We start from the raw sequence: 144,179 nt of genomic DNA on the forward strand, positions 1-144,179 counted from the left end.
CTTCCATTGCTCCGGAGTTCAATCTTTTTGGTCCCTAGCAAATTGAAACCTTTTTTGCCAGTTAGTCTCACTGATTAGTGGGTTTTTTTAAGGCTACACAGCTGTTTAGTCCCGATCACGCGAGTTCCCTTCGCATTGTACTTGTGGTAATGCTCTTACTGTCACTATTAAACATAGCGCTGAGTTCTACTTATGTTTTCCTTTGATTTGATTTCACCCCCCCTTTAAGTGATTGCTGATCACAATCATTCAATCATTTTCCCGATGGGTCCCCACTTTCCTTCAAGTTTTTAATGTGTTGGACAGTTCTGAACCCAATTTTAGTCGCATGCTTGATGCATGCCAGTAATTTGACCCTTCTCAAACAGACTGACATCATTTCATGACCACAGGATAGGCTCGTGCCTATTTACTTACAGGTGTTAATACAGGAGGTGACTTTTTTTGGCCACGCATTTTATGTTCAATAAGATATTTTCCTTTTGTATAAAGAAAAAAACGTTTTATTTGATATTTCACGTCTTCTACAATATGAATAACTGAGCATACATACACAGCAATGTCAATGCTAAAACAATATATTGTGCAGCCCTAATTCAGACATTAAGCCACATACACAGTATTTGTAGATGCCTGCATAAAACATCTTTGCATCTTTGTATGGCACAAGTCTTGTTAGGCAGTTGTTTTTTAGATATGTCAACATTTTGTGATCTTTTTTGTGAATCTTTTTTCACACAGACTTAAGAAGGCTTTTTCTTAGTTACTGTTACTGTTTTGAAGATTAGATTTTTACATGACAGCATCATTATGTGATTATCCTTAATTAAATGCTTAAACACAGTAAAACAAAAAGCATAAGTGACACAGCAACTGCTGTTTGCTAAAGGTTCTAATCATTCTTTTAAAAACATAGTGTGAGTGTTTGATCTTACTGGTACTATGCAAAAATTAAGTATCATTAAGCAAGACCACATACAGCTTTTCAGTGTTTGCCTAGACTCATGCTAGACCTTGATTCCACTATGAAAATATCTTATATACAGCAAATCATCCCTTATTTGCTATTAATCCAATGTTTCAAAAAAACAATGTAACGCTTACAAAATTTTGATCATTCTAACAAGTAAAACTAACTAGTTCTAACTAAAAAGATTTTGGGTTTTTAATGAGTTCATCAGGATTCATACTGGATCTTAAAATGTCTAGCTCTAAATAATATGATTTTAACTAGTTCTATGTAACAGGTCTCTAATTCTTACAAGCAGCTAACTGTTAATAATTAGTGACTAGCTCTAACTTAATTCTAAGAAATTTAGCACTAGCAGATTTAGCACTAGCAGTACTTGTTCTACCTATTACTATTCTTCCTATTATTAGTTCTAACTAGTGTAATTCTAGTTACAAGTTTAACTAGTTTTCTCTATCAATATTTAACTTACAATAATCAAGATTTGTACTAGCTATACCTAATCAATTTAACTAGTTTTAACTAGTTCTAACTATTAAGATAAATACCAGCACCAACTAACAAGTTTCTAACTAGTTAAAACAAGCCTCTAACATGCGGATTTCATAATGTTTCTAACTAGCTTTAACTATTAACACACTAAAACCAGTTTTAACTAAGGTATTTCCAATCTTAAGACAATTCATGACTACAAACTATCTAACTGTGATTTTCTTTTTCTATCTGCCAATATTCAATCTAGCTCAGATTCTAATAAAAATTGACAAGCAAATTGGAAATCTTCTGAATGTTTCTGACAAGCAAATCTTGTGAGCTCCAACTGATTATTGTTAGTGAGATTCTAAGCATCCAGGCCAGGTCGTGTATAGTCCAGATTAGTTCATCACTGACATAGTGGACATTGAGTCCACTTTAAAACATTTCAATTGGTTCAGAGCATGGATTCATGTCTGAAACTGCAGAGTAACACACAGCTTTAGCATTTGTGCCAACCGTGACTTAAAAACTAGGGGAGTATTAAAATGGAGGTCAGGGTTTTCTCTTCTGTACTTAAATATAATATTCCACTAGTTGTCGTGTACCATAGTTATTTAATGTGTTAAATTATGTAATTGTGTTTTTGCTCTTTTTATTCCTAAATGGAACGTTCACTATTTTATTTTAGGATGATCTGTGGCCTTATTTTCAGTGTAAGACTTTTTAGTCATCATAAAAACTGCTTTTCATGTTCATGTTTATTCTGTGATTATAGATCGAGAACATGTGCTCAGTTTCTACTGGTTGCCACAAACACAGCTGGGTATGATTGACATCATAAGACAGAGATAATGATGCCGGTGCTGCAAAGCCTTGGCTACAAACTGGTAGATTTGTTTGATAGTGGATATTATACAGTATATCATATTTATAGCAAGAAAAGATGCCATAAAAAGGCATGAATGTGAAGATGCTGATATTGAAGTGGTGTATGAAGTGTGAAGATGATCAGCGTGTTTGGATTTTGCAGATGTACAAACGCCTGAGCTTTTCATAAGAGATAATGTGAGTCAAATGCTTTCTGTGAAGTGTCTCTTTATGTACCGCTAATGCGGTGATTGTTCCGTTACTCAAAAGTTCTCTTCTGTCTGTAGTTTATTTTTGATGAAAGTGTTTAATTATTCAGAGCAGATCCACAAAATAAAACTATCTATTATAATACTCTGATATATGTACATCATTGTGGTGTGTATTTTTTTGTTTTGTTTTTTTATGGCCCAGGTTTAAGAATACTCCGTAGGAAAGCAGAAGAACACTAAGAAAGGCTGGTGGGGTTAATCCTGAGCAGAAGATCTGCAGATCTAGTCAGGAATGTTCTTTGGAGCTTTTGGAGCTTGTCTCGTTTCGGATCAACTGAACCAAGACCTGGTTTGTTTAAAAGGTTCAGACCGTTTACAGCAATCAGGGGCGTAGCAGCAAATTCTGGGCCTTGTACACTCTCGATGTCAATGAACCCCTATCCATGCCAGTACACAAGGAACGTGAGGAAAAATACGAAAAAAGGATTATTTATTTAAAATATACAAGCATAAATAAATAAAGGTTTAAGAAACCAGTCACAACTTCTTTTTTCATATTGAAACAGTATTTTTCTGTTCATTTCTACTGTACCTTCTCATAACAAAACCCAGTTGTCTCCTGTTTAAGAGTAAATCATTTAGAATTCATCAATCAAGAACCAAACTTATGTTTGGTGTGTGTGTGTGTATGTGGTTTCGTCACGTCTGACGTCAGCCTTTACGGGCGAGAGCACGCTGGCGTCCCTCTGTTTGACTGCCGCTTCTCCCCGCGTCTCTTGTCTTTGCCTGTTTTTTTTTTTTTTTTTTTTTTTTTCCCCCCTCTCTCTTCACCCTGAACTTTATTTATTTAAGGTGGACTGATTAATTTAAATGAGAGGCCAAATTCAGGCTCACACACAGGGAGACTGCAGGAGGGAGCAAAGTTTCTCAGATACGGGTTTTTCTGGAACATATAAACGCTGCTATCATACTAAAATGACTGAATAACTAATGACTTGCTGAAAAAGCCGATCTGCTGCAATGTAAGGTATGTACACCTGGACAGCAACAACATCCGGTGAAGCGCTGCGCAGCACTGTGGGATTTGTAGTTCATACGTATGTTGTGTGACTACAGCACCTAAGCCTCGACATTTTTTAAGGAAAATATTCAACTATTTCACTATGCGAACTCATAGACCGCGTTTTTTCTATTCTGTAACACATGCTTATAGCGTTATTGACTTTACTTAAAGTCTACAACATTTATTTTGTTTATAAGGTGGATTATTATGAAAACTTATTACGAGTGCCGCTATAAAATCCGCGATAATTTAATAATATCTGTGTTATTAATCCAGGTCTTTTGCAGTAATAATAACGCAGAGGGTAATTTTCTAACGCATTTAAACATGAGAAGTTCAGCACCGTTTAAAACAATTGATTTACTCCTGCACATTATTTAATTATAACAATAGTAGCAGTAGTAATAATAATAATAACAATAAAAATAATAAATTGTTGTTATTATTATTGTTGTTGTTGTTGTTATTATTATTATTAATATTGTTGTTATTATTATTATTATTATTATTATTATTATTATACTTGTAATGCAAGTAAAATTCTGCGTAATTTAATGGTTTTTGCCTTCAGGGTTCACCACAATATATAATTGCACTATAATTAAGATAATGTAGTAATAACAATGTTATAAATATTAATCTTTTACAGTCAGACACGTTTAAAAATGAGAAAGTCAGCACCGTTTAAAAAAAATATTTTATTCTAGTAAATAGGTTTTAATTATTTAATTATTATTAAAAATAATAATAATAATAATAATAATACTAATAATAGTAATAATAACAATAGTTTTCCACACTGATATTATTATTATTATTATTATTATTATTATTATTATTATTATTATTATAAAAGTTAATTTAATGTTCTTTGCCACCAGGGTTCACCACAACATATAATTGCGCTATAATAGAGAAAACTGTATTAATAACTGTGCTATAAATATAAATATTTTACAGTCTATATTATTTACAGGCATTTAAAAATAAATATATAATATACGCGTTTCTATGGCTACAGAAGTGACGCGGCGCGCGGCAGCGTTCAGCGCGAAGATTGGACGGTTGTTTTGTTTACGGAGTTCCTGAACTCAAGACGAGCAGCAACAGCAGCTTTTCCGGAGGAGATCCAGCGATTTTTCAAGAGCAAACCCTTTTATTATTTCATATTTACTGTTTTATTAATTGTATTGTGATTTACTTATTATATTATTGTTAAATTGTCTGTATTGTCTGTTATTAATCTTATATATTTTGTTTTTCAGGTGTCGGAGGCCGGTGAGTGTATACTGACACCCCGCGGTCCGACATGGAGTTCTGGCGAAGCGAAGAGCATTGCCTAGAGGTTAGTAAATAATTATCTAATTAGAAAGTGATGCGTAGTTAGCCTAACCTAGTTAGCATAACATTAGCATTTTATTTAATAACTGTATCAGTCTGGAAAGGGTTCCTTGCTTGGGTGCTATAAAGGGTGATATATGTGCTCACAAATATCATCAAATAAGCTCTAAAATGTTCTCTGAGCTGCTCACAATATCAGCATTTTTATGTCCTATTTTTCAAAATGATTGTAAAGCATATTGCATGTATTTCTATTGCAGGGGGCTTCTGGTGGTTCAGGAGACCACTTCATTCTGCTGCCTTTTTGTGTAAGTCTCTTTCAAACTTATTTTTAATCTGCCTGTTTAGTTTATACTGCAGTGGATATAATCCTCAATTGTGTTTTTATCCCCATGTTTCTGAAGGGCACTGAGGAGCTGAGGGCTGCCTGTCTGCAGTGGCAGGGTGAGGGTCCAGACCCCTGGACGGAGCTCAGGAGGGTCCAGCATGAGTTCCTCGAGGGGAAGCTGAGGGCCCTCATTCAGAAGGTCAGTAAAGCACAAAGAACAATTAATTAAGATGCAGATAAACATCACAGTCACGTTTTACACACTGTACATGCTTGTATATGTCAACATATGTTGATTATTGTTTTTAAAAATGGTTGGAATTTATTTTTATTGTAGGTGGAGTCTCACTGCGCACGCGACTCTACCACTCTCCTGCCTTTTTGCGTGAGTCTCCACCAAACTGTTATTGTTGATTTGTCTAAAAATGCAGCGTGTTTAGTTTATATTGCAGTGTATATAATCCTGAGTTGTATTCAGGAGGAGCCAGACCCCTGGACGGAGCTCAGGAGGGTCCAGCATGAGTTCCTCGAGGGGAAGCTGAGGGCCCTTATTCAGAAGGTCAGTAAAGCACAATGAACAATTAATTAAGATGCAGAAAAACATCACAGTCACGTTTTACACACTGTAAATGCTTGCATATATCAACATATGTTGAGTATTGTTTTTAAAAATGGTTGGAATTTATTTTTATTGTAGGTGGAGTCTCACTGCGCACGCGACCCCCCCACTTTCCTGCCTGTTTGCGTGAGTCTCTAGCAAACTGTTATTGTTGATTTGTCTAAAAATGCAGGGTGTTTAGTTTATATTGCAGTGTATATAATCCTGAGTTGTATTCAGGAGGAGCCAGACCCCTGGACGGAGCTCAGGAGGGTTCAGCTCGAGTTCCTCAAAGGGAAGCTGAAGGCCCTTATTGAGAAGGTGAGAAAAGCACAATGAACAATTAATTAAGATGCAGAGAAGCATCACAGTCATACAGCTGCTTTCAAAACCAAATACCACCTTAAATCTGTTGAATATCCGTTAATATGTGTCTTTAAAACCTTCATCTTCCCCTCTATAGCAGCTTTCCTGTCCCAGGCGGCGTGTTGGGAGTGTTCTGGTGCCGGTTATGGAGGCAGCCTCCGCTCACAGGCTGGACTCTACGGAGCCTGATATCCCAGGTCCAGTTGCACAGGTAAGAATTTGCAGTTAATCCTACATAACCTTTGCCTCTCTACTATCTGTAAATGATTAAAGATCTACAATTCATTATGAAACCTGTTATAAGAAGCTGTAAGAAAGGTGTGTGAAATGTTTTTGTCATTGACAGTGCGAAGAAGCTCCAGCTCCAGACCTCACCACCACCTCTCATCCGGAGCCATCCAGCCAGGGAGACACTGCACTGTCACCCACCACTAATACACAGTGCAGATCCCTGAAACGCCCTGTCACCAACTTTCGGACCTCCTTTGTGTGTCGTTTCAGGTCTCCTCGCCGAGTCCTGGTGCAGGTAGAAGAGGCAGATCCCTCTCACCGGCTGGACCTTCAGGACACAAAGCCTGAACTGGAGCCAGTGCCAGCTGCACAGGTAAGAGTTTGGACTAAATCCTGCTGTCAGCTATGGAAGATTCCCTGTATATCACATTTACTGTATCTCATTTAATAATAATTATGTTAATTCATGGTATAATTTAGTCCAAAACACTTTAGACATAATTCCTGCTGTCACAGCAATATTGATAAGCATTTTACAATATATTACGTATAAAATTATATAAATAATTGACAAGCATTCTGCAGTGAAATTATTATTAAATTCTCTACAACAGTAAAGGTGTACAACAGTTCCCCTTCATTTCTGTGTCTCTGTCTCTTGCAGGACAAGGACGACCTGGAGAACGACGTGGAGGTCCTGGAGTTGGAGCATCACAGGCCAGGAGAGACAGCTCCAAACAGAAAGGTTAGATTTCAGTGTTAATTAAAGCAAAAGTATCAGCATAGAATCATAAAAATCTGCTGTTTTGTTGTGCTGTATTGTTTGTGCATGTATATGCAGTGTCTGTGTCAATGTTTTTTACACCATGTCTTACTTAATTCTTTGTTCTTTTATTTCTTTCCATGCAGAGAGGATGGCTACAGCACCTGCTCAGCTGCTTCAGGTGGAAAGCAAGAAAGAGCTGAAAAGGTGGTCTGTAGCGGATCTGTAGAGCCGTACATACATACACAAACACATACATTAATACATACATACACACACGTACATTTTGGTAATTTTGGTAAATGGGCTGAGGCACACAGTAGGATGTTAGCAGTAATCTATCTATTGTGGGTAATATTCTGTGATCTCCTATGTCGTGAGCTTGGAGGGGGGTGAGTCTGGGATGCCAGAATTCACTGCTGAGTCTTCCTGAGGTGTTCAGTGTAACGCTTATGAAGGGAGGTCCTCAGCGGATGACCCCTGTGAAGAGCTTGCGGCGTAGTGAAGGATCAGTGTATCAGTGGGAGAAGGGAAGGGTGGGTGTTTCATGTTTGGGATAAATGTTGCTGATTGGATGGTAAATGGCCACAGCAGCGTAGTTGTTAGCTGTAGGAGTTTATGGTTCTCGTGTAGTTTAATGTAAATGAGTGGGAGAGTAGAGTATAGGAGAAGGGAATGGGTGTAGCTCTAGATTTAACCACAGTTGCGTTACTTACATAGATATAGAGATAGACGAATAGGATACACATAGAAATACACACACAGTAATACACTCACATACACACACACACATACATACACAAACACACGTACACATAATTTCAAACACATAAACACAACTGTTTTTGTCTTTATGTGCCTAGTTGTATGTATGTAAATATGTGTGTTTTTGTTTCTGTGTCTATGTATGTATGTATGTTTATGTGTGTTTGAGTATGTATGCATGTATGTAAGCATGTGGGTATGTTTGTGTATGTTTTTAAGTGTTTGAAATTGTGTGTATGTATGTGTATATATGTCTGCATGTATGTGCATTTGTTTGTATGTGTAAGTTTATGTAAGTATGTGTGTTTGTATGTGTATGCATGTGTATTTATGTCTGCATGTGTTTGTGTAAGTTTTTGTATCTATATGTTTATTTGCATGTGTATGAATGTGTCCGTATGAATGTGTGTGTGTGTATGAATGTGTCTGTATGAATGTGTGTGTTTCTATGAGTGTGTGTGTGTGTGTGTGTGTGTGTGTGTGTATGTGTGTGTGAATGAGTATGTATGTGTGTGTGTGTGTGAACGGGTATGTATGTGTGTGTGTGTGAATGAGTATGTATGTGTGTGTGTGTGTGTGAACGGGTATGTATGTGTGTGTGTGTGAATGGGTATGTATGTATGTGTGTGTGTGTGTGTGTGTGTGTGTGTGTGAGTGTGTTTGTGTATGAATGGGTGTGAATGTGTGTTCTCCATGGATCGCCACCTTGCCGTTGGTGGAGAATCTTGTGTGTTCCAATGAACCTGAGAGCGATGCCGTCTGGAACTTAGGTTCCTGGAAGGGTCACCCATGGCGGTACGGTCGAGGGGGAGGTTCCAGACTAAGTGCGATCCGAAAAAGATCTCTTATGTGCATGTGTGTACGTATGTATGTGTGTTTGCATACGTATGTGCGTGTGTATGTGTGCATGTGTTTTTGTATGTATATGCATTTATGTCTGTTTCTGTGTATATGTATGTGCAAAAATGTGTTTGGTATGTATGTGTGTATATGCATGTGTGTTTGTGTGCGTATATATTTCTGTATGTGTGTTTTTGTGTATGTGCATGTAAGTATGTGTGTTTGTGTGCGTATGCATATGTATACATGTCTGCATGTGTTTTTGTGATGTATGACTGTGTTTCTGTAAGTATGTTAATGTTTTTGTATCTGTATGTGTATTTGCATGTGTCTGTATGTATAAATGTGTGTGTTTGTGTGAATGTGTGTTCTCCATGGATCGCCACCTTGCCGTTGGTGGAGAATCTTGTGTGTTCCAATGAACCTGAGAGCGATGCCGTCTGGAACTTAGGTTCCTGGTAGGGTCACCCATGGGGGTACGGTCAAGGGGGAGGTTCCAGACTAAGTGCGATCTGAAGAAGACCTCTTATGTGTGTGTGTGTGTGTGTGTGTGTGTGTTCTCCATGGATCGCCACCTTTCCATTAGTGGAGAACCTTGTGTGTTCCAATGGACCTGAACAGAATAAAAACATTTTGGGCACCCTAAAAAGTTTCATGATTTTTCTTTATAAATCATTGTTGGTTCAGATCTGCAATTTCAGTTAAATATATCATACAGAAGATGAACATAGTGATATTTGAGAAGTAAAATGAAGTTTATAGGATTTATAGAAAGTGTGCAGTAACTCTTTAAATAAAATTTAAATTAAACTAATTAAAAAGATTTGGGCACGGTTGATTGTTGGTCCAAACCAGTGATTTATAAAGGACTGTTGTAAATGTTTCAAAGAATCCAATTTGCCCGATTACCAATCAGGATGCTGCTGCTGATCAGGATCATGATGGAGATGAACATGATGAGGATACTATCTCTGGGTCAACTACAAATTCAGTGTTATTTGTATTGAAATAGCTAATGCATTTATGTGCTACTGAATACACAGAACATACATTTCTTCCAACCCGCACCCACCACATGCAGCCGTGGTAGGGTGACCTCTGAGGTAAATCAGCATTCCATAATCAGTTATAATTTATGGGTGATTCTTAGATTATGTGCACCTTTGGCCTTGTAAAGTTGAGTGAAAAAAACATTATACAAATTCAACTCACACAGCTTCATATGTTTAAATAACCATTGTAGTATTGAGATCCATTAGATTTCAAAGTAATTTACAAGACTAATTGTTATTTTTTACATTTTATCTGACTCGGAATAAACAAATGTCCTTTCCACCACATTTCATTTAACACACATAAATAAACAGTGCAATAATTTAAACATCCTAGAATTTTCTAGAACCATTAGCTTAACTATTTTTACCAGTTACTACTATTTACAACAATAATTAATTTCTGAATGACCTAAATTAACTGTCCTAAGGATCAAATGCGGAACTGTACATTTTTCACAGTGTGAAATGCAGTATTACTTTGGGTAGGTCCTTGTAAATAATAAATAATTTGTTTTGTTACATAAAGTAATGCAAGTCATCAGTAAATGTAAATATGATTTTAATATGACTTATTTTTGGAAATTTTGTGAAAAATATGTGGAAATATATGGAAATGACAAGCTGCGATGGAAATGACAAGGTGTTGTGGAAATGACAATGACTAAACACATAGAAAAAACGTAGATATATTTATTAGAAAAAAAATAAATTATTCAACTTCATTTGCAACACCATGTGAAAACCAACCACACCTGTTCACTTTAGTGTTGCAATAAGCCAACATCTAAATTCTGGCTTTTTGGCAAAATCTTCAATCTCTCACAAATGTGGTAAATAACCCAAAAACTGGGGGATTGGCAAGAATACTTCAAATAAATGATTAATTCTTTTTGAGAGTCAATAGAAGCTCTCTTCAATGAACACTAAACTTGCGTGCACCATATAATAAGAACTGTATTTGAGATTTAATACTGACGAAGTCAATTAACTATTAACATTTATTCTTGCAATGCAAAAAAAATCTTATTTCTAGTTATGAACTATTTTGTATCTGTGTGTGTGTGTGTGTGTGTGTGTGTTTGCCATCTTAAAAACAGAGAAAATTAAATTATTAAAGTACATTGTAAATGTATAAAGTATATATAGAATATAGTAAAAGTATAGGGCCTATTAAATGAATTTATTTACTTAAAACAATCTATATCGCTCATATCTGGTGGTGGAAATGACTGAGGTGGAAACAACATTTCTACCTTTTTTTTAATAAAAATTGGATAATGGCTTCACTGATTAGCTTTGAATTGATAATTAGCATTTCATGCATGCAAAATAATGCTTTTTATGTTAAATGTGTGATATTTTTTAAAACAACGATGGAACTACAGCATGTTTGGAAATGACGTACAATAAATATATTTGCTGATCAAGCCATATTTATCTTGTTTTTCCTTCAACAGTTGTGAGTGGAATATGAATTGGCTTCCATGTCCAACATGTGCTCTAATGTCACTTAACATTTCCATTGAAACAACCTAAATAATCTTTCACCAGAACTTTTTTAAAGAAAAAGTAGGCATTGTGGTGGAAATGACGCCAATGCTGTGAGACAGGTATATTTTATATAAAAAATAATATTGACAGTGCACTCAAATCAAATATTTTATGTATTTTATTTATTTCAGTATTCCTTACTACAGCTGCATCAACAATTCTCATATAAAATATATTTTTAACTTTTTTTTTTTCATTGTGGAAGTTTGAAACTGTGGGGGTGAATGAAAAGTATTTAAAAAATCATATTTAAAAGGTGGTGATTTTTTTATAAGAGTTTTCTATCACCATTTTCCTACAGAAAGAGGTATTTGTCCAAAATTGCAATTATTTTTAAAAATATGACCCGGGACTCTAAAAGTGCACAAATTCTAAGAATCACCCTTATGTGTTCGTATGTTCATGAATACATCTCTCACCAATGAATAATGAAAATCTCTTTTGAAAGGTTGGAACAGACACTGTACGAGCATTGTACAAAAGAACATTGGAGCTGGATATACAGTACAAGCTCCTATAGAAAAAAGGATAAAGCCAAAAATATAACAACTGGAGTATGAAAAAATGCTATAGTCAGACTTATATTAAATGTTAATTTAATGTACATATGCAATAATATTACTGTCTTAAAGTAGCTCTCCTCTTTTGCCGAAACACCCCTGAAAGATATATATTTTTTAATAAAACACAATTAGTGATATGAGTGTTTAATTTGTCTCTTAGAATGTGCATGTTCAATGAGTACTTTAGGATACAGTAGACAGATATTGAATATTCTCCAAAAATATACTCTTAAGGTAACAAACACTGAAAAAGAAAATTAGTGGGGGAGGACATTCAGTGACTATAACAAAATGATTGGAAGGATGAGGTGAGATGCAGAAAACTAGTCATTTACCTACGGTCTTGGCTAATTGTAATTCGCCTCGTCTCTGCATACTGTATTCTTGCCTAACTGCAGTTATGCAGTTGATGCATGTTCTGCATCACCTACAGTGTGCAGATAGGTGGCTGTTCCAAAAAAAATTATATATATATACATCAGATATATTTATATATCAGTCTAAAAGAACAGAAGATGACAGCTGAGTACTCAGCTAACTAGCTGGTATAATCCTACTGTAGTGGGAATGAACACGATTACAGCATCATAACTACTGTCAAACAAGACGAACAAGTGCGTTAAAAAGTGGGATGTTAGCAGAGGAAAGCTGCTGATTGATGAACATTAAGTTAGCCTACTTAATAAGCCAATTAAACCATTTATATAATTTATTATGTTTTTTTCTTCTTGTCAGTCTCTTGAGTTTTTTGGAGTGTGTTTCCCTTACAAAAGCTACTCTTACCTTTATTAGTATTTCATGTGTTATGATAAACATACTCGCAGGAAAATACAGTATAATCCTGAAACTAAAACGGTTTTGTTCAGTATAATTGCGGTTAGATTATTAAAACAGTTTAGTATGAGTCTCATCCGTTCCGTCGCGTTGTGTAGCGGCAGCGCTTCTCATTGATCGGAAAACAATTCTTTCCACCAATGGGAAGCGCTGCTCGTGTTGCTACGATAGCTGACCAGAGTTAAGAGGTTTAGGCGAGACATTTCTTCCCCTGGTTAAAGGATTCTCTGCTGATAAAGCTTCATACAGAACCTTTAAAGAGTGTTTCAGTGTAAACCATTCAGAGGTAGAGTCAGTGTGCAGGTAAATAAATAAAAATAATTAAACGTAAAATAAATACTTAATGTATCCCTGATAAGTAGTCACGTGTTTGATTTTCTATATAGCTTTTGGAATTTATGTACTTTATGCACGTGTTTAGACACGGCGCGCGCTTTTACGCACTGAATGCACTTTTACATTCAGTGATGTCCTTTCCTCTCTTTGTGTTGTAACGTGTTGATACACACACTGAAACATGTTTCCCCAGAAACATGCAGCACTGCTAATGTGGTGAAAAAGCCAAAAGTAGATACCCAAATCTTACTTGGATATTCAAAAAAAGACAATTGGACCTGCCCAAAGGGACACCTGGAGATACCCAAAGGGACATTTGGAGATGCCCAAAGGGACACTTGGAGATACCCAAAAGAACACTTGGAGATGCCCAAAAGGACATTTGTAGATACCCAAAAGAACACTTGGAGATGCCCAAAGGGACATTTGGAGATGTCCAAAGGGACACTTGGAGATGCCCAAAGGGACATTTGGAGATGCCTAAAGAGACACTTGGAGATGCCCAAAGGCACACTTGGAGATGCCCATAGGGACACTTGGAGATGCCCAAAAAGACACTTGGAGATGCCCAAAGGGACACTTGGAGATTCCCAAAGGGACACTTGGAGATGCCCAAAAGGACATTTGTAGATACCCAAAAGAACACTTGGAGATGCCCAATGGGACATTTGGAGATGTCCAAAGGGACACTTGGAGATGCCCATAGGGACACTTGGAGATGCCCAAAAAGACACTTGGAGATGCCCAAAGGGACACTTGGAGATGCCCAATGGGACATTTGGAGATGCCTAAAGAGACACTTGGAGATGCCCAAAGGGACACTTGGAGATGCCCATAGGGACACTTGGAGATGCCCAAAAAGACACTTGGAGATGCCCAAAGGGACACTTGGAGATGCCCAAATGGACATTTGGAGATGCAAAAGAAACATTTGGAGATGCCCAAAGAGACATTTGGAGATGCCCAAAGATACATTTGGAGATGCCCAAAGGGACACTTGGAGATACCCAAAAGAACACTTGGAGATGCCCAAAAGGACATTTGTAGATACCCAAATGAACACTTGGAGATGCCCAAAGGGACGTTTGGAGATGTCCAAAGGGACATTTGTAGATGCCCAAAGGAACACTTGGAGATACCCAAAAAGACACTTGGAGATGACCAAAGGGACACTTGGAGATGCCCAAAGAGACACTTGGAGATGCCTTAATGACACTTGAAGATGCCCAAAGGGACACTTGGAGATGCCCAAAGGGACATTTGGAGATGCCCAAAGGGACACTTGGAGATGCCCAAAGGGACATTTGGAGATGCCTAAAGGGACACCTGGAGATGCCCAAAGGGACACTTGGAGATGCCCAAAGGGACATTTGGAGATACCCAAAAGAGCACTTGCAGATGACCAAAAGGACATTTGGAGATACCCAAAAGAACACTTGGAGATGCCCAAAGGGACATTTGGAGATGCCCAAAGGGACATTTGGAGATACCCAAAGGGACATTTGGAAAATGCCCAAAGGGACATTTGGAGATACCCAAAGGGACATTTGGAGATACCCAAAGGGACATTTGGAGATGCCCAAACGGACATTTGGAGATGCCCAAAGGGAGACTTTGAGATACCCAAAGGGACCCTTGGAGAAGCTAAAACGGACAATTGGAGATACCCAAAGGGACAATTGGAGATGCAGTGATATGAACTCCTTAAACCATTCCACACGTTTTCACGCTACACCCATAAAACACATGTATTTTATGTACTTTATGCACGTGTTTAGACACGGCGCGCGCTTTTACGCACTGAATGCACTTTTACATTCAGTGATGTCCTTTCCTCTCTTTGTGTTGTAACGTGTTGATACACACACTGAAACATGTTTCCCCAGAAACATGCAGCACTGCTAATGTGGTGAAAAAGCCAAAAGTAGATACCCAAATCTTACTTGGATATTCAAAAAAAGACAATTGGACCTGCCCAAAGGGACACCTGGAGATACCCAAAGGGACATTTGGAGATGCCCAAAGGGACACTTGGAGATACCCAAAAGAACACTTGGAGATGCCCAAAAGGACATTTGTAGATACCCAAAAGAACACTTGGAGATGCCCAAAGGGACATTTGGAGATGTCCAAAGGGACACTTGGAGATGCCCAAAGGGACATTTGGAGATGCCTAAAGAGACACTTGGAGATGCCCAAAGGCACACTTGGAGATGCCCATAGGGACACTTGGAGATGCCCAAAAAGACACTTGGAGATGCCCAAAGGGACACTTGGAGATTCCCAAAGGGACACTTGGAGATGCCCAAAAGGACATTTGTAGATACCCAAAAGAACACTTGGAGATGCCCAATGGGACATTTGGAGATGTCCAAAGGGACACTTGGAGATGCCCAAAAAGACACTTGGAGATGCCCAAAGGGACACTTGGAGATGCCCAATGGGACATTTGGAGATGCCTAAAGAGACACTTGGAGATGCCCAAAGGGACACTTGGAGATGCCCATAGGGACACTTGGAGATGCCCAAAAAGACACTTGGAGATGCCCAAAGGGACACTTGGAGATGCCCAAATGGACATTTGGAGATGCAAAAGAAACATTTGGAGATGCCCAAAGAGACATTTGGAGATGCCCAAAGATACATTTGGAGATGCCCAAAGGGACACTTGGAGATACCCAAAAGAACACTTGGAGATGCCCAAAAGGACATTTGTAGATACCCAAATGAACACTTGGAGATGCCCAAAGGGACGTTTGGAGATGTCCAAAGGGACATTTGTAGATGCCCAAAGGAACACTTGGAGATACCCAAAAAGACACTTGGAGATGACCAAAGGGACACTTGGAGATGCCCAAAGAGACACTTGGAGATGCCTTAATGACACTTGAAGATGCCCAAAGGGACACTTGGAGATGCCCAAAGGGACATTTGGAGATGCCCAAAGGGACACTTGGAGATGCCCAAAGGGACATTTGGAGATGCCTAAAGGGACACCTGGAGATGCCCAAAGGGACACTTGGAGATGCCCAAAGGGACATTTGGAGATACCCAAAAGAGCACTTGCAGATGACCAAAAGGACATTTGGAGATACCCAAAAGAACACTTGGAGATGCCCAAAGGGACATTTGGAGATGCCCAAAGGGACATTTGGAGATACCCAAAGGGACATTTGGAAAATGCCCAAAGGGACATTTGGAGATACCCAAAGGGACATTTGGAGATACCCAAAGGGACATTTGGAGATGCCCAAACGGACATTTGGAGATGCCCAAAGGGAGACTTTGAGATACCCAAAGGGACCCTTGGAGAAGCTAAAACGGACAATTGGAGATACCCAAAGGGACAATTGGAGATGCAGTGATATGAACTCCTTAAACCATTCCACACGTTTTCACGCTACACCCATAAAACACATGTATTTTATTGAGATTTTCTGTAATAAACCATCACAACAAAAAGAAAAGGATACATGTTTTTCATTAAAAATAACGGGTAAGTGTGGAGTTCATTTAAATTCAGGCCACTACTCTGATACCGCTAAATAAATGCTTGCAAATGGGCTCTATACAAATTCACGGCACAGTTTCTAGAATATAATTTCTAAAAATATTTGTTTAAATATGTATAATATTTTTTTACTTCACAATTACTTGCTACTTTTTGTTGATCTATTTACACAAAATCCCAATAAAATGCATACACGTGTAAATACAATACAAGTTTGTGGAAAAAGGAAATTAGAGCAAATCAGTGGACAAAATGAATAATTCTCAAAAATATTATAATATTTTATGCATGTGATGGAATTCACTGATTAAAAGATAATTTATGAGTTTTACATCCTCATTTAGGGCCCTGGTTTTCTCATGGAGGTAGATCATATTTTAAGCATGGTATGAGTTTTGTAAATTTTGAAAAACAAAAAAAGTTAAATGCTTAACAAGTAGTTTGCATTTTCAAATGACAAATGACAAAATAATCAAAATCACTGTATCACTGTTCAAAAGATTTGAATCTTTTGAACAGTGATACACTTATTTTGATTATTTTGTCATTTGTCATTTGAAAATACAGTATAATCCTGAAACTAAAACAGTCATGCGCTGTGTTTTGTTCAGTATTATTGCGGTTAGATTATTAAAACAGGGCGTTTTATTCAACATTATTGCGGTTAGATTATTAAAACAGGGCGTTTTATTCAGTATTATTGCGGTTAGATGATTAAAACAGGGCGTTTTATTTAGTATTATTGCGGTTAGGTTGTCTCAGTCGGCAGCGGCAGTGCTTCTCATTGCTCGGTAAATAATTAACTAGAGTGAAGAAATTTGGGCCATACGTTCTTTAAGCTGGTTAGAAGATTCTCTGCTGATAAAGCTTCATACAGAACGAATTGCGCTTTTACGCACGAATTACGTTTTTACACACGGAATGCGCTTTTACGCACGAATTGCGTTTTTACGCACGGAATGCGCTTTTACACGCGGTGCCCGTTTTTATGCACTGAATCCACTTTAATGCATGGCGCTCACTAAAATTCCTGCAGTGAAATTGCAGAGTTAATCAATAGGACAGTGTAAATCATATATGTCCATATTAATCTCCTGACTGGTGTAACTGGATAGAAACAGGCACGTGCAGGTAAGAGAGATAAATATATAGTAGCACATTACAATATTTGGAAGATAAAGAGCCAAAACTAATATTAAATAGGAAAGAATCTACCCTTCCATCCCCTCCTGTTTATAAATTCAAATGAGTTTTGAATACTAATTTAACACTTTTTCAAAAGATGTTTGAATCAGTTTTCAAAAATATCCGAAGCTTCTTAGATCAAAGTAAAAAAGATCAAGCACAAAATTAATTATTCTTTTATGCAAGGGTTGAAAACATGATATGTCCTCTGGAAATAAAAAAAAAGTGAAACATGTTAAAAATTGATCTAAATGCTTAACAAGTGACTGTTTTAAGGCGATCTGAAACTTTGGAATGAGATCTGCCTCAGCCTTTTAGTTCTCGTGTAGAGGCAGCCCTTCTCGTTGGCCGGGAAACAATTATTTTTACCAATCGGAAGTGCTTCTCGTGTTGCTATAGCAGACCGGAGTAAAGACGTTTTGCCAAAACATTCATCACCTGGTTAAAAGATTCTCTGCTGATAAATACAGAACCTTTAAACAGTTACACAGATTCTGTGTAAAACAATCAGATCACTGTACAGGTAAACATAAATATTGTATATGACTTTTGGAAATTAAAAAAAAAAAACAATATAATCCTGAAACTAAAACAGTTAAGGGCTGCGTTTTATTCAGCATCATTGTGGTTAGATTATTAAAACAGGGCGTTTTGTATGTAGTCTGTTCTGTTCTTGTGGAGCGGCAGCGCTTCTCATTGGTCGGTAAAAAATATTTTCACTAATGGTAGGCGCTGCTCGTTTTGTTACGATAGCTGACTGAAGTGAGGAAGTTTGGGCGAGACATTTCTTCACTTGGTTAGAGGATTCCCTGCTGATAAAGATTTATACAGAACCTTTAATCAGTGATCGTGTGTAAACCAGTCAGAGTGCAGTAAAGTCAGTGTACAGGTAAATACATAAATGTAATACATATAAATGTAATAGAAATATTTAATGAATCCCTGAGAAGTAGTCAGGAGTAGTGGGATTTAGTCCTGCGCGTTTTTATGCACGGAATGCCAGATTACGCACGGAATGCTCTTTTACGCACTGCGCGCGTTTTTATGCATTGAATGCCCTTTACGCACTGCGCGCGTTTTTATGCATTGAATGCCCTTTAGGCACGGCGCGCGTTTTTACGCACGGATTGCGCTTTTACGCACGCGCACGTTTTTACGCACGGATTGCGCTTTTACGCACGGATTGCATTTTTATGCACAGAATGTGCTTTTATGCTAGGTGCTAACTATAATAGTCGCATTAAAATGGCAGAGTGAATTAATAGAACACTGTAAGGCATATATGTCCACTATTAATCTCCTGAGTGGTGTGACTGGATAGAAACAGGCACAGGCAGGTTAGAGAGATAAACACAGAGTAGCAATTTACAACAATATTTGGAAGATAAATGAGCCAAACCTAATATTAAATAGAAAGAAAAAATCTATCCTCCCAAACCCTCCTGTTTATAGAGGTACATCACTTATATCGGGTATATCGTAAATTAGATTAAGTACAAAATGAATAACTCTTAAAAATACTTTTATACAGTTGCATTTTTTTATGCACGGAATGAGCTTTTACACACGGATTGCGCTTTTACGCACGCCCAAAGGGACATTTAGAAACTCCCAAAGGGACACTTAGAGATAACCAAGAAGATGAAGAGGACAAAAGGGACACTTGGAGTTGCTGAACAAGACATTTGGAGATACCCAAAGGGGCACATGGAGGTACCCCAAAAGATAATTGGAGATACCAAAAAAGACACTTGGAGATACCCAAAGGGACATTTGGAGATACCAAAAAAAGACACTAAGAGATGCCAAAAAGGACATTTAGATATACCCAAAGGGACACTTGGAGTTGCCCAAAGGGACACTTGAAGATGCCCAAAGGGACATTTGGAGATGCCCAAAGGTACACCTGGAGATGCCAAAAGGGACATTTGGAGATGCCCAAAGGTACACTTGGAGATGCCAAAAGGGACATTTGGAGATGCCCAAAGGCACACTTGGAGATACCCAAAAAGACAATTTGAAGATGCCAAAAAAGACACTTGGAGATATCCAAAGGGACACTTGGAGATGCCTAAAAGGACACTTGAAGATGCCCAAAGGGACACTTGAAGATGCCCAATGGGACACTTGGAGATGCCCAAAGGGACACTTAGAGATACCCCAAGGAACACCTAAAGATGTTAAAATGACATTTGGAGATGCCCAAAAGGGATACTTAGAGATGCCCAAAGGGACACTTGGAGATAACCAAAAAGACAATTGGAGATACAGAGGGGACACTTGGAGATGCTCAAAATAACATTTGGAGATACCCAAGTGAATACTTGGAGATGCCTAATAAGACACTACCTAATTCTCTAGACATACATCTATTTGAGACAAAGTTTTTGTTTATTTTTTCCTGTTGGACGTGTTTGGCCTGCAGCTTCTGTCCTGTGTTAAATGTCCAGACTGCGTCACTGGACTCTCTGCTCGAGTATCTGTGGAGCAGATATGGATCTGAAGGCTGAGGAGTGATGGGATTGTGTGGGTTTGTGTTGGAGGAGAACGCTCTGTTCACTGATTGTGTTGATGTTGGCTGCAGGTTTGGACTGCAGAGAGACAGACGCCTGTCCTCCCAGTGGTAGCAGATGGGGTGATGTCAGAGTGTGTAAGAGCACCAGAATATGCTCAAACACAGTGGATCATATTTACAGAGCCATATCCATCTTCTGGATGTGTGTGTGTGTTTTGGGTGGAGAACAGTGTTAATCCCCATCCTGGGACTTCCTCACAGATTATCAAATTAGACTAATTGACGTAGAGTTGGGCTGGTTTACAGAGTATGATAGAATGATGTCATCTTTGTGTGAGTATGTGTGTGTGTGTGTGTGTGTGTGTGTGTGTGTGTGCAGTCTGCAGCTGGACTCTGCATCTGCAGTAAGCCTCCACAGATATCATTGTAATATAGATCTACTCCAGTGTGGGGTAATGACATTAAAATTGTTAATACTGTATATTGGGATTTATTAATTGCTGTGGTTACACTTTATGTCCAAAAAGTCAAATTAATTATTGTCTAGTCTTCGTAGTGTAGTATTGCCTATAGAATAAGATTTTCTACGGCAGATAAACATAAAACTATTTACCCTATGCCTAATTCCAGGTGTGTCTAGAGTAATACAGAACCCCTCAGCCTTGAGGCCACTGTGGAGCAGTGGAAGAGTGTTCTTTGGTATGGTGGTGCTCCATGCAATACGTCTTGGATGAGTTGGGGATTGTACAAATGTACAAAAAATTTTGCTTGAATAGGCCTCCAGTTCATCACACACACTTACCCAATACTTGAGCAGGTGGTGAAGTTTGACTATCTGCAATAAATCAGGTGTGCTAGAAAGGAGGAAAAACAAAAATGAGAGAGTGTGGTCTTTAGGACTAGAATTGAGAACAATATTCAGTGTGGCCACAAGAGGGAGCTGTTACCTTCCATTATTATTATTATTATTATTATTATTATTATTATTATTATTATTATTAGTAGTAGTAGTAGTAGTAGTAGTAGTAGTAGTAGTAGTAGTAGTAGTAGTCGTATTACGCAGGCTGTGTATTCACTTAAATCTTGGAATCCAATGTAAATAATCAATAAATACATATTTTAATTACTCTCTTTTTTGGCACGACAATACTTACAACAATAATGAATAACTAAATATAACAGCCTTTACAATTCTGGCTAATTTATTCATACTTGTATCTATGCACACAAATACTTTGCTGAAAAAAAAGAAAAAAAAAGCTAAGTATTACTGACAATAGTACGGAGTGAGATATGGAGATGCAGTGCGCAGTTGGTATATAATAATATTTTGTTGGATGTTAAAACTAGTTTAAACCTCTCTCTGTTAAATGTAATGTGTATAAGATGATGAATACTTTATAAATAGCAGCTCTTTGAGAGTTTCTGTTAGTGTGTTTTTGTGGGTTTTTTTTTGTCAGAGTCAGGTTTACTAAAGAGTTGTGCTACCCATCGATATGTGCTTCATAACACCAGTGCGCATGCGCCGAACCACATTTTTTTCCCATTCCACATTTTTAATTCTGTTATGCTTGGGTGCATTAAACAATCGGAGCCCTCTGTATGAATATTGCAAATGTGTAAATCACCGTTAATAATAATAAAAGTAAAATAATAAAACAATGAAAAATACAAAAAAGGGCATATTCCCTTAACTGTACTTTTATATTGATTGAAGCTTTTCAAATATCCTACTAAGACTTCTGCCACATGGGAGTTTCGAATATGGTGCTTTTTCTGGTCATTTTATTCTTAAATATATACAGTAGGGCAGGACGTTTTGTCGAGGTGTTCTGTCGAGTTATGCTACCCATCGATACGTGCTTCCTAAAGACACTGCTCATGCGCTGACCTACACGTTTTGATAATTTATTGTGTTTTGTGTTTTTTTTAGCTCAACTCATCAGTACACCGGTTTATAACTCTGTGCGGGGGGGGGCGGAGCGATGTTACCACGGGGACCAAACAAGGCCAGTGCGCATGCGTTGAGCCGCAGACGAGTGCCGACTGCTGTATTGGTTATGAGTTCAGAGGAGAAGCAAAACCACACGACTAGAGCTAAACACGACTACTGACTGCAACAGGAGCTACCGCCGCAGGAGTTCAGAACAGCGCTGAAGAGTTTATGCGACGATATGGAGAATATATATGTTTATTTATTTATATATAGATAATATATTGGACATTGCAGGCTGTTATGCGTAACTTGAAACTTTAACTAACTAGCTTTGTGTGTAAAGTACACTGTGGACAGAGTGGGTGGCAGTAGTTTAACCACACACTTTCTGGGCTCTAATTTTATTTTTACTCCTAGTTGTGAAGAAAAGACTGTTTAATGATTCAGGTTTAGCCCCTCATTTATTTTGGAGGATTTTAAGATTTATTTTTTAATTCTAATCTGTTGTGGACTACTTTCCTGTTGATCATACTTCTAATTTTGGAGAAGAATTGATGGTTTAAACACAGACAATTCAGGTTAAAGTCTTTGGAGCTGATTATTTCTCTACACTATTTATTTGGAAGTGTAGTGTCACTGCTCTTCTTCAAGGGAGGTTTTGGACTCTTTTGCCCGCCCTAGTTTATGATACTTGACAACAAGGTGGCACAAAAAGAAGTAGACAGGCAGAATTTTTGAGTGTTTGGAGCTGATATTTTAACTAAAGTTAGTTTTAAGCTGCATATAGGCTGATCTTTAGTTCATAATGATGCCAGTTAGGTGGTTTTCCTAGCAAAGCTGAAGCTCAGTGATGATGAGCACAACAACATGCTGTTTGGGTGAAAGGCAGCCCAGGCACATCCAGAGGGGAACAGGCCAAACTTCAACATCTTGACTTCAACTTGGAATTAATTTGATCATTTATCACTCATGGAGTCGATTGGAAAGTTCGAGTTTAACAGGAAAGACCTGATAGGACATGGTGCCTTCGCAGTGGTGTTCAGAGGAAGACACAAACAGGTACTGAAGGCTTCAGATAAACTTTTTACTTGTTTATCTTTCTTCTGGACAACCATGTTATCTTGTTATGCCTAAACACAAAGGTTTAGATGGCCTAAGGAGTTTGTCAAGCTAATTCTGTTCACTATCCAACAGAAACATGACCTGGAAGTTGCTGTGAAGTGCATAAATAAGAAGAATTTGGCCAAGTCACAGTCACTCCTGGGAAAAGAGATCAAAATACTAAAGGTAGGCATGTAGATCTGTGAGGATATCCCAGTAGATAGCTATCGTAAGTGTTTAGTAAAATGCATCTAATATCATTGTTTTCTTTATGCTAGGAGCTGAAACATGAGAACATTGTGGGTTTACTGGACTTTCAGGTATGTCAGCTCCAAACCGTGAAGCTCAGCTGTACAGTTTAACTAAACATAACCAATGCTTTTTTTGTGTTTAGTGACTGAGAAGATGAAAAAACTAAATATTTCAGTGTATAAGCTGGGTATAGCTTAGTATAGCTAAGATTCTGCTTATGAAATGCTGTTCTGTGCTGAACCTCTGCTGAACTCGCATGGCCCATTGTTGATGTTTGGCTCAAATCGACTTCTCTGATTGGTCCAAGCTAAGCTCCTCCTGGTGACACAGGTGACCCGCTTCTGGAAGTAAGTTCAGCAGGACTTTGAAGACATAGAGACAGATAGAGGCTGTTGGGCAGGGCTCATAAGTCAAGGTTTGCTGTTTGTTGCATCAGAAATGAGTCAAGAGTCTTGATGCTGGACCAAGACCTTAGGGCAGATCTTGCTGTTGGTTTCACTCACAGGTTGTGAGCCGACACCTTTGGAAACACTGAGTTTCATTGTAAGACAGCTTAGCTTGGCATATGGGTAACATCTGACACCTGTGCCCTATTTGTGATTCATTTCCCCCCTGGGCGGCAAACCGCTCTCTGCTGACCGACTCTATCATTTGCATACAGGTCTTTGATGTTAACTAAGCCGGTGTGAATGGGGAACAGGAGGGATAGGCAGGCAGTTAATTTCAGGACAGATGGCAGACACTGATACGTTTCAGGTGGGGTGTCAAGTGCACTGTTTTTAACCCAGCAGAGTCTAGAACTATATTTGACCTTTGCTATAGGTGATATTTATGTTACATATATATTCTTGTATAGGTACAGTACTTCCTGATGACCTGATCAATTATATAGTTACATGATATGGCGTATACTGTGTAATAATAATAATATATAGTTTCATTATTGTCAGTGCAATGTAAGCACGTGCAGTACTTTTAATAGGTTTAATAGGTAGGGCAAATGAAATGTGTCATGAGTATTATGTCCCATGATTTTTGCCATGTCCCATTGAAGCAAAAATAATGCTGCAATGATCTGTGAAATATGTGTGGCACCCCCACATGATGTCTGATTGTACAAAAATCAAGCCAGAAGCCACCAATCATTAACACCCACTGCGCTGTCCACTGTGAGTTTTAATGCCTTCTATGATGTCTTGGTAGTACACGCAGTTTTTTTTAACAGTGGTTAAATAAATGTTAAATGCCCTTGTATATAGTTTAGTTTCAGCAGGAAAGCTTACTTTTATTGCATATAAAGTCATCTTGGTTTTTGTTGTCTCCAGCACTAACTGTCAAGGGTTAATAGTGTTCACCTGTGTGTCTGGTTTCTGTCTGTTATCTGCAGACAGAAGACGGGGACTTGATTTGCTTTGAAAGTGTGTTTTGTGTCAGAGCCAAATTACATAACAAAGGGACAACTGGTTAAACCACCAATGCCCTCATTCATTGTCCATATCAGAAACTTGCACATATCATTAGTGTCAGACAGGCCCGTTGCTATTTTCCCCTCCTCCTGGAAAAAAGCTTTGACCTTCCCTGAAGTTCCTGTACATAATAAGAGCTGTTTTATTCTGCATTTCTACCAGCTGGAACATGCTCTCACAAATCCACCTCCATCATGCAGCCGCTTCCAGTGGCACACAAACAAGACAGGTAGTTATTACTGTATTGGCAGTGTGAGGCTAAACCAGAGGGAGTAAATTAACTCCCTCAGCAGACAGGCGCCAAGCTGGACCTGCCTAACCGCAGTGTTTTATACACCAGGTGGCTGATGGTGGCTGACCTGGCACACAAAGTACAATGGCTTAAATAAACCAAGCTTGGCCTCAGTCAGCAGAAACTCAACCCTGACACCATCCACGGGAACCAAATGTTTCAGCCTCTCCTGGAGACCTGATTTGAGTCATGTTTGAAACAGCTGTTTTAATGAAACCCCTTTTCCTTTCTGGATACATTTAAAGGCCTATATGTGCGTGCAGGTTAATGACTTAATTTGTTATGGCAGATGTTCTTTGTGAGGCCTGGGAGTGTAGACATAGGAGATATGTTTGCTGTGGGTTTTCCACACCAAGAGTCAATACAGAGTCTCAGTATTAAGTTTGGTGCTGTTTCCAGACTATGATAACTTATAAAACAAATATGCAAAATATGTAGATTTCCCATGGTTTCTATTAGAACTAATTTAGCTTAAGCTAACTGTTAGAGCTATCTCAAACCCAATCCTTGCTGTAGATGTCACAACAACCACAGATTGTCTGTTTTGCCAGATATAACTTATATTCAGCTTCAGAGTTCATTGTTAGCTTTATGGCAGCTAGACATGAGGTAGTTCTAACAGTTGGCTCTAGCTATGATTAAGCCTTAGTTAGCTCTGACTCAGCTGTAGTCTTACCTATTCCCAGCTAGAGAAACTGTAAGAACTACTTCTCTCGCTAGAGTTAACATTTAGCGCTAACTCAGGCTGAAAGAAACACTATGGAAAATTGGCATTTCTCATTTCCTAGAGTTGGAAAGTGTAATTTGCTCAGTGAGCCACTGTTACACTGTGGTCCATGCTTTTCCTGACAAGCTTTAGTAGAAAATGACACAAGCATATGGACTAAGATGGTATCCACATCATTACACAGCTCACACAAACATTGTTCATCCATTTTTGCAAAGCTACATAAAGCTGTTAGCAGTGTGCCAAGTCTGGAGTAGCCACAAACTGCTTGAAGTTGCTTTAATTTTAGTTTGGGCTGACTGTTTGTACTACCTTAGATCTATGTAATGTGTGTGCAGCTACTTTAGAAAAAAACAGAAACAAGAGAAGTGAGAAATGTGGACCTTGCCTAATGGGTGGAGACATTCCTAAATAGTTAAAAATGATCTTAAACCATGATGTTTTTGGAATCTGGGTCCTGGTTTTTATAAAAAAATATTTCACATTTTCAAAATTTTCAGTAGCAACATTCTTCAAAAATAACTCCATATATCCAGCCAATGTTTTGACTGGTCGTGTTGTTAAATCTAACAACCTCTCCACCCATGTGGGAGTGTGTTGTCTACAGTCAGCTGGGCAGTTTGGCGTCTCCTGTTCCTGCCATTTCAGTGGAAACCAGCCTGGCCTTGCTGGCCTCTGTCCAGCCCTGCTAAGCCCTGGCCTTTGTGATTCCTGTTGCGTAATAACTGGATCAGACTGCGTCACTGAATTCATGGACTAAAAAATAAACCGGGCATTTGGGCAGTCGTTGAGTTTGGCATAGTGAAGACCCCCATTAGACCATGAGTTGATTCAATTTGTCTAATTTTTTATGTTGATTTTATTTTCTCATTACTGTTTTTGTAAACATGCATAATACTCAAATGTGACTGAGGGAACTATGTACACATATTTGATATATACAAAACCACGTTTTTTTGGCCTTTTAAATCTGGTAATAGCCCACAAATATAGTTTTGCCCAAAGAAATGAACACATTTTAAATTAGTCACCTTTATTTTGGTGCATTGTTGAACCACTAATCAGTTTTAAACTGCATGTTAAGCTGTTGAAGGTGAAGGTGAGCTCTTTGACTTGCACATGTACAGTGTAAAAGCTCAACTATTCAGAACAAGATCAGGTGTTACAGTCAGTGTGGGTTCTTTGTTTTCATAGTCAGCATTGAAGGGCTTGTCTGCTGACTCAGTGGCCAGGGCTAAAGCTCATGCTCTAATTACTAGGGGTTCCAAGTATTGTGCTGTAAATTCTACATGTGAAGAATAAGGATGTGAATTGTTTTTTGTGAACATCATGTGCTGACACTGTACTTTTCCATTTGTGGGTACAGGCTGGATGTAGTAATCTCTCTCTGTCTGTGCTTTTGTAAACAGGAAATTTCCGGATGTGTCTACCTCGTCATGGAAGTAAGTGTTACTTGTTGAAGATGCAAATAGTGATTCTAAAAGATTATCTCTTTCACATTTCTTTATAGCGGGTCTGAAATACTGCTCAATTCACATCTATCCATGAATATACTGAGCACTGATGCATCTGAAACCTGCCGTCTCTTATTATCACGCCTGTGAAATGTTCCTGCTGTCTCAATGTCACATTTGTTGTTTTTCCTTTTACAGTACTGCAATGGTGGAGATCTAGCAGAGTACCTGCACTGTAAGTCAACCAGCTACTCTTCAGTATAGTGACTACAGGACCTTGGGCTACTTCTTTGCATGAGTAAACTGATGTTCCAACTAGGCATTATTCACGAGACGTATATATGCGAAGACTGTGGGGAAAATAAGTGACTAAGGGTCAGACATTACAACAATAAGGAATTTAAAACAGTCGTATGTTGTATGCTGCTTAAGATTAAGACATTACAACAATAATGAATTTAAAACAATCATATGTTGTGTGCTGCTTAAGATTGAGCAGGGTGATTTATATCTTTTAAAAGCCTTACTTTATAAAAGCGATAAAAATAAGTTTCCATAAATTTAAGCATTCAAGGACAAGTACACAAGTACTTCAGCAGTAAAGCAGCAGAGTTTTAAAAGTATAATTAACTAAAATGTCTTGTTTAGTGTGACTCATGTAAAACATGTAATTCTTTCTAAATCATATTCTACATAATACATAACAAAATTGATTCATTGAATCATTTTTAATGCTATGTACACACAGTTTTGAAAGGTTGTTTAACAATTACAAGTGTTTTCATTATACTTAAAGACCTGTTTATTCAGGCAAATATTCTTTTATACATACATACTTATTATAGTTCTATGTAGAACTATTGCCTTTACTAAATAGAACATTAATGAACCATCCCTTGTATGTGAATATTTTAATTAAATGGCATGTTTCCAAATTTCATAATTAATAGACTAAAAGAAATGCACCAGGTTGGTTCCAGCCTGTTTCCTCCAGGTTTTTGGAATACAACATTTTTACCTTGACTTTTATTCAAAGCAGGATATTTAATTTTTTTGCTTCTCCTGTAAAATGGCCTTTTTACAGTTTTTGTGTGACAGAATTGATGTATACAGTTCTGAGCCAAAACAACAGAAAACCATCCCACTCTCCACTTACAAACCTCGTTATGTGTTTACTAGAAAGTGTCAGAGTTCTAATGCCGTTCAAACCAATGGCACTCATATAGTATCTGGATTAGTAAAAGGGACGAAAAGTTATTACCAGTAATGAACCTGTAGATTCATATAGCCTGACTCTTAAAAGAACTGTGACCTAAATGCATTGTTTACATGAGTGAAGGCCAAAGTCTTAGACCTCTCTTCTATGCAAACAGAACCTGTTTGAACTCATTGTGAACTTTCCCTGTATGAGTGCACCTAACAGCCCCCCCCCCTCTCTTTCTCCACTCTTTCCTCAGAAAACAAACCCAGGCCCTTTCTAAATAGCCCCCACTCTTGAATACCTTTCCAAAAATAGATATTAATAGAAAATGGGCTCAACTAAACCTACATGCTTACACACTGCAACAAAAAGAAACACATGTCCACACCGCCTCTCTCAGACTTTCAAAAGCTCAGTGTTTCAGAGGCAGATTATATTTACTGTATTTCCATTGCCTGATTTATTTTAGGCCCCTGTCTCCCTCCCTCAAGCCTTTAATAGAGTCTTCCAGAAAACTGTTTTGCCCCTGCTGCTTTATCCCCCTCAAGCCCCCCCTCTTGCTTTATGGGATGGGGTGGTTCTGCGGTAACCGGGTGAAACACACCCTGACCTCATCCACCTGTCAATCTTTCCTTTCCTGTGGTGGAAAAAACCCAGGACTAAAAATAAATCTTCTCACACTTCTGGGTCTGGAGGGGTGGATTTTAGGGAGGGAAAGAGACTGCTTAGGTTAAGAATGGAGGATAATATTGGCCTTTTCACACAACCTCTAAACTGTAAACATTAGGTTTATAATGTATAATATATTGTAATAATATATAATTTATTTATTTATATAATAAAAAAATGAAAACCATTTAAATTCCACACTGTTAAAAAATAAAAAAAATAAAAATGTTTAAATAACTGTAAACAGGACATATATTTTTGTAAAAAGATCTTTTAAAATGTTTTTTTTTTAAATGCTTTGTACTTCATCCTCTCAGTTTGATTAACAATTCATATTAAGCTGATCCTCAAAAACATTAGAAAATAAGCTGAAGCTGAAATTTTTTAACGTGTGGCTCCTCCCTAAATTAGCTCACTGAATATAAATATCTCTTTAATTGTTTTAATATAGGAGCCTTCTGTGCATATTTACAGGCCCACCATTGTTTTCTGCACAAACAATAGATTTGCACCACTTTGCATTTTGTGTTTGTTTTATCCGTCTAGCTAAAGGATCTCTGAGTGAGGACACTATCCGGAGCTTCTTACAGCAGATAGCAGCAGCTATGAGTGTGCTGAGGTGTAAAGGTATAATCCACAGGGACCTGAAGCCGCAGAACATCCTCCTGACCTACAGCTCAGGACGCAGGGCCAACCCCAACAGCATTTGTGTTAAACTGGGTGAGAGCTTCTTCCCATTTCATAATAAACTTTCTTTTTTTTCAAATCTGAAAAAACTGCTGACAGTTTTAACTCACTTTCTCAGGATAATTCTAAATGGTAGCAGTCTTAAAACATACATGTAAGCCATTAAATTATAGGTTAAAACAGGTTAGGAGAATCACTTGGATTATCTAGTTCCAATGGCAGTTCTTGAAGTTTTTGAAGAATGTCTAGACAACTGGGTCAGAACATCTTTAAAACATCATGCAGGTCTCTTGGGATGTTTAATGTATACAGTGCTTCAGGAATGACCAACCAGTAAACCATCAACAAGGTTCTTGGCCTCCGAGGTGCACTAATGGCCATTTAGTCCACACCTCAAAACTTACAGAACTTAAAGGATCTGCTGCACCAAGCATCTTGGTGCCAGATACCACAGAACACCATCATATATCTTGTAAAGTCCATGCCTCTGTGAGTCAAAGTTGAATGGTGGCTAAAGGTGACAGGTGGTTTTGATATTATGGCTGATTTTGACCCTTTGAACTCACCAAACTCTACTGCAGGCTGAAGCCCAGCTGCTCACAGAATGTGAGGATGTGGCTCCTGCTGTTTAATCACAGCTTTAAAGCAACATTTTCTACACTTTCTAATTAATAAAAGCAGCAGCAAAGGGGAGCTCAAGTTTTCCTTAAGATCCTCCAATGTAACAATAATCCATGAGCTCTGTGAGTGAGACTGTATGAGAGACTACAATGTTATTGCCTCCTGTAGTTGACATGTGGAAATAATTAATCATTCAAGTCAAATAAGAAAGATGAGAAAATACCTGGAATTCCTTTTGTTGCATTTCATTTTTTTAATGCTCAAATTACTGAACGTTCAGCGTTCGTGGTTTAATAGTATAACCAGTAAAAAGGACTAACAACATAAAGGTGACCAAACCAGAATTTGGTGAAGGAGAATCATTAACCATAAACTGAATCATAATCAGAATATCAAAAAATCTTGCAAGCCAGGCAAACAAATTCAAACGGGACAAAACCAAAACAAGAAAAACAACAAACCAGAGAGATACAGACAGGAAGAATGCTCTGTGTGCAACAGATGTTGGCAATACTTCGCAAAGTACAAGGGCATATATCCAGGTATAAAAACACAGAGCTAGGTTGCAGACAAGTGTAGAAAATCAGGACTCAGTTGATGACAAATGTGAAACTGTGCCGAATTGATGGTAGATTACACGTGACACATTACGTCTAACAACACTGTAGGTGCTTGTTTTTGTGTTTTTTAATGTTTTGTGATCTTTGCGTTTGTTTTTTTCCATATATCAGTGAGACTACTGTAAATATTATGTTGAGACTGTTATAGAAGACAATGTTTGCTCAACACACGTCCAAGTCCTTCAGTGTTGAACTCATTGTTCCAGCATTCATTTGTGTCCTGCTGGAGTTGTATAAACACTGTCACTGCTGAATCAACTGTGGAGAGTGCAGTGTGTGTTCTGTGCCTGCCACTCAGCTCTGTTTGTTCATGATGGACAAGAACAAGACTTCTGGGCAACTCACAGCCGTTCAGGGCTCTTATACTGTCTGACTCACTGTGTCAATACAGGTTGCCTGTATTCCTGAATTAACCGGAAATTAGATGTTTATGCCAGTCTGCTGACCTGTGTACACACCTACCATATAGGCCTGTCATGATACCTCCATTTGATTTGTTGTGACATTCAGATTTTTGCAGGTTTAATACCATATTATTCCACTGATATAAGGAGAGAAAAATAGCACAACATTTAACTTATACTATTTTAAAGAGCAGACATAGGGCATGTTTAAATATTAAATATGTATAAAACGCTAATAAAATAAGAACACAGATTTTGAACAAAGTTAGCATACACACTCATTCATGTTTATGGACTCTTGGTGTTGTTGCAGCAAATAAAAAACAAATGTATTTGAGTCTAGAAGAGTTTTAATGACCTTATTTACATTATGCTTCAATTTTAAAATGGGTTTTATGTGTCTTTTTTTGAACATCTGTTTAGTTTTTTTGAAGATTTAGTTCAAATAAATTCAGTTCAATCCTGTTTTATTAAACTAATCACATTCAATGGAGTATTTCTACATTTAGTTACTAGAAATTAACTAGAAAGTAAATTATTAAGTGGAGGAATCAATAATTAGAATTCTTCTTTTTAATATTATTTTTGCTGCGAGGGCACAGGAGAGAAGGACTTTACACACACTGCAATAAGCAAAAATAATTAGAACTGATAATTAGATTAATACACAAAATAATAATAAAAGATCTCTCTTCTTTTGTTTCTCTCTACCTCTCTCCCTGTCTCATTGCCTCTGTCCAGCTGATTTTGGCTTTGCCAGGTACCTGCAGGGCAACACTATGGCTGCCACACTCTGTGGCTCCCCCATGTACATGGTGAGTCACCCTATTGTGTGTTTCAGGGTTGCTGTTTCTAAATCATATCTATGATTCTGCTTTTTAGTTTAAGCACAATATTAATGCAGTGTTTTTGACTGTAAATAATCTTTTGATTGATTTGCATTATATCTTAGTGAGCAATTAATATTAACAGTTGTGCTTGTTTATGGCAGGCTCCTGAAGTGATCATGTCACAGAATTATGATGCCAAAGCTGACTTGTGGAGCGTGGGCACCATCATTTTCCAGTGTCTCACTGGAAAAGCCCCATTTCAGGTAACACACAGCTGTATTGCTGATGCTTCTGTATACACATGTACACAAGATACTAATTTACTTGGAAAGCAGCAAATTAAACAGACTAAAGTTAGTAGCAGAGGAATAAATTGCTATGTTGTGTCACAATAGTGTGCTTTGTAATACTATATCAGTATTAAAAACATGGTATTGATTTTTTATTAATTGTTTTTTTCATAAAGAGATTCAAAGTGCACACTATTTCATTAGATTGCAGTATTGTAATCTGCCTTCATTTATTAGATTATTTTACTCCAGTGTTCATCATCTAGTTCTTGTCAATACATAACAGTACATAATGTTGTGAAATGTTAATTACAATAAATATTATGTATAAGTACTTTATATAAAATACTGCACTTTGGCCAATGCCAGTAATCCAGCCTTATAAGGTTCGTAAGTGAGGTTGTTCTAAAGTTTCAAAGACTCAAAGACATCAAAAGAGTTACATCCCTCAAGATTATTCTTGACAGGTTTTGTGGTTTTAGGTCAGGACTAATCTTTGCCCTGCTACACTGGAACAATCTGATTCCAAAACATAATGCTGTTACATAAGAGTGCAGTGGAAACTTTCCCACGAATGAAGGGCAAAAAAGGGTCTGTGGTCCGTGATCAAGGGTCAGTCTGGAACATTTCTATTGCGAAATCACAGCAGCAGGTCTGGCACATGGAGTTATTTACACAGGAGTGTGAAATGTGATTGTGACACTATTTCATAATCATCGGATAAACAAATCACATGTCCTAAGAACCAAACCGGTGCATATATTCCAATAACTCTCCTGTTTCAGATGGACAGCTGCCCCCATAGGGTGCCCGTGATCTGGAATAGAACCCTTTTTTATTTACACTATAAGCTTCCAGGAGGTGTGAACATTTCCACTTAACACTTAATGCAACAGTTTGGATCATATTGAACCATTTTATTAAATCAATATCATGCCATGGTTCAACTTTTAAGTTTTTGTCTTTGAGTGTTCTACTTAACTTAAACTTGTTTTTAGCCATATACAGACAGTACTGTGCATGTGTTTAAGAATCTTAATCATATTATTTAAAATTGCTCTCAGCAATAAAAGAGTTTATACGGTAAACACTCTAGATGACATTAGAACACATGCAGTTAAACAAAGACAGTAAAAGCTAACAAGAATTTCTCAATTAGAAGGAAGTGCGGATGTGTTCAATTCTATTACCAACTCTTACCAGATTTACCATCATTAAGTACTGATTTACCAAACCAGGTGTTGGATAATAGCTATTAATAATACTGGACTCCCATGTGGTATTTGAAAATGTTTTAATAAACACAGTTATATAAAACCTTTACTTGTTTTATGAATGTTACACTATGTGGACAAAAGTATTGGAACACCTGCTTACTTATTGTTTTTCCAATATCAAGAGCATCAAAAGAATTTATCCTGCTTTTATTGGAGTAACTGTCTGTGCTGTCCATGGAAGGCTTTCAACTAGATTGTGGAACATTGCTCTGAGGATATGATTGGATTTAATGATCAGAGCTGCTCTTGAAGCTGTTTATTGTCCTAATGCTGTTTATAGTGGGGCAGCACAGTGGATTAGTGGTTATTTGAAATTGTTCTCAGCAGAGAGTTTGTGCTGTAAAAACTCCAGATCACATTAGCACGTTCACCTCCAGGCGCTGGGGTCCTGGGTTCAAGTCCCTATCTGGGTGGAGTTTCCATGTTCTCCCTGTATCTGCATGGGTTTCCTCCAGGGACTCCAGAAAATTGGATGACTTAAAAATTGTGAAGGTATACCCAGATATGGATTGGCACACTGTGCTTGGAAAACTCCTTAGTGTCTGATGCAGTCCTTCAGGTGGACGACTGCCGCCTCTCACCGGTGTGTGTTGAGTGTGTGTAGTAAATAAGAGCTACTGCATCTTCAAAAAACGACACACAAAAATAAAGGTGCTTTAAATTAATTGGTTATCAAGTTTATTTACCTTTAACAATTTAAAAAAATCTTTTAAAGCCCCGTTTGTTTGTATGATAATATATGATATGAAATATGCTAATAATAATAATAACAATAATAATAATAATAATACTTATTATTATTATTATTGTTATTATTATTATTATTATTATTAATAACAAATAATCATTGTTATTTTTATATAAAATTAATTATTATTATTATTATTATTATTATTATTATTATTATTATTATAAGAAAACTAAAAATGTCTTAAAAACTATCATGGCCATATTTGCTGAAAGTTGATATGTGAATGGCATATGGATATGTCATTCATTAAAAGGTCTACTAAGTCACGAGGTGAAGGACAGAGAGCTAACCTCAGAGCTATTTGAACTGACTTGGATGTTCCCTATGATTGAATGAAGAGTGACGCCAAGAGTTTAATGAAGCCTGCTCCTCATACCAAGAATGAGGTTCTTCACGGGTTCTTCTGAAACCTGCACTCATACTGCGTTTAAACAATCCGTGCCTGAGCATGCTTACGCCCTACTCACTGCTTAGTGGGCTTTCCAGTGTTGTGCCGAATTTAACATGCCCCCCTATGAAAAGCGCCCTCTCTTGGGAGCGCGTCTGCTTGATAATACGCATTAACATAGCGAACTCTCCAGAAGGGGGGTGCTTTTCCTTGGGGCAGTGCTGAATTTGGCATAACACCACCAACGTCGAAGTACTGACAGTGTACCATGCCTGGGCACGTTTCAGAGCGATCACGCTAGTCAATTGAGCCGTGCTTTGGGAGGTAACTGTGCCCGGGCATGGCACAGATTAACTAGTGTGAGTACACCCTTATAAGAAGGCGAGGGGCCCCCAAATGTTTGTCAAGTAGTGTTTTTTACTAGGAAAGCTGCATGCTAATTTCATTCCTGTTTCACTGCAGGGGGCTGAAGGGCTTCAACCAAAGTATACTTACATAGCTTTCCAGATGGTGTGGATGCTGAAGCCAGTTAAAGACTGCATCTATATGTTCTGACAACATTAGTTACATTCCGCAGGTCAGGTTCAGCTTGGCTGGTCTGAGAAAACTATGCTTGCCAACACTTTTCCCTGGCCACTGACCTTGGGTCAGCCAACCAAACTCCCATAGCCCGAAGGTTAACCTGTCAGATATAAATAGCCACAGCTCTCTGTTTCAATGGGTTCATGTTTGTAGTCGTGTTACAAATTTCACGGTGGCAGTGTTCTCCCGTGAAGCGACAAGTCTTTTTTAGATTTATGATGTTGACTTGTGGCACACGTTAGTGGCGAGATAAACAGGTCAGTGAGTTTGTGTAAGATAGTAATTGCTCCTCACCCTCATGCTATCGTATATCTTTCTCGCCCCTTCTTTCTCTAGGCCAGTAGCCCACAGGAGTTGCGACAATTCTATGAAAGAAACCGGAACCTCAGTCCCAAGTAAGTGGTTTCTTAAGGGTTCTGTGAAGCCATAAATACTAAATACTAAGATAAACAAGGTACATATGATCTGTTAGTTTTTTGGGGGGGGTTGTTTGTTTTCTGTTTTTTGCAAGGGCACAAAAATATGATCATGCGTTCATATTGCCACATCTTTAGCAGTAAATGTTCTCAAGGGGGTGCTATAGGAAACATCATTGTTTTACAGAGAGACAGCACAACTGATATTTTTATGTCTTTGGAGATTTGATCTTTATTTTTATAGATGATAGTATAAGTAGAGGTATTATAACTAAACACCAAAAAAACAACTGCCAACTTGATCAGGTCAGGTCATCCTAGCAAGTTTAGTCCAAGAGCAGACCACAAGATGGGTAAAGAAAGTCTCCAACAATCCTAAAATGTAGATACAGGACCTATAGGAACCTTTTGTCGCAGTTAATGTCAAGCTAAATGAATCTACCATTAGAAATAGACCAACTACACTGCCTGGCCAACAAAAGTCTCCACCTGGATTTAACTAAGCAAATGATCTGGTGTTGCTGCAGTTGGTCAAGTTTAGGTTCAGCAACAGTATGTGCTGAAAGACTACCTAAATATACTGAATATAGACCAGGTTATTCCATCAATGGATTTTTTCTTCCCTGATGGCATGGGCATATTCCAAATATGGGCATATTCCAAATATAAAAATCTTGTGAAAGAGTGGTTCAGGGATCATGAGTCATGGATTGGCCACCACAGAATCCAGACGGTAATCCCATTGAGAATCTTTAGGATGTGCTGGAGTTGGGAAGGCTTTGTGCAGTGGTCAGACTCTATCATCACCAATGCAAGATCTTGGTGAAAAATATATGCAACACTGGATTAAAATTGTGTCATTGCAGAAACTCATCACAACAATGCCTCAGTAATTGCAAGACACAATTAAAGCTAAAGGTGGTCCAACGAAATATTAGAGTTTGTGACTTTTTTTATGCTGACTTTTTTTCTCCCTTGCTATCAAAAAAAAAAAACATCAGGGCAAGACCTATACTGTAAAAGTACCTCTTAAGGTGCTTTAAGAAACCTCCAGGAAACTTTTTTTAAAGGTTCCTCAAAGCACTGTTCATGGTTCCACAGTTTAAAATTGAATAACTACAAATAGTTGCTCATGTAACTCACCTTTAACAGTGTACAGTAAACAAAGACCAGAAATTCTGGAACAGTGTGCTTGACAGTGGAATCTTGCCAGATTATTTATAATCAGTTACTTTGGCATTTTATTTGCCAGACTGAGGAGTGAATGGTATATTTTGCAACTGTACTTGCATACTAAATAAACCACAAAAATGTTGATGGACTGGTCAGAAGGTTCCTAAGCTTGCTTTTTGTCTACATTGCTAAGCCTCTAAATGTCTCTATTTCTCTGTCTGCGAAACAGCATTTGAAGATTTCTGGGTTTTCTGCCCAAATAAACATGGTTGATCTTTGATCACTCTATCAAACAAATAATACTTCTGTGTTGATCAGCTGGCAGCTCAGCACACATTTAGAACATTCTCTTCAGACTTAACTTGACCCTTCCTCCATTTAACCACTTTCTCCATTACCTACTGAGTGAAGTTGGTCATGTTTTATTTATATTGATGTGTTAGCTGTTGATCTATTAATAACGATTACAAGCTCATCAGACCATCTTATAGTGGCTATCCACTTTCAAACTGTTCATTAGCTTAAACAGCATGTCTCCATGTTTTCTGCTGTTGCTACAATTACATTTATTTGAATTATGATTGCCTATTTACTCTAATCTGACTATTTTTTCAGTAACATGAACACAAATATCAGTTCAGTATACTTGTGTATTCTTAGGCAGAGGAACTCATATGCAACTAGAGCATTCTGAGAGCCTCAAAAAGCTATTTAGATCTTGTGGGGACTTACTTAAAAAAAGATCAACCCAAATTAAATGTCTTCTGTTTTTAAACATTATATCAGTTTGTATATCAACCCACATTCAGAATGGTGTTCATGCAGTTGTTTATGCAGCATTTTCGGACTAAATCTCATATTGCTTAAAACTGCTTTTCCCAGCATCCCACGTGAAACCTCCAGTCACCTCCGTCACCTGCTGCTGAGCCTGCTGCAGAGGAACCACAGAGACCGGATGGACTTTGGTCAGTGCATGCTCACGTTTACACAGTTAGAACGGATGATCTCCAGTCAAAGCAGTAAACATAAATATGACCTCATGGAGTTAAATAGCAGTTTTGTTTGTTCTTTTACAGATGAGTTTTTTCACCACCCGTTCCTGGAAGCCAGTTCATCTATGCGAAAATGTAAGCTTTGCTACTGTGATATTACCTTAAATACAGCCCTGCGCTGCTGTCGATTGTTGAAAGGCTTTACATCAAAAGCCTCTGAAATTTGTATTAAAACATGCAGGACTCTTTGTATGAACATGAAGTTGTTTAAATATGAAGAGTGTTGGTGAAAATATACTGAAAGAATTATCAGATAGCTGTTTGTATATAGCAAAGTCAAACATAATATAATATAAATATGCAAAAGAATGTTAACATAAAAGCACAATTAATAAGAAGGAGGGAATCTCATATACAGTCAGCAGAAAGTTCTCATGCTTACTGGTTCTGCAGCAACGAGACCACTAGAACAATAACTAACTGTGGCTTCTATCAGCCTGCTAGGCTTTGGTAGATGAAGAATGGAGATAAGCCCTGGACATGGAGCTAGGGGTTCATTGAGCTTGTTCTGAACTTAAAGACCTCACATGGCTGACCCGAATGGCATAGAAAAGATTATAGATTATATTAATAATAATATTATACACAGAATTACTGGTTATATTACCACAGTGGCTGCTCCAGACTGCCATCTTCTTTGGAGATTATAGAAGTAAATAACTTAGTTGTTAGTAGGTGTCTACAAACTTTTGGGCATATGGTGTGTACAATAATCAATTTTCAGTTAACTGCATTTCTGTATGTATTTTCCAGCCAAAACAGCATGCTCTTCTCCTAACCAATTTTTAATTGCCAATAAATTTAGTTATTTTACTTTCTTGCTCTCGTTCTTTCCTCCCTAGCCTCTCCAGTGCCCATGCCTTCCTACCCCAGCTCAGGATCTGGAAGCTCTAGCAGTGGCTCTTCAACCTCCCACCTCACTCCCACACAGGTGACACTCCTACAAAAAAATAACATTTAATTTTAATTAATCATTTTAATTAAGATTTCTTGATATACATTATTATATATTTTTGTTTTTCATTTTTCTTTTGTAACTCCTGCATTAACAGTCGGATGCTGAAACCCAAAGACCACGCCCACCTCCAAAAAGTACACCTCCTTCTGCTTCTCAGCTGAGAGACTCGGTCTTCTCAGAGACAGAGGATTATGTTATGGTGCCTGCACAGTTCACCAGTAAGCAAAAACACAGATATATCTTCATTTTAATAAGATCACAGTATACTAAAATTTCTTCCCATATATTTTTGAATAACTTATCTGTAGTAACTGTAAGACAACTGTTATTGTTCTGTGTAGGTGAGACAGCAGATCAAGGAGGACAAGCCAATCAGGAGAGTGAGATGCAGAGTGGGTGAGTGAAGAGTTATTCATAACTATTAGTACTATTAGAATACAGTATAATATGAACTATTCTGCTTTCTTTGTGAGTCAGCATTGCCGTGTATTTTAATTGTTAAGTAATTTGTATGCATGAACAGTGTATCAGATGTGTGAATGTGTGTCTATTTCCTTAACAGTGGGTGTCTGTTACTGTGTGGTGTTGCATTGTCCTTGTTTCTCTGTCTCACTGACCTCTTTACCTCTTTAACTTTGTTTTTATGAGCCTCAGGGTGTGTGTGTGCATGTGTATGCAGTCAACTTGACCCTCACCCATGTCCGTATTAACTGCTTTGCTGGCCTGACCTTCTCCAAGTGTTGAAGAACATTTGGTAGTGGGCTTGTTCTCTTTTGTGTTGTTGTTTTCTGTAGGTGTTTCTTAACACCTTGTGTGATTTTCTTTCTCAGGTGTTCTTTGCTGAGTCCCGCTGCCTGTGCGGGAAGGACACCTCCTGCCTCACTTTCACTCCGCATGTCCCCAAGCCCTGCCAGGTAAGTGTTTGTCTGTGTGACTTGACTTTTTTAAAAGAACAGAAAAATGTTTTATATGCAAAGCTTTAAACTTTGGTGCTCTGTGACAATAACACTGTGTGGAGTAGTTGCAAACTCTTTCTTCTTCTTTTTTTTAAACACTATTTATTTTTTCTTACAGATGTTAGATTACACTTAAAAAAGCACCTTTATATATAGACACATATATACAATGTATGGCTATACATATAGATTGATTTTATTTATTTATTTATTTTTTATATATATATATATATATATATATATATATATATATATATATATATATATATATATATATATATATATATATACCGGTGTATATATATATATATATATATATATATACACGTTATATATAACATTATATAGGATATTATCACATATAGACACATATAAATATAACTATATTATTGCATATATTCTTTACATAGATGGGACATTTACATCTTGATACTTGTATTTATAGTACTGTGAGACTATAATAGAGTCTGCTATATTATTCCATACAGATTTTTATGCAGATATGTTGCATATGTTACATTCAAATATTAAAATAAGAGACCTTATATCTGGGTATTTGCATAGTGGTTAAGAGATGTATTATTACATATTTAAGTAATATAAATATATAATTGTATTATTAAATATAATTTATTTATCATGTCCTTACAAGCTATGAAAACAAGTGTGTATCTGTATGCATGCATGTGTTCTAAGGGACACCTGCTGGGGATTGTGTGTCAGAGAAAGTGAATAGGTTCATGGTGCACTTAGAAACAAATGGTTTTTATGAGTGTCTGATACTGCTGGTGTCAATCATTATCCACACACCACTGAACACAGCAGCTTACAAAACATTCTCACTCCCTTCCTCTCTCCCCTCTACTTTCTTTCTAGGCCTGGTGAGTGCTGTGGTAGTACCTACAGCCAGTCGGTGCCTGTTCCAGTGCCTACTCAGATCCATAACTACCAAAGAATGGAGCAAAATCTGCAAGGGGCTTCCAGGTGGGCTTACTGTTATAATTCATAGCTGTGGTCCAAATTTTTGGTATGCCAGAAATCAGAGATATCCATCCAATTAGTATGATATACACTGCTTTACACAAATACACATGTAAACACACTGTTTCTTGTCTCAAACCATGATGAGATGTTAAAATATCCCTCTTTTAGGACCACAGTGCCCACACATCTCTACTGTACAGGAGGTGTCCCTGGATGTGGTCGGATAAGTGGCTCTCCTGAGGCAGGATTTGTTTTGACTCCTCGCAGGCTGTCCACAGGGGGGTCCAGACCATACCAGCCCTCTCCACAAGGTACAGACCAGACTTGATATTGACAAACTATAAGTATAATTCTAAGGCCTGTAGTATCTTTAGTAATACAAACACACATAGGTTTCACATATGCGCACACACTATTTGCTTGTATGGTTTAAAAAGTCAGAAAAAAATATACAGATAAAGTGTGATTAACTTGATGTTTGTGATATTGTTGATCTTGTCAGTGGGCACTATACCTGAGATGCCTGACCAGCCAGAGCCGCAGTGTAGCAGGACAGGGCAGCAAGGTGAGTGAGGCTGAATGATTACCCTTGTGAAAAAGAAGTATACCTAAGAGCATTAAAAGTATGTTCAAATTAGGTAAAGAATACTGAAAGTGCAAATACTGCTTAAAGTGCACTTTAGTTGGGTCATTAAGGTGTACACAACATGTGCATCAATATGCAAAATAGTACATTTACAATGTACTTCAAGTGTATTAAAAATACTGTTTAATACAAACATATGCATAAATCTAGTTAAGTTTGTAGAAGATATACAAAAAAGCACTCAAAAGCATAACCTAATGCTTTTATGTTGTATTTAAATATATCTAAATCACAATTTAGTATGTATTGAAATACGTATTATTTTTTAGTTGAATAAAAGTTTGTACTTTTCCATGTTAAGTACACTTACAAAATATATATATACTTAAATGCTTGTTTCTTTTACAAGGGTAGACAGGACACTACTTAATCAACAGTAACTGCAGATTTTGTTTGTAGTTATTAATCTTCAGATGCTTATTAACATTGATTCAGATGTAATATTCTGTTACTTAGATTAGGATTAAACTGTAAGGATTAAATTGTTGAGGAAGGAGAAGGAGCTGTTTACTTACTCATCTCACATTTTATTTTCTGCTGGTCCAGGGGATGGAGCTTGTAAGCTTCTGGTTCCAAACCTTCTCCACTATCCTTTAGAACGTGGAGATGAAGATGAAGGCTTATTATTCACAATACAATTTTATGTTAGTGTTTACATTGGAATTCCACGCATAACATCTGTATGTATGTCTTTTTTGTAGCCAATATATTAAATTACTCTCTCTCTCTTTCTCTCTCTCTCTTTCAGACATGTTCTCCGACCAACAGGGTCCTGTCTCTCCACTCTTCTCTGACCTTGGTGCCATGGAAAACCTGACCTCTAGATATACAACCTACCATCCAGACACCATAGTACACAGAGTAAGTTCCAAATCTTACAGTACTGTACTACCCATAAAACACAGTACAACAATAAAAATACTAATTTGTGAAAGATGTATATAATGAATGCTTAGTACATACATTAATAAGGACTTCAGATACTATAAAAAATCCTATTATACTTCATGCCTGAAAACAATGAGCAGAGATTATGCATTCTTTAAAAGCTTCTGCACTGAGGGTACTGTTGTAAATCATTTATAAAGGCTTTAAACACTGCTTTAGCAGAAATGCCAGGAATTTAGTTGACTTTTGTGAATTACACAATGATTACACTGTGTGTTTCCTGTGTTTTAGTGGGAGCTGGGCAGACGGGCTAGTTGTCCTCAGACTCATGAGCTGGAGCCAGCACTGTCCCGTACCCGGACAATGCCAGACCTTCAGGATGGCTGTGTACCTCCCAGCAATCTCATGGAGAGAAGAGGTTCGGTAAAAAGGTATAATTCCTGCTCAGCAGCATAGCCTGGGCTATTGCTGTAGATATTGTTATTCAGTAACATATTTACTGTGTTCTCAATAATAATTTTGGGAAGTTTTGGGACTTATGGTTAATATCAGCCTGGAGTTTAAACCTTATCTCTACTTTTAAACGTACTGATAAAGTCTTTGTGTTTGTTTGTTTGTCTGTCAGGTCTCTGAGTACAGGCCGCTTGTCAGACATGCTGCTGAAAGCTGTGTTTGGAGCTCAGCTGGACAAAGAGAGCTGTGAAGGCCTGAATGCAGAGAGGCCCATGGACATTGCAGGTGCTCAGAATAACCCTAACGCCTACTGTATTTACACTATAAGCTTTAGCATAACATGTATATGCACACACACTCATGAACCAGAATACAAACATTTTGTTTTTCTCTATGCTCTTTTTTGCTTCTTTAGTGCCCCCTGGTGGTGTGGGGTATGCAGAGAAAGGTTCAGGAAGCCCTGCTCCAGTTCTCTTCACTTTAGGCTCTCCTCCTCATGGAAACACTCCTCCTCTGAACACCAAACACAGACGCTACTCAGGTGAGAGCATTACAGACCAGTGTTTTCAGGGACTATCCTTTTATTTATTTATTTTATTTTTTTACATGACTGCATGCATTACACATATATGTCCTATGTTAACTTTCTGTAAATCTCTGCTTGTTTAAGTGGGCTCCTCCAGTCCTGTTAGTCCTGGCTGGACCTGCGGCCACTTTTACAAAGCCTACAACTCGCCAGACACCCAGCGAAATACTTATACTGACCCTATAGCATCTAATCTACCTGGAGGCGTGGCCTTTGTGCCCCCTGAACTTCCAGAAGAGACACTAATGGAGGTAAGTCACAGGGATTTGAGCTCTGAAAAGGCTGTGTAACCCATGTAACCCAGACAATCTGACCTAATCACTCTCCCTGCCCTGTCCCACCACAGCAGGGACACACAGACATGCTGGCCCACCTGCGCTTTACTCTGGCCTTCGTCCACTGCGTGATAGAAGTGGCTGCAGCAAAGGACAGTGGGACCGAGCGGAGTGAGGCTCCAGATACTAGCTTCCTGGAACAGAGTCTGGTGGCTGACCAGATAAGCCAGCTGAGCCGGGAGTGGAGGTGAGATCAACGAATTTACAGTGTATAGGAGAGATTGGGTTCCAGATTGTCGGTCTGCATAGATTTTAAAGTAGTAAAAGGACTAATTCTTGAATATATCATATATATCATTTATATATGTCTGTTGCTATATACTGTTAGGGCATAGGCTCATCCACACCCCGCAACACAAGAAACAACAGGAAAGTTTAAATAAAGAAAGAAAGAAAACATGCCTACACAAAAAGAGAGAGAGAGACACACACAGAACCCTACCTTATAAGCTATACCATCGAAACAGGTGCACTCAATGGTCTAATCAGAGGGCTCAGAGGGTTGTTATAATTTCGAGCAAAAGACATTTTAACATAATTTGTACATTTTCTTATTTTTAGCAACAGATTTCTTATGCTTGTAACCCTCAATTAAACACCAGGGGTACCGCAGCAACCATTTGCTGACACCATAGTAGTCACCTGGGATACCATAACAGCTCACTAGTAACTACTGTAGCATCCATCTAGCAAGCACCTGCGAAACTATAGCAAAATAACCATAAAAGCCACCTAACAAGCACTTACTTAGGGAATCATAGAAACTACCTGGTATACAGTAGCAACTGCATACCTGTCACCTAGTATCAGCATAGCAACCATCTGTGATACCGTAACAGTCATCTAGAATCTACTAACAGATAAATCTTTATTTTGTGTTTGTGTTTAGTTCTGCAGAGCAGCTGGTCTTGTATATGAAGTGCGCTGAGCTGTTGTCCACTGCCTTACATAGAGCGATGGAGGCGATAAAGCAGGAAAAGCTCTACCCTTCAGCATCCGTTAAACAGGGTAAGACCACCAACTGTTTAACTGCTGTGTTGCAATTTCTACAACTACAAATCATATGCTGATGATGATGCTTCCTCTAGTGACCCATTTAACCGGCTAATGGTCTAATGTAGAGTGTTCAGCGTTTGATAAGACATTAACTTGTTCGCAAGCACTGATTATGATACTGATTTCATTAATGCTGTTTAATGCATGATGATGTTGCTCTAGCTGTTTTAAGGTTATTTTTTATTTTTAATTCTTTCTGTATGTGTGTGTTTCTGTGTTTCTGTAGTGGTACGTAAGCTGAACGAGATGTACAAAGAGTGTGTGTCGCTGTGCCGCTCCCTCACTGCGAGGCTCCAGCTGTTTTTCAGCACCAAGCAGAAACTGATGGACCGATTCAATAACATCACTGCCGAGAAAATCATCTACTCACACACTGTCCAAATGGTACACAGACACACACGTGTTTACACCCACATATATCTTGTTTTACTGAGTAAACAAACATTTACTGTCTACATAAGGAACTGTTTCTTTCTAATTTACATCTACCTAAAGCTTCTGCATATATCAGTGTATGTATTTCTAGTGTCCCCTAAACCTCACTGAACTCCTTTACAGGTTCAGGCTGCTGCCTTGGATGAAATGTTTCACCATGGCGAGGCCTCAGCCCAACGCTATCAGAAAGCTCTGCTGCTGATGGAGGGCCTCTCTCTGATCATTACAGAGAGATCAGACCTCAACAACATTAATAAATGTGAGTTCAAAAGTCATTGATATTAATTAGCATTAATTTAGCATTTCTTATTATTGCCGCTGGCCTTGAAGATATAAAGTCAGACAGAAGCTAACCTGTTACTGCACAGTTTGTGTTGGTCGTGCTCTAATCCTTTATTAGTGGCTGGATATTTTTAGTCAGCAGGCTATTCTCAGGTGTTAAAAAACCTTCAGCAACACAAACCACGGCTGCATCAGTGTCGATGCAGTGCTTCAGAAGAACCCACCACCTGAATAATACCTGCTTTGTGGTGGTTCTGTGCATTCATGACTATTGAAAATCCAAGTGAAAGAACAGTAACAAAAATAACAACAGTATTTATGGACAGTTTTAAATAAAATGCAATAGAATTATACAAAATAACAAAAACATTAATTAAAGTGTGTGTTTGTTTCTATAGGCAAGCAGTGTATCGAGCGCCGTCTCTTCTCCCTTCAGCCTGGACTGTGTCCAGCCTGATCACCACAAGACTTCATTCTCTTCTTCATATAGCCCTTATCTCCCATTTCAGAAGACTTTTTCAGCACAAATTGAAGAAAAGGATGAAGCACCAGCATTTAATGCAATTGCTGGCTGGATGATTTACTCACGTGTTAAATGGACCTCATGCTTAAGCCAAATACAGCCAAGTGTGACTTCAGCAACAAGTCATCACAGATGGAGAGAACTGTGTGGAAAACTGATTTAAGGATTAATAGTGATTTAAAACATTTGTGTGTAAACCTAGTATTCTCTGAGATGTTTGGTGCTGCCCAAGGAGTTCAGTCTGCCTTGTTTGTTTGTTTGTCTTCTGAGAAATACTTGGACATGAAAGCTTCTGCCTTACCTGTTAATATAGAGCCTCAGTAATATTTGGACTTGGAGAAACCTTAAACACATGGAGTCGAACTGAAAAGATGCACTATTGGAATAACTCTGAGAAGCTCTAAATGTTTGTTCTAAAGATTCTCATCTCATCTACTGAAGAACAATTACAGTCTTTTTCAGCATGATGTAGAAGGACTCCCATTTATCTTTAAAATTATTAATTTGCATGATACGTGTTGGGGGGTGTGGCAACATACAGTATTGTGCAAAGGTTTTAGGCACCTTAGAAAATCTGAATCTGAAAAGCAATAAGCGTTGTTTGCTCAAACACTAATATTATGTAAGAAATGTAAATAATATTAATACAAAAAGTAGTGCTTCTACATCACTGTGTTCATTAAAACATCTCCAAAGCTCTCCTTAATGAAAATCTAGTATTATTTATAGGAATCGTCATATCAGCAGCTGGCTTGATAAATCAGTGCTTAATAACGTTAAACCATTGTGGTGAGTATGAGATGATGGAATTGAACACATCCACTGTGGTGCTGAATAGGGGTTTCCAGGGGAAATCTGGAAAAAAGCCTTGTTCTCCAAACCAGCACATAAAATTAGTTTTTGTATATATAAACTGTATTTATGTTTACCTGCATCTGTTCTAGTGTGATGTGGAGTTTCTACAACAAATCCATTATTGCTGAGAGAAATGCTTTTAAATACTGTGATTAGGTGTCTGAAACCTCTGCGCAGTACTGCATGAGGACTCACAGGGAATGTACTGCTTTTTTATCTGCTGTTTTGATTAAGTGGTGTTGTGAAAGGTTAGACGGGTCACGTTGTGTCAGTGTTACACAGAACAAGTTGTAGCCTACACTTCTTTTCACTACTAGACCAAGCAAATGCACATTTTCACAGACCCACTGTTTTAAATATTTGAATAGTCTGTTAACTACCATGTAAGAAATGGAAACAATACTTGATGCTTATTGTTGGATATTTGAGTACTTTGAAAATGAATCTACTGTACCTTTATTATGTATATTTATAATGAAGCACTTTATAACGGACTATGCTTGCTGAACACTTAGACGTCTATTGTATGCATCATCTTTTTATGCCGGTTGTTTGTCTGCTATTTTGCTGCTTTTGTTTGACTCAGTGTTCAGCTTTGTCAGAAATCAAGTCTACGTGTTTGTAATTCTTTGATTTACTTTTGTTTACGTATGTGTTAGGAGTGGCCTTATGTATGCACAAAAAAATGCACACTAAACTTTCTAAACTAATGGAGAGTTTTTAAAAAAATACTTTTTTATATGGGGTGTTACTGTGTGTTGTTGATTGTGTTATTATTCTTTTTTTGTCAATCACAAAAACCCTAAAAACTCGATAATAAGCTTTTTAAATGTGTGTGTGTGCCTGTGTGTTCCTGTGTATACACAAAATAAATAAAGTTTGGTCTCATTTGTACCTAGCCTTTCAGTGTGATTTTATTGTACTGTGTTTTGATAAGGTGTGTATATAAATGATTATTTGTTAAGCTAAATCTATGCTTTTAAAACATTTGTACTGGATATTTGTCACTTAACATAGTTATATGTTTAATATAGTGGGTATTTATTTATTATATGTCCTGCTATACATATAAAAATGAATGAAAAGGGAAAAAGTAAAAGACTTAAAAAGTACATAATTCATAACTGAAAATAGTATGAAAAGAAAAATACTTTCATTATTTAATAGATTTTTATAAATCTGGCCTTTTAGTGTAATCGTATTACACCTTATTTTATAATACAGCTCTGGAAAAAATAAGAGACCACTTTAAAATGACCCAACTGAAAACCTTTGGAATATAATCAAGAGGAAAATGGATAATCACAAGCCATCAAACCAAACTGAACTGCTTGTTTTTTTTTACTAGGAGTGGCATAAAATTATCCAAAAGCAGTGTGAAAGACTGGTGGAGGAGAACTTGCTAAAATGAATAAAAACTGTGATTAAAATCCAGGGTTATTCCACCAAATATTAATTTCTAAATTCTTAAAACTTTATAAATATGAACTTGTTTTCTTTGCATTGTTTGAGGTCTGAAAGCTCTGCATTTTTTTTCAGCCATTTCTCATTTTCAGCAAATAAATGCTCTAAATGACAATACTTTTATTTGGAATTTAGGAGAGAATTCTGTAGTTCATAGAATAAAACAACAATGTTAATTTTACTCAAACGTACCTATAAAAAACAAAATCAGAGAAACTGATAAAGAAACTGAAGTGGTCTCTTATTTATATGTTCAATTGCGTTGTTTTTTATTTTATTGCTTATTTTAAATCAACACTTTATTAATTATTCATTTTATTGCACACTTCGGGCAGCTTTAAAATGAAGACTTAAATGTACACTACATCCAGAACCATTTTTTATGTACAGGTTGTAACATTTATCTACTATTTAAATGTTATTTTACTACTCCTAATTTTATTGTACTGTGTATTATTGTAACGTTGGATAATTATTAAACGCATTGTATGTGTTTATTTATTATTTAATTATTTATTTTGCATTATTATTGACACATTCTAAAACTTGCTTGGTACAACTATTCAAAATGAAGACCTACAATGTGCTTCAAAACACCTTTAAAAGACTGAACGGAAAAAATGTATTTATTGTAAAGGAGTTATTTAAAAAATGTTAAAGACTTTTGTTTGTGTTGTATTTTGTATCTTCAGGTACAGCTCGAGTATTACTGTAGCTGATTGGTTAACGTCATCAAATCCAGCTAAATTGATTGGTTGGTGATCATGTCAGTAAAACAAAAATCCCCGCCTCCACTGACTGAGTTCATCCGGTTAGCAGGAGAAGAATGAGCAAAAAAAACAGTTAGCATTAGGCTAACGCTGCAATTCTCTCAGAGAGAATAATAGAATTACGCGGCGTTTTTAACGATAATAGCGGGTAGTTTTAATATTTTTTGGTGTTTATAAGTTAAAAGGACCGTTTCAGTAGATGTTACACGCCGCAGGTTTGTGTTAAATGTAAGTATTTGTGTAATAACGGGGGTTCTCTGGGGCTGTTTTTACGCAGCGAGCGTGAGGTGAGCGCGCTGTGCGCTGCTCTGAAATACGGTGAATTACTGCAGAGCTTTAAGGTTTAAAAACGTAAAGTCGGGGTTTTATTTATTTTATTGGTAGAGAAACTCTGGTGAAAAACAGCAGGAAGGCGTTGTATTTTGTTGCTAAGTAGCAGACTGTACCCGAACAGGCCTCTTGTTAGCTTGCTGGCTAATGCTACACTCCGGGCCCTGAAGGCGGAGCGGCTGCGCTGCGAGCCGGAGGAGAGGGGCCGAGTTCAGGCACGGTGTGGCAGTCTGACAGCGCCAGCGCAAACAGCCCAAACCCAGCAAACCTGGAGACCGGCTGGGGTAGTTAGGTTAGGTTAGCTGAGGGATAGACTAAAGGATAACTGGGGATAATGCTGTCTTTATTGTACAGGTTCTAAAATATAAATGTAGCTAGAGAAATAATGTGATATTGAGAAACGTAAACCGGTCCCTCAAATCAAAAAGAGGGCATGAATTTTTAAATTAAGTGAAATTATTCATAAATTTAGATAGTGATTTCTTAACTGGAAGGAAGAGATTTATTACATTGGTTTTAATGCATTAATTCAGAACTATTTATTTATTAAATTTAGTTCATTACATTTACTTTATTACATTAAGGGAATGAATTATTTTTTTTAAATTGAGGAAATGGATTCGTAATGGATTAAGAGAACTATTAATTAAGGAAATTAAAGAATCAGACTTATTAAATTAAGGGAGCAAATATTAAATCAAGAGATTAATTTAATACATTGAAGGGGCGTTTTATGTCATTTCTACCATAACATGGTAGGTACCTGTAATAATCTAAAATAACCTCTCTTAATTTATTTTATCTTTTTAAGGTTGCATGTTAATGCCATGTGTAAATCAGAATAGTGGGCTATAATATTGTTTGCAGATATAGAGTTTAAAGAATCTAAATCTGGTGTTCAGGTGGGATAGTAAATAAAAAGAATATTTTTAAAAATATATATATTTTCTCACTTCCTTTTTTTCATTTAAAGTGTGCTGTTGTATTCACAGTAACAGTGCCACGCAATGCACCATGGAGGAGGCCCACCAAATGTGCAGCGAAATATTCAGAGATCCAAATCTGTCGCTTGCTCTGAGGCTGAGGACCGACAACAACAGCAGCCTATTGCAGTTACCCAGCAACAGACAGCACCTGCCAATCATCCTCAGTCACCGGTGACCACCTTCGCCCCAGCAGCTAGTCCTTCAGCCCCACAGTCGCCAAACTACCAGATCATCATGAGCCGAAGTCCCGTCACTGGACAGAACATGAACATCACGTTGCAGAATGTAGGGTCTATGGTTCCTGGAAATCAGCAGATCACACTGACCCCATTGCCGCTTCAGAGTCCTGCATCCCCTAGCTTCCAGCACCAAGCTCCCCAGTGGAGGTTTGAACACGGATCCTCTTCATACATCCAAGTGACGTCGCCTCTGCCACAGCCAATACAGCCGCAGAGTCCGACCCAGCACAGCCCGGTTCCTCTACAGGCCGTCTCCAGGCCTGGTGCTCCAGGCTCTGCTCTCGGGGTGTGTGGACAAAGCCCTACACGCTTTGTTGAGGCTGGTATCATGGTTCGACAGATCAACCTAGCGAGCCCTCCTGGAACTGGGCATTTTGTGTACCAAGAAAACACTGGCTTGGCTCAGCTGACTCCCACCACAGCTGGAGCAGTGCAGCTAGCCTCTCCTGGGACACCAGCAGCTGTCAGAGAAAGGCGTCTCTCTCAGCCGCATTCTCAAACTGGGGGCACCATCCACCACCATGGCCCACAAAGCCCAGTGGCAACTGGAACTTCTCTGCCAACTCTGGCCAGCCCTGGTCACATCACCACATCCAACCTGCCTCCGCAAATCAGCAGCATCATCCAGGGTCATATACGGCCCATGATTTTTGAGAAGACCACCCAAGGCGTTGTAGCAGGTGTCGCCACGTCTGCTACTGCCACTTTTGGTGTTCCTTCGGCTGTCCCTCCATCTAGTCCATCTCGGAGCAGTTCTTCTCAGGGGCTCTCGAACCCTCCCATCACACCTACAGGGGTCTGCTTGGTCAAGAAACTTCAGCCAAAGAAGCTGGAAGAGATAGCACCCGCCAATGCTGAAGTGGCTCGCCTGAGGAAGCAGTGCTTGGAGCACCATGAAAAGAAGATGGAGGGCTTAAAGGATATCTTTAAGGAATATCTGATTGAGCTTTTCTTCTTGCAACATCTGCAAGGCAACATGATGGACTACATTGCCTTTAAGAAGAAACCATGTGTACCCCTGTTTACCTACCTCAGGCAAAATGATCTGGACTTGGATGATGATGAGGAAGAAGAGGAACAGTCGGAGGTGATCAATGATGAGGTAGAGTCTTTTGATCAGAATGTTTTGCATGAGTTAATGGATATTGGATCTGTTGACTATTTTAACTGTCAGCCAATTTACTAAGGGGGAATCTTTAGGACAGATGGAGATTGGATATGGACATAAGTAACTCAGAAAAATGGAAATGCCTAAATGGTTCTTTTTTTTGTGTTGGAGAACCTGTTGTTTTATAATTCAAATATTTTGTTCAGTTTGTTCGGTTTGAACAATAATGATACTGCTGTGTTTTACGTTAGACTGTTGTAAATTCTGTTTTATTTATTTTTAACCGTTTTCAAACTACTTATAAGCGGTAGTGATTTTTTTAAAGAAAACTGTACAGTAGAAATGGACTACTTTGAACTAAGCCTGAACGATAAATCGTTTTAGTAATTATGTAAATTCTACAAGAATTTGTCATTCAGTATTCGGTATCTTCGGTTCACTCGGCACAGTACAACCCTAGTCTTGTGTTATCAGCAGATTAAGTTATAACAAGATTTTTTTTTTCTTCCTTTCTTCTCTTTAAAGCATAGTTTCATACAGTTGTACCATTAGGGAAGTTTCTTGTTACATGGGGGAATTACATTACCATTACGTCTGTTTCTATGACAATCAGGTGAAGGTAGTAACTGGAAAGGATGGCCAGACAGTGACGCCTGTTGCCATAGCCACCCAACTCCCACCCAACGTGTCGGCAGCATTCTCTGCTCAACAGCAGTTCCAGGTGGGCCACCAGAGAGATGAATCTCTGAAAACATCAGTCTGGTGGCTCTTTCAAAAGCTTCTTCTTTATGTGTACCCTGTCTGTAAATGTGTTGTGGTGGTGCTCTGTCAGTTGTGCAGATAAACAATGTGTCTAAAGTGGTTTAAATAGCGGAATTAGATTTGTTGGTGTGTGCCTTTTGAGCTGTATTTTCATACTACATAGGTTGCAAACACTTGTATTAATTCTGTATTATTTCACAGGTTCATCCAGGAGCAGGTGGCAACATCTCCAATCCAGTGGACATGGAGGCCTTTAAAAGGCAGCAGGCCTTGGCGCAAGCAGGTAGAACAGTGCAGAGACAGGGCAACTTTTATTTATTTATTTTTCCTTTGTTTCCTGTTTCCTTTTCTTTTGTTTCCTTCATTTCCTTTTCCTCCTTAAATTTGCTTCTGCTTAATCAGTATTCCAGCATCTTTTCCCAGCTCTGTGTGTTTGAAGCCTGAATTCCACAAAACAGGGAGCAATGGCTTCCTAATGTCTGAGTGCTGGTCTGCAGTCGTCATTGCTTTGTGCCAAGTGTTAAATATTTTTGTTTTTTTTTTTTTTTTTTTTTTTCTTTTTCTTTGGTTTTCTCGTCGTACTTTTTCCGTGTTGAGGGAATTGTGTGTTTTGCATCCCAGATCAGGCTAAGAGATCCCGGATCGAAGTGGGTCGCCATGGAATGATATTCCAGCATCCTGTTGTAGCTCCTTTAGGATCTCCTGGTGTTCCCCTCCAGCAGCTTATGCCGACAGCGCAAGGTAGGAGCGCCGCTGCGTCTCAGGCCAGTTCCACTCTTGTGTCCGATGTATAGATGCTGCTGGAGGTCATATTTCACCCCCAGAGTGCCAAGAGATGACCCAAATTTATTCAAAACTGCGATCCATTCACTGATCAACAAATTTCAAGTTCTGACTTTAGAACTCTCAAGATCTTCCTTGAACCCAAATGGGGCAGCTGGGTAGAAGATACAGCAGAAGATGGAGGAGACCTAGTCTCTGAAAGGGAAGAAACCACTTCACATCTTTTGTTTGTATTTGTCCTTTATGATTTGTTCATTAGTTTTATGGAGCACTTCCTTCATCCGTTTCTATTCTTCTTTGCCATAGTGGAATTTTACAGTTCCATCAACGACTCATTGGGTGATGAGTCTCGGCAAGGTCTCTCCATAAGACTGTTCAACATCACCTAGTTGTTGTTTTCCTTATTTTTTGGTTCTTTAATTTTGAATTTTATAGTTCACATTCCTTTCCCTGCCCCATCGGGTTTCACCCCTCGTCCCAGTCTCATTGCGTTGTCAACTGGGATTCTCAATGCACTTTCAGTCTTGGTTCCCATTACCTAGAAAGTCCTTTTTGTTTCTCTTCTTCCATCCTCGTCGTCATCATCTTTTCTGTTCCTGAAGTCATTCCTGGTTTCTACAGCATTTCGTCACGTCCTGGCCTTTCTTCCTCAGTTCAGATAGAGCAGGCTCACAGTGGCTTGCTAACAAAAATCTTAAAGGGGACTATTAAAGGTGAATATTCACTGTAGAGGCAGATCTAATTAGACTGTCAGTAGAGTAAAGTGATTATCTCTATTCAGTGTTAAGTTCAGGTAGTAGAGATTGAGATGCGCCTTTAAGTGTGCACTGTAAGCGTGGCACCGTCCTGCTTTTTGCCTAACCTGCTTCTTGTCTTTCTTCTGCTATTATCCTCTGCTTTGCTCTGTGGTGTTTTCTAGTATAAGTTGTCTGAATGCAAATGTAATAGGCATAACACCTGCTTTGTGCATGCTCATCATCTTTATATATTTTGTTTGTGTGCTATTAGTATTTCCCCTCTCCTTGCTGTTTTTTTTCCTCATTATTTTTGTTTATTAATTAAATTCTTTTTTTTTTTTTAATGGACATTGAATTGATAATGCATGACTTAGTTTGTTGTACATTATAAATTATAAGAGTTATCTTTCTTTTCTCCACATTTAACAGTTATGATTTTCGTTCATTAGATTGTTGTAGATCTTATGTGATTTCTTATATAGTCATTGTGACAGTATTTTCTTGCCACACATTTTCAACAGTGTCTCTCGCTGTTGGTAGTTCATGACATCATGTTCATATAAAGTTAATTTAAAGAATCTAGGCTGTTTAGTATATGATAAGATATTTAAATAGATTTTCTGAATCTGAAAGAAATGTAGGTAATCTGTTTGTGACATACAGCCATTTGAAATGATCACAACCCATAAAAGCCTTACATTTTTATCATATTTAGACCCATGGTCATTGAAATATCATTTAAACAATATTGAGAGATGGAGGTAATGAGGAAATGAAACTGAAGAAATGGCTTTAATGCAATTAATAGAAATCAGGTGTCTTTTGTTAAATGTTATTTAAAAAAAAATAGGGAAAAAGTAGGAAAGTATTTGCTACATGCATTCCTTGTGAAAATCAAACAGGTTTGTGTGTTGATGTAGTTGCTATATTTTGACACATGGTGGCAAGAGTTGCCTGTACATCCCATGATGATATTTTAGGGTTGTTGGTGACTCTTTACCTGGCAGACCTGGTCGTGTTGGCAGTTCTTTTACTGATTAGAAATTTGTTTAAATCCATTAAAAACTCCTGCATCTAAATTTCTTTCCAGGTGCCTCAGAGAGCTCTCTGGATATTGAAACAGCTTGATCAGAAACCCACCAAACTAATGTTTGAGGTTTAAATAAGACAAGCTTCTCCAAATAAATGCATTTGATATTGTCTCACAAAGTTAGGAAAGGGAAAAGGTGCACTTTCCTACCAAATTCCCCTCTAACAACGTTCTAATCATCAGCAGGGGATATGGTGCACCTGACTTCACTTGACCTGGCTTTATAAGGATTAAATTGTCCATTTATCTGTCAGTAATGTGTAAATAAATATCAAATGACCATTTGTCCAAATATGTTACATATTTTTATATTAACCTTTTTTCACCTGTAAAAAATAGTCTGTATATACTATATATTATTTTAAGTAAACAAATTAAATATTTTCTGTGCTTCATAATCTTTTTTTTTTTTTTTTTTGGCAACTCTCCATTTTCTCATCTGTCCATTCCGTTTCAACTTTTCTCTTCTCTCCCACTGCTGCATCTCACCATCTTTTCTTCATTAATTTCATTTTCACTTCCTCAATCTTTTTCTACTGTCATTTCCTTCCATTCTCTCTACCTTTTCTTTTTTCCCCTTTTCTCTACATTTCTCTCTCTCAGGTGGTATGCCACCCACTCCTCAAACAGTCCAGATTGGCGGGCAGAAACAGAACCAGCAGCAGTATGACCCGTCCAAAGGTCCTCCAGTCCAAAACGCAGCCAGCCTCCACACTCCTCCACCCCAGCTGCCTGGCAGGTTGCCTCAAGCCAGTCTGCCGATGGCCGGTTTGCCCCTCGCCCTGTCCCAGGCTCAGCCCATGGTGCTGGAGCCACAGGCCCAGGCCGCTGGTGGGCAACTCCAGGCTCAGGTGAAGCTTCAGGCTGTTCAGGGAGCAGGGGCAGTGCTTGCTGCAGTCAGTTCTCACACACAACTGCAGGCACAACTCCAGCAGCAAATGCAGCTTCAGTTGCAGCAACAGCAACAACAGCAGGCGGTCATGCAGCAGGGACAGGCAGTGAGTTATTTGTCTGACATTTAGTACCATGTTTTATAGATGTATTTTAAGGTATAATAGTGTGAGATTCTCTTTATAACATATATTTAGATAAATAAATGTATGTGATTTTTTTTTTCTTTTCGTATTACTAATGGGACAATTTTAAGTTCGTAGGGTTTAGTTACTATACATTATAACATTAGATTTTTTTTTTATTACACGAATCAGCTATCTAAACTAAAGGTCTGACATTTGGAAAAAAATGTTAACTCAATATGTGCTCACTACTGACTGACTTTTTTTTTTGTGTTTTCCCATAGACTGTCACACTTGTCCGTCCTGGAGCAGAGACATCCCAGCCTGCTCAGCGCTTGTTGTCTAATTCTCTGTCCACCACAGTAATGTCCCCCAGTCCTCTCACCTCTCCCTCATCACTCCCCTCCCCACACACTTCTGTTCCTGTCCGGACCCCCAGCACAGGGCCCAGCCTCTCTCCAGCTGCGCAGTCCAAGCTGGCAGCCCCCAGCAGCTCCACAGGGCTGAAATTGTCTGGGCTGAGTCAGGGCTCAGCCAACCAGAATGCACAGGAGAGTTCCCAGGACAAGCAGGCTGAGCAGGCTAAACTGGTGAGGAGTGCAAATCCTTCTGTTCAAAGCCCCAATACATGTTGCCATTTGGTTTTAACTGGGGGATTCTAGACTTAAATGAAATTTGCATATGTTTGAGTAAGTTTTAAGCTCACCCATCTTAACATAGGTGGCTTGCGTTACTCATACATGATAACAAAACAATGCGTTTCTTAAAATTTGTATTTCTCTTCTCTTTCTGTACAACATAGCTCCACAGTCTCTCTCTCAGATTTTCTTTGAGTCTTTATTTGCATCTGAAATTACCCATAGGTTTTCAATTTTCATAATTCGGAAAATTCAAGCGGTATCATGACATTAATTCCCTTATATACTTTAATTCAGAAACTGGTCTGCTGTTTCCTTTTATTTATAGAAATGCAAGAAATCGTTTGAGATCTTAATAAGAGAGTCTTAATAAAACTGGTTATTGTTCTGTAAATAAGCTGTGAAGGAATCTTTTGAAAGCCATACATTTGTAATTTGATGGATGAGCATAAAACCCTTTTTAAAAATAAAATATAAAAAGATGTTGGCAAGATGATATATTTGAGATTAAACAAGATTATTTTTCTGTAATGATTATTCTGTAATTATTTTTTTAGGAGAGCCAAGTGCATCAGCGTATTGCAGAATTGAGGAAGGAGGGTCAGTGGTCAGCAAGTCGATTGCCCAAACTCCAAGAAGCGAGCAGGCCCAAGTCGCATTGGGACTACCTTCTGGAGGAAATGCAGTGGATGGCTGCTGATTTTGCCCAAGAGAGGCGGTGGAAAATGGCTGCAGCTAAGAAGGTATTATTTTAGACTGTGAGTGGGGAATTGAGGGCAGTTGGAGCTGGAGTACATCAGCATTTTGTCTTAGCAATTATCAGGTGAAATGGGTGTGCTTGAGCAGTAGATATCAGAAAAGTGATCTTCAAGAACGTCTGTTATCTGTTTTATGGACATTGTCATTGGTAGTCTGTGACTGCTGACTGACACACCAGTGGAGACTTATAGTGTAAAATGTGTGTAATCAATATTGAAATTGACATGAATGCTGAGTTGTAAATTCATTTTGCATAATCAAAAAAAAAAAAAGTTTTGTTTACAGCGTAAACACTAGTGAAGATATACACACAATTTTAATCCCTAATTATAGAATTAGATAGACTGCATAGCTAAAAGTAGTGGCAATAAACAGACAGAACTTTTATCTTATAGGACCAATGGTTGTTCTCCATTGATGTGACTTGTTTGGTGTTTTGCAGCTGGTGCGTACTTGTGCCCGCTACCACGACGAGGTAAGGAAGACTGCTGAAAGGGAGAAGAACGAGGAGGAGCTGAGGTTGAGAAGCATTGCCAGCGCTATTGCCAGAGAGGTGGATTATTTCTGGTCCAATATCCAGCAGGTACAGCTCAGAAACTGGGCATCTTATAGATCGTCATGTTGTGTTGTGTGTTTTTTTTAAATAATTGAAATAATTGAAATAGTCCAAAATGACTAGGGATGAAATTTGCTTTATTTGTGTGTTTGATGAAAACAATATTTATAGTTAGAAAATATTTAGTTTGAGATGTGAGCTATTTAAATCCCCAAAAAGATGTAGAGACACTTTGTGGGGTATTCATGTTAGCTGTTGCTTCTGCTCACCAGGTTGTGGAAATTAAACTCCGGTTTGAGATCTCTGACAAAAGACAAAAAACTCTCAGCCTCCGAAAATTAGGAAATAAAGGTAACATTTTGATCTTAGCCTACATTTTGAATATGTACACCTGAAATATAAACTTCAGATGCTGAATGTTTTTAAATATTTTGTTATAGGACAGAACAGTAAAGCTGTAAAACAGTCTTCAGGAGACCATCCAGAGACAGAAAGTAAAGCGGTGAGAGACTCTCATGTAAAACTATTTTGCACTGTCTTTCTTTGTTCTTTTAACAAAGTTTTAAAAAAGTTATTCAAACATTTAGAATATTCTGTGTTCTTAACTTCTGTTTCTGTTTCAGCAGGAGTCTGGAAACAGCAACCGAAAGAGGAAAACCAGCGTGTCTCTTTCTGATGACGAAGGTATGTAATGTGGTGTTATTGATCAGTGTTATTGATTTGTGCTTGTGTGGATTGAGTAGATTAAGTGGATTCTCATGTACATGCTGTATTTTGAAGCTGAAGATGAGAGTACCATAGAGGAGCAGGAAGCTATGGAAGTGGCTGCTGACCAAAAAGCAGAGCTTGCAGATCTTGCCAAGGAAGGTGTGTGTTTTTATTTTTTCTCTTTTCTCGTCAAAGCATTATTTTAATTTAACATACTTTAAAATATTAAATTATTTAATAAATTGATTAATGTTACATTACTGTTTCACATTAAATTTTTTAGTAATGCTTTTAACTGGAAGTGACTGTAAAATGTCCTTTGGTGGCATATAGTTTCTTCTATTAATTGATGTTCTCTTACTCTTAGCTGAGGTGCCATTAGAAGCCCTAGTGAAGAAGTATGCTGGTGCCTACGCTGAAGGCTTTGAGTGGCCCCAGCCTGCATGTCAGAGTGAGGATGAGGAGAAAAATGAAGTAGAAGGTACTATTTGTTTCTGATGTGACAACACAAAGACATGTATTTGGTATCTTAAGTCTTTGCCAGAAAGGAGAGTACTGGTGAAAATATATATATTTTTTTTGCAGTGTATTAAAATACTTTGATTCATCAAAAGATTCAAGATTCACCTGCATTCTTTTCAACAAAAGTGATCTTAATTCCTCTTGACATCCACTTTAACTCATCCAGATCTCTGGAATAGTGCTGGGTGGTGTCATCTTTCTGAAATTGATTTTCAGTTTTGAAAAGTTAGCGTTTGAAAAAAAAATAATTGCACAAGGGTTCTTGTGCAACTTTGATATTGACAAATTAGATATTCCAAGTTAATATCTCAAATTTAATTACCTGAGTCTTCTTTGTCTTGTTAGAGATGGATAGTTCTCCCCTCCATAGTCCCCATGAGGCAGTTCTGATCGATTCGCTCTTGAGTGATGAGCAGTATCGTGGAAGTGAAAGGACTAGCAGCTCTTCTGGATCTGATGGCAAACCCTTGAAGGATATAGCGGAAGTCTCCAGGGCAACAGACCTCATCCTGCCTAAAGGCAGTGCAAGGGCCACTCCAAATGTGAGTACTAATGTTGAAATGTAGCAGTAAACTTCTGGGTCTGTCTTTTCATAGCTCTGTGCGTTTAGCTGTTGATTACAATTTTTTATTTTTGATTTCACACTTTTTTTCTTGTTTCCCTTTTTGTTGTTTTTTCTGATTCTTTTATGCCTCTAGACTCGGCTCCCCGTGCCCTCACTTCTTCACGGTTCTCTGAGGGACTACCAGCTGGTTGGGGTGGAGTGGCTGGCCAATCTACACCGTAAACATCTCAACGGCATTCTGGCAGATGAGACTGGCCTGGGCAAGACCGTTCAGACAGTGGCTTATCTCGCACACCTGGCCTGCCATGAAGGTTTGTTCTTAAATGACACATGAAGGGGGGTCAGACTTGCTTAATTTAGAAAGTCTTTTGTCAAAGCAATTGATTCTGAAAAACATTGATTAGACAGGCCACAAAATAAATATATTTATATATAATAGTTATTAATATTCTAACATGCTATTTTGCTTTACATTTTAGGGTGCTACAGTATTAACATGCTATTTTAATGCTAGACTTTAGACTATATCTAAAGGGCAGTTTAATAAAGGAATCACTGTTACTGAAATTACTGTCACTTTTTGTTTGACTTTTTTTTTTACATGATTGTTACAGGTGTCTGGGGCCCCCATCTGGTCGTGGTGAGGACCTGCAAACTCCTGAACTGGGAAATGGAATTCAAACGCTGGTGTCCTGGTCTTAAAATCCTCCTTTATCTGGGTGGCAAGAGAGAGCGCAGATACAAGAGAAAAGTAACTACATTATTGCAACAGATACCAACGACAGCATAAAACATGCTGTTCTGAATATACACTTGCTTACTACTTTATCTGTATTTAACTGTGTCTATCTGTTTGGTTGGCTTATTTGCAGTGGTGGTGTGAGCCCAACAGTTTCCATGTGTGTGTGACGTCATATAAGCTTTTGGTAAAGGACCAGGCTCACTTCTTAAAGAAGCGATGGAAGCACATGGTACTAGACGAGGTGCAACTGATCAAGAACATGACTGAAAAACACTGGGAAACCATCTTCAGCATCAAGAGGTTTCTTTATCTTGCTCTCCGAATTGTATGATTGTGATAAATGTCTAAGACCTATTTGTCCATTGAATTAATTGTATTATTATTATTATTTTTTGGCAAACAGTCAGCAGAGGATCTTGCTGATAAACAACCCTCTGCAGAACACTCTGAGAGAGCTGTGGACGATGATTCATTTCCTCTTGCCTGGAATCACACGACCTTTCCTGGACTTTCCAGTCAAACCTGGGACAGATCAGAACCAGGACTACTGTCACAAACTGGTCATCAGACTGCATAGGGTAGGCACACCCACACATGTGCACTGGTTACATGGTAATGGTCATGGAAAATACACAATCTAATGCAGTGGCTCCCAAACTTTCTTTCTGTAGTACCCCCCTTTTGTACATAAGAATATGTTGATTGCATGATCTCACAAACTTTTCATCTTATGCTACCAGTGCTTAAACATGCCTCATTCATTTGCATTGCTGCAATCCCCCTCTAATAGCACTGTGGCTCCTTCAGGGGGACTGCACTGATGTATTATGCAGTATGATTAGTAAACCATATTAGACTATGAAATTGTACCTGTATTATTTTTTTCTGAGTGTGCTACATGTTTTGCAATGTAGATAATTATCAACACCATTTGTAAATGCAGCAGTGGGTCTTTCTCACCTTGTCCTGCTCTCTTGCTGTCTAGATGATTCAACCCTTCATCCTGCGTCGCTCCAAAAGAGATGTGGAGAAGCAGTTACCCAAGAAGTACGAGCACATCTTGAAATGTCGTCTGTCTGCCAGGCAGAAGAGTATGTATGAGGACATCCTCACTCAGCCAAGGTTTGTAAGCCACAAGTTTTATTACATTTTTTTTTTTTTTTTTTTTTGCTCAGACTATAACTCATCCAGATATTAAGACTGTGTTTTGTCAAAAAACTGGCGATACAGTAGATATCATGATACAGGGCTATTGTTCACAGCATGGCAATATACTGAATAAGACAATATATTTGAAATATTTTGTAAAAAAAATGATAAAACATAGTCATGTTATAAAAACACCATATCATATTCATAAAATCAATATAGTAAAAGTTTACTTCTTGTCCAATCAGAAATTTAATTAAATCTAATTTAATTTAATGACAGTGCATCACAGTCTGTATCTGGCAGTCTATGTTTAAACACAGCACAAGATGTACCACAGTCTACCAGCAATGTTTTTTTGGCTGTTAGTAAAAATGAGTACTGTGACCTTGAAGGTTGATATAGTGTTGCACACACTAAAAATTGCAATACTTTCATAAATCACATTTTCTTCCATTCCTAGCAAACATGTTTAAATCTGCCAATCTATTCCTGGTTGTTGTAGAATTGCCATTTGCAGTACTGGTATGGTAGAAGGCTTAGTGTGTGAAGGAGACAGTTTGTATGCTGTAATTTGATCATTGATTATGAGCCAGGAAGTAACTACCAAAATGCCCAGTTTAAGGCTACTGTAGACTGTAAAACATGGTCTATTTACTGCTTAGAAAAGACCGATTTTTCTGTGTGTTCTGAACTGTATATGTTTGTGCTGTAGTTCTATGAATATATGTGTGATTTTTTTTTTTCTTTCTTTCTTTCTTTCTTTCTTTCTTTCTTTAATCATAGTGCTCAGGAGGCTCTGAAGACAGGGCATTTTGTGAGCGTGCTGCAGGTTCTTATGCAGCTGCAGAGGATCTGTAATCACCCAGACCTGATTCAGACCAGAGACACTGCCAGTTCCTACACCTGTCTGCCCCTGCAGTACAACACGCCCTCCCTTCCGCTTACAGCTCTGCAACAGGACCAGTGGAAGGTGCGTATTTCTTCTGTCAGTTTAAAAGTTTCAAAATTTTTTAGACCCATAATTGTAACATAAGCAGGTCTTAAAAAATTGCAGTACAGTTTTGTTCAGGTTATAAGCAATACTCACAGATGCTTTTGTCAGTACATGTGTGTTTATAGGTAACAGCATAGTTATATTTTTGAAGTCTTTCCTTTCCACTTATAATCGTTTCACATTCTCTTCCAGACGGTAGACCTGTCCCTGTTTGACCTGATCAATAATGAGAGAAAGTTGACACGGTATGACACCAAGGAGGTTCTGCCCAAACTAAAACTGACCCAGAAGTTGATTGAGGAAATCCACAGTGCTCCAGACCCTCCTGCGAGACCCAAGCCGTGCAAGATTAAACCCATGAGGTACTACCCATAAAGAAGTGTTAAAGAAATATTAAATGAATAAACACACACATCTCTACACAATGCATATTGTGTATACACCATGAGTGTGAACATTTTATAGTATACATTTTAGTTAGTTGTAGCCCAAAGATTTACTGCAACAGCAAAGCACTCCTCTTTAGGTAGGTATTTTGCAGGACCAGGCTTCAAATATCCCAGAAAACAAATTTTCAATAAAATTGCACACTGATTTAATACACATTTTGGATATTTGCAGGAGTCCTTCATTAAAGACTCAGCTGCTTAATTTTGCTTGTTGTTTCAGGCTGTTCCAGTCAGTACAGTATGGAACTAAGCCAGAGGGTCGTCTGGTGCCTCTGACGAGCAGTTCTCAAACCCAGCACTCTGCTTCTACTACCACTACTGCACCAACCACTACTACTGCCCCTACTGCTACAGCTACTGTTCAGAGTAACCAGCCCAGAGGCAAACCAACTGTTACTACCACCACATCTACACAGGGTAAGACATGTCATACATTTGTGTGCACACCATGCAGTTGTGTATACAGAAAGTTTGTTTCTTAGTTTCTGCACTATTGTAAAAACAATTATTATTATTATTATTATTATTATTTTTATTATCTTAAACACAAGTTTTTGCCATGTTCAGTTAAAGGTGCTCACTAGGTGTAGCAGGCTAATAATTACAGAGCCATGGTAAAGTAGTAGTTCCTGGTTAATTAGGGGTTATGTGAATTAGGGAGCTGATATGTGAAAATATTAAATATGCACTCATTCTGTGTTGTGTTATTTGGGCTACTTTGTATATTAGTTTAAATATTCATTAGAAAAGCTCTGTAAATGCATGTTTGCTTTCATTGCATGCGAATGGTGTGGTTGCATTTTACACTTTTTGTTTTGAAGAATTGTGCTTGCTGTCAGTCCTTAAACAAGAATAAACCATGTTCACTACATTTGAGAACTGTAATTATATTTTAATCAAGAAAGTTTCAATGAAACTGCATAAAACCTGACTACTTTTATTTTTATTTCTTTGCCACAGGCTTTAGCCAAATTTTTTACAGTGCTTTCTGCTAATATGAGCATATGTTAATGTTAATTTGCAAATGTTTTTATTGTTTGTTTTAGTGTTCATGATTGTTGCCTTCAATATTTTGAACGCATCCTTTACTCACCTGTCCCATTATATGTGGACCTGATGATAATTAAGTTTATTTAGGGGTTGCTTGGTAAGGGGAAAAACAGATTTTGTATGTTGTGGGTTCTCCAGGACTAGGATTGGAAAACTGTTTTAATCCCTGGTGTTTAGTCCTGTGTAGCCAGTGAATCATCAACCACCTTTGCCTCTTTTTCCCTAGCCCAATCAGCCACCAGCTCATCAGGACTCCCCATTGCAGCCGTTCCCTCTACCCCCACCTCTACCACTCTTGCTTTGGCTGTGGCAGGGGTGGGTGCTGTACCTCCCAGGTCTTCTGTTGCCCCCCAGCCTGCAGCCACCCACCCCCTGCAGCCCACTCTGCTCTCTCAGAGGCTGGTTCTCAGCCCGCAAGCCCAGGCCCGCTTGCCTAGTAAGTCTGCCCCTCCATCCCCCTGCCCTCCCCTACCAACCATCCATCACCAACTCTCCCTCAACCCACTGTTCTTGTTATGTGTCCAAGCACAGCACCGGGAGTCTAGAAAACACATGAAATGTGAGACTACTGGATGGGATTCTGGTAACAAGAATAGTTTGAAATTTAAAATTTATATTTGACTGATAATATTGTAAATATATATATATTTATCATTTTAGTGGTAAGTGGATTTGGTACAATAAGTTAAGTATTGTCCAAATATTGCACTCTCCTACATATCACACCAACAATGGCTGTTGCAGTATTTGGCAGGGGTGACTCAGAGCATGAAGTTATTTATTACATGTTTGCACTTTTGATACCCCATCCACTGAGCTACCACAGTTCCTGGTTATCTTCTTGTTCTGCATTTTGGCCGTACATTCTGACCCCATGTCCATAGAGAAGCATAAATATTAGTTGTAGTGTTATTTTTTTTTGTCAAGCCAAATTTGATGAGACAATTATTTTTAGAATGTCATATAGAGTTTGTCCTAGATCACAGATTCACAGACTCTGATTATTTATGTCATCCCTAAAATTCTCTATCCTAAGGCTAACTGATATATTAGTGCAACAGCCAAGAAAACACATTAAAAATGTAAAAAATTAATTAAAAACATACCAGAAGTATCCTAACTATAGACTCTCCTTTCTTGTGTCATTTGCATGGTATATCTCTCTGGCCACAACTCTTGTTCTCTTTTATTGTTAACCACTATTTTTTTCTTTTTAGTTTTTCTTTCCTCCCTCAGCTCCAGTTATTCTGTTACTAATTGTTTTCTTTATCCAGCTCAGCTCAAGGATCCAGCCCCAAGTAGCTTTGCTCTTTGAATTTGATCACAAATTCTCTTCCAGTTTAGTGCACCAAGCATGTGAGCATGGCTCCCTACACACTTTAAATTTTTGTGTTCTGCTTAAAATTCAGTTATCTGGCTGTTTTAAATATGTAAAAATGTTTTGCCTTTTCACTGGTAACGTTTCTTTCAGGCCTGTTTCCCCCTTTTATCCCTCAAGAGGTCAGCGGTTACCAAACCAGTTTTTATTTATTTCAGTCTGACTCTGCGCCTTCACGATTTTGACCTCTATATTTACATATGTAATGTGGCAGTTTGTAGAACAGGTACTGCTTGGACAGTTGTACAGATATTAAGAAAGTTATAAACACTCACTGCCTGGAGAGCTGAGGCAGATTCTTTTCCCCTCACATCTGAAAATCCTATACCAGGGTCCAAAACCATTTCTCTGTTTCTTGTGGATTGTGTAAATTTTATCAACTTCATGTAACTGAACTAAAATTCCGAATCCAAACATTTAGATTCAGCCTAAGACCACCTTTTTTTGGTCAGACCAAATTACAGTCATTTTACACCTGTAATTTTGATTCAGCCCAAACAGAAACCTTCCTGGCCAAACAAGATAGGTGTGAAGGCTCCTGTACATTCTTTTCTTGACAAAGGTGCTCAGGTCCATTCCTGTTATTGCATTTAGATGCTTTAGAATGCTTTGATTCATTGAATCACGATACGGTTTGTTAGGTTTGGTTTAGCCTAAACTCCTCAGTGTTGTAGGCTTACAAAATACACATTCCTCTCTAGATACACAGTCCTCTCATTCCTCTTTGTAAGCATTTAAAACTTGCACTTCTTAAGACTAGCTTTAATTATGGAGGAATTCAACATTTCCGATACAGCACAGTTCATGCTCACACACTGGAAGTGCATATAGTACATTTACATCATGACGTGTCAGTGACTCATTATGCAAAGGTTGAAAAGTTCAATACATTGTTTGAGAATCTATGCCTTTGGTTGACTATTCACTTCTCTGTTACACAGTAGTTTGGTAGCTGCTACTTTTGGGAAGAGGTTAAGAAATGTCTTCTTGATTTTGGGTGTTTCATGTTTAACCCACCCTGAATGTGCATGCTCTTATTGCTTCCTCACTTTAGAACTAACTTTCTTTTTGTTTTCTTTTGAACTAAATTAAAGTGCTTTGCTAATCTCTGCTCTGAAATTTCTCCTGTGCTAAAGGTGGAGATGTAGTAAAGGTGGCTCAGTTGGCGTCCATAACTGGAGCTCAGAATCGGATTGCCCAGCCAGAGACACCAGTCACACTGCAGTTTCAGGGCAATAAGTTCACGCTCTCCCCCAGCCAGCTGCGCCAGCTTACCACTGGGCAGCCTCTCCAGCTGCAAGGTAGGTGACCACCAGGTGTAAGCTTGCTCTACCATGGTTGTATTGAGGATCTTTCTGAATTGAAATGTTTTGAATAACTCTAAATAAATATAACTGAGTTTCTTATTTTATTTTTTATTTTATTTTAATATTTTTCCTTTTAGATTGTGTCTGTATGTGGATGCACATGTATATCATCTTTTGTCCAATGTTTTTACTCACCCTTCTCCTTGTGTAGGCAATATTCTTCAGATTGTATCAGCTCCAGGGCAACCAATTCTTAGACAGCCAGGGCCCATGATGATGCAGACTGTGCCCCAAGCTGTGCCTGTTCAAAACTCCATAGGCCCTCAAGGCCCCACCCCTATTGCTGCATCCACACAATCACAAGGTGGGTAACTTTTTTAAAGTGATTGGTTCAACTACAATGAGATGGATGCCCCTGTGGTCTGATAACACTTTTTTTCTGTCACTGTAAAGCAGCTGGTGTGAATACTGGTACAACAGTTACGACCTCTGCTGCCACAGTCACAGGGACCATCACCAAGCCCACAACCAACACTTCACAAGTGAGTGAAAGTTGCATACAGTACAAAGTTAATGAATCGACAAGTAAAAGCTAAAGATTCAAAATCTCACCAAATAAAGGCAGTATCAAAATAAGAGCTATGTTAATAATCATTCAGAATAGTAAGATATTAGACATCACCTAGTCCAAGTCTTATAAATAGAATAATAAAACCATTTAAGAAAGAAAATATAGGTAAGATAAAGAAGCAGTTAATCAATTCTAGGGCCTCTCTGAATGGCTTGTACTTAATTGTGAAATGCTTGCTCTCTATTATTTGATTGGAATGGGTTTTTTTTTGTTTATTTTCTAAGTACAGGATAATTATTTACTTTGGTAATCGACTGTTGCAAACAGGTGCTGCATACCTTAAAAACCTTAAAATCCCTTCTCTATTAGTTTTACTTTTTCAGTTTTACTGAAAACCTTGTTATTTCTGGTTTGAATTTGATGCAATTTCTGATTAAGAACTGTATGTTTCTTATCAGGAGTCTAGTGAGGAGAGGAATCGGCAGCTGAAGGAGCGCTTGGCTCGCCTGTTTAATGTTAACGAGCGGCGCGTTAATCGCTCTGTGCTGTATGGGATGGACCTTGTTGAAGCCTGCTCCATGACTGAGGGGAATACTGCCCCTTTTCTTGCTCCTAAAAACTCTTGCTGGTCCTGGGGAGGCAGGGATATATGCCTGAAGGCCCAGCAGAACAATGTTTCTGTCGTGGAACCCCTTCGCTTGGCTCTGCTGTCCCACAGAGAAAGACTGCAGACGGGAAAAAGCCTAATGAAGAGGTGGGCACCTTTTTCTGTCTGTATTATTTGATGTATGCTGTCTTTGATATATAGTTTCTTGTTTTGTAGAGTATGGTCATATTTAAAATAAAGTGCCCAAAATGTATATGTAGGCACAAGAATTATAAGAAGAAATTTGCTGCTGTAACAATTTCTGCTCTTCTGGGAAAACTTTAAACTTGGAGTCAGATTTTCAGACAGAAATTAAGCATAGTCTAGGTCTAGACAGCATTTTAATTTAGGCTTAATCCCTGTTTAGGAAACAGACCCTAGATGTAAGAATTTGGTAGCGTTCAACCACACACAAGCATTATTGTGGACAGGTACTGAAGTTGCATAATCCAATATCACTACAACTCATCCCAGATGTATTAGATGCAGCTCCTTTGTCACTCCAGAGAATGTATTTAACTTCTCCACAAACCAGTGCTGGGGCATTTTACCCTCATAGATAATGCTTAACATTGGGCATAGTGATAATTAAGCTTATGTGTACTACAAAGTGTCCCATTCCATTCAAAGTGCTTTTTGAGAACAGTCTGTATCAAACCCTGTCCCTGAAGTTTAATTTATCTTTATGAATCTTCCTCCTTCTTGTTGCAGGGTGTCCTGTCTAATTCCTGCTGCTGTAGCACCAACACCTCAGCTTTATGCAGCAAACCCCCCTCCATCTTACAGCCTGAAACAGAAATCATTTGTGCGTCAGCTGAAAGATGCATCCACCCCGTATAGTGTGGAGATCCGCAGTCTGGCCCGCACTCACTTGTTTGACCTCCCTGATAAACGCATGCTGGAAATGGACTCAGGTTTGTTTTATATAATCATACATAAAACTGCATGGTAAGATATGTTTTTCCTGTCTGTATATATAATTGTACTATTTATAAATTTTATCAGTTGTTCTATGTGTATCATTGTCTAATAAAAGAGTGTTTGTATGTTTGTAGGCAAGCTTGAGGCTTTGTCTATCCTGCTGCACAAGCTGAAGGCGGAGAAAAAGAGAGTGCTCATATTCACTCAGATGGCTAGCATGCTGGACATTCTGGAATCTTTTCTAGACCATCGACATCTTACCTATGTTCGTGTGGATGAGAATCTGTCCCTCGAGGAAAGACGGGTATTCAGAAGTTATTTAAACTCTCAGGCATTTCTTTAATTTATTTATTGTAAATATACACAAGTGTCAAAACACAGAATTGGTTCTGTTGTTTTGCATAATGTACCTATTTTTAACATAACCCTAAAATATAGTGTTCTTGCTTGCCTTTTATCAGGATCAGGTGAAGAGGTTTAACTGTAACAAGCAGTTCTTCTGCTCCATCCTGACCAATCGCTGCTGCTCTGCCGTGGGTCACGTATTTGATGCGGACACTATTATTTTCTATGACACTGATCTAAACCCAAGCATGGACTCCCGAACACAGGAGTGGTGTGACAAGATTGGGCGCTCCAAAGACATTCACATCTACAGGTGAGTTAATAGTAGGGATGTGATACGTTTTGAAAAATCAAATCACAAATGAAATCACAACAAAATCTTACTTTTAAAGTTTTTTTTTTTAGTTTTTTTTATACAGTTAAAATATATAAATAAATAAATAAACGCTACATGAAAAAGGTCAATTAATGCTTTAATGCTTAAGCACCATAATTTATATTCTTTAATTGAAAATAACAATTAATGCTCATCTGTGATGCAGCCCATTTAAAGCTTTAAAACGCATAACTATTAATATTACAAATATCTTTTTTTGAGTTTGACCAAATATTAATTGCAATTCACTGTGAACTAGCTTCCTTAGGTTCATCAGTTGGTTAATTCAGGTTGTTTGGAAATGCATTATCAGCTGAATAATCAATGTAATAAATTATATTCATTAGTTTAAAATCTGTTATTTGTTGTTGTTGTGTTGTTCCCCAGGCTGGAGAGTGGAAACTCTATAGAAGAGAAGTTGCTGAAGAACGGCACTAAGGATCTCATCAGAGAGGTGGCAGCACAGGGCACAGATTACACACTTGCCTTCCTCACACAGGTACCTGCATACAACTTCTGCATAAAGCCCACTTTTCACATTATTCTTAATGCTGTAATTTACACCAAATCTGCATTGATGTCTGTTCAAGCACCACGCTAAATTTTTGCTCTTATGCATGCACTCAACTTTCAACATTCAACATTGTTCACATTCAACATTGTTACTAAGACTAGCTTTGGGATCCCTGGCCTAAAATCCTAAGATTTGAAAACCCATTTTATGTAATGCAAAAGCTGTGAAATATGGCACTGAACACTTGACATTTTTACAGCGCACCATACAGGACCTGTTTGAGGTGGAGGCAGGCTCTGGGGAAAAGGTAGAGGAGTTTGTTGTTCTGCATCAGGATCCATCTCCAGCTGAATCAATTCCTCCTCATGTGGCGAGGCCCTACATTCAGGCCCTTAATGCCATCACACTGCAGACGCTTCACACAGAGGATGAGCAACACCAAGAGGGGATTGAGGTAAAGGCTCAAGAGGATCTGATGGAGGACAGAGAAGAGAAGGTGGATGATGAGGGTGAGGGGGTGGAGGAGGTCTCCCAGCTGGAGGAGCTCACTGCCGTCATGGAGCAGGTAAGCAGGGCTTTGTGGCAATTTTCTTGAACTACAACGAAACATTAAACAAAGAAACTAATAATAATAGTCTCTTTGCTTGTAGATTAGTCTACAATTGTATGAAACTCACAGTAAAATATAATTCTCCAGTTATTGTCATGTTAACTTTTGATATATATTTTTTTTATATAAATAATATAGCTGACTCCTATAGAGCGATATGCCCTGCACTACCTGGAATACCTTCACATCAGTGAGGATGATGCAGTTGCCAAGGTCGGTGAAAAACTTGAGTTTAAATTACAATTTTGGAAAAACTGTCTTTATTGCAATGGCATTTTATATTTTGTATCTGTACCTGCCTTTAGGAGCGCACAGAAGCTGCTAAGAAAGGCTGGGAGCTGCAGCTGCAACAGAAGCTGAAGCTTGAAGGGGAAGAACGTATGATTCTGGAAGAAGAGGAAGACCTCTTCACATATACCAGAGAAGATGCTTACAACATGGTGCATATTTAATATGTTACCAGCTTTACCTCTGTAAAAAGGTTGTTGTTTATTGTTGAATTTCTTTTAATGCTTGTTTTCCTGCTTTGTAGGAATATGTATTTGAGAATGATGATGGTCAGACAGAAATAATGCCGGTAAGAACAAACCAAATATTTTAAGATGAATCAAATAATAATTACTAAAATTGACCATTCTAACCTCTGTTGTTTGTTTTGGCCACCTGCAGCTATGGACCCCTCCAACACCTCCTCAGGACGATAATGATATCTACATTGACTCTGTGATCTGCCTGATGTATGACTCAACCCCCATGCCTGAGTCTAAACTGCCCCCAGTGTATGTCCGCAAAGAGCATAAGAGGCTCAAGATGGATCCATCTGGTAAGTAATCGGACTATGTTGCATTATATTGATTGCTTGTATCTTGAGGTTTTGAGTGTGCAGAAATGCAGCCCAATTTTGATATAAAATGTTTTCTCTTACTGTTTTCTTAGCTGTGGGGCGTAAGAAGAAGAAGGGCCATGGTGAAGCGGTTATACCCCCTCGGTCACTCTTTGATAAGGCCAGCATGTTAAAGGTGAGGCGAGAAGGAAAGGACCAGAAGAAGAACTTCTCCCTGAAGCAACAGGCTCCCTTCGCCAAGCCACTGCCTTCACTGGTGAAACCTGCAATGGAAGCTGGACAAGACAATCCAGAGTGGCTTATTAGTGAGGACTGGGCTCTGCTGCAGGTAATGGACAACACTTTCACACTTACAGCTCTGGAAAAAAGAGACCATTTAAAAATAGAGTTTATTTGATTTTACCAAAATGAAAGCCTCTGGAATATAATCAAGAGGAAGATGAATGATCACAAACCATCAAACCAAGCTGAACTGCTTGAATTTTTGCACCAGGAGTGGCATAAAGTTATCCAAAAGCAGTGTGTAAGACTGGTGAAGGAGAACATGCCAAGATGCATGAAAACTGTGATTTAAAAACCAGGGATATTCCACCAAATACTGAAGTCTTAAACTTAATGAATATGAACTTGTTTTCTTTGCATTAATTGATGTTTGAAAGATTTTTGTTAATACAGCCATTTCACATTTTCTGCAAAGAAATGCTCATAAAAATATATTTTTTTTATTTGGAATTTGGGAGATATTGTCTGTATAGAATAAAACAACAAAGTTCATTTTACTCAAACATAAACCTATAAACAGCTAAATCAGATAAACTGATTCAGAAACTGAAGTGGTCTCTTAATTCTTTCCAGAGCTGTATATTGTTTGATTGTTTTTCTGTAGTGCCTGTAGCACTTTTATCACAGAGAATGTTATTGCTGGTTCAGTGTAGCTCTAGCACTTCCCTACATTGCCACTAATGTGGTATAATTGTACATGCTGTGTTTCAGGCTGTGAAGCAACTCCTTGAGCTCCCTCTGAACTTGACTATTGTGTCTCCGGCTCACACTCCAAACTGGGACCTGGTGAGCGATGTGGTGAGCTCCTGCAGCCGGATCTATCGATCGCCCAAGCAGTGCCGTAGCCGCTATGAAAATGTCATTATTCCCCGTGAGGAGGGCAAGGTGAGGGAGCAAAACTGTGCTGTATGTTATGCACCCGTCACCATTTTGTTTGTATAGTTTCATAGCCATGTTTATCTGCATGTTGTTTTTTTTCTAGCATTTTGATTGAACTTTAAATATTAATCAGTTACCTATTAATCTTCTTTTATTCCCTTTTAAATTTCTGTTACCACAGTTGATATATGAAGCTAATCCCAAGAAGAAGACAAAGAGCATCTATAAGGTAAGTTTATTCCCAACAAAAATGTAATTACGAATTGATTTATCTGTGATTTTCTTAACTGTGTATATCATTCTCCTTTGCAGTCAAAGAACAGTCGTCCTCTGCGCACCTGTCAGATCTACACCCAGGATGACAATGCCACTCAGATACAGCTCTACAATAACCGATTTGAGCTGATGAAGATCATTGCCAGCAAAAGGAGTCCTCCTATCAAACCTCTGTAAGAAATACAGATTTAATTATTTGTAAAAGTATCAGTGTCTCATTCTGTGTTCTCAGACAGTTATTTTACTGTATTTCTGAAGTACTCCAAATGCTAAAGTTCTGTTTTTTTTATTATCGTTCTTTTCTTCCTCAGGTTGGGTATGAATCCATTCCAGAAGAACCCTAAACATGCTTCAGTGTTGGCAGAAAGGTAAACTCAACCAAGTGGTGGAACATGTGAGTTGAAGGTGTGTTAATGTTTGTTTAACTGTGTGGTCTCTCTCCTTCTCACTCAGTGGTATCAGCTACGATAAGCCACTGCCACCTATCCAAGTTGCATCTCAGAGAGCGGAGAGAATTGCCAAAGAGAAGAAGGTGAGACTTCTGAGACTTATATTTAGATGCATGAAGATGAAACATTTTAGTCTGAAATAAGGGATTCTTACACAAGCGTGCTCCATAATTAAACACAAAATCCCCCTTTTCTCTCTTTGTCCCTTTTTTTTTGTCTATTTCCCCAGGCACTAGCAGAGCAGCAGAGGGCTCAACAGTTAGCTCAACAGCAGCAGCAGGCAGCTGGAGCAGCTCAGACCCCAGGAGCAGCTGCCCAGCCTCAAGCACAGCCACAGGCTGCGGCTGCTGGGCCACAGGCGGCTGGAGTCCCCCAGACCAACCAGCAAGGAGCTGCTGCGGTTCCCAACACCGCTGTACTGGTCAGACTTACTACCTCCACATGGCTTATTTTTTTATTAGATAAATATATATTAAATAAATAATAAAAAAAACTTGCATTGTATTTATATATTTTTTTTATTTAATGTAAAGCATTATTGGAGATAACTGTTTTTTTTCCTCTCAGGCTGGAGCTATCAAGACAGCTGCTGCTGGCACAGGCATTCAGACAGGTACTCTTCTGTCATGTAACCTAAACATAACCTTGCTCTGGATTTCCTGAGGCATAAAAAGGAGCAGCAGGTGGTGAGATTATTCTGTAATGCACTTCTGATTGTGTTGTTTCTGTTTCTCTCTTTGTCTCAGCAGCTACAGTGGGGGGTAATGTGATTGTGAACACAGTGGCAGGAGTTTCTCCGGGCCAGTTTCAGGGCAACAAACGTCTGGCTTCTCCCGTCATTCCTGGAGCTGTGCCTGTAAGCCTTGTTCACTATCAAAACAAACATTTAATTGTGCCTGGCTTATGTGCTAAGGAGTTAAACCTCAAAGCAAGACTGTGTGAGCTAATTTTCGGCTTTGACAACAGCCGAAAGCTACCGTTAGAATGTTTGAAATCTAAAATTCATGTGGCATGTGTTTTAATGTGTACTAATTTGACTTACAAATGTGAAAATGTGTTTGCTCATTGAAGCTTTGACATATAGCCCAACTATTCATACACTAAATGTACAGATTAAGCCATCTTCTTTTTACTTGTTTCTTCTGAAATTGAGGCTTTTAAAAAAAGTTAATTTAGCTTTTGTTGTAACTGTCATTAACATACAGTACAATATTTATTTTACATTCAGTCATTGCTGTTGAATAGTGTGTGTAGTGCTGGTATGGTTGTTGATGTCTGTTAATGCTGTCCTAGGCTGCGGGCACTGCTACAGCACAGGTGGTTCACACTCAGCAGAGAGCCATTCCTGCTGCTACTGGCCCTGCCGAAGTCGTGGCAATTGCCACCAGCCAAGGTATTCGAGCTGTTACCCCAGTGACTGCCTCAGCTGTGGTGTCCACCACTCTGCCTCAGGTCCAGTCCCAGACACGTACGTTGGCAGCTCCAGGTACAACACAATACACACTTCTGCTTTAGCCTTCTTTTGCAATACATGTCTCTAAATTTCCAAAATGTCTTAAAATTGACTAGATAATAGTCTTTTTGGTAACTGTTGTGTACTGTTATTAGATAGGTATAGAAAAATCTAGCCAGTGTATAAACCCCATTACAATAATGAATCTTAAAAGTTACATATGCAACCTCTCTAGCTGTCAGTATTACAATGAGTGATCTCCTCATCTTTCTCTCTCTCTTTTTTTCTTTCTCTCTGCTTCTGTATTAATTCCACTGCTGCAGGGGTACAGTTACCCCAGGGGAAGCAAATGTCACCAGTGCAGCTGCAGATCTTAAGGCAGCAGCAACTCCAGCAGCAACAGCAGCAGGCTGGGTCTCCCCAGATCAAAACCGTGAACAAACCACAGCAGGTACACACACACCTACTCACACTGAAATACAGTCATAGGCTTATATCTGACTCTTTTGCTGACACTGTATCACTTATCGACTCTCTGGCAGTCACATGATTCTTGTTTTTGTCATCAGAATAAGTCTTTCACTGTTAGAAAAATGCTGAGTTTTTTTTTTTTTTTTTTTTTTTTTTTAAACTAGAGCATCATTTGTGCATATTCTGCACCCCAGGGAGAACCCCTCTGGCAGTAGTACACAAGGCTCTGTAGGAGTGAGCTGGCTGTATGTTTACCTATCTGCTGGCCTCAGTTCTTTATGCGAGGATTATTTCAGCATAAATCTGCAACATATAGTTAATGTACGCGTGTCCTGGTATCCATTAGGGCAGTAAAATAAACATAAGGAATTCTACCGATTAATTGTTTAGTGTTAATGAAAGTGTATGTGCATGCATATTTTACTACTTTATTTTTTTTAGGAAATGTCTTGTGAGTGGTTTAATTTGAAAATCTGGTTCTCCTATGTGTAATTAACTTGTTTCAAGGATTAAAACAAGTTTTAAGTGTTGTAATAATTGCAAGTTTGTTTATTTGTAGGAGCTGATCAAGATGAAGCAGAAGCTACAGATGGCTCAGCAGCAGCAGGTTGCAGCGGCGGTAGCTGCGGCTCAGGGTCAGCAGACCACCGTTACCCAGCAGCCACAGCAAGTTCAGGCTGCCCCAACCGCTCAGGCCAGCCCACAGCTCACTGCAGTGGCTGCTGCACCCAGAGCTGGAGCTGTCCTCACTGGGCCAGTTGCCAACCTGCAGGTGACCAGACTGGTGAGTTTACACACTCATGTACTTTCCAGCTTTGATTTGTGAATATTATTCACACATGCAAATCATTCTTTTAACTTTTATACATAATGAATAAATGTGAAGTTGTTTTTTAGTGTCAATATTTCTTGATCAAGGGACCAATAGACATGCTTTTACGTGACTAAGAATAAATTCATTTTACATTGAATGATAAGCAGCATTTTTAAAGATATAAGTATTTTTTTAACAAACCCCTAACATATTCAGTAGTCTAGAACATGCAAACAAAAAATGCTGCTTCATCATGTTTGCTGAAGTTTGACTTTAGGTTTGACTTTTAGCTAAACTCTTAAGTTAAGAGCTCTGGAAAGGGATAAATGCTGTACTGCAGATTTGGCTGCTGAGTATCTTGCACAACTCTGTTCATCAGTGCAGAGCTGAGATATGTTTGTTTTCATAGTCTCTGTGGTACAATCAGCACTCTGTACTTGGCTTCACCTCAGTAAATAGGTGACTGTGTTACCTGGAGGATCAAAATGCTAAATGTATATATTTGCTGTTAGTGTAGATTTAAATTTTAAATATGTGTTTGACCAGGCTATTACTGTGTTTTGTGCATACTTAATATTGTTGTCTTTTGTGGGCATCCTATAACTGTTACTCTCACAAGTAAAATATCTTAGGGTAATGTTCTTAACCTGGTCTTTATTTGATCTTTTAGACGCGTGTTCAGGCTACAGGGGCTCTCCCAGCCCAGGCAGGTCAGACAGCTCAGGTCACACTGACCAAACCCCCTCCAGTGGTGTCTGTGCCAGCTGTGGTTTCTTCCACTGGCGTCACCACACTGCCCGTCACTGTGGCTGGCATCAGCGTGGCCATCGGACAAGCCCAGAAAGCAGGTACTGAGCCAATGAGCACTAGAAGAAAAAAAAAAATCATGTTGTACTTTGCTTTGGGGTAAAGGAAAAAGTGAAGTGTTAATATTGTAATTTAAAAGTAGTAAATCACAATATGTTGGGTTTTGGCAAAGTGATTTTTTTTTCTTAATATTCTTGTCATCAGAATAATGTCAACTGAAGAGAGAGTGCAACACTGCTATCTAACAAACAGGGCTTAAACACAACATAATGTAACATAAAGTAAACCAATCTTTTAATGCCTATTAATTAAATATTAATACTGTGTTTTTATGAATCAGTACAGTTTGCAGAACATTTTACAATACCTCTCATTTTTCAATATTTTCTTACATATAGCACAACTCAAATGTATCAAATTTTAAAAAATGATGCTGACCTGCATTATTTTTATATTAATTACACATCCTCATCTATAAATGTAATTGGTCTAGATGGTGAAAGCATACGTTTTATGCACAGGGTAAATTGTGGATGATTTATAGATAATATTAGCCCTTATAGGGTATTTTTATTTACAAGATGCTATCTCTGAAATAATATAAAAAATAAACTTGACATCTGATAATATAACTTAAAAATGAAACATTAAAGGTTTGCTTTTCTGCACTTGTTTTGGTCCAATATTTTAAATAGGGCACATTGGTGCATTGTCACAGTCATTTATTTATAATTAATTATTTTTATTTTGGAATTGGGTGTAGGCTGTAGGATTTCATGTGTAACTTGTGTATGTCTGTGTCTCATTCTCGTATTTAGGTGGTCAGGTCGTGCCTCACCAGTTCCAGGTGCAGCAGCTGAGGCTGAAGCAGGCAGCAGCTCAGGCAGCTGCAGCCCAGCAGAAAGCAGGACAGCCTCAGCAAACGCAGGCAGCAGTACAGCAGAAGGTAATGTCCATTTAAACTGGTACTTATGTACATACAGTCATGGACAAAATAGGGCACTCTTTAAAAATATTAGTGTTCTTTAACATATTTTAACTTTTGAACTTTAGATCATCATTTGTTAAGAAAGGCCGGTAATACATTTAATTGCATAAAACTATAATATCGTAGAATCGGGTGCAGATCTGCTGCAGATTATCAACACGTCGTCAGAATGTTTTGCCGGGCAGCTGTTTTAAAGGCACACTAGGCAACCCTTGGTGGGTTTTCTTTATTAAGCTTCTCCCACAGGCTAGGAAGAAATGGTGCCTCCCCCAGCCCTGATTGATTTAGAGCACAAACCGGCGAACATAATGGAAAAGGGTTTGTGCACTGCATGCTTAAAAAACAAATAAAAAATCAAGCACTTTTCCAGACAGATACTAGTTGGCTGGCAAACCCAACTAGAACTTGTACTGTTTTTTTAATTTATGCCGCATGTTGTAAAACACACTTCAAACCAAACCTGCACCAAATAATGGGTTATTTAATAAAGTAAGTACACATACCTGGAGTACAGATTTGCATGCAATGGAAAGGCAGTTATCTATCTTTTACCGAAACAATGATTAGTCAGCGACCTTTACAAACAATAACCACCACAGTGAAAGCACATTAAAATTATCATTTTAGCTCTAGCCGTTTATAGAAGGCTTCCCTGTGGTTTACCCATGTGTGAGAGCGCTTCCTGTTCCTTGCCTATGAAAAATATTGCATAGTGTGCCTTTAAATCCTGTAAAGATGTATATCTAATTTAATTAGAATAACGAAACAATTACAAAGTACAAGTAGAGGACATTAGTGTTTTTGAAGAGTCACGCAAGTTATAGTTTGTTCCACCTTGTGTAGTTTCCCTGCATAGCTACAACCTGTAGTGCATTAAGCAGTAAAATATGAATGTTGGCATGTTTTCTTACACACACCCTACATCTGATCAGCAACAAAAACCCACCATCCCGGTCAGATTCATTACATATATGTATTATACACATGCAAAACAAACATACTGGCTTGGAGATGGAGAAAAAGCTATTTTCTATCATTTAAACTTAGTATATTGACATTATCTCCTTATCTTCTCTGTCTCCTTCTCCCTCTGATATATAAAGTTGGCCACTCAGCAGGCCGCTCAGCCAGCAGGTCAGGCTCAGCAAAAGGTGACGTACACAACCACCACTCAGCTGCAGCCAGGCATTAAGACCCAGTTCTTTGCCACTTCCATCGCAGCCCAGCCCCAGAAACCTGCCACCACACAACAGATACAGGTATATACATAAACTAACCTAATTTTATGACTATATTTTCGTTTCTTGCATCCATATAACGCACCAGTATATCACATGTTTAGACTGTGTCGTTCCAAACATTTAGTTCCCTGCCCGTGTAGTGATGCTCTCCTCTGCTTGTAGGTTGCTAAACTCCCTCAGATAGTGCAGCAGCAAATAGTGTCCTCACCCCAGCAGGTAAGACGGAACATATCCTCCCCCCTTTTCTCCTTTTCTTGGCATGCAGTTAAAGAGTTACTCACTAAAATACTAAAGTGCCTCGTTTGATCTTTGATGATTGATTGAAGCACTCAATTAGTTTTCTTCTGTTTTTAAATATTATAAATAAAAATTTGGAATATTGTTTTAGGTGCTTAAAATGTTCATACCTGGCATTTTTCTTGCAGTCTACACTGAAATTCTCCATTTAACTTAGGATCTATTGAGAATGAGGATAGATTTAAATTAGTATAAACTGAAAAGTAAATGTATGTGCATGTGCTGTTTTTTTTTTTTTTTGTGTGTTTTTAAGGGTGTCAATAGTTACAAAAATGATTTCAAGAATACGCTACTGCTACAAAAAAATAAGTGTTATTTTATTATTGCATATGATCTGATATTGCACACCCCTAACTATAGATAGAAAAAAATTGAATATTTCCATCAGATTTTTAGAAGTCAAAGATCCAGAATGTCATGATACTAATAATGCAATCCAAATATCTCCATATATCCAAGACTGAAGTAAAATGAATGATACTGGACTGATATAATCTCTAGTCTCTAGTAGATATACAGGTGCTGGTCAACGAATTAGAATAATTTGAAATAGTGCAATCATGAAATTCTTTGAATGCATTTTTTGTGCAGAAAGCAAATCAGGTGTTCACCGCACCTGTCCTACTCGTTAGACTAATCACAGAACTCGTTCCCTGGAAAAAAATTTGCTCAGCTGAGCTTTCCAAAAGGCCCATTTAGGCCATTTAACTGTGATACTGTTGTTTTATTGAATTAGAATAATGGAGAAACAGTTTCATTGAATTAGAATAATTTTTATTATAATTACAATCACTTTCTCAGTATTTTGTGGCTGCCCCCTTGGCTTGTATGACTGCCTGAAGTCTCCGCGGCATCGATTTGACCAGCTTGTCGCAAGTTTCCGCACTCACAGCTTCCCAGGCAGTGGCGATGTTCTGCTTCAGTTGATCCAGCGTAGTAGGCTTTCTGTCACAAATTTTCCGCTTGACGATGGCCCAAAGGTTTTCAATGACATTGAGGTCAGGCGAGTTGGCCGGCCATGCCAAAACTTCAAGCTGTTTTTTAGTGAACCAATCTTTGGTCGACTTTGCCGCATGAGCCGGTGCAAGATCCTGTTGAAATATGAAGTCTTCTTCGCCGAACTGTTCCTCAACAGTCGGAATCAGGAACGTTTCCAGAACATCTTGATATACGGCAGCATTGACAGTCTTCTTGAGGAAGCAGAGTTTCCCTACACCTCGAGCGGACATGCATCCCCAGACCATAACGCTCTGGGGAAACTTGACGGATCTTTTCACGCACTCGTGGTTGTAGGTTTCGCCACCACGACGCCAGACACAAGGACCTTGGTCACCGAAGGAGATGCAGAAGCGTGATTCGTCACTGAAGACCACTTTCTGCCCGTCTTCAGCAGTCCACTCGCCGTGTTCTTTGGCCCACTTCAGCCGTTTCTCCATTTGTTTCTTGTTCAGCATCGGTTTTACTGCTGGAACGTGAGATTTGAAGCCGAGTTCGCGCAGACGAAAGTGGTTGATCTGGAGACGTCAGCGCCGGTCTGCTTGTTCCACAAGTCGGTGAGCTCGGAAGTGGACTTAAACCGGTTGCTGACTGCGATCTTTCTCAGCTGCTTGTTGTCGCGAGCAGAAGTTTTTCGGACGCCGGAACAGTTGGTGCGCTTGCTGCAGTTTTTCTTGAGAGCTTTGCAGACAGAAGACTGGCTGATGCCGAGCTGCTCAGCAATTTTAGTTTGGGTCAAGCCTTGTTGGCGAAGGGCTTGAATTTGAGCCACTATTCCGGTTGAGAGGTCGCGCTGCTTACCCATGATTGATTTTACAACTTAGAAATTCTACTCAACCCTGACTTTATACTGCACAGTGAACACTCTTCACAGAAAACAAAAATTCAAGCATTTATTCTAATTCAATGAAACGGTTTCTCCATTATTCTAATTCAATAAAACAACAGTGTCACAGTTAAATGGCCTAAATGGGCCTTTTGGAAAGCTCAGCTGAGCAAATTTTTTTCCAGGTAACGAGTTCTGTGATTAGTCTAACGAGTAGGACAGGTGCGGTGAACACCTGATTTGCTTTCTGCACAAAAAATGCATTCAAAGAATTTCATGATTGCACTATTTCAAATTATTCTAATTCGTTGACCAGCACCTGTATAATGGGAAATGAGAACAGTGTGAATTTTTATTTTGCTAAAAACAGAAAAAAAGAAGAACCTTGATGTGATTATTAGGGGTGGGTGATATGGAACAATATGTCAGGGTATAATATCCTTCACTATATTCAAAAATGTTGCCAACATTTTTGTATACGATACGATATGGCACACCCCTAGAGATTAGTCAACATCCCTACCTCACTAATGCTCTTGTCACTAAAAGCAATCAATCACATCATTACAGCAATGCCACGAAATGTAGCAGAAAGTCGTGCCTAGACACTGGAGACTTTTAACTAGAACTTTCTTATCTGTGCAGATTCAAGTGCAGCCTCAGACGGTGGCACTGACCCAGGCGACCGCAGCTGGAGCGTCTACTCAGGCCCAGGTTCAGGTGATCCCTTCTGCCTCTGCTGCACAGGTCGTTCAGCAGAAGCTCCTCCAGCAGCAGCAACAGCAGATCATCACTGCAGCCGCTACAACCGTCACTACATCCCCTCAGATTCAGAGCCCTGCCCCTAACAGCCCAGCTCAACAGCAGCAGACCACCACAGCACCCTCTGCAGGCGAGGCAGCAGCGCAGCAGCCTGGAACACCCCAGCCACAGCAGGGTAAAGGAAACGCTCGAGCTGGAGCAGCCATGCGCTCGAAAACCCCTGCCAAACCTAGTGGAGGCAGCTAAGCACAAACACACATTCACAAAGACACAACCGCTGTCGTATTAGAAACCTCTATAACTGTATCATCAAAACAGGTGCCCTTTACTTTGTGTAAACATTTCATGTTAAACCAATGAACATGTGAGTTATATTAATGTACATTAGGAACTTTTCCTATGTAACCATTTATTAGAGGTTGTGTTACGCACACAGTAATGTCACACACGAACATGGACACCACGTTGTACGTGGATTGAAGCCCCACTTACTGTCATGGGGACAGTGTGTGTGTTCATACAGTGGCTATTGTGCTATTGGTAGGGAGTCAAATGCAATCTCTGGCACCAACCAGTCTCGTCTTACCCCTTTGTTCTCTCCCCTCACTCTCTCTCTTTATGAGACTGATAACTGATCAGAGCTTCTCATAATGTGTCTTTTAAGCTATGGACTTTCCACATTACCACAAAGAGAGCCTAATACATGGAGACTGGTCAGTAGTGTGTTATCATTGGATGCAGTTTTGACTGAACACACACTCAATCATTTGGTGTGACAGTTCTGGTTTTCTGGACTCTATTTAATCATGCTGTAAAATGCTTGCTTTTTTTCTACTGCACCTTTATTGTTTATACAGCTGTGAATGTTATCGCACTCTGACACCCTTGGAGAATACAATAGATTAAAAAGAGAGAAAAAAAACCTGAATATCCACGCCTGTGCTAAAGTTGGAATCTACTGCAGGGCACTTGTCAGGATACTACAATTTCCAGGTAAAAATGTGTCACTAGATGTGCTGTTTCTGATGTTCTGACTCCTTTAAATGTGTGTATTTGTCCCTTGTGTCAGTGAAGACCCATCTGAATTGTGAAACCTCTTTTAATAATGGCCATGCAAGTGTGAGAACATCCCAAAAAGTCACTATAGATACTTTTGCCAAAACCTTGTATCACTAAAATGACAACTTTACAAAAGGATAAAAAAAAGCTTAAATTTCAGTGAAAGTCTGTATACGAAGTCATTGTGTAGCATTCCATTTGGGACATTCAAATGTGGAAAAAATGAAGATACAAGGTGTAGATATGTTTATACACCCCACATATAAACAACACCAGGATGTGTTAAAGCACTACTGAGACTCAAGCTGGTTAGAAGACGACATAGTCTTATTTGAAAGTCAGGTGAGTGTGTGTTGATTTGAGTGTCAGTGGAGGAGAAGCAGAACTGGGATTTTGGCTGTTTTTAGTGGATGATAGTAATGTTAAATGTGAGTGTGATGTGTTAAATATAATAATAAGATTGAGTCAGGTGACAGTAGTACCTAGAACTTTAACTCTCTGAGCCATCACTGTGGGTTTCATCATAAACCACTTGGGGGTGGGAAGAAAAAAAATTCAATCTGTGATCTAAATCTGCCATCTCTAAATTGTTATGTTATGTGTATTTCTATTGGTCTTTATTGCCTGGTTAAAGGCTCGGCACAGGAATCATCAGTGGGTAATCACTGTTAACCATCGTTCACACAGAAGAGGCTTTGTTCATATTCACAAACGGTCCTGATTTAGAGTTTTTATTCTTTACTTTGTGTATCAGCAGCTACACTGTAAACTGATGTATCTATAATGTTGGGGTGTCCTTCATATTTGTCTTTTTTTTTTTTTTTTTTTAATCGATGTTCCTGAACAAATATGTAAATACCAGAAGGGATGATATTTGTAATTGTAAAGTAGTTGTGTTTTCATTGGACTTTTTTCAGCTTAACTCTATAAAGTGTTCTGTTTTTATACAAACAACCAAGATGTTTACAGTTTTTTTTCTCTAAACAGAAAGTAGCCTGGCTAATATTTGAGTTGGAGCGGTTAAGACTACTCCATATGGCTCTTTTAAAACAAGCTGTGGGTTACGCTGGATGTCAGCAGTTCCGCCAGGATCTATAGTACTTGGAGTGAGAAAGGACATGCCTGCTGACCACAGCAAATGTGCTAGGACGCAGAAAATGCATATGGCCAGCAGGGATTGCAGCATTGCGTTACACTGGCTCAGTTCTGAAACAGAATTGTCCTTGACCTGCCTCTGTTTCAGTCCCATACGTTTTATGCAATGTCAGCATGTGGAGTAAAGTCAGAATCAGGTACTTTTTATACATTGTCAGAATCATGCAATTATATCACAAGTTTCAGCTTTACAGGAAGACTGTTCATGGAAAATGGTGGCAAAATTATATTTTTTATAACCGTGGATCATTCATTACTGCCTATTTTTGAACATAATTACGGTTTATTCAATTTTAATTTAAATTAGAGTATTTTTTGTCAGTATTTTATATTTAGGGAAATTATGCTTAAAAATGCACATTTGTAAATTCTAAGGTTCTATCACTACAAAAGTCTTGCCTGATCCACACTCTGTAATGCTAAAGAAGAACCATGTGTGTAATATTAATATTAATGAGTAAAAGTTGATGTAAAAGCTTACATTGCATGCCAGCATATTACAAACATGGTGCTTTTTTATGGAACCAAACGTGGTGGAGTGTTCATGTCAGCGTGGGTTGCTTATGGAGACTCTGCTTTCCTGCCACAGCCCAAAGACATGGAGATCAGGTCAAATTGATTTTCTAAATTGCCCAGAAATTTGGATACCTTAAAAATTGCCCTGGTGTGTGAATGTGTGAGTCAGATATGGATTGTCACTCTGTGCTGGGTCAATCCTTATTGCACGATGCAGTCCTCCAGGTGGACCGTGGTTCTGGTTGAGAGTACGCTGTGCGCTATTGGCAACCGCTTCTCACCAGTGTGTTGAGTGTGTGTGTGGAAGGTAATTGTAAGCAGATGTATAAAGCACTACAGACCCAGACTTAAGTAAAAGTACTCTGTCAAAAAAGTGACTTGAGAAGTTAGTGTTCTTTAAGCTTCACACTTAAATAGAAGCATTAAAGTATTCAACATTTTTGTACTTAAGTATTGCAAGTAGTTTATTCTAAAAGTAAAAGTACAAGTATTGTGTTATGATAAAAATAAGTCCACATGTTAAATATCATATTATTTATATTATTTCAGATGTTAGGACGAAAGGACACTCAGAATTAATTTGCGTGTAGCGTCAGCCCAAGAGCAGAAATGTAGAGGATAGAGTACATTTACATAAAGTCTTAAATTAACTTACTGAACAAACTCACCAAAAGAGAAACTAAACAAGTCTGCGAAGGTCTGCGCGTGCTCTACCCACATGGCAGGCGAAGCCACCGCTACGGCAAAATCTGCACACTGTATTATCTAACTAACACTACAGCTTTTATATTTAAATGTAAGGTTACAAAATGTAGATAACTGATTATCATCACAGCAGCCCTGTAACAGCTCAAGAGAGAAAAATCTCATTTTAGTTAGTTAGCTGGCTAGACCGGCTCTCTCATTCAGCGCCTGGCGTGACCTACCCTCCGGTGCTGTCTGCCCGCTCATTCCAGGCACTATACCCGGGCTAACAGCGCCGGAGAGCGAGTTTTTTGGATGTTAGCATAGCCGTCCCTATTTCTCCGCCCTTCTCCGGCTGTTGTTATTAGGCAGTCCGTCACAAACTCTGGAGATATCAGCCAATAGTGTTCGCTGAGGGAGCCAAAAAATTCCAGCAGTTCATCTTGGTTTGATGACTTGTGATCTTCCTCTTGATTATATTTCAGCGTTACACTACAAGAAATGCGATACTAAGCGTTCATGTAACATTAACCTCAAGTATGTGGACCAATCAAACTGGGACGAGGCTGAAGTTGGTTTGATATTCGCAGCTCCAGATTCGTTTGGCTCGATATTCGCAGCCTCGTATAACCCGGCTGAAGTTGGTTTGATATTCGCAGCTGCCGTTTCACTGAACCACCGTGAACTAAAGAGAGCGTTCACAAACACCCGCTGTTTATATTAAACACCTCACAGATCAACACTGAAGGAGATAGAATGAAGAAAAGCAGTACATATGTTTATTAACAATGTAAATATACAATATCGTATTAAATGTAATTTTGTATATTGTAAAATATTTATTTTAATTACTGAATTTATAATTATATATTACAATAAATAATTAAATATATATTTAATAAAATTATATTTTAAAAGCCATTGCGCTCAAAAAATATGAGGCAGACGTTCAGGTGTGATTTTGAAGAACTTTTTCATGTTGGGCCAGACCAAATACACATGATCTAAAGAGTACTAGTCTTCTTCTTTAAGGAAAACCTGGAATTAGCCTGGCCCGAGCTGATTTTATACTTTAAAATGAACTGGCAAATTTTGAAAGACTTTTTCATCTTGGGCCAGAACACATACACATCAGATGAAGAGAACGACTCTCCCACTTTGAGGAAAACCTGGAATTAGCCTGGCCCAAGCTGATTTTATAGTTTAAAATGAACTGGCAACATAGCATACCAATCCATAATGCACAATTTTTTTATGTAAAGCTGATGTTCTAGTGTGATTTTGAAGGACTTTTTCATCTTGGGCCAGACCAAATACACATGATCTGAAGAGTACTAGTCTTCTACTTTAACGAAAACCTGGAATTAGCCTGGCCCGAGCTGATATTATACTTTAAAATGAACTGGCAACATGGTATAACGAGCCATAATGCACAATTTTTTTTTGTGTAAAGCTGATGTTCCAGTGTGATTTTGAAAGACTTTTTCATATTGGGCCAGACCAAATACACATGATCTGAAGAGTACTAGTCTTCTACTTTAAGGAAAGCCTGGAAATAGCCTGGCCCAAGCTGATTTTATACTTTAAAATTAACTGGCAACATGGCATACCGATCCATAAGGCACAAAAAAGTTTAATTTAAAGCTGATGTTCTAGTGTGATTTTGAAGGACTTTTTAATCTTGGGCCAGAGCAAATACACATGATCTGAAGAGTACTAGTCTTCTACTTTAAGAAAAACCTGGAATTAGCTTGGCCCAAGCTGATTCTATACTTTAAAATGAACTGGCAACATGGCATACCAATCCATTATGCACAATTTTTTTTATGTAAAGCTGATGTTCTAGTGTGATTTTGAAGGACTTTTTAATCTTGGGCCAGACCAAATACACATGATCTGAAGAGTACTAGTCTTCTACTTTAAGGAAAACCTGGAATTAGCCTGGCCCGAGCTGATTTTATACTTTAAAATGAACTGGCAACATGGTATAATGAGCCATAATACACAATGTTTTATGTAAAGCTGATGTTCCAGTGTGATTTTGAAAGACTTTTTCATATTGGGCCAGACCAAATACACATGATCTAAAGAGTACTAGTCTTCTACTTTAAGGAAAGCCTGGAAATAGCCTGGCCCAAGCTGATTTTATACTTTAAAATTAACTGGCAACATGGCATACCGATCCATAAGGCACAAAAAAGTTTAATTTAAAGCTGATGTTCTAGTGTGATTTTGAAGGACTTTTTAATCTTGGGCCAGACCAAATACACATGATCTGAAGAGTACTAGTCTTCTTCTTAAAGGAAAAGCTGGAATTAGCCTGGCCCGAGCTGATTTTATACTTTAAAATTAACTGGCAACATGGAATACCGATCCATAAAGCACAAAAAAATTGAATATAAAGCTGATGTTCTAGTGTGATTTTGAAGGACTTTTTAATCTTGGGCCAGACCAAATACACATGATCTGAAGAGTACTAGTCTTCTTCTTAAAGGAAAACCTGGAATTAGCCTGGCCCGAGCTGATTTTATACTTTAAAATGAACTGGCAACATAGCATACCGATCCATAATGCACAATTTTTTTATGTAAAGCTGATGTTCCAGTGTGATTTTGAAGGAATTTTTCATCTTGGGCCAGACCAAATACACATGATCTAAAGAGTACTAGTCTTCTACTTTAAGGAAAGCCTGGAAATAGCCTGGCCCGAGCTGATTTTATACTTTAAAATGAACTGGCAACATGGAATAACGATCCATAATGCACAAAAAAATTGAATATAAAGCTGATGTTCTAGTGTGATTTTGAAGAACTTTTTCATGTTGGGCCAGACCAAATACACATGATCTGAAGAGTACTAGTCTTCTACTTTAAGAAAAACCTGGAATTAGCCTGGCCCAAGCTGATTTCATACTTTAAAATGAACTGGCAACATGGTATAACGAGCCATAATGCACAATTTTTTTTTGTGTAAAGCTGATGTTCCAGTGTGATTTTGAAAGACTTTTTCATATTGGGCCAGACCAAATACACATGATCTAAAGAGTACTAGTCTTCTACTTTAAGGAAAGCCTGGAAATAGCCTGGCCCAAGCTGATTTTATACTTTAAAATTAACTGGCAACATGGCATACCGATCCATAAGGCACAAAAAAGTTTAATTTAAAGCTGATGTTCTAGTGTGATTTTGAAGGACTTTTTAATCTTGGGCCAGAGCAAATACACATGATCTGAAGAGTACTACTCTTCTACTTTAAGGAAAACCTGGAATTAGCCTGGCCCAAGCTGATTTAATACTTTAAAATGAACTGGCAACATGGCCTACCGATCCATAATGCACAAAAAAATTGAATATAAAGCTGATGTTCTAGTGTGATTTTGAAAGACTTTTTCATCTTGGGCCAGACCAAATACACATGATCTGAAGAGAACTAGTCTTCTACTTTAAGGAAAACCTGGAATTAGCCTGGCCCTAGCTGATTTTATACTTTAAAATGAATTGGCAACATGACATGAAAGCCATTTTGCACAGAAATAATGAATATAAAGCATTGATTTTGAGAACTCTTCATCTCATGAGTATTTGGTCTGAAAAAAAAAGTCCAAAATCATACTGGAATATCAGCTTTAAATAATATTTTTTTGTGCTGCCATGTTGCCAATTAATTGTGCAGTCTAAAATCAGCTCGGGCCAGGCTAATTCCAGGTTTTCCTTAAAGTAGAAGACTAGTTCTCTTCAGATCATGTGTATTTGGTCTGGCCCAAGATTAAAAAGTCCTTCAAAATCACACTAGAACATCAGCTTTATATTCAATTTTTTTGTGCATTATGGATCGTTATACCATGTTGCCAGTTCATTTTAAAGTATAAAATCAGCTCGGGCCAGGCTAATTCCAGGTTTTCCTTAAAGTAGAAGACTAGTTCTCTTCAGATCATGTGTATTTGGTCTGGCCCAATATGAAAAATTCCTTCAAAATCACACTAGAACATCAGCTTTACATAAAAAAATTGTGCATTATGGATCGGTATGCTATGTTGCCAGTTCATTTTAAAGTATAAAATCAGCTCGGGCCAGGCTAATTCCAGGTTTTCCTTAAAGAAGAAGACTAGTACTCTTCAGATCATGTGTATTTGTTCTGGCCCATGATGAAAAAGTCCTTCAAAATCACACTGGAACATCAGCTTTACATAAAAAAATTGTGCTTTATGGATTGGTATTCCATGTTGCCAGTTCATTTTAAAGTATAAAATCAGCTTGGGCCAGGCTAATTCCAGGTTTTTCTTAAAGTAGAAGACTAGTACTCTTTAGATCATGTGTATTTGGTCTGGCCCAAAATTAAAAAGTCCTTCAAAATCACACTAGAACATCAGCTTTAAATTAAACTTTTTGTGCCTTATGGATCGGTATGCCATGTTGCCAGTTCATTTTAAAGTATAAAATCAGCTTGGGCCAGGCTATTTCCAGGCTTTCCTTAAAGTAGAAGACTAGTACTCTTTAGATCATGTGTATTTGGTCTGGCCCAATATGAAAAAGTCTTTCAAAATCACACTGGAACATCAGCTTTACACAAAAAGAATTGTGCATTATGGCTCGTTATACCATGTTGCCAGTTCATTTTAAAGTATAAAATCAGCTTGGGCCAGGGTAATTCCAGGTTTTCCTTAAAGTAGAAGACTAGTACTCTTCAGATCATGTGTATTTGGTCTGGCCCAAGATGAAAAAGTCCTTCAAAATCACACTGGAACATCAGCTTTACATAAAAAAAATTGTGCATAATGGATTGGTATGCCATGTTGCCAGTTCATTTTAAAGTATAAAATCAGCTTGGGCCAGGCTACTTCCAGGTTTTCCTTAAAGAAGAAGACTAGTACTCTTCAGATCGTCCTATGTCACAGGTTGGGATGCTTTACCTAATTATGTAATCTTATTTGAATCTAGATTTTCTGCTTTTGGTTTGGGATCCAATAGTTAATAATGTTTGTTGCCGTGTCTTTTCCCTCACCTGGAAAGCAGGCACTCTACAGAAATCCCATAAAAGTAAGCTTAACAATTAAGAAAATAAAATAAAACTGAAAAGTCTGTAGAAGGCAATTATTTTAGCTGAATTATTGATTTAAACAGATTTTTATGTAACAATGTTACAATTTGCTGTATTTAGGAAACTGCCATATTTCTGGACACAAAGCATCCCGATCATTACAGAGTTTACAATCTCTGCAGTAAGTTAGATCATGAAAAACCTGGAAAAGTCAAGGAACTTGAAAATAGTCATTTTCAGGCCTGGATAAGTTTTGGAAAAAAACACAAAAAAAAAAACAAAGTCAAAGTCAAATTTACTCTTTGTGATCTTTGTGTTTCCATTTATTGACTCTGTTTATCGACTGAGAAAAGCTATTTAAAAAATAATTTGATAACTTGATTGGAGTTTCAGATGGAATATAACTGTAAATTCACAGAGAAAAATCTAGGTGTTTAGGCTGTAATTAAGCTCTTGCTCTCTTCCACTCTTTGGGAAGCATATTGGTTATATATGCAAGTAAATTACCAGTAATGGTGACAAGAAGGCAACATTTAAACAGATGCATTTAAAAGCTGTTAAAAAAAATAAAGAATCTACACAATATAGACACAACCTAAACATATTCCCTGACAGCCAGATATATGCCAAATTAGTTTATTTAAAAATTGATTCTGTTCAAAGTTTTAAACAGAAGATTCTATATCATGTTTGATGAAAGTGTGAAATACTGTTTACAGGTTAAACATTAGAAATGTTTATCAGTGTTTAAAATGGGCCTGAGCTGATTAATACATCAGTGCAGAGTGAAGTAATTTAGCCCTACATTATGGAGCGCTCAGAATTTGACACATTTTATTATTGAAGATTGTGTCTTAGCATTGCTTAAATAAATGTTTTTTTTTTAATTATTTAAATATATTTAATGTAAATATAGGCCTACTATAATCAGTTTTGATATACATTCTTGTCTACTCTGATGTTTTAAACGCGCTATGGTCATTAAAATGTGCTGCGAAAGCATAGAAAAGGCACAGAAAATAATTTAAATTTATAGGTTAACACTATTTGTAATCTACATGTGTATACATATTTTACCCTTGTTTTCTTTTTTTCCAGAGGGAATTATAAAATAAGCTAAAGACTTTCATGTTTACTACAACTTAATTATTAATCATGTACCAGTGTTTTATAGCAAATGTAACCAAAAAATGTCCCACATTATATGTCCCAGGTTATAATGTTTTGCATTGTCAGCGATACCAGACGCACATTCACACACACAATGGAAACATGAACAGCTAGACGTGCTAATGAAACGTAAAATACTACTGCTTTTACTACTGTTGATGTTTGGTGCAGCCATCTTGCGTTCTGAACTTCCAGTTGAAATGTTCTACTTAGAACTTGGAAATTTCCAGTTCTGAATTCCTACTTCAGATGGAATGCAGTATAAGGATTCACATTAGAGCTCGACCCAACCTGCCCCATACACTGTCATTTTGAGCCAAAGCCCGAATTAAACCTGACATTTTTTGAGTAAGTAGAGCATTAAAACTGAGCTTTTAAAAAACATTTTCGTTCTGTTTAGAATGAGTGAAGAATGAATAAGACCTATTATTTAAGAAAAATATTATTAATTATTAGGAACAGATCTCCAAAAGATTATAACATGAACAATGCAAACAATGATCCAAAGGCCTAAACATTAGGCTACAACAATGTCTGAATGACTTTCCTCTAATCTAGTATAATATAACATGGTTTAAGAAAAGAAAAGAAATTCTTTTATAATTTTATTTATATTTTTTTCCCATTTTCTCCCCAATTTACACAGCCAACCCACTCGTTAGGACTCCCCCTATCACTAGTAATGCCCCAACACACCAGCAGGATGAAGACTAGCACACTCTTTCTCCGATACATGTGAAGTCAGCCACCGCTTCTTTTCGAGCTGCTGCTGATGCAGCATTGCCAAGCAGCCAGCACATTTGGAGGAAAGCGCAGCGGCAGGTGAAGTGCGTAATATGGACAGTGTGCACTTTGCACTTGTGCAACTTTTTTAAAAAACAGTTTGATTTGTTTCTGCTATATTTTGATTCATAGCTTTATATAAAATGAAAATAACTTATAACTATATTATTTTCTTTAGCCCGAGGAACCTGAGGAAAGTGGTGGGAAATCTCGAGCCAGGTCAGACGTTGGGTTGGGTTTGGGCAGAGAACCTAAGCTCTTATTCACATATTGAACTTGAACTTGTTATTGTGTTCTCAGTGACATGTTGAACTACACTGCCAGTTTGAGGGAATGTCATTGCCATCCACTGCAAAGGAGGCAAAGGTGATGCTGAAGTTTTCACTGATTTAAAGACATCATCAATGTTTTCTATATGTATTTGATTTGATTTTTAGGTTAACCCATCACCATAGTTGTTCAGCTGAATGTCTAAAGCCATATCCAAACTGGATTCACTTATTCATTTTAGCTGAGGAGGTTTTTTTTTTCTTCCTTCATGGCACGGATATGTCAGGGTATAGCAAATCTCAGGTGCATGCTTTATACAGCAGTCAAATTCAGAAGGTGAACCACATGACTCCTCAGAGGTGCAGAGCTTCTCTCAGCTTAAGGCAAGTGATTGTGTAGCATAGCCTGTTGCCTACATACATCTCTGAAAAAAATAGAGACCACTTAAAAATGATCAATTTCTTTGATTTTACCAATTTTTACCAAATTGAATATAATCAAGAGGAAGATGGATGATCACAAGCCATCAAACAACAAACAAAGCTGAACTGCATCTTTTTTTGGTATTTCAGCTGTTTATAATTTTCTGCAAATAAATGCTCTAAATTAAAATATTTTTATTTGGAATTTGGGAGAAATGTTGTCCATAGTTTATAAAATAAAACAGCAATATTCATTTTACTTAAACATATACCTATAAATTGCAAAATCTGAGAAACTTGATTCAGAAACTAAAGTGGTCTCTTTATTTTTTTCCAGAGCTGTTTGTTATGAACATGTTACTGTATTTCTGTATTTATTGTAAGTTGGTTATAATATTCTTATCACATGTTTTTGATGGGGAATGCAATACGTAAAATGATTAGCTGCTCCCACCTGAGTCATTTAAGCAAAGAATACTGTATTTTCCTGATGTCATGAAGAAAAAATGCATTACTCCATAGATAAAGCTAATCGCTTCACAATAGGGTTTATGTTGGGTGTCTGAAGTTTGCTCTGCAGCTTAACTCCGTGGGTGATCCAGCCAAAATCTGCTGGACACTCAATATGCAGTCACTTCTAACTGCAGTTAGTTGTCTCAAATAGATTTGCTTACGAATTGACTTGACTTGAATTGTGTGACCAATATTTTACTCTCCATAAAAGCAGAAAAAGGTTTGTTGCATAGCTACAGTTTGTACTTCTGTACTTTTTATAGAGAAGTGTTACACGGGGGGTCATAAACCTGAAGAAACCTAAAGCAATTCTGTTTGAGAGAGTTGTTTTAGGCAGGTGTGTAAGACTTTAGGTATACAGTTCACACATGACTGTCCTGGTGACTGCAACAATCAGGGGAAACAGTGAGGAAACTAAAACTAGCAAAAGTATTTAATCAAGATTTTGATTAATTTTACTGTCTTTCTGTTTTTATTGTCTCTCCATCTCTGCTACAAATGAAAGGCTTAATCTCTGTTTGGGAAACCAAACCATGGAGAACACAGTTAATTAAATGGAATTCAATGTTAAAGATACAGTACTAATAATATTCACTGCTGAAATGGTTCCCACTTCCTGCTAAGGTGCTGCTACATGGCTACTGTGTTGTGTTCCTAGCTGATTTCTGTGCTGTTGTATTCCAGATGGTTGCTAGGGTCTTTAAGGTGGTTGTCGAGTGGTTACTCTGGTAACCCGTTTAACAATGAGCCAAATATATTTTGTACCAAATATAGATGTAGAATGTTGTACAATTTTAAGATCTTTTAATAATCGCATGAGGTTTAGTAAATTTCGACAGTAGACGCTGTATTTTATTTTTCATATTGTACACTGTTGATCACCCAAGATGGCGGCGCGTGCACACGCTGCGGCTTCTCGCTCTCCCGAGGATACAGCGCTTTGGTGTTTTTTGTCCTGTTTTTGTACGTCTTTGTCGTGCGTTCACGTCCTGAAACGCACCTACAGCCGTGAGTTTCTGCTGGAAGCCGGTAGAAACTCACTTTTGGATTTAAACCGCGATCTCCGAGAAGAGCTGCGAGCCTGCGGCGTGCTCCGGACACCCGCACCCCCACCGCTGCAGCTCGCCCACAATGGAAGCGCCACAGGCGGCGGGAGAGACGGCAGAAGCGCGGTAAGCGGGGAGGTATCCGAGCGAGGCTAGCGGCTAGCCCACACAAGCCAGCTATCCCCACCATGCTTCTGGCGAATGTAAGATCGTTGGACAATAAACTGGACTACATCCGCTTACTTCAGTCAACTCAGAAGACCGTGAGAGACTGTTGTGTTTATATTTTCACGGAAACTTGGCTCAACAACAGCGTCCCGGACCACGCCGTTCAGCTGGAGAGGCTAACATGCTATCGGGCGGACCGAGAGCTAGCTGCTGGAGGTAAGAGCTGCGGCGGCGGGCTCTGTGTTTACATCAGCGAAGCTTGGTGTCGTAACGTTGTTGTGGTCTGTAAACACTGCTCACCAGTAGTGGAACTGATGATTATCAAGTGCCGTCCGTTCTATCTACCGAGAGATTTCTCCGCCGTGCTTATCGCCGCTGTTTATCTCCCTCCGACCTCCAACAAAAGCGTGAGGAGTGAAGCACTGAATGAACTGTACCAGTACATCAGTGAACAGCAGACAGCACACCCAGATGCTTTTCTCATTCTGGCTGGAGATTTCAACCACGCAGACCCAAAGACTGTGTTTTCTGGACTTTTTAAACACATAGACTTTCCAACCAGGGGTAACAACACTTTGGACCAGGTCTTTACTAAAAAAAAAGGGGGGCTTACAGAGCCTCCTCCCTCCCCCACCTCGGTGCGTCTGACCACCTAACCATTATGCTAATGCCAGCTTACAGACCACTGGTTAAAGTCACCAAACCAGTTCTGAAGCAGGTACGAGTGTGGCCAGAGGGTTCCTCAGAGGCACTTCAGGACTGTTTCAGCACAACAGACTGGAACATGTTTAGAGAGGCTGCCACCCACAACAACTCCACGGACATTCAGGAGTACACAGAAACTGTCTCTGCCTACATCACCAAGTGCATTGATGATGTAACCGACCTCAAGACCATCACTGTTCGGGCTAATCAGAAGCAATGGCTGACAGGAGAGGTCCACAAGCTCCTGAAGGCTAGAAATGCAGCCTTCACAGCAGGAGACCAGGCAGGCCTGAGGACAGCCAGGGCCAACCTGTCCCGCGGCATCAGGAAAGCTAAGAGGCAGTACTCCAAGAAGATATCCCAACGCTTCAGCGACAGCAGAGACACACGGAACCTGTGGCAGGGGATTCAGTCTATCACAGGCTACAAACCCCATCCACAGACCTGCAACAGCGACACATCTCTGCTGAACGACCTGAATGGATTCTTCGCAAGGTTCGAGCCACTCAACAACACACCCGCCCAGAAATCCATCCCTCCTCCTGGTGACCAGGTGCTAACGCTCTCCCAAGACAGTGTGAGGAGAGCATTCAGCAGGATCAGTGCTCGAAAATCTCCTGGACCTGACAACATTCCTGGTCGTGTGCTGAAGGACTGTGCCTGGGAACTCGCAGAGGTTTATACGGACATCTACAACACCTCTCTGAGTCAGGCTGTGGTTCCCACATGCTTCAAAGCCACCACCATCATCCCTGTCCCTAAGAAGGCATCGCCATCCTGTCTCAACGACTATCGTCCAGTTGCACTCACCCCCATCCTCATGAAGTGCTTCGAACGACTAGTCATGCACCATATCAAGTCTTCACTCCCCTCCTCCCTGGACCCCTACCAGTTTGCATATCGGTCAAATCGCTCGACCGATGATGCCATCTCCACTGTTCTCCACTCAGCCCTCACACACCTGGACAAGAAAGACACCTACGTCAGAATGCTGTTTGTTGACTTCAGTTCAGCATTCAACACAATTGTCCCTCAACAGCTCATACACAAACTGGACAGTCTGGGGCTGAGCACTTCCCTGTGCAACTGGCTGTTGGACTTCCTGACTGGTAGACCACAGGCAGTGCGGGTTGGCAGCAGCACATCCAGCATCACCACACTGAACACAGGGGCTCCCCAAGGATGTGTACTGAGCCCCCTCCTGTTCACTCTGCTGACCCACGACTGCACACCAGAACACACCTCCAACCTCTTCGTCAAGTTTGCGGATGACACGACGGTGGTGGGTCTCATCAGCAACAACGATGAGTCACACTACAGGAGCGAGGTGAGCCGCCTGGCCTCCTGGTGCAAACACAACAATCTCTCTCTGAACACAGAGAAGACCAAGGAGATTGTTGTGGACTTCAGGAGAACTCACACACTGCACACTCCTCTGTCCATCAACGGAACTGCTGTGGAGAGGGTGAGCAGCACCAAGTTCCTGGGTGTGCACGTCACAGAGGACCTCTCCTGGAGCACCAACTCAGCATCACTGGCCAGGAAGGCAAACCAGCGTCTCTACTTTCTACGCAAGCTGAGAAGAGCTGGAGCCCCCACCCCCATCATGACCACCTTCTACAGAGGGCCCATCGAGAGCATCCTGACCAGCTGTTTCACCGTGTGGTACGGGGCCTGCACAGCATCCTGCCGCAGGACCCTCCTGCGCATCGTGAGAGCAGCTGAGAAGATCGTTGGCACCTCTCTCCCCTCCCTTCAGGACTTGTACAGCTCCCGCCTCACACGGAAAGCCATCCGTCTGGCAGGAGATCCCTCCCACCCACTACGCAGCTTCTTCAGCCTGCTGCCATCAGGGAGAAGACTGCGGAGTCTCGGGTCTAGGACCAGCAGACTGCGAGACAGCCCCATCCATCAGGCTGTGAGGATGCTGAACTCTCTTCCTGCTCTACCCCCCATCCCAATCCTGACCCCACACCCTCCCACCAACACAGTACTGAAACTCTGCACTAGAACACACACAGTACTGTAACTTTTGTAAAAGGACCTGCACTACACACCCAATACCTGCACTACTGTTACGCTGCACTGTCATAATACTTTAATTCCCCAAGAACTGGGAACTTTAAGAACTTTACCAGCCTTAAGCTAGATACAACATTTGCACTACTGTTATACGGGTTCTATTTATATTGTCACTTGATCTTAATCACCATTAATATTGCACTATTATCTTCTGTCTCACAGATGTCTATTGTGTTTTTGTTGTATTGTACATATAGTGTCTCCCACTCATTTAGGTTATATTTTTATTTCTTTTTATTTCTATTTATATATCTATTTCACCCCCACCACTACTGCACCTTGTTCTGTCTCATGTATGTCTGTGTCCCTGCTGCTGTATTGTACACATAGTGTCTCCCCTTTTTCTTTATTATCCATTATCTGTACTTGCTGTAAAATTGGGAAGGAGAGTAACGTAATTTCAATTCTATGTATGTCCTGTACATATGCAGCATTGACAATAAAACTACTTGACTTGACTTGACTGTTTATGCTTATGCCCGGCTGTCCTCTTCTTCTTACATATGTAGTCTCATAGACGGCAGGGGTGCCAGACTAAAGAAACAAACACACAATGGCTGACCAGTTGAATTTAAGTTAAAAGAAAATGTGTTTGTAATGTAATATTTGATAAGGGCCCTTGAGCATTTCGAATCAAGTCAGCTTGAGAACTGTTTTTTTCTGTTGCAACAGGGCGCACGGGTACGATGGTGTGTACATGGTTGATTGACAGCGTTTAGTTTGAGAGTGCGCAGGTACTGTATTTCTCCTGAGGGTGGGGTGAATGTGTATGTATATATTCAGTGTGTCAGAACTGCTCCTTTAGTTTCTGCTGTGCTCAGTTGAAGACTGAGACCAAGTAGTTAAACATACAGCTCTGGGGAAAAAAATGTTTTTCATGCATCTTTGCATGTTCTCCTCCACCAGTCTTACACACTGCTTTTGGATAAGTTTATGCCATTCCTGGTGCAAAAATTCAAGCAGTTCAGTTTGGTTTGATGGCTTGAGATTATCCATCTTCCTCTTGATTATATTCCAGAGGTTTTCAATGAGATTTTTAAGTGGTTTTTTTTCCAGAGCTGTATGTCTGCACTCTCCTACAAAAGTATTGAAACACTGAGGCCAATTGATTTTTTTTCTTCTGCTCTAGTGAAAACATTTTGGTGTAACAAAAATATAATTTAAAGATGAATATTGAAGACAAATTGGTAAGTTCGGACAAAGGCTGAATTGTTGACCTTTTGTCTCCTATTCATCTTTTAATGTCAAACCCAATTTGTTTTCAGTCTAAAGCAGAAATAAAGAAATGAGACTGACTTATCAAGTACTTTTGGGGGGCAGTGTATGTTTAGGGGCTGTTTTCTGTGTAGTTCCAATTAAAATCTGCAGTCAGTCTGCTCCTTTCAGAGTGACTGCACTGTTATGTATATTGGTTATGTAATTTAATGCTCCTGGGCATTGCTGTGTTTGTTGTGCAGGTGTGGGAAAGGGCAATGGCAGTGATCTGAAGGTGCGGATCATAGTGAAAAGAGAGCAGGTGTTCCAGTGTGTCTGTGCCACGCAGACGAACTGTAGGGTAAGCTAACTTTTAAAGGTTTTCTACAGTATAAAACTGTATTTACTTCCTCATAGTCAAATGACAAGAGTAGTTTCAGTACAAAAAAGTGAAAAACTGTGAACCTTAAACACAGTGGTTTCCTAATTAAAACCAGAGCTATATGGCATATCCAGAACAGACATGTGAAGTGGGCTAATCCCACAACCCCTAAATGATTTAGTAGTTTAGGGTGATTTCACACCTACTTTTTTTATTTGTCAAAATAAACTGTTCATATTTACGTGTAGTGCTGTTTGTTTGGACATGGATGAGTACAGTAATCACAACTGCAATGAGACTGCTGAGAACTGTTGGTCTGAACTCTGAATTGGTTGGTTTGTGATGTGAACATGATCTGACCTTGATCCAACCCATCTGTCAAGCATACTCTGTCAGTTTTAAGATGTGGAGTCAGTCAAATGAACACATGCCACCTCTGCTGTTGTTCCATGTTAAACTGCACAGAAATCTGTTTACTTTCTTGCTCCCAGCCAAGAGAGCTCTGACCAACAACCAAAGAGATTACAAAGATTGTTGTGACTCATTTTGGTGAGCTTGAATTGTATCCTCTGTTAAAACAACAAACCATGAGGGAAATGCTCCAAGAGAATCAATTAATTACCTGACTTGGACCAGAGCAAACAAACTATAGTGTGAAAAAACAGCCTTACATACACTATTAAAAGATTTTGTACATACATACACTAGTGAAAGCGTTTGTGAATCGGTATCATCTTAACCCCAAATCATATTTTAAATATGTACTAAAGAACAACTTTTAAATATTCAATAAGCTCATAATATTGAACCTTTAAAGACAGTAGCAGCCCACTAAAAACATAAATCACATTGTAATTGTTGGGAAAGGTCTTTCAGATGTTTGTCTTATGTTCCTTTGTGTTTATTTTACTGTTCGCTCGTATACTGTGTTCTCATATTTTACCAGCTGTTCCCAGATACTGAAAACAATGCCGTGGTGATCAGCTTTCAGGAAGGGCCAGTGGTTTGTGGTGATGTTAAGGTCATGTTTGAATCCAGGGCTGTAAGTTCCCAATCTATTGTAACGTAAGAATGATTTTATGGACATCGTTTTTTCCAGTTGTTTGGCAAAATGTTTTTTTCTCTATTGTTCTCTATGCCCAGGGTCTTCCAAAGGGGTATGAGGACTATCCTTTCTATTTCTGGTTCAACACTTCATTTGTAGAGAACAACAGGTGAGGTTTTTGCTGTCCATTGTCCTCAGAAGCAGACACTGGCTTTGTTTACCTACCAGACCACTCTGGTTTTAGATTTTATATATAAAAATGCCAGGCCACTTAATTCATTAATTAGAATATTTTGTCCCCTCTCAGTTTAGTAACATTACTGCTTTCAATGTAAAACGAAAAATCATATGGACTGCTGCTTGAATGCAATCTATAATGCTTTGGTCCCAAAACAGGCTCTATCTGTCAAGGGAGGAACTGGACAACCCACGTAAGTCCAAAACCTGGGACATCTACAAGGAGGACTTTGGTGTGACCGTGTCTTTCAGTGACCCTGCACTTATGTAGCAGACGACACTTGCTTGTGTATCTCAACTAAAACCCTTAAGCCCTGCACAAGGTCTAAATCTTTGCTCTAATGTAGGTTTTCACACACTTATAAAAGGTGAGTGATGTTTAGGGATTGGATTCGGGCATATTGTGCCCCTAAAGCTATAGCTATAGCTATATAACCTCAACTTTATGTCCATCCCCCATCTTCACTGTAGGAGCTTTTTACTGAGCCGTGCATACACCACAATATTATGCATTTGTTTGTCAAATGTTTTTTGTCTTTAAATGAAGACAAATGTTTGTGTCAGTTTAGCATATTAAGCCTCCAAAATGTAAATCTTACTCTTTAAGCTTGAGTGTACATCAAATAAAGCAATCGAGGCTGCCACTGTGAAATGGTCAATGGTTATGTGTGCAGAAACATGTTTTTGTAGTACACATGTATTGAAATAAATACTAATGTCTCTGTAACACTTGTCTGTCACTTTTTTGAATTAACAACTGATCTGGGTTGCTGAATTTCTGCAATTGTTTTTAAGGATAGATCTGAGTGACTTGTTTTTTTAGAAGTAAAAAGTCTGGTCTTACAGGTGGGCATGCAACTCTAAACTCTTTAGAATCAGCAGTTTTAGAGGTGACCTTTTTCAGAAGCGCTGTCAGTGCCATTCTCATATAAAAGGCTTAAAATCAAATCTCAAATGTGCAGCTTATAATAGTAAATAAAATAATGTACTATGTAATTGTGTAGAACACAAACTGTATAAACACAAACTTTAATTCTAGAATTGATATACACTATCTGCTGCTGTCAGTACAAATGGATGGCTGGATCAAAAATCTATTCAAAATATTAAAATATTCAATATTCAAATATTAAACTGGGGATTCACAAAAATGCTTTTTCTTAAGTTTATACTTAACTTAAGAGGTCTGTTTTGGTTATTTTTCTTAATGTTTATTTTGTACCAAAAATTCCAAAAATGGAATAATAATATATATACCTTTATGATACACTCACATTTCAGTGCTTGGTTTGACTCTGTTTTTTTATTTTCCTAATGTTTTCTTAAGCCTTCACATCAGTGTCTCAGCACTGGCATTCAGAGCCCCTTATTCACCATCGTACTCCACTGGACATTTCAGGGACAACAGCCTTTTTTGCCCAATTATAAACACTCTTCTTGTAAAAGTTATCCAGACATAGGTTAAAAAAAAAAAAACAGTTGAACTATAAAGTATTGAAAGACTAGGATACTAAAAGCCAGTAATGTTAGCCCTGCTAAGACGTCCCTTTGCTGATCAATAGCTGGTTAACAAGATAGCCTCACAGTATACTGTATGTTTGTTTTTTTTTACTGCCCTTGAGCTTTTATTTTTTTTTATTTGTACTGCAGTAGAAATGTGTTTTTAGAAACTTGGCTTTATTTGTCTCACTATCTTTATATATCAGTTGCTTTAAACATTATAATGTTAAGCATAATTTTATTTATAAATTTAAATAACAAAACATAAATGTTGTTTTAATAAACGTTAGCAATAAATAATCTCAAAATAACACATCTAAAATACAGCAGACTAATAGTTTAAACCATTAAACCCAGCCTTTCATTGAGCTGAGAGAAAATTAAGTGTGCTGTTCAATTTCCAACGTTAAGAAATGGGTTAGACAAGCTATACTAATGCACCGTCCATCATATCATCAGCAGTTCAGCTGTGACTTTTGGAAGAAACCAAAGTCAATGGAAAAGAGGGGGGGGGGGTGGCTTGAGGGTGTCTGAGATTTAATATAACAATATTATTTTAATATAAGTGTTCATAGTTAATTAAAATACTTACTCGGAATTACATAAGAGTGCTAGTAAAATATAAAATAAAATAAAAATATATATATAAACATTTCGGGCACCGTAGCCCCCACACCTAGTTTTGAATGGTCGTGTCTCCCCTGATTCAGTCATTAACAACAAGACGGTCGCCCTTTTCTCCGGGATCTTCAGGGAGTTTGCAGGAGGTGTAATTTATGGGGAACAATCATTAATGTTGGGTTAAATAATCTAGTGTTTTTTCACTCTGGTGCTGAAGGTCCGCTGCGCTGCTCTTTATTGTGTCTTTGTTGGCCTTTACTCTGTTTTCATTAAAAGCCCCTCAGTCTTAAAACAGCGGCAGTAAAACAGGCGGAGCGGTGGGCCTCCAGCAGCAGTAGTGAAAACCCTTTAGAGTGAAGCAGCGCGAAGGGAGCTCTTTCAGTCCCGGTGAGTAATTTAGCTAGCTGGCTGTTTAAGCTCTCGGTGAAGCGCGGTCTTATTATAATACTAAACTACAGCGTGGTGAGACTATTTAAACTGAAGCGTGTTAATGGCGAATAACGCTGTAAGATAGCTATGGTGCAAACCGAGCTACGGTGGAGCTGGCTAAGCTAATTAGCTTAGCCAGCTCCACCGTAGCTCGCTAGCCTTAGCTTCAGTTAGCCCGATTACCTGCAGCAGCTGCTCGTTCAGAAAAAAAAACACAACCAGCGCTGTTTAAGAGCTGCTTTACGAGCTTCTCTCCCAGCATAGGGTGTGTTTTTCTCAATCAGCAGCTGCTTTTAAACCACGCTGTAGTTTAGTAATAAGATCGCGCTTCACCGAGAGCTGAAACAGCCAGTTAAATTACCTAACAGGACTGAAAGAGCTCCTATCGGTTCTCCGGTCTAATTCGGTCTAAATAAACCAAAACACCTTTGGTTTATTTAGATTTAAGTTAGCAGTTTGTTCTCTTTAGACAAAAAACGAAAATAAGAATAAAAAAAAGAAAAAATAAAATAATATAATAATAAATAATAATAAATAAAATAATAATAATAAAATAAGGCGCATGCGCAGAAGACCGCAAAAAAAATCGGTCCATTTTTTTGCGGTCTTCTGCGCATGCGCCAGATTTAGCGGTCGCGCATGCGCAGAAGACCGATTTTTTGCGGTCTTCTGCGCATGCGCCAGATTTTGCGGCCGCGCATGCGCAGTGGACCGATTTTTTGCGGTCTTCTGCGCATGCGCGGCCGCAAAATCTGGCGCATGCGCAGTGGACCGATTTTTTTTTGCGGTCTTCTGCGCATGCGCGGCCGCAAAATCTGGCGCATGCGCAGTGGACCGATTTTTTGCGGTCTTCTGCGCATGCGCGGCCGCAAAATCTGGCGCATGCGCAGTGGACCGATTTTTTTGCGGTCTTCTGCGCATGCGCGGCCGCAAAATCTGGCGCATGCGCAGTGGACCGATTTTTTTGCGGTCTTCTGCGCATGCGCGGCCGCAAAATCTGGCGCATGCGCAGAAGACCGCCAAAAAATCGGTCCACTGCGCATGCGCCAGATTTTGCGGCCGCGCATGCGCAGTGGACCGATTTTTTTTGCGGTCTTCTGCGCATGCGCCTTATTTTATTATTATTTTATTTATTATTATTTATTATTATATTATTTTATTTTTTCTTTTTTTTATTCTTATTTTCGTTTTTTGTCTAAAGAGAACAAACTGCTAACTTAAATCTAAATAAACCAAAGGTGTTTTGGTTTATTTAGACCGAATTAGACCGGAGAACCGATAGGAGCTCTTTCAGTCCTGTTAGGTAATTTAACTGGCTGTTTCAGCTCTCGGTGAAGCGCGATCTTATTACTAAACTACAGCGTGGTTTAAAAGCAGCTGCTGATTGAGAAAAACACACCCTATGCTGGGAGAGAAGCTCGTAAAGCAGCTCTTAAACAGCGCTGGTTGTGTTTTTTTTCTGAACGGGCAGCTGCTGCAGGTAATCGGGCTAACTGAAGCTAAGGCTAGCGAGCTACGGTGGAGCTGGCTAAGCTAATTAGCTTAGCCAGCTCCACCGTAGCTCGGTTTGCACCATAGCTATCTTACAGCGTTATTCGCCATTAACACGCTTCAGTTTAAATAGTCTCACCACGCTGTAGTTTAGTATTATAATAAGACCGCGCTTCACCGAGAGCTTAAACAGCCAGCTAGCTAAATTACTCACCGGGACTGAAAGAGCTCCCTTCGCGCTGCTTCACTCTAAAGGGTTTTCACTACTGCTGCTGGAGGCCCACCGCTCCGCCTGTTTTACTGCCGCTGTTTTAAGACTGAGGGGCTTTTAATGAAAACAGAGTAAAGGCCAACAAAGACACAATAAAGAGCAGCGCAGCGGACCTTCAGCACCAGAGTGAAAAAACACTAGATTATTTAACCCAACATTAATGATTGTTCCCCATAAATTACACCTCCTGCAAACTCCCTGAAGATCCCGGAGAAAAGGGCGACCGTCTTGTTGTTAATGACTGAATCAGGGGAGACACGACCATTCAAAACTAGGTGTGGGGGCTACGGTGCCCGAAATGTTTATATATATATTTTTATTTTATTTTATATTTTACTAGCACTCTTATGTAATTCCGAGTAAGTATTTTAATTAACTATGAACACTTATATTAAAATAATATTGTTATATTAAATCTCAGACACCCTCAAGCCACCCCCCCCCCCTCTTTTCCATTGACTTTGGTTTCTTCCAAAAGTCACAGCTGAACTGCTGATGATATGATGGACGGTGCATTAGTATAGCTTGTCTAACCCATTTCTTAACGTTGGAAATTGAACAGCACACTTAATTTTCTCTCAGCTCAATGAAAGGCTGGGTTTAATGGTTTAAACTATTAGTCTGCTGTATTTTAGATGTGTTATTTTGAGATTATTTATTGCTAACGTTTATTAAAACAACATTTATGTTTTGTTATTTAAATTTATAAATAAAATTATGCTTAACATTATAATGTTTAAAGCAACTGATATATAAAGATAGTGAGACAAATAAAGCCAAGTTTCTAAAAACACATTTCTACTGCAGTACAAATAAAAAAAAATAAAAGCTCAAGGGCAGTAAAAAAAAACAAACATACAGTATACTGTGAGGCTATCTTGTTAACCAGCTATTGATCAGCAAAGGGACGTCTTAGCAGGGCTAACATTACTGGCTTTTAGTATCCTAGTCTTTCAATACTTTATAGTTCAACTGTTTTTTTTTTTTTAACCTATGTCTGGATAACTTTTACAAGAAGAGTGTTTATAATTGGGCAAAAAAGGCTGTTGTCCCTGAAATGTCCAGTGGAGTACGATGGTGAATAAGGGGCTCTGAATGCCAGTGCTGAGACACTGATGTGAAGGCTTAAGAAAACATTAGGAAAATAAAAAAACAGAGTCAAACCAAGCACTGAAATGTGAGTGTATCATAAAGGTATATATATTATTATTCCATTTTTGGAATTTTTGGTACAAAATAAACATTAAGAAAAATAACCAAAACAGACCTCTTAAGTTAAGTATAAACTTAAGAAAAAGCATTTTTGTGAATCCCCAGTTTAATATTTGAATATTGAATATTTTAATATTTTGAATAGATTTTTGATCCAGCCATCCATTTGTACTGACAGCAGCAGATAGTGTATATCAATTCTAGAATTAAAGTTTGTGTTTATACAGTTTGTGTTCTACACAATTACATAGTACATTATTTTATTTACTATTATAAGCTGCACATTTGAGATTTGATTTTAAGCCTTTTATATGAGAATGGCACTGACAGCGCTTCTGAAAAAGGTCACCTCTAAAACTGCTGATTCTAAAGAGTTTAGAGTTGCATGCCCACCTGTAAGACCAGACTTTTTACTTCTAAAAAAACAAGTCACTCAGATCTATCCTTAAAAACAATTGCAGAAATTCAGCAACCCAGATCAGTTGTTAATTCAAAAAAGTGACAGACAAGTGTTACAGAGACATTAGTATTTATTTCAATACATGTGTACTACAAAAACATGTTTCTGCACACATAACCATTGACCATTTCACAGTGGCAGCCTCGATTGCTTTATTTGATGTACACTCAAGCTTAAAGAGTAAGATTTACATTTTGGAGGCTTAATATGCTAAACTGACACAAACATTTGTCTTCATTTAAAGACAAAAAACATTTGACAAACAAATGCATAATATTGTGGTGTATGCACGGCTCAGTAAAAAGCTCCTACAGTGAAGATGGGGGATGGACATAAAGTTGAGGTTATATAGCTATAGCTATAGCTTTAGGGGCACAATATGCCCGAATCCAATCCCTAAACATCACTCACCTTTTATAAGTGTGTGAAAACCTACATTAGAGCAAAGATTTAGACCTTGTGCAGGGCTTAAGGGTTTTAGTTGAGATACACAAGCAAGTGTCGTCTGCTACATAAGTGCAGGGTCACTGAAAGACACGGTCACACCAAAGTCCTCCTTGTAGATGTCCCAGGTTTTGGACTTACGTGGGTTGTCCAGTTCCTCCCTTGACAGATAGAGCCTGTTTTGGGACCAAAGCATTATAGATTGCATTCAAGCAGCAGTCCATATGATTTTTCGTTTTACATTGAAAGCAGTAATGTTACTAAACTGAGAGGGGACAAAATATTCTAATTAATGAATTAAGTGGCCTGGCATTTTTATATATAAAATCTAAAACCAGAGTGGTCTGGTAGGTAAACAAAGCCAGTGTCTGCTTCTGAGGACAATGGACAGCAAAAACCTCACCTGTTGTTCTCTACAAATGAAGTGTTGAACCAGAAATAGAAAGGATAGTCCTCATACCCCTTTGGAAGACCCTGGGCATAGAGAACAATAGAGAAAAAAACATTTTGCCAAACAACTGGAAAAAACGATGTCCATAAAATCATTCTTACGTTACAATAGATTGGGAACTTACAGCCCTGGATTCAAACATGACCTTAACATCACCACAAACCACTGGCCCTTCCTGAAAGCTGATCACCACGGCATTGTTTTCAGTATCTGGGAACAGCTGGTAAAATATGAGAACACAGTATACGAGCGAACAGTAAAATAAACACAAAGGAACATAAGACAAACATCTGAAAGACCTTTCCCAACAATTACAATGTGATTTATGTTTTTAGTGGGCTGCTACTGTCTTTAAAGGTTCAATATTATGAGCTTATTGAATATTTAAAAGTTGTTCTTTAGTACATATTTAAAATATGATTTGGGGTTAAGATGATACCGATTCACAAACGCTTTCACTAGTGTATGTATGTACAAAATCTTTTAATAGTGTATGTAAGGCTGTTTTTTCACACTATAGTTTGTTTGCTCTGGTCCAAGTCAGGTAATTAATTGATTCTCTTGGAGCATTTCCCTCATGGTTTGTTGTTTTAACAGAGGATACAATTCAAGCTCACCAAAATGAGTCACAACAATCTTTGTAATCTCTTTGGTTGTTGGTCAGAGCTCTCTTGGCTGGGAGCAAGAAAGTAAACAGATTTCTGTGCAGTTTAACATGGAACAACAGCAGAGGTGGCATGTGTTCATTTGACTGACTCCACATCTTAAAACTGACAGAGTATGCTTGACAGATGGGTTGGATCAAGGTCAGATCATGTTCACATCACAAACCAACCAATTCAGAGTTCAGACCAACAGTTCTCAGCAGTCTCATTGCAGTTGTGATTACTGTACTCATCCATGTCCAAACAAACAGCACTACACGTAAATATGAACAGTTTATTTTGACAAATAAAAAAAGTAGGTGTGAAATCACCCTAAACTACTAAATCATTTAGGGGTTGTGGGATTAGCCCACTTCACATGTCTGTTCTGGATATGCCATATAGCTCTGGTTTTAATTAGGAAACCACTGTGTTTAAGGTTCACAGTTTTTCACTTTTTTGTACTGAAACTACTCTTGTCATTTGACTATGAGGAAGTAAATACAGTTTTATACTGTAGAAAACCTTTAAAAGTTAGCTTACCCTACAGTTCGTCTGCGTGGCACAGACACACTGGAACACCTGCTCTCTTTTCACTATGATCCGCACCTTCAGATCACTGCCATTGCCCTTTCCCACACCTGCACAACAAACACAGCAATGCCCAGGAGCATTAAATTACATAACCAATATACATAACAGTGCAGTCACTCTGAAAGGAGCAGACTGACTGCAGATTTTAATTGGAACTACACAGAAAACAGCCCCTAAACATACACTGCCCCCCAAAAGTACTTGATAAGTCAGTCTCATTTCTTTATTTCTGCTTTAGACTGAAAACAAATTGGGTTTGACATTAAAAGATGAATAGGAGACAAAAGGTCAACAATTCAGCCTTTGTCCGAACTTACCAATTTGTCTTCAATATTCATCTTTAAATTATATTTTTGTTACACCAAAATGTTTTCACTAGAGCAGAAGAAAAAAAATCAATTGGCCTCAGTGTTTCAATACTTTTGTAGGAGAGTGCAGACATACAGCTCTGGAAAAAAAACCACTTAAAAATCTCATTGAAAACCTCTGGAATATAATCAAGAGGAAGATGGATAATCTCAAGCCATCAAACCAAACTGAACTGCTTGAATTTTTGCACCAGGAATGGCATAAACTTATCCAAAAGCAGTGTGTAAGACTGGTGGAGGAGAACATGCAAAGATGCATGAAAAACATTTTTTTCCCCAGAGCTGTATGTTTAACTACTTGGTCTCAGTCTTCAACTGAGCACAGCAGAAACTAAAGGAGCAGTTCTGACACACTGAATATATACATACACATTCACCCCACCCTCAGGAGAAATACAGTACCTGCGCACTCTCAAACTAAACGCTGTCAATCAACCATGTACACACCATCGTACCCGTGCGCCCTGTTGCAACAGAAAAAAACAGTTCTCAAGCTGACTTGATTCGAAATGCTCAAGGGCCCTTATCAAATATTACATTACAAACACATTTTCTTTTAACTTAAATTCAACTGGTCAGCCATTGTGTGTTTGTTTCTTTAGTCTGGCACCCCTGCCGTCTATGAGACTACATATGTAAGAAGAAGAGGACAGCCGGGCATAAGCATAAACAGTCAAGTCAAGTCAAGTAGTTTTATTGTCAATGCTGCATATGTACAGGACATACATAGAATTGAAATTACGTTACTCTCCTTCCCAATTTTACAGCAAGTACAGATAATGGATAATAAAGAAAAAGGGGAGACACTATGTGTACAATACAGCAGCAGGGACACAGACATACATGAGACAGAACAAGGTGCAGTAGTGGTGGGGGTGAAATAGATATATAAATAGAAATAAAAAGAAATAAAAATATAACCTAAATGAGTGGGAGACACTATATGTACAATACAACAAAAACACAATAGACATCTGTGAGACAGAAGATAATAGTGCAATATTAATGGTGATTAAGATCAAGTGACAATATAAATAGAACCCGTATAACAGTAGTGCAAATGTTGTATCTAGCTTAAGGCTGGTAAAGTTCTTAAAGTTCCCAGTTCTTGGGGAATTAAAGTATTATGACAGTGCAGCGTAACAGTAGTGCAGGTATTGGGTGTGTAGTGCAGGTCCTTTTACAAAAGTTACAGTACTGTGTGTGTTCTAGTGCAGAGTTTCAGTACTGTGTTGGTGGGAGGGTGTGGGGTCAGGATTGGGATGGGGGGTAGAGCAGGAAGAGAGTTCAGCATCCTCACAGCCTGATGGATGGGGCTGTCTCGCAGTCTGCTGGTCCTAGACCCGAGACTCCGCAGTCTTCTCCCTGATGGCAGCAGGCTGAAGAAGCTGCGTAGTGGGTGGGAGGGATCTCCTGCCAGACGGATGGCTTTCCGTGTGAGGCGGGAGCTGTACAAGTCCTGAAGGGAGGGGAGAGAGGTGCCAACGATCTTCTCAGCTGCTCTCACGATGCGCAGGAGGGTCCTGCGGCAGGATGCTGTGCAGGCCCCGTACCACACGGTGAAACAGCTGGTCAGGATGCTCTCGATGGGCCCTCTGTAGAAGGTGGTCATGATGGGGGTGGGGGCTCCAGCTCTTCTCAGCTTGCGTAGAAAGTAGAGACGCTGGTTTGCCTTCCTGGCCAGTGATGCTGAGTTGGTGCTCCAGGAGAGGTCCTCTGTGACGTGCACACCCAGGAACTTGGTGCTGCTCACCCTCTCCACAGCAGTTCCGTTGATGGACAGAGGAGTGTGCAGTGTGTGAGTTCTCCTGAAGTCCACAACAATCTCCTTGGTCTTCTCTGTGTTCAGAGAGAGATTGTTGTGTTTGCACCAGGAGGCCAGGCGGCTCACCTCGCTCCTGTAGTGTGACTCATCGTTGTTGCTGATGAGACCCACCACCGTCGTGTCATCCGCAAACTTGACGAAGAGGTTGGAGGTGTGTTCTGGTGTGCAGTCGTGGGTCAGCAGAGTGAACAGGAGGGGGCTCAGTACACATCCTTGGGGAGCCCCTGTGTTCAGTGTGGTGATGCTGGATGTGCTGCTGCCAACCCGCACTGCCTGTGGTCTACCAGTCAGGAAGTCCAACAGCCAGTTGCACAGGGAAGTGCTCAGCCCCAGACTGTCCAGTTTGTGTATGAGCTGTTGAGGGACAATTGTGTTGAATGCTGAACTGAAGTCAACAAACAGCATTCTGACGTAGGTGTCTTTCTTGTCCAGGTGTGTGAGGGCTGAGTGGAGAACAGTGGAGATGGCATCATCGGTCGAGCGATTTGACCGATATGCAAACTGGTAGGGGTCCAGGGAGGAGGGGAGTGAAGACTTGATATGGTGCATGACTAGTCGTTCGAAGCACTTCATGAGGATGGGGGTGAGTGCAACTGGACGATAGTCGTTGAGACAGGATGGCGATGCCTTCTTAGGGACAGGGATGATGGTGGTGGCTTTGAAGCATGTGGGAACCACAGCCTGACTCAGAGAGGTGTTGTAGATGTCCGTATAAACCTCTGCGAGTTCCCAGGCACAGTCCTTCAGCACACGACCAGGAATGTTGTCAGGTCCAGGAGATTTTCGAGCACTGATCCTGCTGAATGCTCTCCTCACACTGTCTTGGGAGAGCGTTAGCACCTGGTCACCAGGAGGAGGGATGGATTTCTGGGCGGGTGTGTTGTTGAGTGGCTCGAACCTTGCGAAGAATCCATTCAGGTCGTTCAGCAGAGATGTGTCGCTGTTGCAGGTCTGTGGATGGGGTTTGTAGCCTGTGATAGACTGAATCCCCTGCCACAGGTTCCGTGTGTCTCTGCTGTCGCTGAAGCGTTGGGATATCTTCTTGGAGTACTGCCTCTTAGCTTTCCTGATGCCGCGGGACAGGTTGGCCCTGGCTGTCCTCAGGCCTGCCTGGTCTCCTGCTGTGAAGGCTGCATTTCTAGCCTTCAGGAGCTTGTGGACCTCTCCTGTCAGCCATTGCTTCTGATTAGCCCGAACAGTGATGGTCTTGAGGTCGGTTACATCATCAATGCACTTGGTGATGTAGGCAGAGACAGTTTCTGTGTACTCCTGAATGTCCGTGGAGTTGTTGTGGGTGGCAGCCTCTCTAAACATGTTCCAGTCTGTTGTGCTGAAACAGTCCTGAAGTGCCTCTGAGGAACCCTCTGGCCACACTCGTACCTGCTTCAGAACTGGTTTGGTGACTTTAACCAGTGGTCTGTAAGCTGGCATTAGCATAATGGTTAGGTGGTCAGACGCTCCGAGGTGGGGGAGGGGGGAGGCTCTGTAAGCCCCCCTTTTTTTTTAGTAAAGACCTGGTCCAAAGTGTTGTTACCCCTGGTTGGAAAGTCTATGTGTTTAAAAAGTCCAGAAAACACAGTCTTTGGGTCTGCGTGGTTGAAATCTCCAGCCAGAATGAGAAAAGCATCTGGGTGTGCTGTCTGCTGTTCACTGATGTACTGGTAAAGTTCATTCAGTGCTTCACTCCTCACGCTTTTGTTGGAGGTCGGAGGGAGATAAACAGCGGCGATAAGCACGGCGGAGAAATCTCTCGGTAGATAGAACGGACGGCACTTGATAATCATCAGTTCCACTACTGGTGAGCAGTGTTTACAGACCACAACAACGTTACGACACCAAGCTTCGCTGATGTAAACACAGAGCCCGCCGCCGCAGCTCTTACCTCCAGCAGCTAGCTCTCGGTCCGCCCGATAGCATGTTAGCCTCTCCAGCTGAACGGCGTGGTCCGGGACGCTGTTGTTGAGCCAAGTTTCCGTGAAAATATAAACACAACAGTCTCTCACGGTCTTCTGAGTTGACTGAAGTAAGCGGATGTAGTCCAGTTTATTGTCCAACGATCTTACATTCGCCAGAAGCATGGTGGGGATAGCTGGCTTGTGTGGGCTAGCCGCTAGCCTCGCTCGGATACCTCCCCGCTTACCGCGCTTCTGCCGTCTCTCCCGCCGCCTGTGGCGCTTCCATTGTGGGCGAGCTGCAGCGGTGGGGGTGCGGGTGTCCGGAGCACGCCGCAGGCTCGCAGCTCTTCTCGGAGATCGCGGTTTAAATCCAAAAGTGAGTTTCTACCGGCTTCCAGCAGAAACTCACGGCTGTAGGTGCGTTTCAGGACGTGAACGCACGACAAAGACGTACAAAAACAGGACAAAAAACACCAAAGCGCTGTATCCTCGGGAGAGCGAGAAGCCGCAGCGTGTGCACGCGCCGCCATCTTGGGTGATCAACAGTGTACAATATGAAAAATAAAATACAGCGTCTACTGTCGAAATTTACTAAACCTCATGCGATTATTAAAAGATCTTAAAATTGTACAACATTCTACATCTATATTTGGTACAAAATATATTTGGCTCATTGTTAAACGGGTTACCAGAGTAACCACTCGACAACCACCTTAAAGACCCTAGCAACCATCTGGAATACAACTGCACAGAAATCAGCTAGGAACACAACACAGTAACTTAGCCATGTAGCAGCACCTTAGCAGGAAGTGGGAACCATTTCAGCAGTGAATATTATTAGTACTGTATCTTTAACATTGAATTCCATTTAATTAACTGTGTTCTCCATGGTTTGGTTTCCCAAACAGAGATTAAGCCTTTCATTTGTAGCAGAGATGGAGAGACAATAAAAACAGAAAGACAGTAAAATTAATCAAAATCTTGATTAAATACTTTTGCTAGTTTTAGTTTCCTCACTGTTTCCCCTGATTGTTGCAGTCACCAGGACAGTCATGTGTGAACTGTATACAGTTGTGGTCAAAAGTTTACATACACTTGTAAAAAAACATAATGTTATGGCTGTCTTGAGTTTTCAATAAGTTCTACAACTCTTATTTTTCTGTGATAGAGTGATCGGAACACATACATGTTTGTCACAAAAAACAGTCATAAAATTTGGTTCTTTCATAAATTTATTATGGGTCTGCTGAAAATGTCACCAAATCTGCTGGGTCAAAAATATACATACAGCAACAAAATTTGTCAATTTTGGTGATGTAGCGAGTTGTGTCAATCAAATTAGCTTCATGTCATGGCCTCTTCACTTCTTGTAAGTGATTCTGATTGACTACAGCTGTTGACTTCTCATGAGCCCATTTAAATAGGGCTCATTTGACCCAGTGATTAGACTCAGCTACAAAAGCTACAATGGGAAAGTCAAAGGAACTCAGTGTGGATCTGAAAAAGCGAATTATTGACTTGAACAAGTCAGGGAAGTCACTTGGAGCCATTTCAAAGCAGCTACAGGTCCCAAGAGCAACTGTGCAGACAATTATACGCAAGTATAAAGTGCATGGAACAGTTGTGTCACTGCCACGATCAGGAAGAAAACGCAAGCTATCACATGCTGCCGAGAGGAGATTGGTCAGGATGGTCAAGAGTCAACCAAGAATCACCAAGAAGCAGGTCTGCAAGGATTTGGAAGCTGATGGAACACAGGTGTCAGTCTCCACAGTCAAGCGTGTTTTACATCGCCATGGACTGAGAGGCTGCCGTGCAAGAAAGAAGCCCTTGCTCCAGAAAAGGCACCTTAAGACTCGGCTGAAGTTTGCTGCTGATCACATGGACAAAGATAAAACCTTCTGGAGGAAAGTTCTCTGGTCAGACGAAACAAAAATTGAGCTGTTTGCCCACAACACCCAGCAATATGTTTGGAGGAGAAAAGGTGAGGCCTTTAATCCCAGGAACACCATGCCTACTGTCAAGCATGGTGGTGGTAGTATTATGCTCTGGGGATGTTTTGCTGCCAGTGGAACTGGTTCTTTGCAGAAAGTAAATGGGATAATGAAGAAGGAGGATTACCTCCAAATTCTGCAGGAAAACTTAAAACCATCAGCCCGAAGGTTGGGTCTTGGGCGCAGTTGGGTGTTCCAACAAGACAATGACCCAAAACACACATCAAAAGTGGTAAAGGAATGGCTAAAACAGGCTAGAATTAAGGTTTTAGAATGGCCTTCCCAAAGTCCTGACTTAAACCCCATTGAGAACATGTGGACAGTGCTAAAGAAACGGGTTCATGCAAGAAAACCATCACATTTAGCTGAACTGCACCAATTCTGTCAAGAAGAGTGGTCAAACATTCGACCTGAAGCTTGCCAGGAGCTTGTGGACGGCTACCAAAAGTGCCTAGTTGCCGTGAAAATGGCCAAGGGACATGTAACCAAATACTAATGTTGCTGTATGTATATTTTTGACCCAGCAGATTTGGTGACATTTTCAGCAGACCCATAATAAATTTATGAAAGAACCAAATTTTATGACTGTTTTTTGTGACAAACATGTATGTGTTCCGATCACTCTATCACAGAAAAATAAGAGTTGTAGAACTTATTGAAAACTCAAGACAGCCATAACATTATGTTTTTTTACAAGTGTATGTAAACTTTTGACCACAACTGTACCTAAAGTCTTACACACCTGCCTAAAACAACTCTCTCAAACAGAATTGCTTTAGGTTTCTTCAGGTTTATGACCCCCCGTGTAACACTTCTCTATAAAAAGTACAGAAGTACAAACTGTAGCTATGCAACAAACCTTTTTCTGCTTTTATGGAGAGTAAAATATTGGTCACACAATTCAAGTCAAGTCAATTCGTAAGCAAATCTATTTGAGACAACTAACTGCAGTTAGAAGTGACTGCATATTGAGTGTCCAGCAGATTTTGGCTGGATCACCCACGGAGTTAAGCTGCAGAGCAAACTTCAGACACCCAACATAAACCCTATTGTGAAGCGATTAGCTTTATCTATGGAGTAATGCATTTTTTCTTCATGACATCAGGAAAATACAGTATTCTTTGCTTAAATGACTCAGGTGGGAGCAGCTAATCATTTTACGTATTGCATTCCCCATCAAAAACATGTGATAAGAATATTATAACCAACTTACAATAAATACAGAAATACAGTAACATGTTCATAACAAACAGCTCTGGAAAAAAATAAAGAGACCACTTTAGTTTCTGAATCAAGTTTCTCAGATTTTGCAATTTATAGGTATATGTTTAAGTAAAATGAATATTGCTGTTTTATTTTATAAACTATGGACAACATTTCTCCCAAATTCCAAATAAAAATATTTTAATTTAGAGCATTTATTTGCAGAAAATTATAAACAGCTGAAATACCAAAAAAAGATGCAGTTCAGCTTTGTTTGTTGTTTGATGGCTTGTGATCATCCATCTTCCTCTTGATTATATTCAATTTGGTAAAAATTGGTAAAATCAAAGAAATTGATCATTTTTAAGTGGTCTCTATTTTTTTCAGAGATTTATGTAGGCAACAGGCTATGCTACACAATCACTTGCCTTAAGCTGAGAGAAGCTCTGCACCTCTGAGGAGTCATGTGGTTCACCTTCTGAATTTGACTGCTGTATAAAGCATGCACCTGAGATTTGCTATACCCTGACATATCCGTGCCATGAAGGAAGAAAAAAAAAACCTCCTCAGCTAAAATGAATAAGTGAATCCAGTTTGGATATGGCTTTAGACATTCAGCTGAACAACTATGGTGATGGGTTAACCTAAAAATCAAATCAAATACATATAGAAAACATTGATGATGTCTTTAAATCAGTGAAAACTTCAGCATCACCTTTGCCTCCTTTGCAGTGGATGGCAATGACATTCCCTCAAACTGGCAGTGTAGTTCAACATGTCACTGAGAACACAATAACAAGTTCAAGTTCAATATGTGAATAAGAGCTTAGGTTCTCTGCCCAAACCCAACCCAACGTCTGACCTGGCTCGAGATTTCCCACCACTTTCCTCAGGTTCCTCGGGCTAAAGAAAATAATATAGTTATAAGTTATTTTCATTTTATATAAAGCTATGAATCAAAATATAGCAGAAACAAATCAAACTGTTTTTTAAAAAAGTTGCACAAGTGCAAAGTGCACACTGTCCATATTACGCACTTCACCTGCCGCTGCGCTTTCCTCCAAATGTGCTGGCTGCTTGGCAATGCTGCATCAGCAGCAGCTCGAAAAGAAGCGGTGGCTGACTTCACATGTATCGGAGAAAGAGTGTGCTAGTCTTCATCCTGCTGGTGTGTTGGGGCATTACTAGTGATAGGGGGAGTCCTAACGAGTGGGTTGGCTGTGTAAATTGGGGAGAAAATGGGAAAAAAATATAAATAAAATTATAAAAGAATTTCTTTTCTTTTCTTAAACCATGTTATATTATACTAGATTAGAGGAAAGTCATTCAGACATTGTTGTAGCCTAATGTTTAGGCCTTTGGATCATTGTTTGCATTGTTCATGTTATAATCTTTTGGAGATCTGTTCCTAATAATTAATAATATTTTTCTTAAATAATAGGTCTTATTCATTCTTCACTCATTCTAAACAGAACGAAAATGTTTTTTAAAAGCTCAGTTTTAATGCTCTACTTACTCAAAAAATGTCAGGTTTAATTCGGGCTTTGGCTCAAAATGACAGTGTATGGGGCAGGTTGGGTCGAGCTCTAATGTGAATCCTTATACTGCATTCCATCTGAAGTAGGAATTCAGAACTGGAAATTTCCAAGTTCTAAGTAGAACATTTCAACTGGAAGTTCAGAACGCAAGATGGCTGCACCAAACATCAACAGTAGTAAAAGCAGTAGTATTTTACGTTTCATTAGCATGTCTAGCTGTTCATGTTTCCATTGTGTGTGTGAATGTGCGTCTGGTATCGCTGACAATGCAAAACATTATAACCTGGGACATATAATGTGGGACATTTTTTGGTTACATTTGCTATAAAACACTGGTACATGATTAATAATTAAGTTGTAGTAAACATGAAAGTCTTTAGCTTATTTTATAATTCCCTCTGGAAAAAAAGAAAACAAGGGTAAAATATGTATACACATGTAGATTACAAATAGTGTTAACCTATAAATTTAAATTATTTTCTGTGCCTTTTCTATGCTTTCGCAGCACATTTTAATGACCATAGCGCGTTTAAAACATCAGAGTAGACAAGAATGTATATCAAAACTGATTATAGTAGGCCTATATTTACATTAAATATATTTAAATAATTAAAAAAAAAACATTTATTTAAGCAATGCTAAGACACAATCTTCAATAATAAAATGTGTCAAATTCTGAGCGCTCCATAATGTAGGGCTAAATTACTTCACTCTGCACTGATGTATTAATCAGCTCAGGCCCATTTTAAACACTGATAAACATTTCTAATGTTTAACCTGTAAACAGTATTTCACACTTTCATCAAACATGATATAGAATCTTCTGTTTAAAACTTTGAACAGAATCAATTTTTAAATAAACTAATTTGGCATATATCTGGCTGTCAGGGAATATGTTTAGGTTGTGTCTATATTGTGTAGATTCTTTATTTTTTTAACAGCTTTTAAATGCATCTGTTTAAATGTTGCCTTCTTGTCACCATTACTGGTAATTTACTTGCATATATAACCAATATGCTTCCCAAAGAGTGGAAGAGAGCAAGAGCTTAATTACAGCCTAAACACCTAGATTTTTCTCTGTGAATTTACAGTTATATTCCATCTGAAACTCCAATCAAATTATCAAATTATTTTTTAAATAGCTTTTCTCAGTCGATAAACAGAGTCGATAAACGGAGTCGATAAACAGAGTCAATAAATGGAAACACAAAGATCACAAAGAGTAAATTTGACTTTGACTTTGTTTTTTTTTTTGTGTTTTTTTCCAAAACTTATCCAGGCCTGAAAATGACTTTTTTCAAGTTCCTTGACTTTTCCAGGTTTTTCATGATCTAACTTACTGCAGAGATTGTAAACTCTGTAATGATCGGGATGCTTTGTGTCCAGAAATATGGCAGTTTCCTAAATACAGCAAATTGTAACATTGTTACATAAAAATCTGTTTAAATCAATAATTCAGCTAAAATAATTGCCTTCTACAGACTTTTCAGTTTTATTTTATTTTCTTAATTGTTAAGCTTACTTTTATGGGATTTCTGTAGAGTGCCTGCTTTCCAGGTGAGGGAAAAGACACGGCAACAAACATTATTAACTATTGGATCCCAAACCAAAAGCAGAAAATCTAGATTCAAATAAGATTACATAATTAGGTAAAGCATCCCAACCTGTGACATAGGACGATCTGAAGAGTACTAGTCTTCTTCTTTAAGGAAAACCTGGAAGTAGCCTGGCCCAAGCTGATTTTATACTTTAAAATGAACTGGCAACATGGCATACCAATCCATTATGCACAATTTTTTTTATGTAAAGCTGATGTTCCAGTGTGATTTTGAAGGACTTTTTCATCTTGGGCCAGACCAAATACACATGATCTGAAGAGAACTAGTCTTCTACTTTAAGGAAAACCTGGAATTACCCTGGCCCAAGCTGATTTTATACTTTAAAATGAACTGGCAACATGGTATAACGAGCCATAATGCACAATTCTTTTTGTGTAAAGCTGATGTTCCAGTGTGATTTTGAAAGACTTTTTCATATTGGGCCAGACCAAATACACATGATCTAAAGAGTACTAGTCTTCTACTTTAAGGAAAGCCTGGAAATAGCCTGGCCCAAGCTGATTTTATACTTTAAAATGAACTGGCAACATGGCATACCGATCCATAAGGCACAAAAAAGTTTAATTTAAAGCTGATGTTCTAGTGTGATTTTGAAGGACTTTTTAATTTTGGGCCAGACCAAATACACATGATCTGAAGAGTACTAGTCTTCTACTTTAAGAAAAACCTGGAATTAGCCTGGCCCAAGCTGATTTTATACTTTAAAATGAACTGGCAACATGGAATACCAATCCATAAAGCACAATTTTTTTTATGTAAAGCTGATGTTCCAGTGTGATTTTGAAGGACTTTTTCATCATGGGCCAGAACAAATACACATGATCTGAAGAGTACTAGTCTTCTTCTTTAAGGAAAACCTGGAATTAGCCTGGCCCGAGCTGATTTTATACTTTAAAATGAACTGGCAACATGGTATAACGATCCATAATGCACAAAAAATTGAATATAAAGCTGATGTTCTAGTGTGATTTTGAAGGACTTTTTAATCTTGGGCCAGACCAAATACACATGATCTGAAGAGAACTAGTCTTCTACTTTAAGGAAAACCTGGAATTAGCCTGGCCCGAGCTGATTTTAGACTGCACAATTAATTGGCAACATGGCAGCACAAAAAAATATTATTTAAAGCTGATATTCCAGTATGATTTTGGACTTTTTTTTTTCAGACCAAATACTCATGAGATGAAGAGTTCTCAAAATCAATGCTTTATATTCATTATTTCTGTGCAAAATGGCTTTCATGTCATGTTGCCAATTCATTTTAAAGGATAAAATCAGCTAGGGCCAGGCTAATTCCAGGTTTTCCTTAAAGTAGAAGACTAGTTCTCTTCAGATCATGTGTATTTGGTCTGGCCCAAGATGAAAAAGTCTTTCAAAATCACACTAGAACATCAGCTTTATATTCAATTTTTTTGTGCATTATGGATCGGTAGGCCATGTTGCCAGTTAATTTTAAAGTATTAAATCAGCTTGGGCCAGGCTAATTCCAGGTTTTTCTTAAAGTAGAAGAGTAGTACTCTTCAGATCATGTGTATTTGGTCTGGCCCAATATGAAAAAGTCTTTCAAAATCACACTGGAACATCAGCTTTACACAAAAAAAAATTGTGCATTATGGCTCGTTATACCATGTTGCCAGTTCATTTTAAAGTATGAAATCAGCTTGGGCCAGGCTAATTCCAGGTTTTTCTTAAAGTAGAAGACTAGTACTCTTCAGATCATGTGTATTTGCTCTGGCCCAAGATTAAAAAGTCTTTCAAAATCACACTGGAACATCAGCTTTACACAAAAAAAAATTGTGCATTATGGCTCGTTATACCATGTTGCCAGTTCATTTTAAAGTATGAAATCAGCTTGGGCCAGGCTAATTCCAGGTTTTTCTTAAAGTAGAAGACTAGTACTCTTCAGATCATGTGTATTTGCTCTGGCCCAAGATTAAAAAGTCCTTCAAAATCACACTAGAACATCAGCTTTATATTCAATTTTTTTGTGCATTATGGATCGTTATTCCATGTTGCCAGTTCATTTTAAAGTATAAAATCAGCTTGGGCCAGGCTAATTCCAGGTTTTTCTTAAAGTAGAAGACTAGTACTCTTCAGATCATGTGTATTTGCTCTGGCCCAAGATTAAAAAGTCCTTCAAAATCACACTAGAACATCAGCTTTAAATTAAACGTTTTTGTGCCTTATGGATCGGTATTCCATGTTGCCAGTTCATTTTAAAGTATAAAATCAGCTCGGGCCAGGCTAATTCCAGGTTTTCCTTAAAGTAGAAGACTAGTACTCTTTAGATCATGTGTATTTGGTCTGGCCCAATATGAAATATTCCTTCAAAATCACACTGGAACATCAGCTTTACATAAAAAAATTGTGCATTATGGATCGGTATGCTATGTTGCCAGTTCATTTTAAAGTATAAAATCAGCTCGGGCCAGGCTAATTCCAGGTTTTCCTTAAAGTAGAAGACTAGTTCTCTTCAGATCATATGTATTTGGTCTGGCCCAAGATTAAAAAGTCCTTCAAAATCACACTAGAACATCAGCTTTACATAAAAACAATTGTGCATTATGGATCGGTATTCCATGTTGCCAGTTCATTTTAAAGTATAAAATCAGCTTAGGCCAGGCTATTTCCAGGCTTTCCTTAAAGTAGAAGACTAGTACTCTTTAGATCATGTGTATTTGGTCTGGCCCAAGATTAAAAAGTCCTTCAAAATCACACTAGAACATCAGCTTTATATTCAATTTTTTTGTGCATTATGGATCGTTATTCCATGTTGCCAGTTCATTTTAAAGTATAAAATCAGCTTGGGCCAGGCTAATTCCAGGTTTTTCTTAAAGTAGAAGACTAGTACTCTTCAGATCATGTGTATTTGCTCTGGCCCAAGATTAAAAAGTCCTTCAAAATCACACTAGAACATCAGCTTTAAATTAAACGTTTTTGTGCCTTATGGATCGGTATTCCATGTTGCCAGTTCATTTTAAAGTATAAAATCAGCTCGGGCCAGGCTAATTCCAGGTTTTCCTTTAAGAAGAAGACTAGTACTCTTCAGATCATGTGTATTTGGTCTGGCCCAAGATTAAAAAGTTCTTCAAAATCACACCTGAACGTCTGCCTCATATTTTTTGAGCGCAATGGCTTTTAAAATATACTTTTATTAAATATATATTTAATTATTTATTGTAATATATAATTATAAATTCAGTAATTAAAATAAATATTTTACAATATACAAAATTACATTTAATACGATATTGTATATTTACATTGTTAATAAACAGATGTACTGCTTTTCTTCATTCTATCTCCTTCAGTGTTGATCTGTGAGGTGTTTAATATAAACAGCGGGTGTTTGTGAACGCTCCCTTTAGTTCACGGTGGTTCAGTGAAACGGCAGCTGCGAATATCAAACCAACTTCAGCCGGGTTATACGAGGCTGCGAATATCGAGCCAAACGAATCTGGAGCTGCGAATATCAAACCAACTTCAGCCTCGTGAGAAATTGCGCTGCGCGCCAGAGAACCCTTGTTCAGGAACGCAGGAAAACGTGTTGGAAGCACGATAATTTTCCCCATTTTGCCATTTATCTTGAGCACATTTTCAGCTTGATTCATTTGTTGTGATCGTGATAAACCACATATTTAACAAAAAAATAAAACATGAACATTTAACTTGGAAAAAAACCTTCGTTTCAAAAACTTGCTTTTGCTGGGCTAGCTCGGGTACACCGCACAGATACAGACTGGATCATAACTTTTAAATTCAAATGAAGTATAAAAAAATCAAGCGAGTTTTTTGATAAACAGCTTATCAGTGTTCCTTTGAAAACCCAGCTTGCATTTCAACGTTGAATCAACGTTAGTATACCATAGCTTACTAAAATTAGAAAATGCTATGGTTAACAGTGTTAACAATAAACTTACATCACAGCAGTAAATCTGATTATAAAGAAAGTTACCCACCACTACCAATTTGATTCAACATCTGATCTTAAAAACAGCAAAACAGTAATGTATATGGCGAATAGAAGTAAAAAACTTTCATTCTTCCTTACAACCGTTTTCAGAAATTAGATGGTGATTAAATGTAAAATGCTGATTCAAAAGGCAGAAGGTTGAGTACATTATGTTAATTTAACATTTCAACGTTGGCACAACCATTTAACAAATGTTAATTCAATGTTGTTTCAACGTTGAAACAACAGACATTAAACTTTAGTCATTTCAACCACATTTCAACGTTGAAGGTCGCACTGTAAAAAGTGTAGCCCTGCTCAAATTAAAAAAATTGATGTCCATTTGTTGCATCTAAACTATTTGACTTCACTCAATCTAAATAAAGTCAATTGTTACAACCTGATTATTTTATTTTGACATAAACCATATTACTTCACTCGACCCAATATTAATTATTCACCTTGATCCAAGTTAAATTCTTTACATTTCAGTTTCGGAACCAAACTAATACATTTAAATTGAACCGAACTTAAAAAAAAAACCATGGCAGCATATTCAAAAGTTCCAGAAGTTACTGTGGCGTGTAAGAGGACGGATTACCAGCGAGATTCGTTTCAGTGCTCTCTTACTCTTTTTATTTTTGCTCTGAGGAGGACACTAAGAGCTGGATTTACATGGGATTCCACTTTTGAAAGTGAAACTAACTACAGCTCCAACGCAGCTAACCCCACTCCCACACACAGAAAACACACAAAGGGTGAGGCACTTACACAAAACAACCACATAACTGATAACTACATGAATAATACTAGAACAGTGATAATAAAACATGACATGAAACTCTGGGATAAACAGTAACATAAACACGCAGAAAAACACCCACTTCCCCCAACAGGGTGAGCTCCCATAATTCCTTGCGCCCCCCCTCCAGTCCCGACGCCACAATACCATAAGCATGCGTTGCTATCTCGCGAGCGCGTTCAGGCACTTTCTCCCTCTCTCATTCTCTCTCTCGCGAGCGCGTTCAGGCACTTTCTCCCTCTCTCCCTCAGTGCTCTGAAGCACTTCTCTACAACTTCTCCCGTGCTCCACAGTGCGCATGCGCAATTCATGTTTGATTCAAATTAAAAATATTACATCCTTATCTCTTTTCTTCGAGTATGATTTCAGTGGAACCAAAACATTTGGTTTATTTCCTTCAGAATTGTAATTAATTTAGTCTGAATCAAAATTGACACATCAAAATTCAAAAAGGTTGAGTTTCACAATAAAGTCAATAATTGTACTATGTGTTCAATCATATTTATTAGCTTGAATGAACAGCTCCATGCTTCACTTTTTACAGTGCGGTTGCGCGCCAGCTGAGAACTGTTTTTTGTATTTATTCCATGCAGCTATAGGGAATAACATTCCACCAAGATTAAATGTGTGTCTACAAAAACGAAATTAGCTGTACATTTAACCCCTGTAAAGAAATGTAAATTAACCTAACTTACCTAATTAGGTGATACTATAAAAATCTAACAGCATTAGATTGATTATATTAGATTGATGAAAGCCTAGTCAATTTATTTTGCTAGGAAGAGTTTACAAACGATGCACGTAAAAATATAAAACCAGCTATACTACCAAATTCACACCTAGAAGGGTTTTATGCAGTTTTTGCTTGTCTAAACAGAAAGCATGTGACCTGCTTTTCACCCAAAAACAGTGATAAATTCCATTACAATAAAATGCTAATGCTTGAGTCCACAGTTAAATTACAGAGCCATAAGATTTTCAAAGTAAGATCGTTTATTAAAATTCCACAATACAAACAGCAAAACACTTGAAGTAGAACAAGAATAAAACAAATTAGACAATATTATTCAGATCACAATACAACCAAAGTACTCTTTGTAAGGAAAGGTGTGGAAGGCGTTGAGGAATGCCAGGCAGCGGGCTCACCACAAGCACCATTCATCACCACAGGCTCCTGCAAACCACACACTGAAACAAAAAAAAAAAAAAAAAAAAAAAATTATATATATATATATCAGTGACAATTACAACAAAATGTAAAGGGTGCCAGAAATACCCCTAAGTGGCCTAAATGCTCCCATCACAGCACAACTTACCACTACTCAGATCCAGAGAAATACACAAAGTACAAGAAACGGCTTAACAGAAGCTTAGAAGTACAAATACAAAGCTTAGAAGTACAAATACAAACACCAGAAACCTGTGCAACATTAGTAAATCAGTCACAAGATACTCAACAAACTACAAGCTGTAGAGGCTAAATAAACCTAGCTTTATTTAAAGAGGGCCCATGGTGCAGTATGCTCGATTTATCCTTTAAACCAGTGGAAAATAATACGGGCCTTTTACAATTCAAACACTTTATATAGCTTTGACTTTTTAAATACAAGTTATAAAATCAGTGTGTATTTGTAAATATTGGGAAAAATGAGCAGGGGCTGGGCTCTTTTGGGTTAAAAAGACTGATCCAATTATGCCAGCTGACAAAAAAATACATAGTCAAAAGTTACACAGACTGTAAACAAAATCTAGTAGCTGAACATGTAGACCAAGAGCAATTAGGCTACAAACAAAAACATGTGGTAGCTAAAATGCTTTGACAGAGTCTGTAGACACACACGCAAGAAATAAGGAAACTAGTAGCTTAACAAGCTAATATCTGAGTAGCTGATCAGGAAAACTATAAGCTAGCCATGCTAGTAGGAACGAACAAACGGAGTAAACAAGCTGTTAGAAAATACTACAGTAATCAATCAATGAACTGTACAAAAAAACATGCAACTAGCCAACACAACAAACAAACTTAGGGTGGGCGGTCAAACAGTCCATCATAAAATACCATACTAAAATAAGTGTTACATAACATAGGTAATTCCCAGAATAAAACAATTTAAGCATCATTGAGCACCAATCCACATTTCTTTAAACAGGTGAAGTTATTAGTTGAAAAAACTTTACTCTATGTAGAATTAAATCAGGAGTCATTTAAAATACTCTACTTATGGTGGAGCTGCAATTTCCTGGCAAACAAAACACAGAAAAATTGGTGGTTAAATGAAAAAAGAAAGCTCAGATTAAAATAATTCACAATTACTTACACAACATCCAGTAAACTACTCTAACATTTAAAACATCACAACCTTAGCTTACAGACTACCACACAAAAAAAGAAAAAAGACAAGCCTTTGACTGGGCTTAAATAGTAGCACACCAGAAGTGGTGTAATGTCACTTCCAGGTATTTTGGAGGGAAACCTGTAAATAAAAGCCTCCCAAGCACTCCCGTTTTCTTGTTGATTTGGGTAGTTCTTGTTACAAACAATTGTAAGTAAGTACATTATATTCAGTAATATGATAATTAATCAAGCATGATTCAACACATCTATAATATTTCCGATAAGAATTAAGACTTTTAAAGGCTAAATATGCCTGTTCTATTGAAATTGTAATTGCATCTTTTTTTTCTCCTTTTTTTTTTTTTTTTTTTTTTACAGGTTTTGTGCTTTACCTTTTGGATGGTTGAATTTTAAAGCTGTAACTTATTAAGCTTATTAAGGGTTATTTTGATCACCTGCTGTTTGTCCATGTCTAATTTAAACCTCACAATTAAATCTGTGTTTATGGTCAACCAATTAAAATGTTAAAGAAACAGTATTTTATGGTGTTCCCTGAGTATAAAAAAAATTAAATGTTTGATCAGTTGTACTTTTGAGAGCACGTGGCATTGTGTCATGTGCCAGATGTGTTATTTATTTTATTTTATTGTGTTTTCCCAAACAAAGTTTGCGTTTGTTTTAAGATAATTGCATCCATTAATGTGTCCCAAAAAGACTTACCTTTAGATCCCTATATTACATACTTCACAAACCTGAAACCCATTGTTGGAGCCAACTGAAGTAAAAAAGAGAGAAACAATGCAATTAAAAAAAATCATTTTTATTTTAGAAAGTAAAATAAAAAAATCTACAATGCACATGTAACAAAAATAAAATTGACCCCTTTTTTAAGATTTATATTTTTTCTGTAGTTGTGGTCAAATTGTGTCACTCTTGGACAATAAAAATAACATTTTTAAACCAAACTTAATTCATGAATTTTAATACTTTTTTTAATTAATTCAACATATTATACAATTTATATAACCACTTAATTTGTTTATTATTTAGAATGCAATTAAATCCACTATATTGGCCCCATTTGTCAGTGCTGTGTTCGTGCTGGTTTGTGCAGTAAAAATCAGTGTTTATGCTGATATCGCTAATAAAATATTTAAAATTTTATTTGCTGTTAACTTTGTGGTCTCATGCGTTAGTGCTGGGTTCTGCCATTAAAATAAATATTTGTGCTATTTTAGTTAGTTATTATTAATTGGATGACATCACGCAGCCCCTCAATGGTGGCCAAACCACACCAAAGTGGTCTCATTCGCTAGTGCTGCGTTAGTGCTGGTTTGTGCCATTAACATAAATGTTTCAGGTATTTTGATTATTTAGCTTTTGACAAAATATTTATTTACAGCCCCTGAATAAAGTCCACATCAAAGCAAAGTGGTCTCATTGAAGCTTTATAGTTTTTTTAGCTTTTGTTGGGCTAGTGGGATTTCCCGTATTTTCTGCTTTCTTTAGTTAATTTTTATTTTATTTTTTATTTTTATTTTTAATAAAGCTTGTGTAAAATCAATGATGTTCTCTCTGATTCCTACAGGTGTAAACATTTGGTGCATTTCCCATAGTGGGGCTTGATACAATTACCTTAAATAAAAAAAACTAAATTCGTAATAAATATGAGATTAAATTGTCAAACCTAGTGTCATAGATGGGGGTGGAAAATTTAACAACCTGGTAATTTAACAACCAGGAAATTCTCACTTTAAAAAAAAAACCGGGACAGGACAGGAAATACGGACGTTTATCATAGATTAACTGAATCAGTATTTTCTAGGTCTGCTACCACCATTCCAGCACCAAACTAAGTGATAATTGAGGTATTTGATGACTGATAAACTGTGCACCCGCTGAGAGATTACAGTCTACACTGATGTATAAAATGGTACATAATTACACTTTACAAGAGCTTTTATCGACTGACGAGTAAGACCACTTTCAAATGGTTTGGCCACAATTGAGGGGCTGCGTGATGTGACCTATTAACTAATTTTCACCTAAACTCAATAAATAAAACATCACAACCATTTATTTTAACAGCACAGACGCAGCACTGGTGAACGAGACCACTTTGGCGCGGTTTGTCCACAAATGAGGGGCTGTGTTACAAAAATATGAAAATAGGATGTTTAATATCTCAATAACAATAACACCACAAACGTTGATTTTTGCTGCACAATCCAGCACAAACGAATGGAAACATTTTTATTATTCCGTTTCTAATTATACGAGGGACTAGCTTCACTGAGGTCACCTACTAATCAGTTAAATTACTTTCATAGATATTCTGTACACTCAGCTTGTATCTCCACAGAACAGCACTTTTAAATGAATGGGTGAATGGGACACACTGAAGCAGCCATACACATCACTAACCATTATCATACTGGTTAAAACAGGTAATATTCCCTGGTAAAAGGGGAATGGTGAGCTGGGTCGGTGTGCCTGGTAAAATTCTTTCACAATTCTTCCACAGTGAGCGTTACCTTTAATTATTAGCTTATTTTGCAAACCACTTGTAAAAAGCGCACACAATTCATAAAAGCGCATTAGATGCATACAAACGCACGAGATGTGTAAAAGCACACAAGATGCGTAAATGCGCACGAGATGCGTCAAAGCGCACACGATGAGTAAAAGAATTGAAGAGAACACGGGAGGCGTAAAAGCCCACCATGCGCACTTGTTAGAAAGAGCATAGACTAAAATCCCTCCAGCTGTAGAGAACACACACGTGACAGTATCTCAGGTGTAGAACAATATATTAATCTGATTAATGGATCTGGACCCTGTCATGTTAAACTGCGGTTCACAATGTTGCCTATACCTTAATGATTATAAATGTTAGATCTCAGTATAAAGGGCCAAATCTTTATTTTTATTTTAGAATTGTTTGTCCCTATACTGCATGGAATAAATGTAAAAATATTGGTGTTATTTGTAAACGAACCTGCTCGTGATAAAGATTCCATACTTTCAGTTAATTAACAACTCGGTGTTAATTACTTCTTAAATGATTGCTACACTTAATGCATTATAGAAGCTCCAGTTTGTAGCTCCGACACACTTCTCTGGGCTCAGTTGTAAAAGTGCGCGTGTCCAAGCGCTCCTAAACAGGTTTCTCCTGTAGAGCGTGATTTTTCGCATCTGATTGGTTCATATAGCCTACACCAGAGAGATTTCAAATGAAATGATTTTCTATATAAAAGCTCCTATTCTGCTCCTCGCCCCCCTGACAAAAATGCTGACAAAAAAGGGCGTTAGTTTCTTATAATAGCAGTGATTATATGTTCATATAGATTTACGTTGTAAGACCAGTTATCGGAAAATAAATGACAAAGCATTTTTAAATTTGAAAATCTCGATATCAGTATTATAAAGCTTCAGTTCAAGAAAGTCAGTCACGAGAAACTATTTTGTGACGGCCTTTTTCTTACTGTTAACTCCACAGTTTTGAAATATGAGGACAGATTCTGATTACACACTCAAAACAGAAATATAAACATTGCGATCACTTCAGTTTTGGATTGGATATCATTAGGCAGTCACAGAGACCGTGCGCGTGTCCAGAAGTTCGGAGACTCCATTTAGTCACATAGAATTCAGAATCAAACAAGAGCATTGTGTACCAATCTTGAGTGTTACACAAGATATGAGCTGGTGTATAAATCAGTAATTCTATTAACGAATAATATAGGGGAGACTTATTAATAAACTAATCCATAGTTTACTTCGTTCAGGTTCCACAGTTGCTGTTAAATGCTCCGTTTGCAGGCCCAGAGTTTGTTCAGTTTTAATAAGTTTCATCATTAAAAACACTGGTCTAAAGCCTTACAAACATTTTAGTTGATCTGTTAATAAAAGTACACCACCCTTTAGAAAACTGTTTAAGCTTTGATTTTATATTGTAATAACTAAGAGGCTAAGCATTAAACCACTTACTTACAGGAGCCTGGAAACACTCACAAACAGAAGCAGCAGTACCAATCAGTTTATTTATAAGAGAGTTTCCCGCCTTTAGGAGTGAGACATACCATTTCATGTTTAAGGCAAGGGGTATAATAGTATAGCCTTATGTTTCTGCCATATGTTTAATAGGAATTTTATTGGTTTATGCTCCAGTGTTTATCATATACTTCAATGTGTTCCTCTTATGATGCAGTGTGAGTCCTGTGCTTCAGTGTTTATACTGTTTGGATTTAGAGCCTTTAAATTCATGTGAGATAATTTAGTTCATTGAAGTTTTTCAGATGGATTGGCCTGGAGGGAGGGGCTAAGGCTTTATAAAGAGGAGGTCCAGCAATCGCTAGGTGTGGGAGACATTGTCTTCCACCTGGAGAAGCTATGAAGCTATGAAGCTATGAAGCTATGAAGCTATGAAGCTATGAAGCTATGAAGCTATGAAGCTATGAAGCTATGAAGCTATGAAGCTATGAAGCTATGAAGCTATGAAGCTATGAAGCTATGAAGCTATGAAGCTATGAAGCTATGAAGCTATGAAGCTATGAAGCTATCCGTCCAAGTGATTCAACACAGGTTTGTGCAAACAAACTACACTCCTGGTTAAAACCTTTGTCGTTTCAGATACTTGTGATGATCTCTTGGTTGTTTTGCAGTAGTGTCAATATAATCACTGCCAAGACGAGGAATAAGGTTTCTATACTCTTTAACAGTACAAAAAAAGTTGTAAAATGAATATTTTATGGTATAAAACTGTATAAGTGATTCTAGAAATATTTTAGTGTGTTGTATAGGAGAAAAAAAAAGTTTTGTGTGGAACTCAGGAATGCATCTTATCCTTCAGGGCTACCATAGTTATTTGGAGATATGTAAGAGGACATGTCCAAAGGGACACTTGGAGATTCTCAAAGGAATTGGGCTATGTGACCCTTCTTTTAGATGAGTTTGACACAAATTAATTAATGTGTTTACTGCATGTAAATCAGGACTCTGATTGATATATATAATTTTACATTAATATGGGAAGCTAATGTCTCATACTTAAGACACCCTTTCACAAGTCATTTATTGTACTATCTGGCAAAAATTGAGACCACTTCACTTAATGCAAAGAAAAGTTTATAGTCAACGTTTTAAGAGTTCAGAAATCAATATTTGGTGGAATAACCCTTTTTTTTTAAATCACAGTTTTCATGCATCTTGGCATTTTTCCTCCACCAGTCTTACACACTGCTTTTGGATAACTTTATGCCACTCTTGGTGCAAAACTTCAGCTTGGTTTGATGGCTTGTGATTATCCATTTTTCTGTTGACTATATTCCAGTTTTCAACCCTATTTTGCCAGAAAGTCGATACTAAGGTTTCATTTAACATTAACCTCAGGTGCGTGGACCAGTCATACTGGGAGAAATCGCTCTGTGCACCAGAAAATCCTTTGTTCAGGATTGAGCACACGTTTATAATTGAGCGCAGGGAAGCACAATCACTTTTGCCATTTTGAGCACATTTTCAGCTTGATTCATTTGTTGTGATCATGATAAATCACATTTAGCAAAAACAAACAATTTACATTCACCTTGGAACAACTTTTGTTTCAAAAACTTGCTTTCAGTGGGCTAGCTCTGGTTCACTGCAGAGTTACAGTCTGGATCTCAATGCCTTTTGATTTCAAATAAAACAGTTTTCCCGATATTTAATTAGAAACTATTTTTTGTATTTATTCCCTGCAGCTAGAGAATAACATTCCCCAAGATTAAATATTTGTCTTAAACCAAAATGAGCAGTAAATACCTCTGAAGAAGCTGATACAATTACTAGAAAATTTAATGTAGTGTTTCCATTGGTAAAAACAGTCAGTTTTATATTAAGAGAAAGTAATGGATAATTAAGTTGACAAATGAGACATGTATACACAAAACAATTTAAAAATAAAACCAGCTCATACCAAATTCACATCTAGAAAGGTTTAGCAGTTTGTGCTTGTCTTAGCTGTAGTTTAAAACGTAAAAGCATGTGACCTGCTTTTCACCCAAAAACAGTGTTACTTACGCCAAGACTTAAGTCCACAGTTAAATTACAGAGCCATGAGATTTTCAGAGCAAGATTGTTTATTTAAATTCCACAATACAAACAGAAACAATCAGTTTACACTTCACATAGAAAAAGAATAAAACAATTAGACAATATTATTCAGATCACAATTCAACCAAAGTACTCGTTGTAAGGGAAGGTGTGGAAGGCGGCGAATGTAGAGGAAGGCCAAGCGAGCTCACCACAAGACCTTTTAAATAGAAGTTATAAAATCAGTGTGCATTTGTAATGTACAAGAGTATGGTTATAGACAGAGCTAATATCTGAGCAGGCTGTGGGCAGGGAAAAGTATTAGCTAGACATGCTAGTAGAATCCAACAGACTGAGTAAACAACCAGTTAGAAGCTAAACTACAGCAGTTAATGGACTGTCTGAAAAGTAACAGACAAAAAACAAGAGCCTTAGGGTGGGGAGTCACAAACAGTTCATTATAAAATTACCTTACACAATAAATGTTACATTACCCAAACATTATAGGTAATTCCCAAGGAAAGACATACATCACTGTGCACCAATCCACATTTTCTTAGGTGTTTAGTTAAAAACTTTACCCTATGTAGAAATAAATCAGGAATCACTTAAATACTCTACTTCATGGTGGACTGCAATTGCCTAGCAAACAAAACACAGAACAATTAATGCTTACATAAAAAGGAAACCTCTTTTTAAAACAATTCACAAGTACTTACACAACTTCCAGTAAACCACTCTAACTTTGCAGCACTACAACTTTAACTTTAACTCAGGAATCACTTAAATACTCTACTTCATGGTGGACTGCAATTGCCTAGCAAACAAAACACAGAACAATTAGTGCTTACATAAAAAGGAAACCTCTTTTTAAAACAATTCACAAGTACTTACACAACTTCCAGTAAACCACTCTAACTTTGCAGCACTACAACTTTAACTTTAACACCCCCATAAACCCAACCACAGCCCTTGGACTGGGCTTAAATAGTACCACACCAATAGTGTTGTAATGTCACTTCCAGGTATTTTGGGGGGAAACCTGTACATAAAAGCCTCCCAAGCACAAGTGTTTTGTTGTTGACCAGGATAGTTTTTTGTTATAGACAATTGCAGGTAAATACATTGTATTCAGTAATGTAACGCACACACAAATCGACAAGAACACCAGGATAAGAATAATGACTGATGAGAAAATAAATAAAAGTTGAGTTTGTGGTGTTTATTTATTTCTTTAATCTGTGTGTGATGTGTGGGTAATGGGAGTAAATGTATATTAATACAATACAACTTAAAAATGTTGGGACAGTGATAAATACTGAGGTGGGTGTGATGTCAGTCATTGTTATTAAAAAAAAAAATCCCCACTGTACTTGGACTCGGTCTATTCTTCTTTTTAGAAATATTACTACCTTTGTGTTGGAAATATCGTATTTGCAAGTTGAGAGCACATGATAGCCACCACAAAAGGGCGGAGGGGGCTGGAGCACCTGCCCTTTGGCTCTTACTGCCCAAAATGTCCTTTAGTCAATTTTCTTTTTGTAAGTGTATGTGTGATATTCATATCCGTTTTGGCCGGGAAACTACTGTATTTTACTCCTCTTTCCCACTGTCTTTACGTATTTTCAACTAAATTTCCCGTATTTATATATATATATAAACAGTATTATTAAAAAAGCAGTTTCGTAACCCTGATCACTGCCCTAAAATTGTGTTTTCCACCTGATCCAACTGATCAGCTAATAAACAATAATTTATTGAGTTTACCTGTTAAAATCTCTTAGCCCCCTATATCAAAATCAATATCATAAATCAATAATTATGAGTATCCATCAGTGTTTTAGACACATCATATCACCACTTACTTTATTATTTAAAGGGCCAGCTCTAGAATATGCAGAACAGTGGGAATATGCAGGAACATGGTTGAGAAATGCTCTAACGTGACTTCTGTTCATGAGTGCGGCTGTAAAGATGAGCCGAAGTGTCGCATCCCTTTATAAACACCCACCCACGCACGCCTCCCTGCACACAGTCTTTTTAAAATTAGTCCACCACCTTATTATTCTTGTCTTGTCCATAGGGGGCACCACAGACTTTGATTTTTAATAGGGCTCTCTGGAGTGGCCTGCAGGTGCCACAGCTTCTCCACACTGGCTGCTCCTGAGGCGGCAGCAGCTCAGACACAGCTTCTGCTCCTCTGAGGTTTCTATCTGAGACTGGGCTGTGAGGTCTCTGGAGTGTCTGAGCTCTACGATCACTCTGCACTTAAGAGTGCTGCTGTGGGAATGGGGAATAGGAGTGTGTACACGTTCAGTGCTGGAGTGTGAAAGTTCTCTCTCACTCTCTCGCTGTGTGTGTGAACGAGAGTGAACTGAAGAGTCCTGAGAGAAATGTTGTGAATGCAAGGCACGGCACAAAGCTCATTGCTATCTTAAAACCAGAGGTGAAAAAAGTACTGAAAATTTTTAATTAAATAAAAGTACTTTTACTTTGCTAACATTCTACTCAAGTAAAAGTAGACATTGAATAATCAACGTATCAGGACAAACCTGGGCAATAAAACGCCTCGAAAGTCATGTTACAATACTTTTACTCACAGGATTAATGGGTGGGTTCAGACAGATGGTGCTATCTTCTGAACTGTGTATCAGATCCAGATGTAAATACCTAGAAATAAAAGCTCAAATGTGGATATTTTGTGTTTTATTAAAGTTTTAATGTCAAACAGATGAAATAAAGGGATTTACCTCTCTCTTTTAATACTAGAATATAGTGCACATCGTGCACAACTGACTGAATACAACCACAAACAGATGGCAACATTCAGATTTTCATTGCTATCTTGGCAGTGAATTGTCAACACAATTCATACCCAACGCATGTACACCCCAGCCTGTTATGCACACATGAATAGGCAACAGTGCACAAACCCACTGCATGTGTCTGTTGGCAGCTATGCAAACCCATTCACAAGTAAGTTACACTACAAGCACAATCAGAAGAGGGCTAATTTACATATCTCTATCTTAAAGGTGGAGCCACATAAATGATCTGTTGCAAATGTAAGGGATAAAGAGAGGATAAAAAATGTTTTTTGGCTTTTAAACTAGCTTCCATAATTTTGGAGTCATTGTCGTGTTGGAACATCAGTCTGTGACTATGATTCTACTGTCAAGCTAACGGATGAATCATGAGCACAGATAAAGAGTTACGAGGCAGTATTTATTACTTATTATTCTGTCCACTTGGCAATTTAGCAGAACAGCCTCAGTCAGTGATGCTACTTCCGCCACCATGCTTAACAGACTAAACACTGTCGAATGTCTCACATTTACTTTTACATTCATAAGCCCACACAAATATCTTAAGTGGCCTTCATAGGAAAAACAGTATAAGATATGGGTGCTTTATCTTTGTGATGAGTCTTGTGGCTTTGTGGTTAAGTGCTTTAGAGCTTGCAGCAGACCAGCATGACCTGGATATGTGCAGAAGGTCTGAGCAGAGCAGTAAAAATGCTGTTTTCACAGATCTGCCTGAAGAAGCTGACAGTTCAGAGGGGTGCGAGGCAGGGAAACTCCCTGGCAGCTTAAATTTACAGTCTTCCCTTCCGAGTGAGTGTGTGTGTGTGTGTGTGTGTGTGTGTGTGTGTGTGTTTGTTAGATGTGTTTATTGGCAGTGACGCTGCCTCCCTGGTGTGGCTGCATCACAGAGTAAAGGCCTGTCAGATCCTGTTTGTTTTTTTTCCTCTCTCTGGCTGACTCAAGACCTTTGAACAGCACACATTTCCTCCAACAGAAAGAGAGAGAGAGACAGAGAGAGAAAAAGAGAGAGAGAAACTTTGTCAACCACAAGCAAAGGTGTTCCCTCTCTCTCTCTGTCTTTTCCCCCACTGTTTCTATTATTGCTCTGTTCCTCTGTGTCTTCCTGCGAGATGCAGCTGTGGAACACAGGAGAGAGGAGAGCGTTTCATCTTCACCGAGCTTCTCCTCGCTCTCCTCAGATGCTTTGAATGTTCGGGGAATTTCATCTTGGCTTTGTTTGGAAAACTGTGAAGTGTACGACATTCACAAACAAGGATTTGGCCCAATGCTAAGCAAAAACCCAGTAACATAAACCCCTTAACCCCTAGATTACTGAATAGATTATTAAAACCAATGCGAAAACTACCATAAAGGGAGCTGTTATTGGGCTCTAAGTGGTCCAGCAGGCTAAGTGCTGTCACTATGATCGGAAGCTTGTCATTGGTTGCTGGAGCCCTGAGAGAGCACAATTGGCCTTGCTCTCTCTGGGTAGGTAGATGGTGCTCTCTCCCCACATCACTTCAAAGGGTGATGTCTGCAGCACAAGGCGTCTTTGAGCTGATGCATCAAATCCATATTGCAGCTCCAATCAAGTTCCAAAGACATTCAAGCTTTCCTACAGGCAGAGGGTGCATCAGTGCCAGCGCAAACTATCCGTCAACATTTGAATGAACTAAAACACTATGGCAGAAGATCCAGGAGGACCCCACTGCTGACACAGAGACACAAAAAAAAAACTAAAAAAAAAAAAGATATGTGAGTAAAAAAATAAATCCTTCTGGTAAAACATCTTGTGAACAGAAAAGAGACCAAGTTAGAGCTTTTTGGTAAAGCACATCAATCTACTGTTTACCAAAAAAGGCCACTGTCTGCAAGGCATCATTAAATCTAAAGATTACCAAAGAATTTTAGGTTGAAATGTAGGGCTCAGTGTCAGAAAGCTGGGTTTGCCACCTAGGTCATGGGCCTTAGAGCAGGACAATGACCCCAAACATACTTTAATAAGCACCCAGCTGGAGAGCTGAGGAATTCTAAAGTGGACACCAATGAGTCTGGATCTAAATCTCATTGAACAGAACAATTCTAGAGAGATCTTAAATTTGCAGTTGGGAGAAGGCAAACTTCAAATATAACAGACCTGGAGTAGTTTGCAAATGAAGAGTGCTGCAAAATTCCAGTTGAAATTTCCGACCCAGTTTTGGAGTTTTGCATGAAATTATAAAAATGTTGTTTTTTTATGTTGTTTCAATGTACACAAGAAAGGTAAAGTGTAAAACGAAATGTGTAATTGCAATCATTTTCTGGGAGAAATATTTAAAGCTGATGTCTGTAAGTTTTGGGATTCAGGGCCCTCTCTGGTGAGAATAGGTAATTGCACAGAGCATGCAGAAGAATCATTTTAAACTGGGTGGGTGTGATGCTGACTCCTTTCAGCGCGGATGAATCCGAATCCAGGTTATGTTCAGTCAGAGAGAGAGAGCATGCTCTGTCAGAAACTTCATCTCAACTACACACCTTGTTTTTATTATGGGTGAATAAGCTACTGAGCTCTGAGTTTTCCCTTCTGAAGTCTCCATTGCTCCACCAGCCGCTCGCATTTAGTAAATCCTCTTTTAGAGGCTGCACATGTGGCGTTAGTATGTAGAGATGTGTGACATGGCCAGAAGAACTCCCACGAAAACGACCCAACACCCTAGTTTTATAATTCATTCATATTAGGCTTACCAGGGATGGTGGTTTCAGCACACTGGTACCATTAAACACAACATTTTATCCCTTCTTCACTCAGAAATGCTTCTGCTTTCAGCTTAGAAACAAAATAATACGGACTGACACTTTAATTTTCTTGAAAAAAATTTGCTCATGACTGCAATAGTGTTCTTTCCATTCACAGCAAAATCTCGACTATATTATAGAACGCTGGTGTGTCGTCGGCCCCTGCTGATAAATGTACGTCAGTCTGTGATTGTGTTTAAGAGGCTGAGCTTCATTAAGATGCTATTCCTTTTCTGCCGGTGTGGGTGATCATGTAGTGCATACAACATCTAGCACTTCACTGACTGGACCCTAATAGACCCTTTTTACTGCACAGGCTAATTAGCCTTTCAGGGGTCTTACATCTAAGCACTTAGTTGTCATGGAAACCTTTAGGGGCCTATACATTAGTCTACGAGAGGCACATGCTGGTGTCTGTGCTCGATGTTGTTAGCGTTAGGAAGTTACCATGGTTTTCAAATCAGTGCATCCTAGGTCAGAGAGGCTTTTATAGTCAGATATCAGCAGCATGTGTAATGCTGAAGTGATGGAGGCAGTGGGTTTGTGTAATTATGTCCCAGTGAACATTGTTTTTCTTCATTATTATTATTATTTTTATTTGTTACTGAAATGTGGTGGGATTTTTGACCACATGTCTTGGCACAATAGGTAGAGTTCCCTTACCAATGCTGGCTGGAATGTTAAAAGCTTAATGTTAGAATCCTTTATCTATTACACAACCACCTGTGATGCATCTTTGGGGTCGCTGTCACCAAATTTCAACTGCTTAGTCATTTTATGTGTGTCAGGTAATATTCTTTCTTCATATTTCTGTCAAATTTGCAGTGTGCCAGGTCCACAGCCACAGATAACGATGCTACCACCACCAAGCTTAACAGTTTGTACAGTGTTCCTATTAAATGTCTCACATTCACTCCTCCAAACACACTTGTCAATGTATCAATTTGTCAAAACAACTCCTGTACACTGAATCTTACCTCCACACCGCACACCCTTTTCCCAAAAGAAAGCCGTTAAAAAAATAATTTAACTGGTCAGCACTCCTGCTGGAGATTCTCAGTCGGGCAGAGTCCAGTACCAATGCAAATCAAATTTGTCTGATCCAGATAATCAAGCATTTCTTGAGTTATTTATTACTGAATTATGTGTGGTATGTTGGCAATGCAACTAAAATATGCAGTATGAAATCCCAGGAGGAACATTCGGTTGCTGGTTTTTATTATTTTTCCTGGCTGTGGTAAAGCTTAAGAATATGTCCACTGACCAACCATAATATTAAAACCACATGTCTAATTTAAACATTTAAAACCCACAACAGTAGCTCCATTATTACGTATGGTTGACTGTAAAATGAGTATAAATAAGCCTTGGGCACCCATGCACCTGTCATAGGTTCGCTGGTTATTCTTCATTGGAGCAGTATTTATTTGATAACTCTTGATCACTGTGTGCTGGAAACATCCCACAAGACCTGCATACTGTCCGGTTCTAGCAGCAGTGTTCAATTTTTCCTGCATCCAACACATCAACCTCAAGAACTGACGGTTCACTCGCTGCCTAATATACTTATCCACCTCTTGCCTTTAGAAACACAACATCAACGTTATTTACTGGGGTTTCATGAAAAGGCTTTAATATTCTGGCTGATTCAGTATTTCTTCAGTAATGAGAGAAAAATAGAAAAGTAGAAACGCAGACTCTCTGAATTTTGTAGCAGAACTACGTTATTAGTCTGTTCCTTTATTTTTTGTTTAATGGCCGGTCTTCAGCCAGTTTCTCTTCAGTGAAGAGCTTCTCACTATAAAATGCATTACAGTAATCCCACTTCCCCCACGTCTGACATCACTGCGGTTTGTCCCTTTGTAGAATCAGAGTCCATTCTGATTAACTCAGGCTTCCTCTGATAATTTGTGCTGAGTTTGCGATGACGTAATGCTGTATTACTCAGTGAGGGTTGAGCTTTAGGAGCTTTAACCAGGAAACATACAGCTATCAGTATTCAGCCTCATTAATAACCTATAACCTGCACATCAATCACAGGCAGAACCAATCACACTGCTGCTTTTTTTGAGAATGTTTGGATATTACTGAAAATGTATTTGATTTGCAAAAGTACTTCACTACTGTACTTAAAGGAGAACTTCGGTGTAAAATTGACTTTTGGTGTAGTAAAACATGATAAAAAGTACTTACCTTTGATGAATAGCACACCTAAATAGTTTTCCCACCGTTATCCAGCTCAAAGTAGCTCCACACCTCCTTGTTAGAATCCGGAGAGCCCCAACATTTAAAACGGGGCATTAATGGCGCCAGGAGTAATGGCGGCGCTCGGAGCTGAAGCTCGCGTTATAGGATAGAAACAGGGTTTAATAAGCTTCTTGTGCACTTTTTAAGTTATTAATGCCTCGTTTTAAATGTCAGGACTCTCCGGATTCTAGCAAGGAGGTGTGAAGCTACTTTGAGCCTGGAGAACGGTGGAAAAGGCGATTTATCGGGGCAAATTATGGGTGTTTGGACAAACTGTTAAAAAAATCTGGATCTCGGAACGCTGTGGGAGAACGGAGGTGTGATATTCATCAAAGGGAAGTGCTTTTTATTATGTTTTACTACATCAAGTCCATTTTACACCGGAGTTCTCCTTTAAGCACTAAGCTGCTGTATCTGTGTCTACCGGAGGATTACATTTTCTCATAGTTTCACTTTTACTTCAACACAAATATTTTTGATGAGTTAGAATTACGAATGATAGCAGTTTACTTATGTGCTGACGGGAATGGTCTTCCATACATATCTGTCTGAAAAATAACTGCATGCTGAGTTTCTTTTTTTTTTTGTAAATAAGTGTATCATGGAATTAAATACAATTTGCAATATGTCCATAAATATATTTTGTCCCATATGGACTGACTTAAAAATTCTTCCATAATGATGGTAAACCCAAAAAGAACTTCAATTGTACATAATATAATAATGATGTCAATAAGTGATATCTGGATATGTTTAAAAGTAGATTTATGAGCTCAGTGCTGAGAACATCGTGTAAGAACACAAAGACAAGGGATTTTTTTTGCTTCATTGTTGGCTTCCATCTCCTAAACCACAGTTTAACCCCTGGGCAGAAGACTGTGTACAAGCTCACAGCAGCCCACACACTACAGAGGGAGGAAACACAGTGTTCCTCTTCTTCCAGGGAAGCGGTGAGTGCGTCAGACTGCAGGCTCCAGCTCCTTTTCTTCTATAAAGACCAGATGATCCCACATCATAGAGCTGGCTGCTCTCTATCGGCTGCTCTCTCTCCGCTCTGTGTGTAAACAGCCTTCAAATATTTACAGCTGAACCTGAGCAGATAAAAGAACACAGCATTTCATAATACAGCACACAGTTTCCACTTCATCCTGGTGAGTCCACCGGGTCGAGGGTGGGGGTACTGAGGGTTCTGAGGAGAACGGGTTAGTGGGTTTGGTGCCAGGGCTTTTCAGGACAGGGCTGTGGAGGGGTGGGAGTGAGAAAGGGGTTAAACTGGAATTTAGAAGGTGAAAATGAACTGGCAAGGCGAGTTACCTTAACCAGTATGAATCTGCAGAGTGTGTGTGTGGGTTTTATGATTATGATATGATTAATAATTGTGAAGTGTTTAATCCAGTATGTATCTGCAGTGTGTGTATGTTTTTTTATCTGACCAAAGATTGTGGAGCACTTTTAATCCGGTATGAATCTGTAAAAGAGTGTATGTATGCTTTTTTATAGTCTGACTAAAGATTGTGGAGCATTTTTAATCCAGTATGAATATGCAGCAGAGTGTGTGTATGCTTTTTATAGTCTGACTAATAATTGTGGAGCACTTTTAATCCAGTATGAATCTGCAGTGTATATGTATGCTCTTTATAGTCTGATTAATGATTGTGGAGCACTTGTAATCCAGTATGAATCTGCACTGTATGTTTTTTGATTGTTATAGTCTGACTAATGATTGTGGAGCACTTTTAATCCAGTATGTATCTGCAGTGTGTGTGTGTGCTTTTTACAGTCTGACTAATGATTGTGGAGCACTTTTATCCAGTATATTTCTGAGGTGTGTTTATTTGTTGCAGTGTTACAGTAGTAACCATGGTGTTTAATCCAGTATACACATGCAAAAAGTGTGTTGTGTGTGTGTGTGTGGATTTTAATTTAGTATAAATCTGTTTTAGAGAATCAGTTTACACAAGTAACCATTTATTTTCGCATTCTGACCACAGTAATGTCTGTGGTGTAGGTATAATCCATTATGAATGGCATTGAGTACAGTTTTAAAGCCATATAGTCCAAGTAATAACTGTGAATACAATCCAGTGCGATTTGTAGAGTATGCAATTTCTACAGGTTTATAGTAAGAATTTTTTGAGTGATTATAATCCGGTATGAATTTGCAACATGTTCGGCTCAGAGTGGGCATTATTTACAGTACTACCTCTGGATTTATTGTAATCCAGTATGAATTTGCAGCATGTGCAGTTTCTACAGTCTTATAGTAATAACTGTGGCGTGATTGCAAATCGAAGCTGGAGAGCAAAGTGTGTTTGGAGAGATAATAATCCAGTATGAAATATTTAGTTTATACAGTCTTACAGTACTAACTGTAGAGCGCCAGTGATCCACTATGAATTTACTGAGTGTGCAGTATTATGGAAGTAAAACAGTGTCACCAGATTTTGAATTTTAAAAGCACTTGAATTTTTAGCACTGAATTATTTTACATTGAATTATTGCATGTGATTTTTTTTGCCTCTGAATTAAACACTTTGATTTTTCAGTATATCATTTTCACTTATTTTATTTTAATGTAAAAAAATTCAAAAGCAAAAAATCAAGTTTTAAAAATTCAATTAAAATAAATTCAGGTTGCTCAAATTCGACCTGTCAAATTCGACTGCTAAAATACAACGCTCAAAATTCGCTGTCAACATCCGGGACACACAGGATGAGCAATCGATTCAGTCTTCAATCGAGCCAACAACCAGCCAATCACATCATGCTCCGAAGATCACGTGACAGGTAGCGCCTCACGGCTCAGAGCCGCTCAGAGTCACAGCCCCCTCCGCTGCTGCGGTGGAGAAGGTGAGTTTAAAACAGCTGAAAACAGGGCATTTACCTCACCACTGTGGCCATGTAATATCACTTAAACGGTGTAGAAATCATCACTTTAACCAGGGTTTGCTCTGTGGTTTGTAAACATATTAAATTAAGATAGATATCCAGATATACCTTGTTAAACTAACTAAATAAATAAATAAAGCTCCTCTGTTCATTTCAGAAAGCGCTTCAAACACAAACACTAGATCAATTATTTATAAATACAGCCAGACTGTGTGGAAGATAATTACTACTGTAGAATCTGAGATAGTAACTTAGTTTGCTAAATTATAGCTACCTATCTAGCTAGTTA

At 38.6% G+C, this 144,179-nt stretch overlaps 3 protein-coding genes and 3 long non-coding RNA genes across 19 annotated transcripts in view; 5 read left to right on the forward strand and 1 right to left on the reverse strand.

The window, feature by feature from the left end:
- adgrd1 (adhesion G protein-coupled receptor D1) overlaps window positions 1-2,682 on the forward strand; it is a 92,339-nt gene extending 89,657 nt beyond the window's left edge. For all 3 annotated transcript variants that reach the window (XM_049485958.1, XM_049485959.1, XM_049485960.1), the window contains one exon: window positions 1-2,682. This exon is cut by the window's left edge and continues 2,243 nt beyond it. The gene's annotated coding sequence lies outside the window, so the exon portion shown is untranslated.
- A 2,506-nt stretch (window positions 2,683-5,188) lies between these two features.
- On the forward strand, window positions 5,189-5,996 carry LOC125806065 (uncharacterized). 2 transcript variants are annotated; one of them, XR_007441372.1, is made up of 3 exons: window positions 5,189-5,238; window positions 5,335-5,457; window positions 5,956-5,996. It is a non-coding gene; the product is annotated as an uncharacterized LOC125806065 (long non-coding RNA). The 2 variants fall into 2 exon arrangements; XR_007441373.1 differs by lacking the exon at window positions 5,956-5,996 and adding an exon at window positions 5,596-5,644.
- A 16,445-nt stretch (window positions 5,997-22,441) lies between these two features.
- Window positions 22,442-48,411, forward strand: ulk1a (unc-51 like autophagy activating kinase 1a). Its single transcript, XM_049485907.1, has 28 exons — window positions 22,442-23,366; window positions 23,502-23,594; window positions 23,687-23,728; window positions 27,555-27,587; window positions 27,798-27,834; window positions 30,016-30,189; window positions 32,543-32,616; window positions 32,793-32,894; window positions 36,256-36,314; window positions 38,391-38,473; window positions 38,585-38,635; window positions 39,403-39,491; window positions 39,613-39,736; window positions 39,860-39,914; window positions 40,349-40,432; window positions 41,351-41,458; window positions 41,627-41,769; window positions 41,961-42,023; window positions 42,853-42,965; window positions 43,284-43,423; window positions 43,618-43,730; window positions 43,861-43,986; window positions 44,116-44,282; window positions 44,378-44,553; window positions 45,256-45,374; window positions 45,649-45,806; window positions 45,981-46,116; window positions 46,538-48,411. The coding sequence occupies exons 1-28, from the start codon at window positions 23,277-23,279 to the stop codon at window positions 46,594-46,596; spliced, it is 2,811 nt and encodes a 936-aa protein (XP_049341864.1). The 5' UTR covers window positions 22,442-23,276; the 3' UTR covers window positions 46,597-48,411.
- Window positions 48,412-49,791: 1,380 nt separating this feature from the next.
- On the forward strand, window positions 49,792-85,003 carry ep400 (E1A binding protein p400). Of its 9 annotated transcripts, none has more exons than XM_007237122.4 (54): window positions 49,792-49,979; window positions 51,074-52,408; window positions 53,028-53,135; window positions 53,378-53,459; window positions 53,798-53,917; window positions 56,390-56,784; window positions 57,087-57,392; window positions 57,998-58,183; window positions 58,642-58,782; window positions 59,028-59,106; window positions 59,196-59,257; window positions 59,379-59,439; window positions 59,536-59,622; window positions 59,831-59,944; window positions 60,331-60,527; window positions 60,684-60,861; window positions 61,165-61,301; window positions 61,423-61,592; window positions 61,696-61,870; window positions 62,278-62,414; window positions 63,228-63,414; window positions 63,631-63,800; window positions 64,108-64,304; window positions 65,164-65,373; window positions 67,452-67,616; window positions 67,834-67,986; window positions 68,076-68,164; window positions 68,652-68,947; window positions 69,551-69,753; window positions 69,895-70,064; window positions 70,222-70,418; window positions 70,869-70,980; window positions 71,255-71,560; window positions 71,744-71,818; window positions 71,911-72,045; window positions 72,138-72,182; window positions 72,275-72,428; window positions 72,542-72,777; window positions 73,443-73,616; window positions 73,792-73,839; window positions 73,923-74,059; window positions 74,198-74,254; window positions 74,340-74,418; window positions 74,565-74,756; window positions 74,903-74,948; window positions 75,082-75,191; window positions 75,629-75,821; window positions 76,112-76,239; window positions 76,819-77,043; window positions 77,744-77,921; window positions 78,699-78,826; window positions 79,972-80,127; window positions 80,272-80,325; window positions 82,874-85,003. In XM_007237122.4, the coding sequence occupies exons 2-54, from the start codon at window positions 51,089-51,091 to the stop codon at window positions 83,234-83,236; spliced, it is 9,423 nt and encodes a 3,140-aa protein (XP_007237184.3). In that variant the 5' UTR covers window positions 49,792-49,979; window positions 51,074-51,088; the 3' UTR covers window positions 83,237-85,003. The 9 variants fall into 9 exon arrangements, with proteins under 9 accessions (XP_007237184.3, XP_007237186.3, XP_015457892.3 ...); XM_007237124.4 differs by having other exon boundaries at window positions 75,629-75,803; XM_015602406.3 differs by having other exon boundaries at window positions 75,085-75,191.
- Window positions 85,004-92,804: 7,801 nt separating this feature from the next.
- On the forward strand, window positions 92,805-102,185 carry LOC125806195 (uncharacterized). 2 transcript variants are annotated; one of them, XR_007441488.1, is made up of 9 exons: window positions 92,805-92,959; window positions 93,258-93,438; window positions 93,573-93,613; window positions 93,695-93,760; window positions 99,273-99,334; window positions 100,058-100,155; window positions 101,123-101,218; window positions 101,320-101,390; window positions 101,618-102,185. It is a non-coding gene; the product is annotated as an uncharacterized LOC125806195 (long non-coding RNA). The 2 variants fall into 2 exon arrangements; XR_007441487.1 differs by having other exon boundaries at window positions 93,258-93,433.
- A 5,309-nt stretch (window positions 102,186-107,494) lies between these two features.
- LOC103040565 (uncharacterized) lies at window positions 107,495-118,531 on the reverse strand. 2 transcript variants are annotated; one of them, XR_007441485.1, is made up of 9 exons: window positions 118,377-118,531; window positions 117,898-118,078; window positions 117,723-117,763; window positions 117,576-117,641; window positions 110,346-110,407; window positions 109,525-109,622; window positions 108,462-108,557; window positions 108,290-108,360; window positions 107,495-108,062 (listed from the first exon to the last, which is right to left on the reverse strand). It is a non-coding gene; the product is annotated as an uncharacterized LOC103040565 (long non-coding RNA). The 2 variants fall into 2 exon arrangements; XR_007441486.1 differs by having other exon boundaries at window positions 117,903-118,078; window positions 118,377-118,530.
- Window positions 118,532-144,179: the final 25,648 nt, after the last annotated feature.

Source organism: Astyanax mexicanus, chromosome 12, assembly GCF_023375975.1.
Source record: "Astyanax mexicanus isolate ESR-SI-001 chromosome 12, AstMex3_surface, whole genome shotgun sequence".
NCBI classification, from domain to species: Eukaryota; Metazoa; Chordata; class Actinopteri; order Characiformes; family Acestrorhamphidae; genus Astyanax; species Astyanax mexicanus.

What these genes read in the sequence shown, in the direction of transcription:
- ulk1a (XM_049485907.1), top strand. Translation starts at nt 23,277, where the DNA reads ATGGAGTCGATTGGAAAGTTCGAGTTTAACAGGAAAGACCTGATAGGA. An exon ending in CAGAGACCGGATGGACTTTG is followed by an intron (nt 38,474 to 38,584) that starts GTCAGTGCATGC and finishes GTTCTTTTACAG; the next exon opens with ATGAGTTTTTTCACCACCCG. An exon ending in ACTCACACACTGTCCAAATG is followed by an intron (nt 45,807 to 45,980) that starts GTACACAGACAC and finishes ACTCCTTTACAG; the next exon opens with GTTCAGGCTGCTGCCTTGGA.
- ep400 (XM_007237122.4), top strand. Translation starts at nt 51,089, where the DNA reads ATGCACCATGGAGGAGGCCCACCAAATGTGCAGCGAAATATTCAGAGA. An exon ending in AGGCTGAGCAGGCTAAACTG is followed by an intron (nt 57,393 to 57,997) that starts GTGAGGAGTGCA and finishes TTATTTTTTTAG; the next exon opens with GAGAGCCAAGTGCATCAGCG. An exon ending in GCTCAAGATGGATCCATCTG is followed by an intron (nt 72,429 to 72,541) that starts GTAAGTAATCGG and finishes CTGTTTTCTTAG; the next exon opens with CTGTGGGGCGTAAGAAGAAG.